Consider the following 144,179-nt stretch of genomic DNA (forward strand, 5'->3'; position numbering starts at 1 on the left):
TGCATCTCTTCCTCCACCTTCTGTGCCTGTCGTAACTGCACAGCCCCTTGGGGAGGGCGTGTGGGTCCCTTGCTGTGCTCACACAGACAAAGTGCTTCAAAAACCATGTTCTGGCTGCGCTTTTATCTGCTTGCTGCACACTCAGCAGGGACACCACCTTGGGGGAAGAATGTGTGTGCAGCCTCCTTTTTCATTTTCTCCCTGGGAGGTGGAGAAGAGTGAGTTTTAAATACAATGCTGTGAGTTCAGTGCTGCTAAGCAGAGCTTGTCTGACTGCAGATGCAGTTGGAGCTCTTGGCTTAGTCCCAGCACAAATGAGTTAAGCACAAAAGGCCTTTGCTGCCCTTATGCAAAGAGACAATTTCTGTGGTGGCTGAGGGCAGCATTAGCATTCATGCCTTGGCTGGCCTGGCAGCAAGGTGGCTAACTTGATATTAACTGTGGCACAATGACTGAGTTTTATGGGCTTTTCCTTAATGTATACCACAGTTAGCCAACCAAGTGGCTCTTTAGCCTGATTTTCTTAGGGTTCCTGCTCTCCTACCCACTCCAGCAATGGGCCTTAAGTTTTTGTTGTAATAGGTTGGTTTATTAAGAGCCACAGGCAGGTTTCCTGCTTGGCTTATTTGTTGTCATGTTGAAATCCTGTATTGGTTTATTTTTCAGCTGACCAAAGTTCCTCTTAAACTCAAGTTGATTTCTGTTTACAAATACTGTATTGTGTAATGTACTAAAGCTTTTTCCCAGTGATTGAACTGGACAACATATTTGCAGCTGAGACATTTCCACACTCTATGCATTAGAAAAGTGTTGCCCTAAATGACTAATGGAAATTATTTCTGCTCCAGGAAGCAAAATGATGCTGAGTGAAAGAGAGAAGAGCATTTATATGGAAAAAAGTATATTCGCCCGAGCCCGCCAAAATGCTCCCTTCCCTTCCCCCTTGTGTGTCTCACCACAGCACAAGAGTGTGCCAGAACATGTTCCCACAACCTTTCAACCCATTCAGCACAGCCTGAAACTTTCCTGACTATTTTTGTGTATTCCCCTCAATGATTAAGTGCTGAGGACTGTGCTAATACATCCTTTCACCATCAGCACCCAGCAGAATGCAGTCTCAGCTGCTCATAAGCTATTTTCCCAGTTATTCTTCCTAAAAAAAAAAAAAAAAAAAAAAAAAAAAAAAAAAAGTATTATCAATATACTATCCTTCTGATTGTAAGGGCATAAACTTGAAGATGTGCAGTTGCAGGCCAGGACTCCAGCTCTTAATAATCAAATATTATTCTTATTGACAACATTCTGCTTCTAACTAAAGGCCTTTGCAGGCTGCCTTTGCAGGCTGCCTTTGCAGGCTGCCTTTGCCTACTTTATAGTGGCTCATCTGGTGCTGAAGATTAACCACCTCTGGGTTGAAACAGGGCAGCTATTTAATTATACAAAGCTAAAGCATGCAGTAGTTTCCAGAACACCTTCAGCTGGATAGCAGTATTTTAGCTTTGCTTCAACCTCTCAGCCTGTTTACCAAATATTCTATTAACCTTGCTAGTGATTTACCCTTTGTGGAAAAGCCCCTTTCTGCTCTGACATCTGCCAGTTTTTCCACTGCTCTCCAGCAATCGAGTGCTGCAAACCCCACCAGCACAGCAAGATTAATTCAATCTCATGTTGACCAGGCACAAGAGTCACCATCAATCTCTTCAGCTCAACAAATGTGTCAACACCAGAACAGACTCTCCCATTGTGAGTTGAGGTGCTGCGATACAGTACAAATAAACTATCACAATTGCTCCTGCAAGATCAACTCACAGCGCTCAAGGCATAATACATCCATCATGACTTACAAACAGCCCACTGATGGCTCACAACCCAAATCACCTCTGCTTCACACTGTAAACTGAGGGGGGTGGCTGACTCCCCGTCAGGCTGTGCAGCCATCCAACAAGATCTGGACAGGCCGGAGAGCTGGGTGCAGGCAAAATTCGTGAAGTTGAGTAAGGACAAGTGCAGGGTCCTGCATCTGGAGAAGAATAACAACAGGTGCAAGTACAGGTTAGGGGCTGCCCTGCTGGAAAGCAGCTCCAGGAAGACCTTGGAGTCCCACTGGACAGCAAGTTCTCCACAGGACAGCAATGTGCCCCTCTGGCCAACAGAGCCAATGGTATCCTGGGATGCATCAAGAAAGGTGTGTCCAGCAGGTCTAGGGAGGTTCTTCTCCCCCTCTACTCTGCCCTGCTGAGACCACACCTGGAATACTGTGTCCAGTTTTGGGCTCCCCAGTTCAAGAGAGACAGAGACCTGCTGGAGAGAATCCAACGGACAGCCACAAGGATGATCAGGGGACTTGAGCATCTCCCCTGTGAAGAGAGACAGAGAGCCCTGGGGCTGCTTAGTCTGGAGAAGAGAAGACTGAGAGGGGATCTGATCAATGTCTATATGTGAGGGGTGGGTGTCAAGTGGAGGGGGCCAATCTCTTTTTGGTGGTGTGCACTAATAAAACAAAAAACAATGGGTACAAGCTTGAACATAGAAGACTTCTCAACATGAGGAGAAACTTCTTTACAATGAGAGTGATGGAGCACTGGAACAGGCTGCCCAGAGAGGCTGTGGAGTCTCCTCTGGAGACTTTCAAAACCCACCTGGATTCCTGTGCACACTACCCTAGGTGATCCTGCTTTGGCAGGGGGGTTGGACCCAACATCTCTTGAGGTTCCTTCTAACCTCTAATGTACTGTGATACTGTGAATTAAAAGAAATGAGCAAACACAACAAAATGATAGCATTACCATGAGAAAACGGGGGAGCATCAGCCACTGCAACACTGGCAGGATGTGACAGCATCAGAAACCACAGCTTCTGGTTCCCACCTTCTCACTCATCTTCGAGCCCCTGGATGTCTGAGGATCCGTTAAGCTTCCACACAGGATCTGCAGCAATGGCTGAAAGCAGGAGTTTGTCCTCCAAGGACCTTTGGCAGCAATGAACATTTCAACATCGAGGCCTCACTAAATAGAGCATGGGTAATTGTAGGGAGCCAAGATGGGGATCTGGCCCTGCACAGATCTGCAGAAACAAGCAATTTTTCATGCCAAGGTGACCTGCTAAGAACAGAGTCAGGCAGGAGGGGAAAGCACTCCCCGATGGGTTAGCATGAGTCTGCCAAACTTATCCATTGAATCCCATGGGGCAGCCAAGGGAAAGCCTCTATCCAGGAGCAGAAAATGAGGCTGTTTTGGGACCTGCCAGCCACAGCTGATGTGACTTGCACAAAGGGCCAGACTCCTGCAGATACAAATCAGCCAGGCTCCACCACACTGCAGTGCTGCTGGTTTACATTGACAAAAGGTGTTACCCACTGTATTTCAGGTGTTAGATTCTAATTTATACTCACTCTCCATCCTACTGCAAAGTAAATCACACTCATTGGCAGGCTCTTGGCTGACATGGGCATTGAATTGTGTCTCCGTTTTCTTTTCAAAAAGTAAAAGCAGAATCTTAACTTAGTCCTTACAAATGATGGTGTGAAAATGCATGCCAAAACTGTGCTGTGAAAATATTTGAAATGCTAAAAATAGATTGGCATTTGAATAGCTGTTGAAAGGAGAAGCACTCCCAACCAAACCTGGCACGATCGAAGCTGTTTATTTTCCATACACTTATTTCCAAACAGGTTCAGCACATGGAGAGATCATTTCCTCCTAGAGTCTTTGTAAGGCCAGGTACCACTGATGGTAGTCCCTAGTGTAGCTGGGTTTCCACTGCTGTCACCTGCCTTCCTGGATAAGCATCCAGTCTGGGCATTGGCATCATCAAACTGAAAACTTTTTTCACTGAAGGAAACTATGAAGGTTGAGTTAATGAGAACAAAAATCTCACCTCAGAAAAGATAAACATCTTCAGATCGAAGCCTCTGAAACTTTCCTATAGTATTTTAAAGGCAGAACTTGCTGATTTATCAGATCACAGATCAATGCATGAAAACATTTGCTGTGCTCTGTGTTGATGCACTTGCACATTGCTCATTTTCCACCACTGAAGTCATGCTGTGGTAAATCACACATTAATATGGAAGTCTGCACAGCATATCTTTCCAGCTCAGCTGTAAGTAGCAACATATTTTTTATAACTCTACAACCAATATTTATCTTTAAATATATGAGACCCACAGCACTTCATATAAAAGCATTTCAAAGGGGCAGAGCATGGGGGAAGAAGGCCCGTGTTACAGAGAGCTGGTGCCAGGACTGATGAAGACAGTGTTGTGTGAAGCCAACAGAAAGGCAGAAAAGCAGGAGGTAGATTTTCTTGTATTAGTCTTGTCTGATTTAAACCTCAAACCATTTGTAACACATCATTAGCAAGAAAGTGCTGCCAGTAGAGTTTGAACATCTTCTATGGTATTTTTCATGACCGTATTTGTCTTCAAGTTTCTAAATAAAACCTCCTCTTGCAGCAGACTGCTACAGTCAGCTTCACACTTTTTCAAGGAAAAAAGCTTCACCTTTGTTCTTTCTTGCCAGTATGCTTCATTTAAATTGAGCCTGGCGTTTTGATGACTGCCTGAGGTGGTTTCTCTGTGTGCTAGAAGAATAATTTCAAAAGGCTTACTTGTTCTAAAGTGCACCGGAGGAATGCGAGAAAGTGCACTGCCAAGGGAAAAGATAAACAGTGCAAACAAAAAGAGCGGTTTAATCTTGCTCAGCTGTATCTCAGCTGCAATTCTGCTTTCTCTGAGCAGCTTTGGCACAATCATCATGCAAGTGGCCAGCTAGGAAGTGCAGTTTGCAGTAGCAACCAGATTCGTAATGAAACAGAAAGACAGAAACATCCACAGAAAAAGAAAAGGGTTCCTCACTGGGCCACGGTATAAAACTAAATTCTCCTGTACTATCCCGTTGCAATCTGTTGGTAGCCCCTAACATCTTTTGCATATAGCAGGAAGCTATGGTCTGCATCAAGACTTATCACAGATAATGATTTTGGCTTAGTAAGCCTGCAGATGAGTCACTAGGTCCAGCAGTTCAAGCACTGTGAACTGTTTTAGGCCAGGCACACCCTGAAGAGCCAAGGCAGTAGGGTGGCCATACATCTCTGGATGCCCACAGAACAAGTGGCTTGAATTGAACCATGTTCTGGTCACCAGCAAGTTCTCTGCTCATTATTGGACATTTTTGCCCTTGCTTCTCCTCCTTTGTAATGAGGTTATTCCTTTCTATTTCAGAACTGGGGGTAACCAAAAAAACTCTTCACAGTAAATGCCTCTTTCTGGCATCTTGGTGTGGGTGAGGAGAGGGGAAACACAGGGAAGCATCACTACAGTAGGGCCTTTAAGTAATATTTCATCCAATCAACATCTTAGGGCAAGAAAAAGGAGTTTGTTTCAAAGTATTTCTTTATGGTGGACATTTTATTATGCCGCTTCAGATTTGCTGAAGGTACCCAGAAAAAGTCATACGATCCAAATGAAAAAGTGCTTAATTATTAGAAAAACCTTTTTGCTCTTTGCATTTCTTCTGGTGCTGCCACAAGTCACCTGAACAAAGTAAGCTAGAGCCAGAAAATCTCTCCCCACAGCCCTTATCCACAGCAAATCCTGTCCCAATGTTTCTGGGAGGTCTTCTCTCTTGCAGGGTCGCTGCAGGTTGCCAAGCAGCAGTGTGAGCACTGCTGTGCCTGCACATTGGGCTTTGTTTTTATTCTCACTGCTCTTACACTTTAACCAGAATAGGAGGTGTCCTTCCTCCAGCATGGTGGCTTGGAAAAACATGGACTTATTTCAGATAAAGCCCCAAAGAGGTGAATGATTTGAGGTGCGTCACAGCTGATTAATAAAAATCCTTAAGTAAGAATAAGCTCCCCTTTGAGCTACTTTGAAATAACCTTTGGCACAAATGTCTTTCTAAGCTCAGGATATCTGAATGCAAAGCAGATAGGTCCCAAGGGCTCTTTCCCCTGCTCTCTTATACCTCCTCTGTATCTTTTTTTTGTCATGATGTATTTGCATTTAAAAGTAACAAAGGGAGAAAAATTACATCTTGTAGGAAGTTTAACTCTGTTCACATGACCTGCTTTCTTTTTTTAGCATAATGCTTCCTGTATGCTTGGGGACGTCAGTCACTGTTTCTGGCAAAGTATACTGCCAGCAGAGTAGGGCATGCAGGAGAGAATGGAGTGCAGGACAGGCAGTTTTTGTAAAGGTAGCTAAGTAGTCCCTGCCAGCATAAGAGAAGATACGGATTTGAAGGGAAGATTATTTTCACGCAGAAATCCCCCTTCCTTCTAGCTTCCTGAGAAGCTGGCAGAGCAAGCACAGCATTTGTCACTACAAAACCCTGCCTCAGAGATGTTCTTGTTGATTGCAAGTGTGAGGGTGAAAGGGAGGTTGCAGCTGCTTTGCCCTGCTACCTTCAGCTGTGACGGTCCTGCTAGAGAGAGGCCTCCAGCTGTCCTCACGTGTTTCTGGAGACAAAGCTTCAGGTCTAAGCTCCAGACTAAGCTCCCTCTTGCACCCAATGGCACCCAGAGGATGGGGAAAGCGAAACACTGGGGAGCAGCAGAGCCCACTGTCCTGCACAGCTCCATGCCCCACGTGCCATTTGGATTCAGCAGCCTTTTGCAACGTCCCCAGATTCAGGTGGGAGAGCAGAGAACATCCCTTCTTCCCTCTTCACCATCAGGTGTGTATTGGTTCCTAAATGTGCAGAACAGGCTGGAAACCACTCCTGCTGAGGAGGCCTCCTGCCTGCACTGCCATCAGTGGCCGAGGTCATTCTTTCCATGTGATAAATATGGCAACAGAGTTTGCGTGAGGTCAGAGAAGGGAATAAATTCCATTGCTCAAATAGGAGAGAGCTAAGTTTCATTCACTCACCACTGTTCTAGCTCCGCGTCAACACTGTTTGTTAATGGTGACCTATTCCGGGTGACCTAGAGGCTGCCCTGGAAACCAAATTCACTTTACTATCTCTCCTGCAAGCTTGCACAAGCACCTCGGGTACATCAGTGCCCAAGCACTGAGACTACAGAGCATAATGTCATTCTTAGGCTTTGATACATAGATGAAGCGGGAAAATGTGTTTTGAGGATGGAAGGCGGTATAATTTACATGAGAAAACTCTAACACTGAAAACTGACCTCTGAAACCTGGTAGCTCACCACTGTACAAATGAAGAGCTACCGTAGTCTGCGTGCAGGAGTAAGTTTTAGGAGTCTTCAGAAAAACAAAACAAATTACAGTCATTTCCACTTCTCCTCACATATGTTACTAAATTTTTAATTGTCATCCATATGTGCACCACAACCATAGATAATTTGTGCCCTAAGGAACTGTCAAGTCTAGTTAAAGACTGATGAAAGTATAATATAGTACAGGTAATCCATTTCCATATTTTAAAAGTATCCAATTAAACTGGAATCATTAAACAGAATCATCTGGTACCTTGTGTTTATAAAGACATGACTTTTCTAATCGAGTCAGGCAAGAATCTGTATGCCCATTACACATCAGTGGTGCTTGCTGATAGGATTTCACCATGTTCCTTCAATATTTCTCTCGGGGCTCTCAAGTTAATTTGAAATTTATATGTGTTTTATTTTCATTTTAGGCTCCCTCAGTGACCACATCATTTGTTCACTGACAGCACACTTGAAAGGCTCTGTTGCTCTGGTTGTTTTTACCTACTGGCTATCCAATATCTTTTCAGATGCCAAGCAGATAAGCAACACAGCAGGCTTGCAGGGCTCACCTCTGATGAAGGTAGAGGGGAGGTGCTCAAGCTATCTTAGGAGAGTGTAAACAAAGCTATCTTCACCAGGAGTAAACAGATCCATCTCTTGGCACAGAAGAAGGTAGGGAATTATGGCTGAATTAACTTTCTCTGCATTACTACATACTTAATGTGTTTATAGAATGACTTTAAAGAGACGGTTAGATGTTTACAAAGATCTTCCTTCTGTTTTGTATTCTAAATACGTTCTCTTTTGAAATATTGAGCCTGAAGCCAAATGCTTAAGTCTTTAATGAGAATTTTGCCTAAGTAATAACATGAATAATGACTTCAGGTTTTGGCTATGGATGAAGACAAATGTTCTTCCTCTGACAGAGAAAAATAATCCATTGATATGAAGTATCTAAGTGGTCGCTGACACAATTAATAATTTCATAAATCCCTGACCACTGGTCTTTAAAATGCTTTGTAGTTTGGAATGGATATACTGCATGCTTTAGAAAATCCTTAATTATTCACTTTTTCCAACGGATGTATTCTTGCTTCTCGTGTAAGTGATACTGTTTTTTGAGAAAAAGCCTTGAGAGGGAGTAAGGTTGCAGAGAGCCATGCAACATGATGGCTCTCTTCTGGGCAGATGTGCTTCAAAAGCAAATGGCACTTGGGACAAATCCATCCAGAGGCAGGAGCAGCTTGCCCCTCCTCTCTGGATAATAGCACCAAAATATGCCTGTTGCATTATTTACTTCAATAAATCATCCTGTCCCTCATGACAGATTGGGTGAGATTACTTCATTGATATAAGGCATAATTAGTGTGCTGACTCAAGCAATTCCTGCTTTGGTGTAGCAGAAGGGTATCCTTCCAGTTATCAGGACCTGGCCCATGCACACTATTGAAAGTTAAACACCCACAAGCTAGAGTACTACACTGCAACTTCTGCCAGTGACTCTTTCTAGCTTATCTACTGTACTCTTCCAGAAACCTCTCCAGTCGAGAGTTAGGGAGTTTTTTTCTCCTGCTGGGTACTGTATACCTACACAAATATAAATGACCATCACAGGAGTTCCCAGAGGAAAAAAAAGAAATCCCAGATAATCTGCTGAATTAGATTACTGGACTTGTTACTCTTTGCCTGATTTGCTCGGACATTTCTGCACTATGACAGAATTACTTCTCCTGGGTGGGTGAAGTAGAACAAGTACCTAAACATTTCCTGAAGGATATGGAGTGAGATGCATCCTCAAGATGCACAGTATGAAACAAGTCCATGAATATCCTGAATAGCTCTGCATTTGTCATCTCAGTGGTACATTGTCTGGACAGGAGTATGTGGCACTATTTCAGAAACATTTATGAACCAATAGGAGATATGAACAGGACAACTCATTGGGACACTTTGCCCCTGTGACAAACATTGGGGCAGCTCACCAGAGGCAGAGGGATGGAGTGCTAGCAAAGGCTCTCAACTTGTTGCCCTGAGGCAAGCCAAGGACAAAGCACTGGGACACCCCAAGGGAATCAAGGGGGATTCACCTAAGAGGGTGACACAGCCAGCCCAGCTGAAGTGTCTCTATGGTAATGCACACAGCTTGGGCAACAAACAGGATGAATTAAGGGCCACTGTGCTGCTAGGATGCTATGACAAAGTGGCTATTACTGATTCCCACAACTGGGATGTAGGGATAGATGGGTACAGGCTCTTTAGGAGGGACAGGCAGGGGAGGAGGTGCTGCTCTCTCTATCAGTGACCAGCTGGAATCAGTGGAGCTCCACCTGAGGAATGATGATGAGCTGGTTGGGAGCATATGGGTGAAGATTCAAAGGAAGACAGGGGAAGGAGATGTTACTGTAGGGGTCTGCTTCAGGCCACCTGACCAGCAGAACCAAGCAGATGAGGCCCACCACAGGCAAATAGACATGGCTTCATGTTCACAAGCCCTGGTCCTCGTGGGGGGTTTCAACCACCCTGACATCTGCTGGGAGGACAACACAGCAAGGTACCAGCATTCCAGGATGTTCCTGGAATGCATAGATGACAACTTCCTCCTCCAAATGGTAGAGGAACTAACGAGAAAAGGTGCTATGCTGGACCTTATTCTCACCAATAGAGAAGGGCTGGTGACCAATATGGGGCTCAGGGATAACCTTGGCTGCAGTGACCAGGAAGCAATTAGAATTTAGGATCCTCAGGGCAACTAGGAGGATGTATCCCAAGCTTACAACCCTGGACTTTAGGCATGCAGACTGATCACTTCAGGGATCTGCTGGCCAAAGTATCAGGGGACAAAGCCCTAGAGGGAAGAGGGGCTCAGGACAGCTGGTCCATATTCAAGGATCACCTTCTCCATGCCCAGGAGCAAAGTATAACCACAAAGAGGAAAGCAGGAAAGAATGCTAGGCCTGCCTGAATGAGCAAGGAGCTCCTGGACACACTGTCACACAAAAAGAAACCCTACAAGGAGGAGAAGAAAGGACAGCTAGAATGGGGGGGTGTATAATGAAGCTGCCTGAGCAACAAGAGACCTGGTTACAAAAGCTAAAGCTCAGTTAGAATTAAATCTAGCCAAGGAGATCAAGGAGATCAAGTAAAAATTTCCCCATTTGTTCACTCAGGTATTTCTCTCTCCCCCATCTATTTTGTAAAGGAACAAAGCTCTTATCTTGGACGTTTTAAATCCCACAAACACACCAACAACGCAGGGCTCAGCCCTGTGCTTTTTAAGCTTCTGGCACGTCTCAAACCCCTCGTTATTGAGATACATTTTATTACAGAGCAGCCACTAATGAGGTTGCAAAAAATCCCAATATGATGATGAGATGCATTTTTACATCACTACTGAAATTTGCTGTTCTAATCTTCATCCCAAGACAAAGTGTGAGAAGTACATATGGGACAGGCTCAGCACTTCATCTTTGGCTGCTCTGCAACGTCCATGCAAATGTAAGGATCTCTACAGCAGAACTGAAGACTAATTATGTTATGCTGGGGTAGGAGCCTGATAAGGACTTTAAAAAATATGTATTATTTTTCTTCTGTGTTCGTGACCACAGCTTTATGCAAGAGGGGAAGGAGGGAAGTGAAGAAAACGGGTTGTCATGCTTTCTTACATAACAGCAGCTCTTCATGCCAGTGAGAAGCTGATCTCTAAGCAGCTGATCAGTAAGCACAGCACTGTGTGTATCAAAGATACTGAGTGCAGTACTAACCATATCTCAGGGTATCTCTTTGCTTTCTCATTCAGACCCTACATGTGAACACCAGAACAAAGACAAATAAATACATGATGTATCATGTTTCCAAATGGGATGAAGCCAGATTGGACTTTGCCAAGTAGCTGCCCAAAGTCATGTTTGGTTTATGAGTAGGTTTTAGCTGTACCCAACTCACATTGATATAACACTTACTGTATACCACAGATAAATTAATTGTTTGTGCTTATCAGCTACATAGGTTGTAGTTCTGTTTCTCCTGACTTAAGACACATTTATTGTCAGAGGGGACCTGATGCACAGGTGGCATTTTCTTCATCAGTGTGTCTATTCCTTGATGGCAAAGAAGTTTATTTTTTTACAAAGAAATCCTAATGCTGCCTGGTTTTCCACACACTTTTTTGCAGCCTCCCACACAGTTTTATGGCTCTAGGGCAGGTGTCACTTCATCAGACTCCTCACATCTAAAGTCTTTCTGTGGGCAAGTGTCTTCTTTTCCACAAAGAGATTTAATTCCATTTTAAAGCCTAATCAAGTTCTGGCTTCCAATTAAACACCCAAGCTTCCACTTTCAAATGCTTTCACCTTGTGCTGCAAACTCCACTTTTCCTTGCTGCCAGCACTGTTAGTCCCAGAATGGTACCTGCCAGCTTCTTGGCAATCCTGATGGGGAAGAAAGAAATGGTGAGATTGTTGTGAGGGTCCCCTTAGCACTGGGTGCATTTCAGCTATTCCCATTTATAGTTCAAAGCCTTCTACATGGCAGCTGAATGGGAGGTTTTCCAAAATCTACAGGAGGCTGGGAAGGAATCCAGCATCACAATGAGTATCCTGATGGAAACAGAAGAACTGGCAAATAAGCACATGTGAAATGTACCCCTTTCTGTCACAACCAGAGGCACTGTTTTCCCAACAAACTACCCACTTGGAAAAGAGCAGTCACTACCTGTCTCTGTGAATATCAGCCTTGCTGCATAAAGCAAGCAATCACTCCTCCCCATACATTATCCTGCTCCTACCTTTTGCTCCCTTCATGTTGCTACCAATTTTTAAACAGAAGATATTGCTCTAAGATCCTAGACCTACAAAGTGTAATAGCGTCACGCAAGTGGGTTCATTGGCAGGGATAAAGACTCACACAAGGACAAGTTTTACAGGACTGGGCTTTGTATTTATTCTTGCAGTCTTCACAATTATTTCTCTTCTACCAAATCCCTTTCTGTCTAGATCTTGCTCTTACATTCAGAATCCATTTCCTGTGGCTTTGGTTTGGCTGGGGTTTGCACTTTTTCCTTTCTTTTTTTTTTCCTTAATCCCTCAGTTTTCTTTTGTTGTATTATTTTTGCCTCTCAAGCTCATAATAGTATTTCTGTAATCAGACTTCTTCTGCACAGCACTTAAAAGGCAACACTGTAGGTCTGTCTCAGAGCATTAGTTTGCAAGCATGGGAAAAAAGGCAGAGAAAAGCCCCCTGTGTCTAAATCCTACTATTTAAATTGTTTGTTTGTTTTTTAAGAGTCGTGATATCTCACGTCATACACATTTCAGGCACAAACTTTGTAAGTCACAGATTTGCACTAATATCAGTTCCTCCTCAACTTCCTAAGCAGGGAGGCTAACTCTTTCCTGGTCTGCCCTTCCCCTTCTCCTGTGGCTTCAATATTACCAGCAGTGACTCAGAGGAGCAAGAGACTCCTGCTTTGTATATATCAGTGAAAAGCCAAAGGACAGAGCAAGCCACAGTTTCTGGCAGCACAACCACATGATAATTAAATAGCCCTGGTTACACATCCACTGGTGCAGGAATGGCATACTTTCCTGGTGAGTTGGCAAGGGCAGATAATAAAGCTTGCATGCTTACATGTCCATTATGCCTCTCCTCTCAAAGGAATGTTGTAGTATACATGGAAATGAGTCTGTGGTCACCCAGCATTTTGCAGGTATCCAGCTGCGCACTCAGCAGACACTGAGCATGCAAAGCTGTACTGTGCCTCCCAGGCAGAATTCAAATATTCTTGCTTAGAGAAGCTGGATCCTTTTACTTTAAGCAACATGAGAGTCCCTTTGCTTTTACCAGTGTTTGGACTACAGAACAAAGGCATTTCTTATTCTCTTCAAAGAATGAGAATGTACATATAAGTCCCTGAGGACTTTTTTCTCTCTACCTCCTGATTACTTCACAACTTTCTTTCTCATTGATTACTGTTGCTATAATTCCTCCTTAACAGACAAAATATCTCAAATACTTCAGAGAAATGTCCTCTCTCTGCACTGACGTGTATAGAAATGCCTCTCATGCTTTCTGGATCTAGCTTATCTTTCCCAAGGGCTGAGGCATGACGATCCGTCGCTATTCTTTTCCCTGGTATTTGGAACAGTGTTTCTGCCTTTCCCAATGGATGAATGAGGTAAGAATCTTCTCACACACATTTCGCTAAAGTTATAGTATTTCAGACAGGTTATTAATGTTATCATTTCAAAACACATTTTTACACCTTATAATATTCATGGACTTTATTGTGAATCATCTAACTACTCCTTTCAGGCACACTTCCTTTGAAGAAACAGGTATAAATGTAAAACCTTGAAATCTCAGAAGCTGATACGGTTTAGGATGCATGTGATGATGATTAGTATTTCCTTCAGGAACTTAATGTTTGTGGGATATTCTTAACATTGAACTCTCATATCCCTTGAACACTCAAAACTCCCCAGGGATCTAGGGAAGTTACAATCCATCCAAGTCCACTTATTCCCACAGTTTGCTTTCCACACCTCATTAGAAGAGCGATACAGGATTCCTCTTCAAAGCTTCAGCAGTTCTGTACATCAAAAAAAAAGAAGAAACTTTTCAGAAACAAACCAGCATACCATGTTAAGTGCATACTGTACTCTGAGAGGGATTATATGGCAATAAAGTAAGGAAATATTTGTTTGCAAAAACCAAACCAGAAAAACATTTTTTAAAAGCAATGCAATATGAATGAGACAAACAGCTCTGCCTGACTCCAAACAGGACTCCAAGACCTTCAAGAATTCACATATGCTTACCAGTTCTGCTACTTTAATTATGCTAACATACAGCAGCAGCATTATGCCTTTCTGGCACAGCAGCAATTATACTGGTAAGGTTTAGTCCAGTTACACACAGCAAAACAGGGTATACAGGCATACATTTTTTTATAGTTCTGTATGCAGAGTGCAGTTCTTCTGGATATATATATATATAAAGAGAAAAATCTTATTCTTGTTAATAAAGCATCAGTATCAGGTAGGTATAAATCCCAACCAGTCATCTTTACTTGAACTTGCTAATTTCTCTACAATTTCTTCCAGGATTTTCCTTTGGGGATCTCTTTATCACAACTCCCCTTTAACACTCCTGCTGTACTTCTGAAGTGTGTGCTTCTGTAGCTTCCAAACCTCTTCCCAGTTTGATTCCAGGCTGGACTCCTGCCAATCCTCTTGCAACACTTTCAGATCAAACCCACAGGTATGATCATCTAAACCCCAGTTTCCTTCCAACAGTCACTTCCTCTTTTTACCTATCATATGGGTTAACAAACCAGCTGTAGCAGAAGGCCAACATGAGCCCAGTTATTCCAGCAGGACAGGTAGGGGTTAGGCAATACTGTTACCTGCTTAATCCTACATTTTCATATAGGAAGACAGGAGATGAATACAATTTTCAGAGGGGTATAATTTTCCTTATTACTGTCAGACTGCCTCACCAGTCTATTTTCCATTGCAAATAGGTTTCCTTAAGTTCAGACCTTATTTTTCCCCATTCAAGTTCTCTCTGAGGCTCTTACACATTTATCAGATATTTGAATCAGAAATTAACAACTGATCCACAAAACTGGTTAAGGTACCTTTTTGAGTACATCTTCCCTACTGCTTCTCTAGTAGCAGTCATATAGTTTACTCCTGACCACAGCAGATCACTACTGGCATAATTACTCCAAGCTTCCTGAAAGGAGTCAACATCCCCTCACCCCCTGTAAACACATTAACATGTCTTTCTCTGAGGCAATCACAAGCTGGAGGCAAAAAGGGGGAGAATTTTCCATCCGAAGTGAAGAGCGCCACCACCTCTGAGTACATATCTTCATGCTGCTGTTGGCATTGTTTGAAGAGGGGTCTGAGAGCCCAGGCTTGTCCATTAAAAATAAGTATGAGGAACTGTCTGTTTATGTTAACTACAGTATGACTATCCATGGTGATGCCCTGCAACTCTGACCTGGTAAGATTGAGGATTATGTCTCTGATGCTTGTGTCAGCTGCAGAACCAGTTGGATTTTCAGAGGGGAAGTACGAGAAAGACATTGAAGAGCTGCAGCACTTCACTGATGTTCTCCTTGCAGATGAGGTAGGTATCATGCTGCTGCAAAACATCTCTCAGGGAGTTAATCCACAACTCCAACCAAGATAATTTACTTTTGTTTAAAATAGTTTCAAGCTTTTATCTCTGAGGGCTGGGGAAGCAAAGCAATGCACAGCGCCGAGCACAGTAGAGTTTTGATCTTCACGTTAGTCATTTAAACACTTAGCGACAAGGCAAGGATAAAATCCTAACTGACCTGACTATTGAAGAAAAAAATAACCAAGCTTCAACACTACATTTACTTGACTCAAGTAGGAACAGGCAAACTACAAAACACACAGTGATAGAGTAAGAAACTGAAACTCCATATTGACTTAAACATTAGCCCGAATCCTGCGATGACCTAGAGTACAAAGATTAAAAGCACCACAATCCTTGAACTAATGAAGTAGGTAAGTAGCTCCTTGGCTAACTGATTAATTTATTTCCCTCTTTTTTCCTCAACCTGACTAGAATCAGAACTTGCACTCTTGTAGCATCTTGATCCTGCTAAGAATTGTGACAGGGATGCTAAATGCTACCAGCCTTAGAAACACAGCAGTACAGAAATGGCCTAACTTTCTCCCGTCAGCTGTCCTTTACTATTATTTACACTGTGAGCTTTTTAACTAGGGCAGGGAAAACTTATCTTTATGAATTTGCATGGAGGATTTGAATTACAGCTCCTCCATTTCACTAGGACCATTAGCTGCTGCTATAAAAAAGTAAAATAAAAAAAGTCATACAGGGATGTGCAGTAAGATCTAACGGTCACTGAAAAAAACCTACATATAGAAAGAGCAGTAGTCTAATGATAGGTGACATCTAGTACAGTTGTATCACAGTGATAGAGATAGCAAACAAGGTACTAACTGCTTATTGAAGTAACAATTACAGCAGATGTGGGTTAATCTACCACACTGAGACACTGAGCTACCAAACTGCTGCATAAAGAAGAAAGATAATACAGGCAAGTCAGGCATTGTTCAAAGTAACTTCAAACTTCAGATAATATACCACAGTTTCTAAACCTACAACTAAGCAAGCAGCATCGGTTAGGGCTTGTGGCAATGGTTTTGTGAGGTATTAAGATACCTCACAGTGATGGCTGACACAGATGTACTCAAGCTTAGAAAATATTTCACAGATGGTGGCCACTATGGCACTCTCCTTCCATTTTTATGTAAGTGGGAACAGACTACAAGGGACATCATGCAGTGAGAGAGACTGTTTGTCAAGATTAGAGACCATTAAAGAATAAGAAAAGAGGAAAATTTTATTTTCACTTTTGTTTAGGAAGCAACAAATCATAGAATATGATGTATCACAGTAGGGCTGTCTACCCCTTGGGAGACAAGACAGCAGTTTTGGACTGCTTCTTTGGACCAGCTATGACATCTCTCACCCTGTGTGCACAGAAGTTGGCATGGCTCAGGGTCCATCAATGCACAAGGGCACTAGGAAGCCTTGGGCTACATCTTTGTAGTTGGATATCCACATCACTGCATCCCTTCTAACTCTCCTTACAGACTAAATACCTGGGCGATCCCTCTAAACACTGCAGGAAAGTACATAAACCTAGGCATTAATATGGCTGCCAGCCTTGTACATACTGCTGTTTTGTAATCAAAGAGGTGAAGACTGCAATTAGTTGTTCATCTTTCAAGCCTTTATTTTGCAGAAGGTAACACTCCCAGCTACAACTGAAATGATTAAGACAGCAGAGACTGCAGAGTAGATGAGAGTACATAATAACCATCTGACTCATTTCCTAACTCAGAGATGTCTGGAAACTGAAATTAGCAAGTCACAGAGCAAAAGGTTTCATCTTCCAGCAATTTCACCTTTTTCTCGTACATGGAGAGAAAATTTGGCAGTGCCTGGGCCTTGCAACAGTGTCTTGTCAAGGTCATTTATGGAGGAACCTGCACTTCGTGATATTTAGAGGCGTACTGTGCCTTAAAGCAGAGTGCATTGCCAGAGGGTCTGCAATGTACCTTCCTGAGCTGTTGCTCTCTGTTTCTGGGCTCTTCTTAATCTTCCAGCTGCAAGTCACCAGTGATTAGGATTGTTATCTATAACAGTCAGATGGAACAGGATTGATTCTAAAACAAAATTGCCTTGCTACAAGGAAGGCTGAGTTTTAAAGAGTGGCTAGAGCATGAATCAGAAGAAACCACAAACTAAGAGACCTCTGCTTATGGCTGGTCTCCACCAGCTGCTACTGACACCAGCCTGCTCTTCTTTGCAAATATGTTGATTTACAAAGGGACCTCAAAGGCACTAAATCCACCTCTCTTTGCAAATCCTATGTCTTCCTTAAGCTGCAATGAAACATCATTTTGGGGGTAGCACATAGAGGGCTATATGTGATGTATGTACAGTGCTATATAGGGTTTGTGCTCACCCCTGAGCAGGAGAAATTTTATTGAAATATTTAACATGACCTGGGATTCTAGAGAGAAGTCTTATTTTGGATGTACCCACAGAAATTCATTACAAGAGTAATCATGATATAAAAATAATTTACCTCACCTTGACAACTTGCAATCTGGATTTAGGAGACTAAGAGGTAAAATGTTAAGGTAGACATGAAAACTACTTCATCTTAATGTCATCTGAATGTCCAACAATGTCATTGTAGTCCCAAGTCACCCAAATAAATGACTGCTCAGAAATGAGACTCAGGAAACATTATTCAGAGTTTCAAATAAAGGAATATAAAAAGTGAAAATAGCCTACATTATTCATAAAGTCTGGTCCAGTGAAAAACCCAAAGAGCCTGAGCTTGCAGAAAGTTCAGCCAGTGATGATCCCTTTTCTAAAGCCATTGGACCCCATAAATCACTCAGTCACAGTGGATTTCAACACCCACAGCAGGAAAGTCCAAATAAAAAGAGGAAATATTTAAGAACACAAAAAATCATTAACAGTCCTGAGTAGCAGAGGAAAACTCCCAAATCTATGAATCAGTTGCTTGATTCTTCTGTTTATACAGTACTTATTTGTTCTCAAAAGTTTATTAAAAACAGTGTTCTTTCAAATTTAAGTTGTATGAACTGTAATGAAAACTCTAACCAAAACATATGATCTACCTACAACTTCAGCAATCATCAAAAGTGCTATTTTGAGTTAATGCAAGGGTTTGGAAACATTTTAGATAGTCTGGTAACTCAAATCAGGCCTGATATATATTTGCCTGTATTTGCAGCAGAAACAAAGACATGTTGAGGTCCTGTTGACCTCCCTGATAGTGCTCTAGAGCTGCTCACCTACCCCAGCAACCTCATGCCTGGGCTGAGGGGTGACGCCTGTACAAGCTTTAGCCTTCCCAGCTACCCCAGCAGTCCCAGCACAAGCATCAACGGGAGGCTTCCCATTCTCATGTCCTTAACCCTTGGCTTCAGAATTGAGACCTATTTATTACTCTATACTGCCTCCCAAACTGGCCCATTGGTCCTTCTACAGGCTGTCCTCCCATTCCCATTACTCAGCTGTTCTCCACCTGTTTGTCAGCTATTACCAGCCAAACCCAGGAGACATCAGTAATAAAAGGACATTTTTTAGTTTGAACTTAGTATTGGCTGAACAATCTAGATCATGCTTTTGTCTGGTATATTATCTTTTTTGCCTTCATTTGGCCACAACTCTAGGAGGCCTTGTATACAATCCATTTTTCTTACCTATATTGGTTCTTGCCTAGTTTTCCAGTGAAATTCCAGGTTTCCATTAGCATGACTCTGCATACACAGCCTGCTCAATGTGAGCAAAATAGCCTTTCATCCAAGGTGACAGTTACCTTTCTTCCTCACTTTTTACTGCATCTTTCAGAGATGGAAACTTTAACTCCATTTGACTCCAAACACTTATCTGAGCCTCCTAATCATCAATGTCTAATCATCACTCTCCTCACTGGGAGGGTGCAAAAATGCAATGTTAGCCTACCTATTAACTGCCTCTCTCCACTGACTGTAAAAGAAGTATGGATCCCTAATTCAGGCACCTTACTTATGTGCCCAAGATTAGTATTAACTGATATGAGTATTGAGGTCTGATATATATCTTCTTTGGAATAGTTACTGTATTTCTGTGATCTTAGCCAGCACCCAAGGGAACAGGCCTGGAACTGTTCTGGAACACAGATAAAAACAACCATGTACAGAGGCTGCGTGGCTAGTGTCAAAGTGCAGACTCTCAAGTCCTTGTGGAAAAACTGCCCTGTGCAAGGTGTCCTTGGAAGCCTCAGGTGAGTTCTGCATCTCAGAACCCTACCATCAGATGCAGAATTCATTAAAAACTTGTATTACAGATCTTTAAAAGGGGGTTATCTCGATCCTAAGTCCTCTGACCTGAATCAATATACAAGTGAGCACTCGATAAGGAGTTAGATGTCAATATTCAAAATTACGGAGTGTTTTCACCACTATGGGTAGGAGCATGACCTTCATCTGTACTTCACCTGGGCCTTGGAAACACATCTGTTTTTTTTCCTGAACAGTTATTATTGTACACTAATTCAGCAAGCACAGCTCAAGGATTTTGTTTTGTTTGTTTAAAACCTGCTTGCACTGTGAGGTTTTGAGATCCACACTTCTTTAGAACTGCTGAAGCAACACTCTGGGATGACATATCACAAAAGTGAGGCCAACTGCTTTCCAGAAGAGATACATCATAAAATAAATGACAAAGAAAAATAGGCCAATGTAAAAGCAAAAGGAAAACAGCGCAAGGTGGTAATGTAACAAAGCAAAAAAACAAGTGTAAGAAAAAAGTCTACAAGAGCTCACACCACTCCTTCAGTCCACAAAAGTATTCAAATAAGGGCAGCAGTATGCAGTGGAAACTACACAACAGCACCATCACCTAGCTGCTTTATTTTTCACTTATAAAAGTGAATCTAATATTAAACACTGCAGCTCCTTGTTAGAACACAAGGAACTAACACTGTTCAAACACTATGAATTATAGTGAGTTTCTATCTATATTTAAATTTTCTGGACTTTGAACAAACTGACTTAACAGTTGAAAAAGGAATCCGGTTTCCATTTCTAAAATCCCGTTTCTGCCCATCCTAGCAGTTCATAACCAGTAATGGTTCACTGTGAAGGTATCAAGAGATGTGATGCAAGATCTTGCCAATTGTCATGGACAGGTAATTTAAACTTACCGTTTTTCTGAGCTATCGGTTCTTAACTTCTGTGTTGCTCAGACATAGTGACAGGAGTCTTAAGTTAATTACACTGCAATTTGCCTTCCTTAAAAATATTTTGTAACACTGACTTCTGGCTCCTGCTACAAGACTGTGGGAACACTACTACAGTCTGTATTTGGTCCTGAATGGCACTGGGTAGCAGCAAGCAGTGAAAAATGTATCTTCTTACCAGCTATAGAAAGGAAGGATAAAGAGAAAAAAGAGTGGATTTTAACACAAAGAATATTACGTATACTACAGCTTCTCTAAAATATATAATGTTCCACACTGTCCACTCTGACTTAACAAAAATATAATTCAAAGCTAAACTGATAATTATGTGGCATCACCTTTTGCATAGGTAGCTGTATATACTATGTAGACACAGCTGACCAGACTTGAAGATGTTTCTATGGGACATGTAGACCAAGCCCTCACAATACGGCAGTGAGGTTTTCTGTTCTGCATAAAGCCAGATACAAGCATCCATGTTCCATAAGTCAGGTTTGGAAAATGATAATGATTCTTACATAGTTATGTAATCATACAATTTAGAAACTTCACCAAATACTGCTAGTCTCACAACAAATTTGGCAATACTGCAGAGAAATAAAGCAATGAAATGAAGGTTATTTGGGGTATCCAGTGTATGTATATTCCTAAATAAGCTGCATTTGTTTAAAATAACTAACTAGCAAGTCTGACTTAAGAGCACATGTTCCTTGAAAGTGAAACAAGTCTTCAGAGAAGTGGTGCCTCTCTACTTGTGTGAAAGCTATAATCCCATTTAGCTGGCACCTTCATCTTGACAAGAAGTAGGTGCAATTACATTTTTACAGTTCTTTGGTCATGAGAACAAAAAAGCCCTACTAGGTCATTAAAACCAAATAATGCTAAAAAAGACTTATGCAAAAATCCCAGTGGTAATAAAATCATGTACATTAAAATTCAAACATTTTACCTGGTAAATAAGAGGAATTTGTAACAACTTGCTAGAGGGATTTATATCAAGTGCAAGAGTTGTTATGGCAAATTTGGCAGACCTGATTAAATTAACTATGTGAATAAAGAGGCAAGCTTTGTAAGCTTATTTTGCAAATACGACATTTTTTCCTCATACAACACGAACTGCTTGTATCTCATGCTCATTTTCTTCTGTCCTCAGAGCAGAACCAGAATTACAATAAAACAGACAAATTATGACCCATCACTGGTAATCATTTTCTATTTTGAAAACCACAACTCTATCCCATTGCAGAGCAGAAAGTCACTGTACTCCACAGAGGGGACATCCCCGAGGCCATTCCCAAAAGTCAGGCTATTATTACTGCCTAGAAGTTAGTATTTCATGGGTACACAGTAAAGACTATTCCCATCTGACTAATGACCTCACCTGTCACCATGGAAGAGTTTGGAGGGTGGACAAGGAGTGTTACAGAAGCCAGCAGAGCTGGCTCATATGCGACCCTGGAGTTGCAAGGAGACCATGGGGGCTGATCCTGTGCAAGCCAAGGGAGAGGTTTCATGGAGTGTCTTGGCTGAAGGGTAGTCATGGTGGCCAGGTCTTGCACACCTGAGGGGTAGACCTCATGGAATTCCATGGCTCAACAGCAGTCATGGTAGGAAAGGTGTACCTCAGCCGAGGGATGAATGTAAAGTTGAGTCAGGCCGAGCCCCAGGGTCCTGTGGGCCTGACCAGGGCAACAACGACCGGCTAGCGCTGCGTTTCTCAAAGTTTCCCTGTCCACCATCTCCTTCACAGCCTTACACTGACTTACATGCTACACAGCCTTACACTGACTGATGCGCTAGCACGTAAAATAGAAGTCAAATTATTATGCCCAAAAATTCTTGATGGCAGCTACATCTTTGCCTGCTTTCTTAATGAAATGGGTCTTAGGCAATCACACTGTCTGTTAGTATGTCTGTTAGATGTACCCCTACAACAAATCCTGAGTCTGTTGGCCTATTTTAACCACATCTGACAGAAAGGCAGAGGTCTGAAATATAAAACCTTTTCCAAATGTCATGCAAATAAGTGTGCAGACTGTGGCTGGAGAGACCACAGCAGTTACTCTCGTGTGAGAAGAGATTGCTATGAGAGCTCAGTGATCATGGGATTTTTGTCTGGTCAACATGCAGCACACCTCAGAGCTAGTCTTGGCACCATCTGCATCCTGCCCACAGGAACACTGAGGCACTGAGGAGGTCATAAAGACTTATGGAGAACATATGTAAGGTGCTGTGGGACATTGGACACCTATTACAGGAAACCAGGCCCCATTAGTTCTGCTGCACAGATTGTTGGTCTTTTCCTTAAATTAATTTACAGAAGAGAGTCACAATAACAGAGATGACATTTGCAAGTGTGGTCAAGAAGCCAATTTTTTAATGTCTACTAGTTTTAAATGAATCACACTGACATTACAACATGACAACATTATAGTATTCAAAAATAACTCCTGATGCTCACATACTCAGTAGATTACCATTCTGAAGCTCTCATTAAAAAAACAACCAAAAGATAATCCTGCCTTATTGCTACTTGGAAATTTATTTTGAACCAGACCTTTACAGGCCTCTAAATCACATGAAGCAATGAATGAAAACAGAGGAAAAAAGTAGTTTTCCAGTGTTTTATCTTGTGAAGGTGAACAAACATCTTACTAAGCCATTAATCCTTAGCACTGAAGGGAGAAGTAAGAGAAATCTGGTAAGCATACTAATATCAGTTTGCAGTTAGTTAACGAGGCCATCTTCTGACTTTGACAGCATCATAAAAATGTGGGTTTCCTTGCCTTCTCCATCCCCACCAGCATCTCCCGCAAAGAACTACCCTAATCACCAGGAAAGCATCACACTTTGTGGTACTAAACACAGGAGGATGTGGTGTGTGCCTTTGGGAAATCCCAGAATCACCAGTTTTTGTCAGACGAGAGTAAGGAAATGTAAAGTTTCAGAATCTGGACGGAAACCATTAGAATAGCATTTGCTAACTAGACTTAGGAATGTTTCTTCAGATCCACAGTACTAGTCCTTGAAAGCATAAAGTGGTTGAGCTTTGGCACCCATTTTCTAAGGCATAAGAAACAAAAAGCCATTGCCTGGGAAAGGTCTTTTACTAAAAGGAGAACAGTGAGACAAAGCAAAGCAAAGTACATACAGGTTTTGCAGTTTGAGCTATCATGGTGACCTGACCAAGGAGGAACTGTAGACTGTGAAAATATACGATGCAAGTGAGTGTGAGCTGATTTCCAGGTGTTTCATAGACTATGCATACTTCCATTCTGATAAACTTTTCAGAAACCAGCTCTTTGCATTAACAACACACTCTTACCCCAAACCCAGGGCACCACTTGTGCATGGTATACTGTGTGCTTGGGAAGGTCAGCCTGGGCCAGGCACTGTTCCAGTGATACAGTGACAGAGATGGGAGAGTTCCAGTACCTGGGAAGAGCACCTGCACTGTTTGATTTAGTTGTGTAGTCATAGTCTCAGGTTCACAGTGACCTTCATGAATCCGTTCCTATAACTCCAGCTTTGTCTGTGTTTTGACCTTTAGAAGCCAAAGCATTGATCAAGTAATATGTGGCACCTACCCAAGATGATGGTCATGGTAAACTACTTCTGTAGTCAGTGTAGAGAGTGACAGGCAGTCTCTGGAGAACAGTTCAGCCCACCTGAGATGTGAATTTCTACTACAGAGCGTCTTGCTCACTCCACTGACTAGAGAGAGCCTCGGTTATCAGGCTTAACATGTAGGTGCTTCAGGTAGATGCCGGCAGCTGTGTAGGCACAGGCTGTGCCTAAGTCCCTGAGTCTCTGCATAAAACAGGGTTCTTAGCCATTCACTTTATAATGAAGTCTAAAAGAATTGACTACACTTAGCTTGCAAATGAAATATACAGTCGTGCACAGAAAAGAAACTTAAATGATATTTTCCAAGCCTCTATTTCCACAGCGTTATATGGCAGCATGTTAGATATTCTTTAGCGTATCTACACTCTTCTTTCATCTCACTGCTTCTCAAAAATCAAGGTTACTTTCTTTGAAACTCTAGGGTCTTGTAGTTAAATCTCTTTTCCCCCGCTTCAAAAGATTGCCTTTCTTTCCCATTCAAAACCTTTGAAGAACTTCTTAAATTTTCCCCTTTGTTCACTCTGTGAGTCTCTCTGGAGCCACCATTCTCTTAATTTCTGTTCTTTCCTTCTGTTTGAAAACTTTTCACTGTATCCGAATCAGCCATTAAAATTAATGGCTCTTCATCAGGCTGACAAGTAAGTGGTATAGACTCAGTTGGCAAATGGTCTATTGCACATTAAAAATACAACATTCATAACAACATTGTCAAAATTCATGAGATGTGTAGAACATGCTGGTCACCTCATGAACCTGGGATCACATAGGTTGTAGGTGTTGTTTAAAAGGGATGTTTTAGAGTTTTTCCTAAGGCAGATTACAGCACTCATTTCTGATCCTACTTTAATCCCATAAACAGCAGCTGCCCAGTCAAGTCAATTAACACCAATAACTAAGACTGGTAGCAACAATTTTGAAATGTCACTCAAAATTCTTGAAATTTGTTGTCCTACAGAACACCTAGTGATTGGTAGTAATAAAACTGCAGAACCAGGTATCAGTGTTTGAAATCCTCACTGCTCTGTTGGACAAACAACGGCTGAAGATATTTCAACAACAATACAGATTTGTAATGGCACATTCAACAACTACAGTGTTGACACTTTTTGAATAAAAAGCCAAGAATTTACACATCCTCTGAAACCTCTGCGGTAAAAATTGCTGCAGACAGAAAACTATTTTTGAACTAGAACGTACACGTGGAGATAAAAATGGGTCATTTCAACCACAGAAATCATATACATGCTCTTATTATAGCAATTTATCCACATTAATTTGGAAATGCAATGACTATTAACCAAAGTCAGAAGAAGTGACCCCATCTTCTATCCATTAGCATGACCTAGAATAATAGCCAGCCATGCCTCTATTGAGGAAAACATCTTTTAACTATATTCCCCTCTTTTTCTGAACACTTCAATTTGCACAGTGGAAAAGCAGGTGTAGCTTTCACAGCAGGACACCTGACACATGGTGCAGCACAGCTGTTGACATGGACAGAATAAAAGCACACTACACAGAAATCCAGGGCACAGCAACAGTACTTAAAAACCTCCTGTCACCTAGCAAACTTACTAGTGAAGCTTCCGAACAGCCATAAAAATACAAAAGTCAGAGTAACCATTCTTAGGCTAGAGAGAAGCAACAAGGTCTGTGCAACAACATCTATTTTTTTCAACTCATACTGCTGAAGTAACAGCACAGAGTTATTTAGGGATCAGCAAAGATCCTGTTTTGCCAAGGATTATGTTGAAAGAACATCTTAACATTTTTCTGCCTTACTTTTCCCACACTGTTTATTGAGTATCAACTTAGCTGCACTGATGATATTTTGTGATAAATTCATGTCAAATGACTTTAATCTACAAGGTAATCCATGTCGAAAGGCAGTTATGGCTTTCCTTGATAGTCTTAATTTATCAGCCATGAAATGCTCTCCTATTTCATAAATTTCTAAGCTGCTTCAAAGACATGCACCCAGCGGTGGCTCCCCAGAAGACAAGAAACTTCCACAAGCAGCTGAGTAGCAAGCAGGCAGTGCATACAGTGACACCATGATGCATCCTATGGAAAAGCTAATTGCCTTTATTTTTCTTATGAAAGCCCTTGTATTAGTTTTGGGTTAAATTAACGAGGCGGGAATTATAAAATATAGTTATTTTTATTTTCCCAAAACTCCCACCCCAAAACTATGTACAAAACTGATAGAATTATTTGCAGTTTCTTTTCGGTCGTGAATTCTTCCAGGATGCTTAATGGCAATTTTGACACAATTTAGAGAGTTTAGAGACTGTAAAAAGCTATGACACAAATAGCTTCACCCACTTATAAACCAAAGGCCAACCATAACCCTTAGGAAAATATGAGCAGGCCAGGATTTACTCACGAGAATTAAAGTAGGAGTTTGGAGATGGTCCCTAGCTCACTCTCTCTGATGACAGGCTCCAGAAACTGTTGGTTTGTAAGCCAGTTCGAGGCTCAGGCTTTATCCCAGGGCTCTGGACCAGACACTCGAAGCAAGGCAGGACACTCGAGACGACAAGGCTTGAAGTGAGGTGAGGCTTCAGCAGATGTGAGCAAGGCTTGAGCACGGTGGATCTGAGCAGGAGTCGATTTGAGTAGGAGCCCCTGGGCTCCCGAGCCACTTGTGTATATACAAAATGTCAGAGGTCACTTGGTGCAATGGGGCACTAAAGCTAACATGTAGCCGCCCACTGGAAAAGCCTTCTGCCAGGCTATGACCATAAAAGGCAGAGGCCAGGACCTCGTATCTGGGGGAGCTTATGTGCTCTGACCCCAGATGGGCATCTTGTTTACCAGGCAGGCAAGGTCCTGTCCCATTTGTTCCTTTTCCTGCGTTGCCCTGTTGTTGTGGCAGGAAGGAGGGGAGAGAAAGGACCTGTCTAGACATCTTGAGGCCTGTCTGGATTTGTACTGGGCCATGTGTCATGGCCTACCACCACAGCCCCCTCAGTCATTATTACTTTGACAAGCAGAGTAGACCCGGACACAGTGCTACACTTTGTTGCACTGGTTCCCAACCGATACCTGTTAACACCGGTAAGGTGTGGAGTGGGGTGATAAATTTTGCAGCACTCATGTCAAGTCTGGGCAGAGAAAATTCAGGACAGACTTGCATGATGCCAGAAATCATCCTGGCTGCAGTTAGTGGAAGTGGTGGGACAGCAGGACACCACCCAGGTGGAATAGGGAGAGGAGGCAGCAGCAGCAGCAGCTCCATAGAGAAGCAGCAGAATAAAGACACTGAAGGGAACTAGGAGAGGAAGGATGCAGCATTTACAGTTCTGCAGGACACAACATCAGGAATGAACATCAATGTGCATCAGCAACAGAAAGGCTGGGAACCAGTGTTTTGTGTAATATCCTGCTCACAGTGGGACAGAAGAGTGCAGTAAGTACATCCAGTTGAGATATTTAGTGCTAAGGACTGCATAGATCTGGGAGACCTAACACCAAGCTCTGCAATTATTAAATCACCCAACAAAGAGCTTCCAAAGTAGCACAGTACAAAGGAATATTGCAGATGCTTTTATTCTGTCCAGTCAAGGGACTGTCTTGAACTCAATTTAATCTTAACATAATGACCAGAATAAAACATATAATATAAAATTAAATACAGATTTGTCATTTAACATAATGCAGTGATAGGACACTAGAAGCAATCAGACAGGCAATTACTATGAAGATGGATGCTAGCCTAGCAAGATTGCCTAATGCAAACCAATAGTGTCAATCAAAGAGGTAGAGGTATCCTGAAGTATACGTATTTCAGAATATAAAAATACATATACCCAATATATTTAAGATTAGATATATGCACAGTCTGAATCCAGTCTTTTCCCTTGTATACATCTAGTGTTTTTAAATGTGGCTGAGAGATCAAGATTGGGAGATCAAGATCATGAGCTGCCCTTAGAACCATTCACAGAACCATAGCCTGGAAGGGACCTCAGAGATCATCTACTCCAATCCCCCTGCCATGGGCAGGGATGCTTCTCAACTAGACTTGGTGAAGCCTTACTTACAGATCAGTTTGTATTTTAGCTGTGTACCTGTTCTGATAGAAACTAGACAGCTTTGCTTTCCATACACCCACTTTAATGATAATTTTAAAGAAAAAAATGGTATTTTGAAATAAATTTTAATTTTGAAAAAAACACCACACAAAAACCATTCCTGCATATTTACATTTTTAATATACAGCCTGGCCTTTGGGCTCATTTGAGGAGTTGGTCCTTAATGACGTAATTGTTGTCAATGTAACTCCAAAACCCACAGAAGAGGAAGAATTAGGCTACCAGTTTTCACAGAAGGGAAAAAATGGAAGATGACTGTAAGATACCCCTGTATCAGGGCATATGTTACCAAACAGTTTAGCCTATTTTTCCTTTAAGATCTGTTTTATGCTTTAATTTATTAATCAGTGAGAAACAATCTGGAAAGTAATTACAGCAGGTACTTGGTTATACTATAATCATTCTGCTTCACCTCAGAAAGTTCTGAGATCTGTTGAGATACAGTTTGAATTATTTTCTCTCCTTAAAAGCTGGAAGCTTTTTAACTAAGAGAGACTAGTGTAGCATATGTAATCACTGCAATCTGTTCTGATCATTGCTGGCTAATTAGGGTTTAGCTAATTTAAATTTGAAAGATGGTTAGAGTTAGAATCTGAAAACTCTTGCTTAATAATACAAATGAGAATTGAAAACATATGTTACAACTAAACATGAAACAGCACTTGTACAGCTCATCTGAACAGATGCTGTAGGTGTCACTGACAGCAGTTCATTTCTCAGTAACAGCTCTCACTCAGGGAAGATGGGGTCTCTTTAAAGTGTGAAATAATCCACTGGCTACTGCAATGTTTCAAAAGGAACTGTTATGGCTTGGATTGGATCCCCCCAATAACTTTGTTTAGAATCTGCCCCCCAGAGCAAATTCAGACTTGGAATTTGGAAGTAAAAATGCAATTGTATTTACAAAAGAAACTACATATAAAGGTATAAAAGGTAATAAACATGTACAAAGTGTATATGTACACCCCAATTCAACTCTTCTATCCCCTCCTGGGGACAAAAGGTCAAAGTAATTGTGGTGAACTTGAGGGGAAAACCTTCCAAAAAGGCTTTATAATCTGCAAAATATATTTACCAAGGTTCCAATTTAGTTTCATTTGAAAAAATGTCAATGCAAATTTCTATTAGTTGGATTAGCAACACGGAGTACTTTTCCCAGAACCTTGTTTTTTCTAAGACATTAACACAAGAAATTCTGCCACTGCTTCTTTGCATTATCCAAGCAAGAACGCAGAAGGACTAGTGCTCAGGCGAACTGTATAGCACAGCTACTTCATGGCATAGCATGGTTTGAGCCAGAATAACATTAAAGATGTCCTCATCATATACATCATAAGGATGCTGAATTACCTAAGTGTGATCAGAATGCTCCTACCCCAGAAAAGACAAGATTTTAAAGAAATGCAGTCAGACGACGTGATGTCTTTGGTTTGACAGAATCCCATCCTCTGCTCCACCTTCCAGGGAAGAAGCAGGTTATGATTTTGGAAGCTGGCTTTGCACAGAAGCCACCTTGCACAGAAGGTACCTTGCAACAGCATGATAAACGCCACAAACTTTCAAACACATATTGAATGGTGTTCAGTATAAAAATAGTACCTTTTTATGCTTTTACATGACTGGGTAAAGATAAGTATGTCCACAGCAAAATTTCAGATTCGTGCCTACTATACATACTGAGATCAATTAATTTTCTTCCGTTAAAAATGTTATGTATTAAAAATATATAGTTGGCTAATCTTTAAAGAATACTCAAACATATTTATTATTCCTGACATTTGGCTACATGTTTGCATTCACAAAGCTCTTTCTTGAAAGTGAAAATACATCACTATTTTCTTGGTAGTGTTTAACTTTGTGTTTCTTAAACAGTGAAGCAGTACTGCTGTTTAGATTGCAAGAACAGAAAGAAGAACATTTGCTCTGTTTAAGTCTTTCCTTTCTGAAAATATTGCCTATTTATTCATTTACTTATAATATGTGGAAACACACGTGGAAAAGAGAAGTAAAAAAAAAATATAAAGGGATCGAACCAGAGTTGTGAACTGAAAGTAACGGTATGAAAAGGCAAATACTCAGAGGTTAAAAACACATTACGTTCATAACTGGTAATTCAGGATGGAATTAATCTCTTCCAAAAATGAGAAGCACACATATTGTCTAATCACATTCATACTACATGAATTGTTATTTATCTCAAAATCTTTGTCTTTTTAGTTGGTATTGATCTAAGATATTAAAAATGATTGCAAGCAACAAGGGGTGGGGAAATCAGTTGTTAAACATGTCTGACTCTTGAAGATAATTCAAATGGAAAAAAATCCAGGTCATTGGCCTTTTTAAACAGACCCCCGGCAATATTTACTCCTCCCTAAATAGCACAGTCACATGAAATAAAACTGTGTTCAGTACAGCCTGCAAAACAAAAGAACAATTTACAGACTGAAATGCAAACTGTGGCTCATGTGTTCACTGGGTAGGATTAAGTGAGCTTGCTGCACGGTCTGTGCTTAGTGACTTGTGGTGTCAGACCTGCTGGAAGGAGAGCAAGTCAGGTCACTGAAGGTGCTCCATCGTTCAGCAAAAGCAGGGAAATGCTGGGATCCTGCTCTAGTCAGTGACCTGTGAGACACAGCTTTGGCTATAATGTCACATTTCTGCCACAGTGAACAAGGGCTCCAGCCTTTACCATTGTGACTAATGGCATATCTACACAAAAAGGAAAAAAATCACAGGCATTACTGCGCTGCTTTAATTCAACCACTAACACTCTATTTCTATAGGGAAGGCAGTACATTTTCCCGAAGCAGACAAGTCCTAACATGGAGGTACATACTTCTTCAATATCAGTAAGACCATTTATTTCATCTGCTGGCAAAAAAATAAATCTTTTTGGAAGTTACCAACAAATAGACAAATGATTAAATTACTATAAACGTTATTTACATCTCTCTAAAGCTCACGTCAAGCTCTTCTATGTGCTCACCCACATTTATGACTTGACATAAAGTCTTACTTTTTTTCCCCCCATCCTGGGGATCATGTTATTGCATAAGAATCACAGCTGTCTCTTATGTCACTTTTGCAGCTCTCAAAACAGTTGAGAAAAACTTGAAAATATGAAACAACTGCACACAAAAGCTGTATAAACTATATGATAAATTAGTAGTATCCGCAAGTGCATGTGACTTGATTTCATTCATTAACCAGGGAGTGGAAGGATTGATTGTAATTGATCCATATTTAAGACTTTTTCTTACTAATGGCACTCAATCTGCATTTGCAAAAAAGGATTAAAAAACGTCCCTGAGGAGGTACAGTTTGAAACTGAGCCTGGTTAGAGAGGACAAATTTGCAGACAATGGGTGCCAGCCCATTTGCTAGCAGGCTACACAGAAGTGGCTGTTCCACAGACTTGGCTCTTTTGTTTCCAGTTGCTAAATCACAGCACAGGCAGATGAAAATATAAAAATACTTTTCTGCTATTATTCTCCAAGGAGAATTACAAGGGAATAGAAGTACAATTTGAGGTGCAAAATCAGTTCCGTACAGAAAGTAATCTACACTGAAAGTGCTTGGAAATCCTGGTACAGCAGACTGTTTCCACCTTGGATTTACAGAGAGACTTCCCAGTACTCCTTGTTTCTCTTTGTGGCAGCCTATATAACTGGTTTACATCTCTTAATCACATTTTGTACTTTTCTGTCTGCCACATTCATTAAGTTTCCAAGGGCAGCTGATTTCTTACCATGCAGTAATTCTTGTTAGCCTGCTGAGAAGCTGACAGAATAAATCTTGCTGTTTAATTCCCTTCACTGGGCATTAAGAATTATTGACGAAAGAACTCAAGCTTCCAGGTGTTGACTTTTACATGTGAATATTTCATAACACAAATAGTTCCCTTTTATTTTTTAAATGCCCTATTGGACAATCTTTACAGAAGACTGTAACACTGAGGATAGCGCTTGTTGGCATTTACAAAGGTCTGGTTTGCCACAGACAAAAGCATTTATGAAGTGCCAGAGGGAAGGCTGCAGTGTTATTTTTTTTGGTTGTTGTTAGCAGTGGTGGTTGTTATTGCGTTGTTTTTTTTTTTTTTTTTTTGTTTCAGTGAATACAAGTGCCATTTGTTACATTTTAAAATACCACGAATCCACTCCTCTTGCTGAAGATCTTTCTCCACTTTATACATAAAATGCAAACAAATCTTCAGCACAAAGAACAGATTAATAAATACACTTGTGCTCGTGTTCAGTAGCTTATTGCTAAGGAAATGTCATTACAGCAAAGATGCTGACTTCGAAAGCTTAGTTGAAAACCTATATCCCTAAGGGATGCTTTGCATCTTACTGAGCCAGAAAGACTGCTGCTAAGTTCTCACATAGCACTTTTTCCACCCAAAATGGCAGTTCAAGACACAGGTGGAATTCAGCAGTTAAACTGGGATACATTTTCATTGAACTACCAGTTTTGACACTCAGTGTAGGGGTGTGTGTGCACCTGTGTACACAAACTTCTTAAAATGCATTTTTTGATTTGCAACACAACCACATTGGATTGTCTGACAGAACATTTAATTAAAAGGTTTTCAAAATACCAACATGAATCAGAGCTAGTTCAAACAATCCATTGCCTGCACATATCCATACACATAGTTTTGCCTGGAAAGACTGGATTGATGCATTCATAGGTATGCCACAGGAAATCAAACTCAGGGCCTTTACAAAGAAGGTCTCACCAACTACTCTCCAAGTTACAGAATTTCAAATCCTGCTCTGTGAAGAGTCTGTCACATGGTCCCTGAGATAAACAATGCTACAATAGCTAAGAATTTATAGAGCAGAAGACCAGGGAGAACTGCCAGATAGCAACTAGCCAGTGCAAACCACCTAACATGTCAACATACAGTTCAACCTGAAATATGTGAATAGGTCACTTGGTTTTACTGGGACAGTCTAAGTGTTTAAATTTAATTCCATGTATACTTGAAAGTGCACATCCCTAGCCCAACAAGTATTTTGAGTTAGTTGAAACAAAAAAACCCCAATGAGGTGGTACAGTAGTAAACTAAGCATGGCTGTGGACAACAGGGCTTTTCCTTAAAAATTTTGCAAAGAAAGTAAAAGCTTTCATAACCTTCCTCCACAAACCTTCCTAGCTGAGGGTTCACCCACTTAGGGCATCTTCTTTGCTAAAAATATTCCTTCCCCTGTCTCTGACAAGAGCTAGATTTCCCGCAGCTTGGCCCCTAAACATCTGTACAGAAGAATGGGAAATCAGAGCCATAGTTAACTGATCATCTGGTGGTAACCAATCAACTTCCTGTAGCAAAAACTCAGTGGCAACCTGCTAGTCAAAACACCATGCATCCAAGCTGGTTAGGATTTTGCAAGTTAATAGTACATCAGGTTCTCATTCACTTTGCTAAAGGTCATGCTCCTGAGCAAATGAGATGCTAAGAAGGTACAGGATATAAATCTGTATGACTGAATGAAAAGGACTGCAAATGTGACTTTTAGTTAAATCTCTTCCAGAACGTTGATTCTCTGTTTTGAATAATGATCATGAATGCTAACGAGCTTTCTTCCAAGTCAAATTTGAGACGTGAGATTTTGCAGAATCAATGCCTCAGTGCATATTGAGGGCTCCAGTTTAAGAGTGGGAATAATTTGGCATAAAATTACTATTAACATTCTCTGTTGTTGTTATGAATTTAAGGCTTTTATGAATTTAATTTGAAGCCAACAGCTCATAACCTGGCATCATCACTGTGTGCCTTTAAATACACTCTAAAACCAGGGGGTTCAGAATCTGACTCAGAGTAGCTCTGACAGCTATAGAAAGCTGTATGTGCAGAAAACAGGGAAGGGCAATCTTCAGCCTTCTCAAACACAACTATTTCAGGTTACCAGACCTCTCACTTCTCTCCCCACCCCACCCCCAAAAAAACCCTGTCCTGCAGGCCTGTATGTTCCAATGGTTTACTGCATCCATGTAATTTCACTGACTTCCAGTGTACATTAATTCAAACATGACCATTTCAGTTTGGTAAATTGCAGCTGGTCTACAGAGCTGCTGCTGATTCTTTTCCAAAACAGAAGAGTCATAAAACAAGACAAAAGAAACCCCATCAACTAAAAATACTTCTCATTTACTTGAGAGAATAAAACAGTTTCTTTTTGTTTGCCTGACTCTGATTTCCCACTGTTTCTTATGAGTGACACATGAAGATGCAGGTCTAAAAATATCTTTCAGTGCAACTGACATGAAATTCCCATCATTGAGATTACACCTATCATTGAGATTTTTGCATTGTGAATTTCAACTGCAAACAGATTTTTACAGCATTGCAATCATTACAAAGACTAGTAACCTTGAAGAAAATACTATGATGTCTCAAAAAAATATATTTTTCATTACTTAGACCTTACATAAGGCTTTCCATCCACAAATTCTAGAGTATTAAACTGATGAAATGAAGTTAAAATCTTTCAAACAGGCTGTCCCACGCTGCCTGGGAACAGGCAGCAAGGCTTGAGCTGCCAATAAACAGTGTAAAGAACACACTGGGCAGTGTTACATTCTAAAATTGGGTGCAGAGGAAAATGACAGCTGTTGGAGGACAGGCAGGAAAGTCTGGGCCTTAGCACTCTTTCAGTAGGAGCTGTGGCCATGCAGGGACATGTGAATTAGCTACATAAGGAATACAGGAATTTCCTTTACTGCAATGAATACAAGTTGGTAGTTTAAAGGAGAAGTGCATAAAGACTGCCATTTTGTCTGTAAATGGATTTTGTAATTGATTTTTAAAATTAATTTAAAAGCTTACCTGTCCACAAGAAAGGTAACAGCATGTTATGTTACGTTACACTTGTCCCTTAACAATTCTAGATGTGTTGTGTCGAGAATTGAATCTTAAGCATACAGCATTCTCTTACTCTCCATTTCCAAACATTAAAGATTATTTCACCAAAAGCAAAAAAGACAGGAGGTGCACAAGTAATCATACATTAAAGATAGTAGAACTTGTGCTGACAAAGGAAACAAGCATGACAGAAGGAAACAGACAACAGTTTCTATTGAGCAGACCTCATCTTAATTTTATCATTGAATCATTTTGGTTGGAAAAGACCTTTAAGATCACTGAGTCCAACAGTGACCTAACTCTACCAATTCTGGTGCTAAACCATGCACCACATCTATGCATCACTATGTTCACATAAAGCTATAATGCATACTTGGCTTTTGATTTATGGTTTATACATTAAACTCATGAAGGCATTTATCAAGCATGTGGTTGCCATATAGTATTTATATCCTACCACTGCTACCAAAACTTCAGTGTGTATTTAAAATACTACAAATACTTATCTGCTGAATTGGTGGCTAAAACTATGTAGTAAGAAGAAATGTGCTGATGTGCATAAAACTTACCTCTGCGTGAGTGACTATAAACTAAGGCATCCCACACTTGCAGTTCAAAAGGAGTCACTCATGTATGGAAACAGGACCAAGCAAAAGTCACTTTAATGCAGCTGTGCACTGCACACACAATCACGATTTTCATATGCTGCAGCAGTCACATTTCTTATAGCTTAACTTCTGCCTGAGCCACATCAATTGCACAAAACAGAATGATTACCCTATAAATATCCACTCCTTCAAAGTTAGACACGTGCTTCTTTCATGCACTTTTGTACCTTCAGACTGCAAAATGAGGCTGTGACTCAGTGCGAAAACGTGAACATCATAGAAATACAAGCTCTCAAGAGTCAAATTAATCCGAGGATGTGAAGAAGACAAAAAACACTGAGGTGCCAGGAAGATGGAAAAAAAATAAAACAAGCCAGAAGCACTTGGAGGGTGACAAAACGCATTCGCGTGCTGTCGTGACTCCCAAGCGCGCTCCGCTCACGGAACCCTTTTTCTCTCCGTGAGGAGCATCTCCAGCTAAACGCGCCTTGATGCTAATGGCTTGTTGAAGGCACGGAGCACGACCGCAGCTCTCCCACTACCAGGCAAGCCCTGTCCCGCGGCCCTCACCCCACATGGGACACCGGAGCCGGAATACTCCACTCCCTCAGCGCGCCCCCTGCGAAGCATGCCCCAGGGAGCTCCCAGCCTGGACACCTGCCCTCTCTCCAGGCACGTTCTTCTTTTCGACAACCCCCTCGCCCCTTAACTCAAACGCGGGCAAAGCAGGGCGACTAGGGCTGGAAAAGAGCCTCGGTTCCGGCTGCGCCTCCTCCCGCTCGCCGGTCCCCCTGATGGCTCGTGCCTCCACAGAAGGAACAGCGAGCGGGCTTGGGCTCAGCAAGGACAGAAAGTCTTCGTCCCCAGCGACGGCCACTGCGAGCTGGAACGGTTCGGTAGCACGACTAACATCCCCGCTTCCTTTCCTGATCCTGCGACCGTCCTCCCCCCACATAGACAGGTCAATGCCCGCCCCACCCACCACCGGTACCCTTTCCCCTTCCCGCGTGCCTTATGTCGGCCAGGAAAACCCCACCCACCTCAGCTCCAGTTCTCTCGGTTGGAGAGGCCTGTTGTCAATCATACGCTCCCGGTGCGCGTCTCAACTCCCGCGTCCCCCTACCCCAGAGCTCTGTGCGGAGGAGAGGGAATGTTCTACAGTCTTCCCTTTTCGTTGGCTACGCGGTGCCGTCAATCATCTAGCACCGTCAGCAATGGCCGCTCCTCTCCCCCCTCTCGCCGTTGCCGTGGCTCCTCCCATTTCCCCTCCTCCTCCCCCCCTTCAACTCCCTGGGCTCGCCAAGTTGTAGGGCCACTCACCAGCCGCCTTTGGGGTTTTGGTGTTGGGGCTGCGGCGGGCGGAGACGCTCATGGCGGCTCCCGGTGGAGCAGGAGGAGACAGGATGACGGCGGAGGCGCGGGGAGCACCCGGCGGTGGTTGAAGGCGGAGAAGGGGCGTGTGTGGAAGCAAGCGACGAGGGCGCGGGGAGTGGAAACCGCCTCCCCGACGAGCTCGGCCCAGGGGCGAGTCCGGCTGATGACAGCAGGCTCGGCGAGGGCTGGCGTAGGGGAGCCCGTCTGAGGGGCACGCGGAGCGAACGAGGCGGGAGCAGGGCTGTGGTTCCGCCGAGCCCGACCCGTGGCGGCTCGCGTCGCTTCGCACCGCGCCTTCCCTGAGGAAAGCGGGAGCCCTGTTCTCCTGCCGCGGAAAGTTTGGCGCCCGCCCGCCCTGCCGGGCAAAGTTGACGTTGGGTTTGTTTGTTTGTTTTTCTCTTTTTTCCTACCCTTTTTCCGCTTCCCCTCCGGCCGCCGCTCTCCCCCTCCTTCCCGGCAGCCGGCTCCACGCGGAGAGGAAACGGCGAGGGAAGCAGGAACTGAGGAGCGAGGCGGCGGCCCGTAGCCAGGAGCTTCTTCAGCGCCCAGCAGCCCTCGCCGGCACCGCTGCCGCTCCGCTCGCCGCTCGGACGCCAGATCTCTTCCCGTCGGTGTGTTTGCGTGTGCGGGCGGGCTTGAGGGCAGGGAGGACTTGGTTTTGGATTTTTTTTTTTTTTTTTAAAGCCCTTTTTTTGCCCGTCCGCTTTCCCTCCGCTTTAATATATGCTTCTGGAGAGCGACGTCCCCCTGCGCCGCCTCACCGCCCAGCCATGTCGGCGGCCATCTCTGCCGCGGAGAAAGTGGATGGCTTCACACGGAAATCGGTGCGCAAGGCTCAGAGGCAGAAGCGCTCGCAGGGATCCTCTCAGTTCCGCAGCCAGAGCAGCCAGGTGGAGCTCTCGCCGCTGCCCCAGCTCAAAGGTACTCCTCTGTACTTCCCCCTTCTCTCTTGCACACCCCAACCCTCCGGCTACAGGTGCCGGTGCCCTTCGCCGCCCGGGGCTGCCTCTTCTTGACACCGCTTGCCTGCCGTGCGCTGCCCTGTCGCCGCCTGTCCTGACTTGTCCCGTGCCCCCGCACCCTCTGCCCTTTAGCCGTGTCCTCCTGTGCTCCTGGTGCTTTCCAGGGAGGGACCTTGCAGGACAAATTCTGTGTGCGGATGGGCTCGTTTCCTCTGCTGATACAGAAAAGTGTCGTACGGGTTGGTTCTTGTTTACTGTCCTGGGGATTAACTCACCACTTCGCTTTTCAGGTTAATTCAGGAGTAAGGGCAGGTACACTTTTTGAGGATTTACCACAGAGAACGCAGACGGTCAGTTGAGATTAGGAGTGCAGATAAGAGAGCACGAAAACCTTGGAGCGAGTGGTGGCTCCTCCCATGGGGCAGTTTTGCAGAGAGGAACTCCTGAGTTACGGGAGAGAGTTTGCGTGTGGCTTATTGTTTCCCTCTTATGATTTTTGGGCAGTGTTTGAATGACGTTTTGCCTGCCTCGTTTTAATGGTCAGAAGTTGGCCAAGACACCTTCTCCTGCATAGTGCTGTACGCAATAGCTCACAAGTGAATGAAAATTGTAGATGCTGGTATGGCTGACATTAAAATAGATAGCAAAGGGTTTAGTCCTTGTAGTGAAGCTAAAATCTGAAAAGACTCAAAAAAAAAAAAAGTTAATTGCAACTTTCCACACCTTTTGAACATCATGGTTTCTGTATATTTGTTCTTGCAAAAATAATAATGAAAAAAGTTACTAGGCAGAGAGTGTAAACTTATTTGTCAGTTCCCTCTAAAATATTTTAATATTAAGGGAGAGAGATTATCTTAACATGACCCAGCATGTTAATTTCAACTCCATTAGTGGTGTTAAAATCTAAGGATTTTTGAAGCTGCATCATATGATGGTGAAAAAAAAAATCTCTGATGATTTGTAGCAAATACTAAAAATCTAAATGAAATACAGAGAACTTATTACTTAATATCTGGGAATATTTTTTTTTTCTGCTTGATTTTTGTGGCTTTTACAACCATGCCTTTAATACTTAAAGGCTTTTTCCCTCCCACGCCCCCCACTTTTGAGTGGAGGTGCACATGAACCTCAAAAACTGGCTATTAGCAGAAATGTTATTAAACAAATGTTTGGGCAGAAGAGTAACGAGGTGGGGTATATTTTTTTTTTTTTTTTGAATGGGTATTGCAGTGGCTCATGAGTGTTAATTTCAATAGCAGGGATGTTCTTGCTGCTTAGTTTGGGCATTCTTCATGAATCTGTGTCCTGTCTTGATTCAGTAGTTTGGTTTGAACTTATAACCAGAGTAATTTGTTTGAAATCAAGATTTAGTTTCTGCTACCGATGTGCTGTTTAGACAGTATATTTTCCTCGGTGATAATTTTTGTAAAACAACGTTTGAAACCTTGTAAAAGTACTTGGTAAATCTTGCACATAGGTGGCAGACTTCAGAAAGTTTGAGTCCTGATTCAGCGAACAGTTAAATATACAAACCTTTATGAAGGGACCAGTTCCAGCTTAAATCAGCAAAATGTCCAAATTTACATTCTTTGCTGAGTTGGGACTTCAATATTAAATTTCAAACTTTGTATGGTTGTCTTATAGTTTTGTGAGTGTGATTTTACAGGTTTTTACTTGTAACACAGAAATTTTGTATGGTATCAACAACTCAGATGTTTGGACATTTGAGGCCATAAACTGTTAGAAGAATTTCTTCAGTTGCACAGAGTTTTATAGTTGTTTGAAGGTAACATCTGTCTTTATCTGTGAGTTATGGTATCTAAACTAGCCAGTTAGCAGAAAGTTGGGTAGCACTCTTCTGTGCACTTTCTTGGGTTTGTCATGTTAGATTTGTCCTGAATGTAGCAATGGGCATAGGATGATTTGTCTTAAACTTACTTGAGGCTCCCTCAAGTAAGGCCCTTCCTCTCTTGAACCTCACCCACCCCCTAAAGCAAAAAAACTTCTAGAAAGAAAGTGTTTGCTCTTTCTGTAAATATATCATTTTGTATAACTTCTGGGTATAATCACATATGTCTTGAGAAAAGGAAGTTTTGCTTTATTTTTAAAGCTAATATGGAATTTAGTTGTGAGGCTGCCAGTGTGTACTATCACATACAGAGTAGTAGCTGCTGTTCCTGGGAAGGGGCTGAAAAAAGAAAAGTATAGTCATTATACTGATGCCTACCTAAAGGTGCTCAGCATACATTTACAAAATTAGATGAAGACTTCTTTTGCGTTTCCAGATATCTTAAAGAAATAATTGTTAAATCTGAAAGTTTTTATGGCCTGTATTGGGAGAAAACTAGTGTTTTGTAGATTAAAAAGCAGGTAGGTATTATGCTACTGTAAAGTAATCTTATTTATAGTTACTGTCTTGTTTCATCACTTCTAAGAAAAAATACTATAAAATAAATATAAACAGTATTCTAAAACTTACCAATAGTTTGTCAGACTGGCCTAAAATACTTGCATCTATTTTATTGAAAGGAGAGATGTTCCACAAGAAAAAGAAAAGTTGCCCATCCACTTTAAAAGTACCTTCCTGGGTAGATAGTGCTTTGGGGTTTTTGTGGTGTTTTGGTGTTGGCTTTTTTTTTTTTGTTTGTTTGGTTTTGGTTTTTTGTTTTGTTTTTAGGTTTTTTTCCCATTTACCTAGAGACTGTTGTTTGCCACTGAAATGGCCAGATCAGACTGTATAACACGCTTTCATAGTTGTGTTGTTTGAAAGCTTATAGACAGGTAATCTCAAAAGTACTCAAGTTAATTGTACTGCTGCTGTGTATTATTCAAGTTCCTTAATTTGGCTGCATATTGTATTACTGCTAGGAGAAGAAATACATCTGTGACTAGTAGGTGTCACTCCCAAATAGCAGGTACTTTTTCCTTTTCAGGTTTTGTTGGGGGAGTGAGACTGGGAGGAGGGGCAGCAAGATTGTGTTGTCATTAATATTCGGTTTATCTTTGTGTATGATAATATCTATCATAAAAGCTCAGCAAAATGTAGCTGGTGTCAGGATACATAAGTGAAGAAAACTACTAATTTATTTTATGTTATCAGGTTTCCTCAGAGTGTTATTCAGGAAAGTGTCAATTTTACTGTATTTAAAAGCTAGTAACTCAAGACCCAGTGACTATAGTTTAAAAAAAAGGTCTTGTTAAACCTGTTAAAAGCTGAAGTATCTTCCCTCCCATCACCTTTTCACTTTGTTACTTTATAGTTTACATAACACAAATCCTTTAAAAAATCTGCAGCCAAAACAGCATGCTGGTTAATAGCAGGATATTATCACTTCATGGACAATTCTGAGGGTGTTGAGTTTTAAGAAATCTGGGAAAGGAAGTGTTGTTTTTAACGTCTTAAGTGGTAATTCTGTCTGAATAGCAAGTCCTTTTAGAAGACTGCAATAGCACATGCAGTTACTTTAATTTTTGAAAAAAGTGGTAGAACTTGATCTTGAAACCTGATCTCATTATGGTAAAACTATACATACTTCTTTCTGTCATTTTTGATGGAAGAAACATGTAATAATTACAGATGGAAAATGGTGAATATAAACTACAACTTGTTGCTTTTATTTAGCACAGTTAATATGGTCTGTCAGCTGATAAAGCAAATAAAAGGTATATTTTTACTTCCCCCGTGTACCAAACATGTCGAGTGCTGCTGGAACAAATAAGATGATGCCTGATGCCTTTCTGTGAACTTCTCAATAGTGAATATCCACTTGGGGGGATGTGTGTCACAACAGTCTTATTTCCTATATCATGCTTAGAGAACAAATGTGAAAAGAAATTCTTAGTATTCACTTCAAATTAAACTCTCTCCCCACAGAGAAAACTCTGACCCTTACCGAAGAACAGCAGAGTGATCCAAAAACCTTTCATTTATAGGCTAGTGATTGTTGTAATGATTTATGTGAAGCTTAGAGTTACAGTGGTGACGTATACTGCAATAAGACATTTTTTAAGTAGACCTTCCAGTGTGTAGTTTAAGCATTCAAATATGGGTCCAAAATAGGTGTTAACGATATTATTTTCTTTACTTAAACCCTTGAGAGAGAGCTTGGGTTTGAAAACTAGATGCTGTGTTCAAGATAACATTTTGCATATGGGTAACATTTTAGCATTATTACATCTATCATGGTGACTTCAAAACTTAAATTTTTGAATGTTTTGAATCATAGAAAAACTTGGGTTGGAAGGGACCTTAAAGCTCATGTAGTTCCAGCCCCCATGCCTCAAGCAGGGACATATAGTCATGTATGTAGTCATATAGTATGTGCTTCACAGTAACAAAAATAAGTGGAGTTAAAAAGAGCTGAGGGAAGTTATCTCCCTGTATTAAGTTGCCTTTGCTCCCCAAAAGAAAATATCCTTCCAAGTTTTAGAATGGTTTACTTTTACTCCAGCCTTAATAAATATTTGTAAGTGAAAGGACATTTTTTGGTCTCATATTTGCACTTTTTTTGGTGTCCATCATGATTCATTATTATTTCTTCTTCCATAGTACCCTGCTCCTTCAGCTTCTGTATTCAGCGTCCCTTACAACTACAAGTTGTCTTGGGCAAGTTTTTTTTCTGAAGGAGATAATCGTATTTCAGATGAAAAATTAAGATACTCTGTGAGGAGTTTGCTTAACTCTTAGGTATGATCTCAGCAGGATGTACTATAAAGTAGTTTTGGGTTTGTTTTTTTTTTTTGTGAAGTTACAGTCTTGAAGTAGGAAGATCAAAAAGCTTTGAGTGTAATATTCTGATGTAGTTCCCTGAAAAATGGACTGTTTAATTTTTTTTTCTGTACTAAGGAACTGTTCCTAGTTTATGGAGTGGAACATTTAGTCTTTAATTCTTAACAAATTGACCTTTTTTTATCCTTAGATATGAATTTTTGGGCTTAGAATATACTTCCATCAAGAGCAGCTTCTAAATATAGAGCCTATTGACAGTCTTCACATGAACTTTTCTATTTAAATCTTTCACATCTTCTGTGTGCCAGCTCTAGTATCAGATTTCTTTTTCCATATTCATTGCTTTCAAGTTTAGTCAGATATTAGTTTTGCAGGTGCTGAATTAAATATTAGTTGCTGTAGAAAATAAAATTGGAATTGCTTATTGTTCCAGGCTGTCTGGCCAAAAGATTACTTCAGTCTACAGATTATTTATTTATTAGTTTACTAAATATCTATCTTAAAATCATTCAGTGCTTCTGAAAAGATGTGATGCCAGCAGTTCTGGGCAGATTAATATTCTGTTTAACCATAGAAGGAATACTTGTTGTGTTCTTATGGAAAAAAAAATTGAAAAAAGACACTTCCATGGGGAACGGTATGAAATTCATCTTCCTATCCTATTGTACTTCTGATGCCTGTTTTAATCTAGCAGGCTAAAATTTAATAGTCTTATAATGGCATGTGGGTTTTGAAGGTGGCAACCACAGCCAGACTATATGAATAGTTACTAAATAACATCTGTTTTATAAGACTCCCTTGGCAAAATGCTGTACTAAGAAACTGGACTGACAGTGACAGCTACTTTTGAATGTCTGAATCACTGATTTTTCTCGGAGTCATTGAAGTAGCTTCTGTTAAGGTTTGCTGAGTTTGTGGCCAGTGAAGTATGTTGTCCACAAGATGCCTGTTTTACATTGTACTTTTGACTTTCATTGAAGAGCTGATCATAGTTAAGGTCACCTACAATTTTCCTTCACAAGACCTTATCCTCAGCTGCTTACAGCATTGCTGAACTGTTTGGACTGAAGTTTTCCATGCCAAGTATGGACAGTTTTATTTGGAACTGTTCCTCAGGCTAGTTTTCTTAGTTTCAGCAAAAACAGTTCAAACTGCATTTAAGACTAGAGGGAAAATAAATTGTATGGTGTCAATATTAAAAAAACAATACCCTGCCTTGGGGTTTAATATTTGTTGTGCTTTGGAGCCTAGAACATAGTTCTTAATGAAGACAGATAGAATTTGGACGAAATTCTAAGACATGTTCAGTAGCTACTGTAGCTCAGTAGCAAGACTGACAATTTTGTATCTGTTACACTGTATAGATACTTCAGGACCTATTCTGCTCTGTGGGGCTGCTATGCATGGCTTTTCTTTGGTTTTCTTGTCTAGTACTGCTAGGCATAGCAACCAAGTGTGTGGAAAACTTAGTTTGGGGTTTTTTTTGGTTTTGTTTTTTTTTTCTACAAGAAAAAACCCAGAGTGTATTACAGGTGATCAGAGAATTGCTGGGAAGAGAGAAGAGGCTTGTTCATTTCTGGGAGCTGCAGTAAGCTCAGTATTTAGTCTCAATGCTCCTGTCAGCTGTGAAATTCTGGAAATGTTTCTTGTCATACTCTCTTCTAACTTCCCATGATCTTGAAACTTCATGAGCTTAGAGCTTTTGTTCTGTACATCAGGAATTTACTGCAGCTGAGTGGTTTAATAAAATGAGAGTCTTGAGAAAGTAAAGATAAGAACATAACTGCAGTGACCATGAAATTCACTTTCAGTCATTGTGTTTAGCAGTACTGTTTCTGGCTACTATATGTTTGGAGGTATATGGGAAGTGCAGCTAAGAAAGGCTGATGAAATGTAGATGCAGGATACTAAACCTTCGTATTTTGAGGGTGTGGAGGCTGTGGAAAGAGAGCAGTCTGATCAGAATTGTAGATGACCTGTAGCCTGCTGAAGTAGTAGCATACATTGCTGCTGTAAATATGGTGAAAGAAAAATGCTATAGATTTATTAAAAAAAAAAAAAAAAAAAAAAAAGGTTGTGGTGTTTGTTACCCGGCTGCTACTGGGAAAAGATTTCTCTTGCTCTCATCTCGATTTTCCTCTCTGTCATTGTTTTCCCCTATCTTACCAAGCTCTGGCGAAATTGTAGTTTTTGTTAGCTTTGCTGTTACGATGAGGTTAAGAGAATTACAAATTGTGCTGTGGAGCAGCAAGGTCAAAGTTCAAGTAACAACAAAAATTACATTTTCATGTACATATTCAATTACACTGCTGCAAAACAAAGATTCTTCCAATTCTAAAAAGTGATTTTTAAGCCCTTAAGGATTGAAGGCATTAAGGCTATCCCTCTACTGTAACAGGAAAACTTTCAACATGTTATGCAAGCTTACTCTTCAAATTACTGATTTAAAGTTTATATCTGAGACCGTCACACACTTGAAGAGTTGACAAGCTGTGGATAACAGGTGAAAGCAGCATGGCAGATGTCAGAAGGACTGAAAGAGGAGGTGGGATGATTGTAGAGAGAAAGGACAGTGTATCATGGAACAGGAAGGCTAATCTGAGGAAGTGCAGAAAAAATAGTTACAGCAATCTGTCTGAATATGAAAGGGGAAATGGCTTTATTTATACTATCGCTGTATTTTAAAATTAGCAAGTTGCTTCACTGCATAAACAAGGGAACTTTTAGAAGTGATTTAATACACTACTTCGTTTTCAGTAGATGGTTAGTCCTTCAAAAAAAAAAAAAGCACAGCTTTTGCTTTATTAATTTTTTCCCAAGTAAAATTCTATGGGAAACTATAGGGGAATAAAGTGGGTTTAAAAAGAAAAAGTTCCAATTTAGTGTAATTGGGTAAAAGTTTTGAAAAGTGTATGATGTTTTCACAAAAAAATCTATGCTTACTTAAAATATGGCATTTGTGCAAGACTGAAGTCTTGGTAAGCAGCATAAATGTTCTACACGTTTGTAATGGCAACAAGTGATGAGAATTAAATTTAGGTTTTGAATTATATATGTGAAATAAATTGAATTCTGTAGGAAAAGACTCATTATTTTAAAATTGAGATGCAAATGTCAAAACTCCCTAAAGACTAATAGAGTGAGAAAGGATAGGGTTTGATAATTTATATTTCTGTGTATTTTCTCCTAAAAGTAGGAAACAGGAGAAAATAGTACATCAAAATGGTGTAAATTATATTTAAAAAGAGGCAAGAGATTTTGCCAAGTGGGAATATATTTAAGTGTAGGATCCCTCATTACTGAACAGTAGTTTACAGTTTTTGATAGAAAGATGCAACTGTTAAATATTATGGTTAAAATTGCTGAAAAGGAAATAAAAAAGCTCAACCGTGTATTTATGAGGTTAAATGCTTTATTTAAATGAAATGTGTAAAGAGATCCTGCAAGTTATTGAATATTCATCTGCACAGGATGGTATGTCCCCATTGAAGACAGTGGGAGTTAGGGCACTGAATACAGCTGAACCAGGATTTCACCTGTTTCCAGTTTAATTACTCTTAGCTCTTCCTAGTGTAACACCATTATAAAGTTTCTCATTATTTTACTTGTATGGGAAAAGTTTGAAAATTAATAAACACTGGTTTATCCAATTTGTAGAGTATATATTTATTTAAGGAATTAATCTAATACCTGTATCTTCTACTCAGATTTACACAGGGATTCAGGGGAAGAGGAGGTTTTTCCTTGGCTGTCGAGAAGCTAGATTGCATGTTTCCTCTGGCACAGATTTCTTACTGAATTACTCCCTTGTATATCCTCTTCACACATTTGAAACAGCCAAGTGCTAAGTTAACTGCAAAATGAGTTTCTGTACTTCTGTGAAGTAATGTTTAACAGCTACCCCTTGGTTTCAAATAAAAGGTATTTTTATATGGCATTCAGCACTAATCTAGTGTGGTGTCAAACTGAAGCAACTTCAGCATCTTATTCAAAATTAATTTTATATGTGGATAAGGTGAGAAGATGACTTGGGAAAAATACAAGTTAACAGATTAAAAAATAAATCCTACACAGATCCACTTCTGGCATAATTCATTGTCAATGCTCAATAATGATAAAATACCATAGCAGCCCTGAGGAGAGGGACTTGGGGGTGCTGGACAAGAAGCTCAACATGAGCTGTCAATGTGCACTTGCAGCCCAGAAAGCCAACCAGAGCCTGGGCTGCATCAGAAGTGTGTCCAGCAGGTCAGGGGAGGTGATTCTCCCCCTCTGCTCCGCTCTGGGGAGACCCCACCTGGAGTACTGTGTCCAGTTCTGGAGCCCTTATTACAAGAAGGATATGGACATGCTGGAAGGTGTCCAGAGAAGGGCCACCAGGATGATCAGAGGGCTGGAGCACCTCTCCTATGAGGAGAGACTGAAAGAGTTGGGGCTGTTCAGTCTGGACAAGAGAAGGCTCCGAGGTGACCTTCTTGTGGCCTTCCAGTATCTGAAGGGGGCCTACAAGAAAGCTGGGGAGGGACTTTTTAGGATCTCAGGTAGTGATAGGATGAGGGGGAATGGAATAAAGCTGGAAGTGGGGAGATTCAGACTGGATGTGAGGAAGAAGTTCTTCCCCATGGGAGTGGTGAGAGCCTGGAATGAGTTGTCCAGGGAGGTGGTTGAGGCCCCGTCCCTGGAGGTGTTTAAGGCCAGGCTGGATGAGGCTCTGGCCAGGCTGATGTAGTGTGAGGTGTCCCTGCCCATGGCAGGGGGGTTGGAACTGGATGATCCTTGTGGTCCCTTCCAACCCTGACTGATTCTGTGATCAGTCATTGATGAGTTTTAAATGAAGACAGCAAGTACAGTAGTGGTGTATGCCAGAAAAACATAAATTAACTTAATAGTTGGCTTGCTGATGGAAGAAAGCTTGTTTCAAATACAAGAGGAATAGCATAATTGTTTTTTGAAAACATACACTTGAGCTATGTAAGAACTGAAACTTCATTGCCTTTTGTAATAAATATAGTATCACTCAGAACAAAATTTGTATACTGTTGACTGTACATAATTCAACTTCTCAGTATTTTCAAAAGCACCATTGATTCAATTGTCAGGTCATGGTACAATTTTTTCACCCCTTTTTTGTTGTTTTGTTGTTACTGCTTGGTGCTGAATTTCTGTATAGATTTTGAACTGATGGATGTGCTTTTGAGGAAATATTTGTAGTGTTCAAGTTGTACATTTTGTTGTGTGTGACTTAAGGGTGTTTTATATTCTCATTCCAGTGGCTGGTATGTTTTGAGTATTTTATTTAAGGACTCAGTGGTGCTTTAATTCTCTTTTCTTGAGAAAGTGTGGTAGGAATGAGGTGAATTTTGGCAGACTTGGTTATTAGAGTCTTAATATTTTAACTTTTTGAGGACCAAGAGAGAGAAATACAGCTATTAATATGAAAGGAGTTCAGCAGGGAACTGTTGGAAGTGTCTTGGCTGACTCAAATCTTCATTAAAATAAAGAGATTTAATGTAGTAGTAGCTAGAGACTCTTAACTATGTTTGATTTTCAGAAAGCCTGGAAGATTGAAGAAACAATCTAGACAAGACACAGTTTACTAGCAAGGAATCGTAACACAGAATTTGTGACAGAGGTTGTTAGATCAGCATAGACTTTTTAGATCTTCTGAACTGATTTGTTAAGGTCAACTGATGGCCACATGAAGGGGCAGATAAGACTATCCAAACAAACAATATATGTTATTGGATGAAAGATAACTTTTCAGGATTACTTTTAGTAAATGACCTTAAAATTACCTGTATCCAAGGCCTTTTAACTGACTTTGTAAACCATGATGCTGTGTGTGAATTGAAGTAATTTTTGATTATTATCCTCGTTTAGTTTTACTTCTAATGTGTGAATAAAATGTGCTGTAATGACTATTGAGCAAGTATGGTGTCACAGTGTATTTTTTGAAGTATTGTTGATGCAGAACCCTTAATGCAAGTCTTCCCTGATGATCATCTGCATAATAGTTTACCTACAAGTGCAGTGGAAGTTCAGCTTGCTATCTTGATTGCTCCTTTGCAGTCCTTTTGATTTCTGAAATGAAGAGATTAACTGTTAGTAGGAGCACAAGTCCTAGACAGGACTGACCAATGTGCCTTCTGTACTTTTAGTTCTGTCCCAAGCATTTCTTTTGGTTATCTCCTCTATGTGGTATGAATTTCCTTGTAGCATGTTATTTGAGAACATCATTCTATTTTGTCATCTTCCAAACATTGTTCTCTAGTAAGCAAACGAGCTGGTTGAATTCTCCAGGTATGTTGTTTTGACTCCCTTAGCTGACCTGGAAAGTCAGAGGTCTGTTCACTGAGAACATGCAAATAGTTAACCCCTGCAGAGTTCCTGCAACAGCTGTAGACTTGGTGGTTACACAGAATCACAGAATCAGCCAAGTTGGAAGAGACCTCCAAGATCATCAAGTGTAACCAATTACCCAACCCTAACTAATCAACTAGACCATGGCACTAAGTGCCTCATCCAGTGTTTTCTTAAACACCTCCAGGGACATTGACCCCACTACCTCCCTGGGTAGCTCATTCCAATGGGCAATCATTCTTTCTGTGAAGAACTTCTTTCTAAGATCAAGCCTAAACTTCCCCCTGCACAGCTTGAGACTGTCTCTTCTTGCTCTGGTGCTGGTTGCCTGGGAGAAGAGACCAACCCCCACCTGGCTACAACCTCCCTTCAGGTAGTTGTAGACAGCAGTAAGGTTTCCTCTGAGCCTACTCTTCTCCAGGCTAACCAACCCCAGCTCCCTCAGCTGCTCCTCACAGGACTTGTGTTCCAGACCCCTCACTATCTTTGTTGCCCTTTCCTGGACATGTTCTCTGGACAGGTAATTTGAAAATACATGCGGTGAAACTGAGTGGAGTGGGCAGGGGGGGTGTTTGTGGACCTACAGCCCTAGTCTGATAAGAAATAGGCTTTATGCCTTAGGGTGGCAAAGCTTTTCTGTGTGGAAAACCTGAAAATACTGATGACAAGGTTCCTTGGGTGCTTGTCTGAGTAGCCTCACCAGTGTCAGTTGGGATGTTGAGCTACCAAAAGCTGGAACTGTGGGAACTTACTTTACAGGTGTACTGGAGAATGTTAGAGGCTACCAATATAGCCAAGTATACTATGAGATTTTATACAGGGACTACATTTTTCTTTAAAAAGGAGCTTGAAATGGCTTTTCAAAGCAAACAGATAAACAAAACTCCAGCCCAACCACCCCCTCCAAAAAAACTCCAACAAAATGTATTCTTCAAAGAAGTAGCTACCTTAATGTATGGGTAGAGTTTTTCAGTTCTCATACCTCTGTAGTTGGATGATGTGGTTCTAAAGGAGATGAGCTAACCTAACAGCTCACTGTAGCTGAAAGGAGTTTCTATTCCCATTACTAATCTTATGCTGGAGCTGATGCACATCAGGCCACTGCAGAAACCATTTAACATCATTAATATGGCCATGTTACTGAGTTAAAGCAGCTCACAGAAGAGTCTGACAAGTTCCAGAGCCAGTGGTGAGAGATGAATGTGACTGGGAGCAGAGGAGAAGAGAGGAATAAATGGCAAGGGGGTAGTGGGAAGAGAGACCTCGCTCATTTTCATTGTCAGCCATCTATTTTGTTGCCTGTCAAGCTGCAGAGGTAGGCTTCTGAGAATCTGGAAGCATGCTCTCTCTGTCCCATCTTGTAAAATCATTGCATCAAAGCTCCATTTCTTATCAATGTTTTACCATGTCTAAACATCAGCACTGACTCCAAGATACTATGAGAGATCACAACAACGCATATTAGAGCTTCCCAGGAGAAGCCTTAAGTTTATTTGAAACAGGACTCCCTGTGCTTGAATTGTGTAGACTAGGACAGAGCTTACCAGGTTGACTCCTTTCCAGAGTAATGGTGTCTCTGAAAAGAGCAGGCTCTGCAACAATGTTGATAATTTACTGATGTGAAGAAATAAGAAAACAAACAAAACACTCGATTCATCCTGTACATGTGCTTCTCTCTCCATGTCAGTGTTAGGACTTCATTCTGCTCTAGCAGATCCCTCTGCAGATCCCCTTCACCACTGAGTACATCTGCACATAAATGTAACTGGACAACAGAGACTAAATGCTGAACTTCATTCATATGGAATGGTACATAACCATGGCATTATCCTTGTGATGTATCAATCCATGTCTGTATTTCAGTTTGTCAGGGAATTACACAGAAGTGTAGGATTGTCCAGCAAGTTCAGTTTACTGTAAAGAGAGATGCAGTACTTTATTCCATAATATCATCATCCTCTAGGTATTTGTAAGGGCTGTATGTGAACTGCTTTCAGAAGCTGCCAGAGGAAAACTTCATAGTTGTTTCTCTGGCTTCTGCATCTTTCTGGGGTAACTTTTTCAGGTAAAAGTAGAAATACCTAGAAATACTGAAAAAAAGTATTAGAAACTTGTTGCAACTTGCTTATTTGTATTAACAGGGAGAGTATTTTTTTTTTAAATTTTCAATTTCTGTAGCTGCGAGAGGAGTTTTTGTGGGTTTAAGATTCTGGTTCCTACTACTGAAGCAAGGATCATGTTAGGTTCTCTGACTTTATACACAAGATCTTTGGTAAACAATTCTCTTTACTCAGAAACAGAAAACAAAGGAGATTTATCTATCTTTCTGTTCCAGGAGAAAGGCCTGTAAACGTGAGATAAACATCCTGTGGGAAGATGTCATTGTGGTCCCCTGGCCTAGTGATGGGGTGGTATTTCTCTCCAGTTATATACTAGTTAGGTGGTAGCTCTGTGATTGTGAATTCTCTTCCCCTGACTATATTTTGTTTGGGTCCTCCTGGAAAAGAAATAATCTTTTAACTCAATATTCTAAGCTTAATCTTCAGTTGATGGCCTTATAAATTTGAAAGTGTTGGATTTAGAGACAAATCTGTACAATCATACAGTTCTAATATTTAATAACTTTGGCTCAGGAGGAACTTCCAAGTCACTTGTTTCTACCTTTTTGTCCTTTGATCTTGTAGCTACTATCTGTAACTATCAGGTTTCTATAAATGGTAGCAATGACTTGAGAATTCCAGTATTACGAAGTGCAGTGATCAAATGAACTATTTTCACCAGTTACAACCATTTTTGCCATCTGTCATAGAAATGGCCACAGGCAATAAATACCCCTAGAGTCATAGTTAAAGTGGATCATAATTTACAATAACGCTTTTGGTGTCGGATGGAAATTTGTCTTCAGGATTTTTGACTATCATACCTCGTTAAGAACTAGCTTTCTTTGGTTTCCTAAAATCCCTTTGCTACCTTCCCAAGAACATCAGATCAACGTACAACCAACCTTTCAAAGAATGTAACTGTAGACTTAAAGAATGTCTTAAACCATGCTTATGTTGAATAGCCTTTAGAAAATAAAGTTGAGGCAATTGCGTTTTGATCACAGGGATCAGATGGTATATAGACTATTTTCTCATGTAGGGTTTAATTTATGTATTTTTACACTCTTTTAAAAAAGATTAAATGCCTTTGTTCCTTTTATTCCTGCTTTAGGTTCCCTCATGTTTTGTCTCCTGTCCTTTTTTTTTTTTTTTTCTCTCTCCCTTTAAAGTGTCTTTTACAAGAGCATGTAGCAGTGCAGGGACAGGCTGGTAATAGAATTCAGACTTTTTTTTTTTTTCTTCCCCTTCCTTTCAAAATACATCCTGTCAACAGGATTATTTTATTGATGCATCTATTGTCTACTGTGAACCTACATTATCATCTATGATATTTAGGGTGTTTGAAGAAAAACAGTTATCTTGAATGTGGGATGGGGGCTGCATATCTTCCTAGATACTGAATTGAAACTGGTTTTAAAATCATGCCACAGATTGTTAAACTACCAAAGCTAACAGTTCCAGTGTTGATGTAATTATGGTGGCACAGTTTATTTTATTCCTAGAACAGTAATAAACTATTGCAATATGATTTTTATTGTGGTATAGAGTTGTCTAGCTTCTATTGTGCTGGCATACTTATGGGTAGTTGAAGACAAGGCTTAAAAACATTAACAATGATAGCCAAGAAACAGATTTGCTAAATCACTTGGTGGTTCCCATAGTACCTCTTGTTTCTGGAAGAAATATGCTATGTGTCAAGCAGGGATTTGAGCACATGAAGACAGGTAGTGCTGATAAAGCATAGCAGGTTTTCTTGTTGCCTTATTTATTACTCTGATTGCACATAATTTACATCTCTTGCAGATGTCTTTGTTTTACAGTTCCCCTCACGAGTATGGAAAATGAGTGTACACATAGAAGAGTACTTCCTTTGCTTTTTTCTAAGTAAGAGTAACAAAGCAGATTAATGGGTAGGTTTTCCATTTAAGAAGGCATGTTTAATTGAGATACATCAGACTGCTAATTAAATGGACTGGTGGTGCTTGGCAGGGGAGATATGATCTCACCCTAATGTCTAGCTAAAATTGGCTAATGCAGGGATTTCTCTGATATTCTAAGGAAAGTCATAAATTATTTGATTATTTTGTCTGAGTAGTTCTTGTTACTTGATTTTAACCTTAGATCTTCAGTCTGTTTTAACCACTGTTAGTATTAAGATGCTGTCTGCTATTTTTTTGAAACTTCTGGGTAATTTTTTTGTTAATGGTATTTCATTTTTTTGAGCATCAGCTAAACACATTTCATTAGCTCTTCCTCGCTGCTGGGCTTTTGTAACTTGGACTATAGTTAAGGTTGTAGTGAGGAAAAACAAGAGTAGGTTTGACTTCTGCTTGAATCTGGCTATCAGCTTGGGGCTAATGTCAAAAAAAGCTGTCCTCTGTGTCGGTTCCTTAAATTAGGGGGTTTGGATTTTATCCTCAGCATGTCACTGTTACTGCTTTGTTGCTATGATACAATACTTACTCATGCAATCCGCTGTAGAATATTACAAGATCTGAGCTGAAGTGTTATGTAACTTACAAATGTTTTCACAGCTGATGTTCATTATTTTGCAGAGTGTAACAATTCCTGTCTTTGTAGTTGTCTGCATGAAGTAAGCATCTTGCAAGATTTTTACTCAAAAGAAAAACCTTTAAAATGGCCAAATTAAGATTCAAAACTGTGGTTTGTTCTTTGGGAGAGTAGTAATTGCTAGCTTTTTTAAAAGCTCACTGAAGTTACGCTCAGTTAATAAGAGAACTGTGTTCTGGAGAAAGGGAATACAATATAGGATTCTGGTCTTTGAACTTCCAGGACAGAGTGAGTGGTTGGGATTGCAGTGTGGCGTTTCATTCTGTTTTAGCAAGTACTGTTTGGTTATGGAAATGAAATAATTCTATCAGATAATTACTGAATATTAAAGCCACTGTTGTTGTTGTTGCAGTCACTAAGTGGAAGGTGTTGTGGTAAGAAACTTGAGGGGCTGGCATCATCAGTGTTTGAGATGTTAAACATGCAAACTTAAAATCAAGCTTAAATAGAGTAGTCCTAAAAGAATGAAAAGAAGCATGAGATCTTTTATTGATTTGTTCAAAGTTTAAAAATGAGACTTAAGATTTTCAGTACTTGATGTTAAAAGGTAGTTGTGTTTTTCTTGTCTTGATGATTTCTTTATGATGAAACAGCAGTCCTAATATCAATACTGCAGTGAATGAATATAGCTAAGGGAGTAGCAGTCTGCCTATAGACATGTCTTGAAAATTCTTCAGTGGATGAGATTTGTAGATAAAATTGGAATTTTATTTTTTTTAACAGAACAAGTGAATGATAGATGATGTGATGCTATGTTACTGGAATGGCTTAGAACCTCAATAAACAGTTGAAAACAAGGATGAAAGGCACAGTAAAGCACTTTTTCAGTTAAAAGTGTGACTGCTTTTGTTGTGATCATTCAACTTTTGAACAGCTACAATATTTTAAGGATGTATTAAATTTTTGAAGTGTAACAATACTAATGGAGTAATTTTGCATATCAGCTGATAAAGAAACTCAATCTAAAATGAAAATGCTGAGTCATCCAAATGGTCTTAATAAGCCAAAAACAAATCTGGAGAACTGTACATGACTAAGATTGTAATAAGTTAGTTAGACTGAAGCTTAAGAATTCAGGATTAATCCTTTTGAAATATTGGAATTGATTCTCAGGAGAAACACTCATCACATGATGTCGAAAGCATGTGAAGTATTTTGCATTGGGGTAAAAAGACAAGGTTCCTTCAAAGCAGATTTTACAGCTTTTAAGCAGGTTACATAATAAGGGATTAGGGAACAGAATGAGACAAATCGGATGAATGGAAGGTTAGTATGATTCACTGCTTATGTATATGACTTCTGGTGAGGGAGAGTTGGTACTTTTTTCGTGTCTGTACTTCAAATAAAGTTAATTCAGGAACTAATTTTCTCTAAATGTATTTTCTGCTGTATGTTTATCCATTTTTTTTCTCGTATGAAACACCAGTTGTGAATGGCAGGTCTTTAATATTCTTAAACAATTTTTTTTCACTTCCAACAATATTGCATATTAATTTGCTGTCTATGAAGCATACAGTGCCCTCTAGTAAAAACCTGATAGCCATGGGTTTTTTTTTTTTGTTTTCTTTTCTTTTGTAGATGCCACTTTCAATGAACAGCAGGATCTTTTTTGTCAGAAGTTGCAACAGTGTTGTGTACTCTTTGACTTCATGGACTCAGTTTCAGATCTGAAAAGCAAAGAAATAAAGAGAGCAACACTGAATGAACTGGTTGAATATGTTTCAACAAATCGTGGAGTGATTGTTGAATCAGCTTATGCTGACATAGTAAAAATGGTGAGTAAAATGCTCGTGTTATATTTTGGATTTTAATAAAATATCTTAATCGGTTTATGGCTCTAATGGCATCTGACTCAGAATTGCTGTTGATTCTGCTTATACAATACAGTGTAATTTGTTAATGGTAACTTGGCTTACGAGGTTGTTTAGAAAGGCTTGTAAAAACAAACAACTTTTTAATTAGTAGCTGAAATACAATGCATTCAGGTTGATTAAGATGGAAGAACTGGTATATTGCAGATGCTTGCAGTCTGGGTAAGCTTTGAAGTTGCTCTCACTCAGAAAATGACAATATTTTGGAGCTGCCTGTCTTTAAGAATGGCAGTGGAGTGACAGACTGAAGTTTTCTGGTAAAGCTTCTTGCTGATATTAGTGTCAACAGAGAGGTTTATCAGTTAAGAAAGCAATATTACTTTGGAAGTACTTCCAAATTGTAGGTTGGTACCATTTTGGCCTAGGAGAGCTGTGCTGGAGTAGCCTAAGTGATTTGCTCAAGTTGTAAACCACAGGATGACTCGTCCTGTGAAATTTCTACAAATGGCTTGTTGGATAAGCAACAAAATATTTGTGGTCATTATCTGCTGACTTTCCTTGGTTTGGTTTTGGTTTTTTTTAATATGCATTTTCAAATGCCACGTAAGTGATGTTTTAGCTGTCTGTGCCTATACTCCATGTACAGGTAACACGATTGAAAGACATTAGACAGTAATTGGAAATATTTTTAAATATTTTTTTTTCCTAGAAATCTGAAAAGTAAAAGCAAATTAAATGTTTACTGCCCATGCATTTAGGGTGATGGTTCTCTCAACTTCAACTAACTTTATGCAGGCACAATGATCACTTTCAAAGTAGCTGGCAGGAATGTAAGCAGAGCAGTTCCAGCCTACAAACCATAACTTTTGTGGTTTTCTATACAGTGCAAGATTAAGTTTGTTTGGTGGATTTTGTTTTCTTTCTTGCTCTGGGAGCAGCTGATATGGTTAATCAGATCTTTAATTGTTTTGGCTGTATCACCAGATGCTTACTGAGTTTTATGAAAGATCTAGGACACAGTGGGGTTTTCTATAGTTGTTTTTTAATGGACCTGTGTTTCTGTCCTAAATGTTTTTTACACATGAAAAAAAATAAAGGCCAGAATATGCCCACCTCTTCTCTGGCTTTTTTTTTTTTTTCCTGATGGTAGCAAACTTGAATCCTTGCAGAATTTTCTTGTTATGTGTGCTCTCCATGCCCTCTTGTTAGAAGAAAGAGTATACTAACAATCCTGTCATGCTTTATGAAGGGAGATCTTCTTTTATATTGGGGTTGTTTTCTTGGATAAAGGTGTTGTTGAGCTGTTCTTTTGAGATTGTTACTGTACAATTGAGTTGGCCAATTGGATGCTTGTTTTCCCTTCTATGACAAATTTCCATCTACTTTTCTCCCCTAAAATGACAGAAAATGAAGGCGGCCTTAAATGCTCAGTAAAAGCTTTTTCAGAGATTGAGACAAAAGATCCTTCCAAGCCTGAATAGTACTTCTAGTCTCCCTGGCAACTGGCAGCAGAACAGGTCTTTCCTGTGAATTAGGACCAAGTACCAGCTTTCAGAAAAAAACTCTGGATGGGTCTCTCCCTCCAAACAACACATGTGTCAAGGCTTGAGGCCTTTCTTTGTAGCAAAACTTCTAGGAGGTTTAAAAGTGGGTTTGTTTTTTTTTTTTCTTTTTTTCCTTTTTAAAAAAAATTGTAGACTGTTCAGTGTTGCTACATTAAAAGAAAAAGCATGTGAATTTTTTTGGAGAATTTGAAGGACAGTGTTTTGGGACAGAAGAAGTAGAAATTAGGCTTGCTAAAACCCAGCTGTCATCTAACTGGTGGTAAAGGATGAACAGACCACCAACATTCCCTAAAAAAAAACAAACAAACCAAACAGTGGCAGAAGTGGAGCCAGTTTCTTTCCAAAGCCCCTTGTCTTTCCCTAGGCCTGGGACACCTTTCCTCCAGCTTGCAGAGGAAGCAGCCCAGTTTCCTTGGAGTCGCCTGAGTCTTGGGGAGGCAAAATCAACAATCCCTTACAGATACCAAGAGGAAATAAATGTTGTTCCTGACCAGTGCATAGGCAAAGTCTGTGCAGGTGAGGAAGTCTCCTAGCATTCCCTCCCTCCACATGGTCTCTGTTACCATGATAGCTGTTGGGCTAGTACTGCATAATGGCTCATGTAGTTGTCCCTGGTCTGCTTGCATCCTGAGGTAGGGAGCATTCTTGGGGGGAAAAAAAAAAAAAATCTTTGTTTAGGCAGATGCATGGGACATGCACTGTAGGTCATCTTTTTGGTGCTAGGTAACCTGATTTTCCTGTAATTTCTTTGCCAAAGCCTTTGAATTATTAACCAAGGAGAGGTTTGCTTACAAATAGTCTTGAAGGGCTAGTACAGTGGTCTTTGGCCTCCTTCATTTAAAACTAATGTCTTCTCTGTTTGGAAATTGTCAGTAAAACCTACTGTGAAGCTAACAGCAAGGGAAGGTTTATCATTATGAGTATTTTAAGTTCTAAAATTCCCTGGGAAGTTTAGAAAGCTCTAGCCTTTAACAGATTTGGAAGCCTAACAAGCAGCGTCCCTCCAGCACACATAACTCGTGTATCTCCTTGTGTCTGCCAACCACCTCCCCTTCCCCACCAGCATATTCAGGGTAAATTAAATTTGTCTTAGAAGCTTGCACAAGCTGTGACTTCAGAACTTAAAAACCCATCTGGTATCGCTATCTGCATGTTCAGGAATTAGAACTGCATTGAATCGATTTCTCTCCAAGTGCTTAGCTTCTTGGGAATCTACAGACAGTATGTCACTTTTACAAAACTTTCTGAGATTTAATTTAGAACAGTAACACTGTATTTCTCTGGAAAACTATCCAGCTATAAAAGCCTTTTGTGATTTGTTATTTCTCAAATCAGTTTTGTGAGAAGATCCCACTTATGAAGGAAAAGGGATGTTTTAAATAGTTTAAGAGGATGTAGAGAAGAATCAGCCCATAGGAAAAAAAAAAAAGGTTTTAACAACTTTTTTAACAATACTAGCAAGGTCAGTATTATATAATCAATATTAGCAAGATATTAGAAAGAAGCAAATGAGACAGGAAGCAAAAGTATTTCAAACATAATGAAGTAAATAGTTCTTTAGGAAGGCAGGCTAGTACATAAAAATGGCACACTGTTTATTCAAAGTTACAGATGTTCTCAGGAGACCGTAATTGTAGAAGTACTAAATACTCTGAAAATTAGTTTTTTAAAGATCTGGCTGAGCAGCTTGGTATGTGTCTGTTACAGAAGTATGTTAAGTAGTTGGTACCCTTGTTTTGGGCTTGAAACTTTTGCGTTCTGTGTTCTGAGGATCTGTGCTAAACGGCTGATGATTCCGTTGAGCAAGATGCATCTGGGAAAAAATAAGCATTTTCCATAGATTTTACCAGAATATTTGTAAGCAAATGTAGGGAAATCTATGTGAGAGGCTGATTTTTATGTTGGATACCTAATAAGAACAGGCAATAACAAACTACAAAACCAGGATTACAGTCATGGGCTTTGGTCTTGATTAAAAATTCACATTATTTGACTTCTATTTCACTTCCTCTCGCCCTGGACAGTTTCTCTTGTGCTCTAGAATCCCAGGTGCCTTGTGTTTACAGCATTCAAGGACAATTGTACTGGTTTTGTTGGTTGGTTGTTTTTGGTATTGTTTTGGTTTTTTCCTGCTGCATAGTAAACTAGGAGACTACTGTAGTGCCCATCCGTACAGAACATCATTGCCCCTCTACTCCAGAGCAGCAGTGCTTGCAGCTTTACTGTGTGCCAATGAATGAAGCACTTAGGAGGAAATTCAGAAGTCAGTTTATGCAGTAGCTTTATTTGTTGTTTAATGAGGTAGAGCCAGCTGGGTGACCTTGGGATCTTTTAAAGTCCTTGTGCAAGGATTCATCTAACACCTTGGAGACTCCATGGAAGCTGTGCAGTAGCAATTGCTGCAAAGTGTCAAACATTTTCTTTTGTATTTAGTAGGTTTGGGTGATTAGCAGCTATTTGAAACAGATTTAGTCAAAAGAACTGAAGGGTTTGAGAAATGATTGGAAAATTCGGGCTAAATGTTCCTGAAAAGAGAGTAGAAAGTGCAGAAGCTAACTTGATTTCATGTTCTTTTTAATTTGTGTTAGAGTTTAAATCCAGTATGTTACATCTGGCATAAAAGATGACATTTCTTTTGACATCTGAAAGATTAGTTTTTTATCCAGATTTATATATACTTCAAAAATCCCTGAAGAAGCTTTTTAAACTTGCCCATTTGAAATTGATTTCATATGACTATGCCATGCTTAAAAGTAACTTGGTAGCTATTTTAATTAGCTTTGAAAAAAGTTGTTCTATTAAGTCAACAAGCTACAATTATTACGTATTTCTGACTTCCCCCAACCTTGAAATATCTTGAGATTATGAAAGGTGAAAAACTAAGCAGTTTTTCAGCTCTTACTTGAAAGTGAGAAATATCTTGAAATTAAATGAAAAACTTCAAAATTAGAGATATTTTTGGGATTGTCTGTCTTATATGTGAAGAGAGCTCTGTTTAAATCATAGTTGGTTAATCACAGTTTTATACAAAACCCCAGCTCTTGGTGTCACATAATTAAAAACTTGTCTTTTTAAGGGGAAACAATTTTTCTTTTAACTCACGGTTTCAGAGAAAAGTTTTAAGTAGACCGTGTTTAGCTATACACTTGTAAAACAGCTGAGACAAGTTACTTTCTTATTTTCTTTGGCCTATTTCAGATATTTGGTTGTTTGGATTTAGCAGGTGCTGGAGAAATAAATAATAAAAGTGCTTTATTATTTTACCTTTTTTTTTTAAGATCGTTTTGGTTTTTGTACTTTTAGTATAAAAGCAGTATCTTACTCTGTGTGATCTGTGGAAGCATAAAAGCTTATGAAATTAAATATATTTTCTCTTGCAGATTAGTGCTAATATTTTCAGAACACTTCCACCTAGTGATAACCCAGATTTTGATCCAGAAGAAGATGAACCAACTCTTGAAGCCTCGTGGCCACACATACAGGTATGTGATTCCTTTATTTTCAAGCCTTCTTGTAAAGCAAGAATTGTGAATGGATCATTTTGTGTCTTTGCTAGGAACATCAAAGCTGCTTTTATAGTACAATTGAGTTTCTATATTGGGAGGAAAAAAACCCTGAAACTTCTCTTAATGTCGTTAAATAACGGCAGGATGTAAGTCTTCCAAACCTCAAATGCTTTTTTCTTTTCTAAAATGAGTAATTCCATGGTTGAAGTGTGGTATACATATGTCTTAAAATATATATGGATATTTTAGGTAATTATGTTCTCTTAGAGATTTGTTTTCTGCCCTTGAGCAACGTTTTTGTGTGATTTCAGTAAAATAGAAGTGGATATTAACAGCTCAGTTTCTTGTGACAGTAATACAAAATGGACTAATAGCCTTCTGAGCAAGAAATAGGTACCTCCTCATTCTTCCCAGCCTCTTCCCTCCTTTCAAGCAAAAACTTTACAATATAGGCATTGTTGTTTGGTAACAGTTGCTTAGTTATTCTATTGTTGCACTCCTATGCCAATCTCACGATTTTTGTAGCATTGCTGTATCAACCACGTGATTGATTTGCAATGCTGATAATTTTTTTTTTTTTTCAATTAAATGAGAAGTTGAAAAACCTATATCACTTGCCATCATCAAGGTATTAAGTAGTATCTTAAATGTAGCAACTCCTAGTAGTGGGTAGAAAATAATAGCTACTAGACATCTGCAAGTCATTCTCTCCCCTTTCTTCAGAGAGTTAAAGTGCTACTCTGTCCTTGTATTACAGTTCTAATGTATCAGCAAATGCTCTTAATAACTGGACTTCTAATATTAACTATAAAAAGTACATCTTCAGGGTAGTATCTGAGACTTCAAATCAAGTAAAAAACAACTTACCATGAAAAATAACTGCCAGTTAAAGATTGTGGTAATTCTGATCTTACTTACCTGTGGCTGATTCTAAGTCATAAAAAAATGGCTATAGCAGAACTAGATGAGAAAGTGAAAGAGCATTGTAGCCCATGGTATTATATGAAATTTTGTTTTCATCCTTTTCCTCTACCTTTTTCTAAATGGATTTTGGCCAGGCTGTCTGATCATTGGTTGTTGATTTCAGTCTCCTGCATTATTTGTTCATCCTGTCCTTGCAAGAGATTGCTCATTGCAGCACAATGGAAACTGTGTTTCCCTCTCCTTTCAGCTACCGGAGGGTAGAAGACTGAGGTTTTGGTAACTTAGTAATTCTCCTCCAGGAGCACAAAGTTGCTAGAAACATCCAATTTTGTGTATGGAGGAAGGGGATGTGCACATCCATTCCCCCTCCCCTCCTTTCCCCTCATCAAAACTTACTACTTTTGTTATATAGTCTAAAGAAGTACTTGGGGGTTCTATGCTGGCTGCTCAGTTAAAAACAAACTCGGAATTCTGTCCTCATCTGGCAATCAGGTGGCCAGCTTTCTGGGAGGAGAAAAAACTCCAGCCACCTGAATCTACTCTTCTCCAGTTCAATCTGTTGTCATTTCTCTGTAAAATAACATAATAGATAATGACTTAAAAAGATACCAGTGTGTGTGGTCACAAGAAGACTCTAGACCTTCACTAAAAGGAGCACCACTTGAAAGGTACTGCTTCAAAGCAATACTCAATATGGTTTGTAACAGCCAAACTAGGTTGAACAGTTGGCATTAAAACCACTTTGAAGCTTGGGGGATTGCAGAGTGGGTGGCATTGGTAGCTTAAAGCAGTAATATTCTAGTGGTTTCTGCATAAAAGAAGTTCAGACCACTGAAGTAATAGGAGTTATATTTCATAGCTCTTTAATCCAAGAAGACTGTTTTTGAGAAAGTCTAAATCCAGTGGCTCTCCCTGATGTAGTATTTCCAGTGATAATGCTTCAGTTAAAGTTTAGCATACTTGTCTCGTTATTTGAGTAGGAGACAGTAACTTATTTGGGTAGAATTCATCCTAGTAGATAGTTGTTACAGCTTTAAGTTTGCAAACACTTGCATACAGGGGAAGGGAAAGTTGACTATCCAGAAATAGCCATTGCAGCTTGCTTCCTGAAATGCCTTGGATAAAGCTTCGTGAGTTTCCCGCAGCTCCCAAGAATTTCCAAAGTTATTTGATACCTTTTATCAGCTATACAGGTTCTGGGAGCACTGGTACTAATTACCAGGAAGCCAGGTGATTCTGTAAGCTTCAGAACTGCATAAATTCAGTGCACAAAACATCCCTGTGATGCAGCTCAGAAACTGGATTTTTGAGCTCTAGAGAACAATAGCAGCAATCATGGTTCTGGAATTGCATGTGAGTTTGTGAAGCACACTCTCCGTACACTAGAAATGAGGCATCTCAATAGAGGATGACCAATTACATGTATTCTCATCTATTGAGACTCTTATAGACTAATACTGACTTGTTCTATTTTATATATGAGTTGTTACTTTGGTGTTGATCCTGACTGATACCTTAAACTTGATCTTGGACAGTTTATACCAAGATGTTACACCATTATGCTTTAACTTAGTTCTTCTGCTTGATGTTTATCATGGTCCCTGTATCTATTTATGTAAAGCAATAATTGTCCTTTCTGGGGCTGTTTAGTCTTGAGAAGAGAAGGCTGAGAGAGAATCTTATTAATGGCTACAGATATCCTAGGGGTGGGTATCAAAATGAAGGTGCCAGTCTCTTTCTGGCAGTGCTTAGTGATAGGACAAGGACCAATGGGTACAAGCTGGAACACAGGAGGTTCCCCTCAACATGAGAAGATTCTTTATGGTGGAGGTGACAGAGCATTGGACCAGGCTCCTGGGAGAAGTTGTGGACTCTCCTTCTCTGGACTTTCCAAACCCAGATGGATGCATTCTTGTGTAGCCTGCTGTAGGTGCTCCTACTGTGGCAGGGGGGTTGGACTTGATCTCTTCCAGCCCCTAGCATTCTGTGATTCCAGCCTGTGTTCGTCAAGGAAAAGAAAACATGCCAATTTAGTCTTCACTTGTAAAAGGTGCTCTATCCTGTGACAGTTCTAGTGGCTCCTTCTCTGTATCTTTTTCAGGTTGGAATAAAAATTGTATTACTGGATTGCCCATTACCAAGCTGAAAAAAAAATTTTTGTCCTGTATTGCCTGTTGTGCAGCTGTGTTGTGTTTGTGCACAAGAAGACTGTACAGGGAAGCTTGGGTTTTAATACAGCTCTGTTAGATGAAATTGATACGCATTTAAACTGCTGATAAGAGAAGCTCTTGTTGCAGCCTGTCAGAGGGGAGGAAGGAGCAAAGGGGAGCTTGTGTTTCTGTGCTGCTTTGCAGATAGAACGTGCCCTTCTTGAGGCTATGCATTAAGTAACTGTCGTCTCAGATATTCTAAATAAAGCACTTATTGTCAAGCACTTTCTCCCAAGTGAATGTCCTAATTATAATTATGGGTTACTCCAGTGTTGACTCTTCAGTTAATAAGTCCTCATAGTGATAATAGTTGAAATACATGCCTCTGAGTATGGCCACAGCTCTGTGTGGGTTTTATTTGGAAGTGCAGTCAGTGATGTCTTACTGTATCTAAATTGTATTTTAATGTTATTACTAATGAGCTGTTTAACTAATGTGGAATTAAGAAATAGATGTTGATAGCATAAGCAGCCCTGTATGGTACTTTTAATTGTAAAACATCTTTTCCCTCAACTCTTAGTTCTAAGAGATGCCTTGTGTGTATTTTTTAAGCCTGTCAGTGTTATGCAAGTACAGTACTTTGTGTCTTGGACTTCTGATGAACCCCAAAATATGGAACTTGTTTTCTGGCTTTTTATTATACCTCTCTGCTACCTCAAGCCCTCACTTCCTCTATCTGCTGTCTGCTTTTTCCTTCTGTGGGTGTTGTGTCCCCAGCATAGCAAATGGGGACTTGAACTCAATAGAAGTATGCTACAAAATAGAAAGGATGTTGAAGATGAACCTGCAGAGGGTCTTGTTTGGATTGAGTGTCCAAGATATAGGAAACTATGTTAAGCCAGGCTTGTAAGTTTCTGCATATTCATTTAACTTTTCAATATGGCTTTGGAGTTCACAGCTGAAATTTAAGTTCAGGAACACTTAACAGAATTTTCTTCATTCGTTTTTGGAATTATGGATGACAGAGCACTTAATTTTATTTTCAGTGTAGAGTAGTGTTTGGTAACATTTCTATATAATACGTTCTTAATATAGTAGCAAATGAGAATACATGTAATACTTAGAATTTCTTTTTTTGTCTAATAGTGTTATTTTCAGTAGATTATTTGTTAAGACCTGACTCTTCTGGGATACTGTAATTCTTTCAACAAATTGCAGTAGAGATTTTGATTAAGCAGTGATGCATTAGGTGTCTGTTTCATTTTGTACTTCTTAAGCATGTGAATAGAACTGCTGACTTTGTGGTTGTGGTGGGGCTGAAATTTTAGTTGTACTGTACTTAACTTGAAAATTTTCATTTCAATATTTGCAGTTGGTGTATGAATTTTTCTTGAGGTTTTTGGAGAGCCCAGATTTTCAGCCTAGCATTGCAAAGCGATATATTGACCAGAAATTTGTACAACAGGTAAGTAGAGAGTTTTCCCACCCCCAAACTTAAAGATAACCTCTCAAGCCTAACTTAACAGGTGAGTACACAGCTAAAGAGAAGATTAAAGCTTTCATCTTGACACAGGGTTAAGTTTTAGCAGTTCCAACAGTGATTTCTGCCAAACATGAAATGAACAGCAAGTACAGCATACCATGCAGACCATGTGTAGTTAGTTCAGAAACACTTTGTTTTCAGAAATAAGCCTCACTACTTTGCAATGCCAAGATATGTAAACACAAGCTGTGTTTTTAATGATTTGTAACTTCTAGTCTAACCAATAACGTGCTGATTAGATTTTATAGTGCGTGCTTTTACATTTGTTTTCCATAGCTTTATCATGGGAAAACCTACAGCAAGCTTTTTTTTCCTGTAAAAAGTTCATGTACAGTAAATGTGTTGCAGCATCGGCTGACTTGTGACTAGATAGTGGCATTCTCTTCACTATTAATGTATTAACCACAAAATGAAGATCAAATATGTACCTGGGAATGTTATGCTTCACCATGCAAAGTAACTATGAGCAAGAAAGTGAAGTGACAGTTCATACAAAATGTAACTTCTCAACAAATTAGGCTATAGAATACTAAAACAATTTTTGTCCAAGATTTGTTTGATTTTTTTTTTTTTGTTCTTGTGAAAATGTGTCCAAATACTTGTTTGTCTGAGTGCTGCCACTCAAACAGTCCAGCAATGAAAAGTAAAAACATAGAAGGCCACTTTCCCTCCCTACATTCAGTGACTGCGTTTAATTCCCACTTGTTTGGTTTTGCTGTTCTTGTTTATAGATGTTTTCTTCTTCTCTGGTTTATTCAACTTTCCCACAAAATTTAAGTCAGAAGCTGCTGCTGAGCTGTTGGTCATAGGTATCCAGTGTACCAGCTGACCTGTGGCTCTTAAGAGCCATGCTGTGGAGTTTCAGTTCCTGACATTTTACTTAGTGTTTCCCCAGAGTGCAAGAAAGAATGCAATGAACAACTAGCTATATATGGGGAAAAAAGTGGAGGAGTGAACCTGAGAAATTCCTTCTAAATATAAAAATGAAATGAGCCTGGACAAAGTTCCTGAACAGCTGTTTCCAGTTCCTTGTGCTACTTGGCATAGACATACCTAAGCTCATAGACTTAGACTGAACAGGAGGCTGTAGTGACTGCCTGAGCTAAGTTACTAACTTGTTTAGTGCAGGTAGCATTTCTGAATATGCTCTTACTTGGACATGCAGGGAAAAAAACCCAAACACCTAAAATAATGGGACTGGGGTATCTCGATGTCTTCAAGTGGGTATGGTGTTTTCTCTATCCTTGGAAAACTTTATACAAGAAAAAAATGTATGGAATACCTTGCTAGCTTATTGCAGCATTTAGTCTGTCAGTTAATAATTACATATCTTATGCTTATTTTATTAAATCTCTCGATATTAAATCATAAATTGTGAAATTTCTTATGTAAGAATGCTTTTGCTTGACCTTCAAGACACAAGTAGCTTTTTGAGATGAACAGTACAGTGGCTTAATTAAGAAATTTTGAAAATATAACGCTTCCATTCAAGCAATTTTTGATTAAACCATTTCCAATTTTTGTAAGGTAAACTTGTAAATGAAAGGTAAAACTTGTGTAACAAAATGTAAGCCTTTTGAAAGTAACATGTTTCAATTTAACTTCTCTAGCTGTTGGAGCTCTTTGATAGTGAAGACCCACGAGAACGTGATTTCCTAAAGACAGTTCTTCATCGAATTTATGGAAAGTTCCTTGGTTTAAGAGCATTCATCAGGAAACAGATTAACAACATTTTCCTCAGGTATCCTCTGTGTGTGAGTAGGATGAGGAACATTTTGTTTAGCTCTCATGGTGTGCTTCTGCAGCAATTTTGTTCTTGAAATAAAAACCTGGGTTTGGTCTGTAATCTGTGTTTCAGCGATTTCAAGCTTATTAAAGGTTATTTTTTTTTGGAATCTTTGATTCTCTGTTTTGATTTTTGGTGGTTGTCTTTTTCATAACAGGTTTATATATGAAACAGAGCACTTCAATGGTGTTGCTGAACTTCTTGAGATATTAGGAAGGTAAGTTTGAGCTGACACAGAAGAAACAATGTTGAGGGTGTTTGCTTCAACTTTCCTGCTTTAGGAGTGCAGCGGGAAGGGAATTTTTACAGTAACGAGTGATGAAATGCAGTCACTGATAGAACCTTGTACTTTGTGGGTTACCATGTGAATATCAGATTAGGATATAGAGTAGATATTACTCTTTTGGTGCCAGTTTTAAAAATGACTGGCAAATTTTTTTTCAGGAATAGCTAGTCTTGCTTATCTTACATCTGGTGACTTGTTCTTTGACCAGAAAATGAATGTTGACTTTTGCTCTCATGCTGAATGAAATGTTTTAATCTTCAGCAGGCTGATTTTCATTAAATTCTATTCAAGAAAGTCTTCAAGTGCTAGGGTTTTAAAGTTCTCTTTTTTTATATTATTTCACTAATATAATTTTTAACTTCTTGCAGTTGGTAGTATTTTAGTGTTTTTTCCAAAACTCACACATTTAACAGGAGAAACCTTTGTAAATATTACTGGTCTAATTGAAAATCCAAACACTATGAAACTATTGTGAGACAAATTTTCATGTGAATGAAATGCAAGCTACCATTATTTTCTCAGACTTATCTAAAACAGGGGGGGAGGGGAACCTCAAGCTCTTCCTGAAGGACTTTTGTCTGTTACACAAAACTCTTAAAAGTGAGATCACTGAATCAGTGAAACCACTTTTTAACTTGATTTTGGAAGAAAAGATTGTTCAACAATCTCAAAAGCAAATGTTCATACTGGGCTGTTAAAATAGTTGAAAATTGTATGCCATCTGTTTGTGTCCTCTCCAAGTTGCCAGTGACTTTGGGTGAAATGGATCAGCTTCCTGATGCATCTAAGCTTTACAGTTAGATAGCAAGAGTTACTGTAGATGATTTTACTTTTAATGGAGGTTACAACAAAAATGTTTCAGCACATCTAATGAGTTTTATTTGACTTGTACTGCGGTTCTCTGGTATTCCTACCAGGACTCTAAACTTGCATGATACCAACATTTTAAAGGTTCTGTATATGTAGAGCTATTTTATGACTTAGAAATAATCAGGTTTAGAAATTGAATCAGAAATGGAGTGTTTCTTGAATTTACAGAAATTCTTGACTTGCTAGGAAGAAATTATTTTTTAATAAAAATAAATCCTGCTTATTCATGTTTTCAGTATTATCAATGGTTTTGCACTGCCCCTGAAAGCAGAACACAAACAGTTCCTTATGAAAGTTCTGATTCCTATGCATACTGCAAAGGGATTAGCTTTGTTTCATGCACAGGTAAGCTTTTGCCTATTCTTAAGAGTGGTGGGGTTTTTTGTATTTGCATTTGAAACTAATGAAATCTGAAGTAGTTTGTGTTATAATACCAGTATTCAAAAATAATTGCAAATTCAGTCACTGGGTTTTTTTTTAAAGATAATAAAAAATCTTATGTTTGAATGTTAATTTTTAGGTATTTAGCATATATTAAAAGTTAAAGAGTACAAAAGTGAGTCAAAGTCATCTCAGCTGAAACAGGAAGGTTTTTTGCTTGCTAGTCTTGTCAGTCTTTAAGCTTCATTTAATTCCAGGACCTCATGCTGGTATCACTTCTTTTATATAATCTAAATGCTTGGTATAAAGGAACCTTGAGTAGGGCAAGGTACTTACTTCAGAAGTACCTTTTCATTTCTAAAACTGTACCAGTGATGGGGGTGGAGACAGAAATGTACACAAGCTCTCTGGATCAGTTAGAAATTATGTAGATCTGTGACTGTCAGAATGCTGCAGTTCTTGGTTTAATTGCTATTCTTACACCTCACACAGTCAGTCAGCATTTTATTTGAGGAAAAATGTGTATCCTTTCCAGACATACTGCACTTGGGTATTGAATACAGTTGATGCAAACTGGCAAGTAATTCTGCTGTGGCTAATTAAAAATTTGCTTTGTTAATTTAACTCACTAGTATAGCCCCTTACAGCCTAGAGATAAAAGGAAATTAGGTTCTAATTAAAGTGAAATGATTGTGACGATATAATCTACAAACAGGATCAAGTCAATAGCTCAGTTAATTCCTAATTCTCATATGGAGTTTTAATTAAAATTACTTGCCTTTGTGGCTTATTGCTGTGCAATAGACTGCTCTATGGAATGAGCAAGGGACCAGTGACTCGCCAAAGATATTGTTGCTGAGAGATAAGTACAGCAAGCTCTCCTTTTTCCTGTGATATGTTTAATCCAGTTCATCAGTACCTCAAAGGGTCTTATTAATTCCTGAAAGTACCTGAAAGTAGCATTTGGTTTTCTGCCCAGGCAGCTCCTCTATCCCTCCATAAACTACAAGTGCTGTGTGAGATTTCGGCACTGTGTTCCTGGGTTTTTACCTAAAGGTGTAAATCAGCATTAAATCAACTTTACAATCAGGAGTGGCCTGGGTGCTTTGTTGCTACAGTACAAGTTTAGCCTACCCTTAAAAGTTAAAGCCTTAAATCTGAATTAAGTATGAGTCTTTGTTTTCCAACATTGGAGCATTACTGTATAATACAGCATAATGGGATTTTGAGATTTATGTGTGACCTTTATTGGTTTTTGAATCTACAGACATAGATCCTTAGCCTAAGGGTAAAATAAATTAATTAGACCTGTTGTAATTACAGCATTGTAATTACCTGCTTTGGGATTAAAAAAATGTTGTGGTGGGAGGTTTTTCTTGTGGGTTTTGTTTTGTTTGTGTGTGTGGCTTTTTGGTTTGTTGGTTGGTTTTTTTTAAAGGAAAGATAATGCTTGAATTCCAGCATATTAAATATGCAGTATATATGTAATGCCTGCAAATAATTTTTGTCTTTGCTCTGCATTGTGAGATGAAAAATACTGGGACTTAAAATCAGTCTTGATGGAATCTAGAATTGTAACCACTTTAGCAACAGGTCTCTGTACTGGGCAAAAGTGCAGTTGTTTAGTTACTTATTCAGTTACTTAGTATCCAGTTAATAATAATTCTAGAACATTATAATATCACATTTTGGCCTGAGAAGACCACTGGACATACATCACTAGAGGCTGGGAGGCATGCTGGTGACTTAATCTCATTGTACCTTCCCCCACTTCATGCAGTCTTCCACAGGCATTTGTTGTTGGCCATTCCAGGGGACAGGACACTCAGCTGGTAGTTGTGTAGTGCTAATACAGCAGTTGATACTGAGGAAAATATATTTGGATGCTGGATCTGAGTTAGGGAAAGATCTGTCAAGCTTAAAAGTAATTTTCTTCTAGGAGGAAAAAAAATTGAAGATTTTTGGTACGCAGGAAGTTTTTGTAAGGTAGAGCAGGCGTGTATATCTTGCTGCTTTAATTGCTGTTTTGCTTAGTTTGGAAGAATTTAAAATTACCCTGTAGAGGTGCTTTAGGTTGGGTTGTCTTGCACAATCTGAAGTGCTTCTGTAATTTGTGTTATTTTGTGATGCTGCCATTCTAAATAGTGTCTGTTTAATAATCATCTGATTTGTGTTCCAGCTTGCCTATTGTGTTGTACAGTTCCTGGAGAAAGATACAACTTTAACAGAGCCTGTAAGTGGTTTTCAGTTGAGTGTTTGGTTTTAATTTCAACTAAATATTCTAGTGTAACTTGCTAGCATTGTATAGCAATGCCTTCTGTGCAGCCTTGATTCTGTGCTGTGCTAGGGGTGTGTGTGGGGTGACTTTGGGGGGATTTTGATTTTGTTTTTGCTTTGGGGTTTTTTTTTGCTTTGGGGATTGGTTAGTAGGTTTTTTTTGTTTGTTTGTTTTTTTTTTTTTTTTTTCTTGTTACCCCTCCAAAAAAAAAGAAGAGAGAAATAGTTTTAAAGTCTAGAACAGTTGTTAAGAAAATTCTGGACTTGATAGGGAAGTTAACCTGTGACCAAGATAGAGCAGAAATTTAAATAACAGTTTGAACCACTGATATCATGAAAATAGCTCATCTGAGAAAGCATGTAACTGCTGTATTCCCTGCTGATAAGAACTAAAATTTCAGTGTTTGGTGCTGATTGCTTGTGCCCAGCCATTGCTTAATGCTGAAACATTTTGGGTAATAAACAATCTCAGAATGGAAGTTGGAAAGAAGAACAATACTTTGTACTTGGAACTTCATAGTTCTGACTGAATAATGTTTGTTCTGTCTCATTTACTGGAGTGCCACTTGTCAGCTCTCGTGCAGGTGCTTCAGGCATCAGTGGCTTTTGCCAGACTGAATCTCCCAGGATAGATACTGACAGGCCAGCTAGAAAGGGGCTTCCAGTGCTTCATGCAAGGGCTCTGGCAGTGCCTGTAAAGAAGAGTGGAGGCTCAGGACAGTACAGCAGTTCATGAGGACGCAGACCCATGTCAGGCCAGCTAGAACAGAAACTGGTTTTAGTTGGACAATCCAAAATCTTTCAGTCAGGAGTAGGTTAATACTTAAATATTTTTATCCCTTTTTGTGACAGAAAAGTGAAGAGCTTATGCAAAATCTAATTTTCTTTCTATAAAGGAAAAAAAGATAAACAGCTTTGGGGAAACAATGTAAATCTTTCCTGATCTTTCAGTGGAAGCTTGTTTTCTGCACAGCCACTTAAATACTGATGTTCTTTGTCAGAAGACAAGTTATCTGTATGTGATAGAAGATGGTTCACTTGGCTGTTTGTAAATTGGCCCTGTCTGCTTGAAGCATCTTCTTTTCCCCTGTACTGCAGTGTTGGCAGCTACGGTGGCCAGTGAACTTCTTTTGTTGGATAGGGTGAGGAGAAAGGAATTGTGTCTTATTCCCTAAGCTAAGTGATAAAACAGCCCTGGTGTTCTGACAGTTAAAGGTGAGAGCTGAGCAGATAAGGTATAGCATTACTTAAAAACCTACAGGATTGAATGAAGCAAAAGCATGACAAAGTCAGAACCTCCTGACTTGCAGAACTGTGATGCAGGATCCCAGCCCAAACTTTGAAGTGAAGGTGGCAAGGCTTTTGAAGAAGTGTCACAGAGTAACACTGAGACTACATCTGGACTATAGCATATAGAATTCTGGGTGCCTCTTCTGCAGGAAAGATGAACACAGAATGGAGCACACACAAGAACTGCCTGTGCTTATTTTGGTCATTACTCTGAGGGTGGAGTAAAGTTGGCTTTATAAAGGAGTGAAAGTCAGCAAGATGATGAGGACTGAAGCTTTAAGAAACTTTCTGAAGTGCTTGAAAAGTAAATATTAAATTTTGGGACAACTGATGAGATGGCATTTGAAATCTTTTTTTTTGGCTTTTGGTCAAATAATATTTTAAGAACTCCATCAGAAGGCTGTCTTCACCAGTACCTTACTGTTATTTTTCTGGCAGGAGTTGTCACTCAGGGTCAGTTTAGGGGACATTCAATCTGAGCTTTTGGAACTATGGTAGCCTGCCTAGGGTCAGTCCTGATGTTTGCAGAGCTGACAAGAACAGTTTGTTACCTAATCCTGCCAAGTGCAGTGGCCTTTTCATTGAAGAAACTGGGCTAAACAAGCAGTTCTTGTATGCAGGATAAGTTTTTCTAGCAGGTGCCTACTGTTGCAAGTCATTTTGTGGGAATTTTGTAGCTCTGGGGATACTTAAGAGTTTTGTGTAGGAGGAGCAGCAAGATTTCATATCTGAGGAATATTTCTTTGAATAAAATCTTTGAACATAAATGTGTGTGTATCAGCTTCTGAAGATGAGTGTGTAGTCAAGGTGGAAACTGGTATTCTCTCTGAGGAGCAAGGACTAGGCATCTTGTGGAGAGGTCTGCACTGTTATACTCAGAACACGTTCTTTGCTTATCAAAGTTGATGATGTGAGTCTCCTTACTGAAGTATATTCAACACACTTCCAATAACAAGTGTGGAGAAATTAGCTCTTCCAGCTAACTCAGTTTTATGCTTTCAAGATGAGTAAATTCATGCTCCAGTTAGGGGTTTGTGGTAGGTAGCTTATCTTTGGCTTGTCTGAAATTCTTTGGCTTACTTGCATTGTGCTGGGGGAAGGGAAGATGCCAACAGAATGAGCTTTTGTGGCTGCAAATGTTGAGGTTTATTCTTTAAAAACACAAAACCTCAATTGTATATTACTGAGTTGTTCAGTGGAGCTAATGAACTGAAAGTGGTCCTAGATTTAAAGTGTGTTTACATAGTCAAAATTATGAATCTAGAGAAAAAATGTAAGTAATTTATGTAAATCTGACTCCTTGAGAGTGGAGAAAGCAATCGAGCACAGGACTGCCAGATGGGTAATTGCAGTGAAACGTGGGAGCCTCGCCCCCTGGCTGTGCTGTCTGCAGAAGTTCTTCTATGCTGTCCATGGAGGCAGCAAGGACGCCAGGTCAGAACCGGCTGAGCTGTTCAGGGAGGGAGCTCTGTGGGCCCAGTGCAATGTTATGTGTGTGGGCTGACCCAGGCCTGCTGATCCTTCATCAGGTGCCAGGTGCTGGCCTTGGTATTGCACTTGTCTGCATCTTTCAGCCAGCAAGGTAGAACTTGTATGGTCAGGGCTCTGTAGGGAATCTGTTCTTTCCTTGTAACTTGGTTTCTGTGGACGTGAGCATTGGACTTTATCTTATGCCTGAGGTTCCTGCACTTGCTTAAGTGTCATTTGAAGTGACATTCAGTTTTGAGGTATTAGAATATATGGTAATCCTCAGATGAGGACTTGAGGTCACTTAAGCTCACAATATTTTTTTGTCTAGAAAGTCACTTTCTAGATAGTCCACATAGTTGTGAATAAAACATCCATCTGGGAAGCTGGGAGAAGAACTCAACATGGCAAACCCCAAATATGGATATGATCAACTAGATACTATTATATCACAAAAATAGAGGTCCTTTCCTCAGAAGGAAAGTTTGTAAGGTTCTGAGAAGGTTTCAGCTTTTGAAACAGAGTGCCTCCCCTCACCCCCACCCCCTGCATTAATTTTGTAATGTAGATGCCATGTCATTCCTCATCCCATTTCCTCCCAGGGACTGTATTTTTCTAATTCACCTTCCCAAAGGGTTTTTTCCAGTCTTGTGTCAGATAGTTTCCAGCCTAGATCCTGGAATGTATTTTCTCTGTAAGTGCACAGCTATTTTGTATTTTAGTTTCCAGTCTTTAATGTTGCAAATTCTAGAAGAAAAAAAGGGTTGGAGGCCATGGCTGCAGAGCCCTGTTTGTGCAGTCAGTGCATGCCCCTAGCTCCTGGGCTTCAAACCTTGCCAGGACAAGTCCTCCTCAAAGTATGGATAAATAGAAGACAAAAAGTATTATGGGGAATCTTGCTACAGGGGAAAAAACTTCATTTTGTGATGCCTTGATGTTAACAGCATCCTATCAATATATGTGCTGGGACATGGGACAGGAGTGGAGTGTGAGCAGATAATCAAAAGTTTGTGGAGTGATAAGAGTCTGAATTATTCTGATAACCTAAATAAGATAAATGAGACAGCACAGTATTTATTTTCAGTCAAACTGTATTTAACTGTATTCAGTTTTCACTGAACTTATAGATAAGGAAAAGAAAATTAACACTTAAAAAAAAAATCTAACCAAATATGTAATAGAAACATGTTCTGCTTTAACTTGTTTTTATTTTTAATATAGGTAATCAGAGGACTGCTCAAATTTTGGCCAAAAACTTGCAGTCAGAAAGAGGTTGGTTTTGTCTCCTGTTTCTGGTGTCTGCTGGCAATATGTAGTGTAGCAGTTAAAAACACCTCACCTCTGCTCTGCTTCTCAAGATCTTACAGCAAGCTTGCAGTTCTCCATGCACTCATCTTTATCATGCAGCTCAGTGCAATTATCTGAATGTCTGTTCTTGCTATGGTGTTACTGTCTTACAACTCTATCAGAAGTTGCATTCTCATTAAAATATTGTGTAGAGAAACACTTTTCTGAGGTGAGAAGTATTTTAGTAGATACAGACCAGGTTGGAGGTAGTGCAGTACAACAGAGACGTAGCATTTGAGATGTCAAGTGTCTAGTGAAGCATGTATGTGTTGTTTTTCTGTAGAATAAAAATAGCTTTAAATTCCTTTACCATCCCTGTTTCTCCTGTGTAGTTAAAACTAGTTGAACAATCAGGAGTTCAGATCTCACCCCCTGACAGCTATTTAAATGTAGGGTCCCTTAATACTGTTCAGCCATAGAATGGCTTAGATTGGAGGGGATCTACTCCAACCTCTCTGCTGTGGGCAGGGACACCAACAAATAGTTGGCTGCTCAAGGTCTCATCCAACTTGGTGTTAAACGCCTCCAAGGAGGAGACATCCACAGTCACTCTAGGCAACCTGTTCCAGAGTCTCACCACCCTGGAAGAGGGTTGTTCCCCTTTGTGTGAGCGGTGTTAAATTTGCCCATGTGTTCTGCTTGTTCTAATTTAAAAGAGGAATTAACTGCGCATCAGTTCAAAAACTACTTTGGAGATCTCAGATAATGGCAGTCTTTGCAGCCTTTCCTGAAGAAAGAAAATGCTGTAGCAGTTTTTTAGCTGTAAAAAATAGTATTCTGCTTAAGCACTTCTGTGAAGTGTTTAGAGCAATCACCCAGAAGAAGAAATCCAAGATGTGAGCTGTCACCTGGGAGCTGCAGCTGATGATTGACTTCTTTCAGGCTGCAAAAAACCTGTGGCTGTCTAGTGCATTGTAATTACAGACAGAGTTCTCTGAGGGATTCAAGAACTAGTGTATAAGCTGAATTGTTTTTCTCTTTAGAGTGGTGTTATAAAGCATTCTCAGACTTTCTGATACATTTCTTTTATACAAACAGGTAATGTTTTTAGGTGAAATTGAAGAAATCTTAGATGTAATAGAACCGACACAGTTCAGAAAAATAGAAGAGCCTTTATTTAAGCAAATATCCAAGTGTGTGTCAAGTTCACATTTTCAGGTAAAAAAAATTAATTTTTGTGTGTATATATGTTTATTTCTTGTAGTAATTTATTTTGTGACGGCTGACCCCTAAATTTTGTTTCAGGTTGCAGAAAGAGCTTTGTACTTCTGGAATAATGAATATATTCTTAGCCTGATTGAGGAGAACATTGATAAAATTCTGCCAATTATGTTTGGCAGTTTATACAAGATCTCCAAAGAACACTGGAACCCGTACGTAACGTTTAACTTTATTGCACCATCAGTGGTCCAGTCTTTCAGGTTTGGATCATAAGCTTGTAAATGTTGGTTTTTACTTCTCAGGTTAGATCAGTGAGATTACAGGTGGTAAAAGGGATGTCATTTTCAGCAATACCATGCTTTCACTGTTCTGCATTGTGATGCTGGAGACTTGAACTTTATTGAGCAAGCATAAGGGAATCAGATGATCTTGGGGTACAAGCTAGGACACGGGAGGTTCCACCTCAACACAAGGAGACACTTCTTTATGGTGAGGGTGACAGAGCACTGGAACAGGCTACCCAGAGTGGTTGTGGAGTCTCTTCTGCAGACTTTCAAAACCCCCCTGGATGCATTCCTGTGCTGCCTGCCCTAGGTGATCCTGCATTGGTGGGGGGGTTGGACTTGATGACCTCTAGAGGTCCCTTCCAAACCCTAACATTCTGTGATTCATACTGTAACCATATTTGATTTTATGTGTTAGTTAAAAATGCAGCTTAATTCTATCTAGACCGAAACAATTCCCATGGGATGTTTCTGCTATATTTATGCTTTTCGGTCCTCTACTACTTCAGATGAACAAAATGGTGTCAGTGTCTTCAGAAGCAGTTATTGCTCAGTGAAGGGGAAAAGATACCATCAGAGAAGAGCAGTGCCTACCACTATAAATGAGTGCCTACTACTTTTTCATACCACAAGTTAAATACTAATATTTTCATATTAGATTTGAAAGAAGCAATGATTATATTGAAATACTAAAAAGCAAAGTGTGTGTGCATCCAGCATCCTGAGTTGAGCTGCAAGTCAATTTGCAAAATGTAAGGCTTGTACAGGCAAAAGCCAGGCTGGGCAGCTTTCCTTGAATTAAACAAGGTGTCTTCTTCTAAGCCCTTGGAGGCTCTGAAATGATTCTGAATGGATGTAGGTGGTATCTAGTTGCAAATGTATCACCTGAGACAGAATATAAATTTTGGAGAACCAGTTCTTGGGACCTCAACAAATTTGAAGGGATCTCTCATTCCTTAACTGCAGACGGAAGTCGTGAAAGAGGACAAGGAAGTTTGGGGAAGAAAGTCTCTCTGGTTTCATTCTGTTTTGAAGGGCAGGGAACATGCTTCTATCCATCTAGGTGTCCAATATGGACTTAATTGCTTGCTCAATATCAAACTTTTCCTCTTAGAAAACCAAAACTGTGAAAAAGCTTTTGCCTTCCAACCATGTGTGAAAAGCAGCGTTCAAAAAACCCCAAACCACCAAACCCAAAGTGCTATGTCCTCTGCACTTTAAATGTGTGTGAGGCCTCTAATAGCTGGGAGATTTCCTAGTGCCCCAAGGAACAGAGTGAACCCAAAGGGCAAACCTGGTCCTTTGGTTACTTCCTTAGACTTGTCTTTCACTTGCTTTTTGAGATCACAAGGCCACACAGCACCTCTGTTCTACAACCTTACAGTCCATACTGCTGTGTAGGGGTGAATAAGAATGATAGGGGAAGACAGTCTGGCTGCTTTTGCCATTAGTGACAAGCTTAACGATTAGGTGTCTTATTAATGTTTAATTTTATTGCTGGTTTTGCATTTCTTTGAATAATTAAGAGTGAGTGTAAAGGAGATAAGCACCACAGTATTTAAGATAATGTATTGAAAGATGAATGTTTTCACAAAGAGAAGACTTAATACCCAACACGGAGATATGGACAGCCACATAAGACACAGCCAATACTGCTCAGGCTCTTTAGTTTCTCAAAGAAATCAAGGTCCTGGAAACCAATTATCTTATTATCTTCTCAATTTGGTTCCCTAATGCAGCATATGCAGCAAAACTATCTGCTGCCCAGAAGTGCTCAAGTATCACAAAACTGTGGTTAGAACTCAGTTTATTAAGTGTAACCGAATGGCTTTATAGTACACCATAGTACTAATAATTATATACAGTGCAATTACAAGGGGTCAGGAAGCTAAGGTTACCAAAGCCATTTCAAAAAAATGTCTGAACAGGCATTTTACTGATTTACAGGGGAAATTTTAGTTAAAGGATTTTGTTTCAGAAACTCACTGACCCTGCAGCAGCATCTCAAAAACCTTAGAGCCCCAGAAAAGAAATTGAACACTTTAGTGAAGTTGACTTCTTGTGCTGAGTAATTCTAATGTCTGTGTTTCCTTTTTTTCTAGAACTATAGTGGCACTGGTGTATAATGTGCTGAAAACTCTGATGGAAATGAATGGCAAGCTTTTTGATGAGCTCACAAGCTCATATAAAGCAGAAAGGCAAAGGTACTGATTCTTTTTCCACACATGCATTGATGAACACATACCTACATTGTACTAGCTAGAAAGAAACATCTCAACTCCTGTGGCTGTGGAATTCTGTAGCAGAACTGCTTCTCAAGCATTTGCTGCAGGCAGTCACTGGGGAGAAGCACCACCCAGGTGTGCTGACAGAAAGGCCCTAGCTCCCTGTCCTGTCTGGGCAAGGAGAGACTGCTCTGGGGTGGGAAACCTGGGCTTAGCTGCTGCTGTGAGGGGCTGCTGGCACTGGCTCTGCTGCTTCAGGTGGTGTTGCCTGAAAAAAGCTGAGCTGGACAATAGTTAATAGCTAAACCCCCTCTCTCTATCCTGCTAGCCAGTACTGCTGGAGTAAAGGAGGTAGGCAGCTGAGACTGCATTCCGTCTCCTTTCAGTAGTTGTGCTTTTCTACCCCCAAAATGCTTAGTCCCTTAATTTGTTTGCTTGTGATAAAGAACCTCATTAGAACTGCAGTCATCTGTGCAAAGCCACACTACAGCAATTGTACAAGTTTGCTGGAGCAAAATTAGCTTCACCACCGTTACCAGTTTGGGTGCTTGCTTTTTAATAGAGGAAACTGTAAACTAAAAATACTTTGGGGACAAAAAAAAAAACAACTTTCAAGATAATTACTATATGTAAATCATAGTTGTTAAGTAACTGCATCTCCACATGGCGCATAAAAGATATCTAAAATTGATACTTCAATGTTTTTTCTACAGAGAGAAAAAGAAAGAATTAGAACGTGAAGAGTTGTGGAGAAAGCTAGAGGAGTTAAAGCTTAAGAAGGCCATGGCAGAGAAGCAGAACAGCACTCACAATGTGCTGAATGCACACAATCCAAGTGCCAAATAAAGAAATGACCCACCTCTACATGGCAGGCATACTTTTTTTGTACCCTTTTGAAACATGTAAGGATTTGCAAAAGAAACCTCATAATAGAAACAGCCAATTTTTTCTCTGGCACATGTAAAGATTTGAATTTCAATACAGCAGTTAAGTGATGTCATTACCACAGCATATTGTAAATTTGTCTAATTATTGATAGACTGTCACTTCCAACGTTTCATAGAGCTGAGTTATCATCCTTAATGAGTGAAATAATTATGGGAGTGGTGAGAATTATGACTTGAATTTTTGATTGTGTTGCACACAGGTGGTATAGTTTGCTATGTACATTTTTTTAGCTTGTTTTATATGTGCTCTTCACATCGCTGCATACTTTGGTTAAGGTGATAGAAAAGGCTTCGAGTTGTGCTGTATTTTCTCAAGTAAAACCAAGGTAAGTTACCAGTAACTTGAGATACTCAGAATGTGCCCCTTCCAGCACTGAAAGGAACTCAGATATGGTGCTGTCCTTGAATTCCTGGTTGGATTCAGATTTAGATTTATGTAATGTTCACATTAGAATGAGGCAAAGTATGGAAAGAAGCCATCTTGAACAGGTTGGGGTGGTCCATGTGTCTGGCCCACCATTTGGTGAGTGCCTCTACCGCTGTCTTGCTGCCTCTTGGTCCTGGGCTGCCAGAGATTTCCTCCTTCTGCAGCTGATGATGGAGCTTCCTCTAGAGAGCCCATCAATGATGCTCCTCATCAGCCCAAGGACTCCCTGCAGAGTAGTGCAGGTCTCTGAGAGACTCTTGGATGATTCTGCATTAGTTAACAGCATCTCATGGCCTGAAAAATGAGACCAAAATTGGGTTGTGTTTTGTTGTTTTTTGTGAGGAGGGAAGGATGTCAATGAATTGTTCCTTGTTTTATTTAAGGAAAATGCAGCCTACTTGCTGAAGGAAGCAAGTTGACAATGGAAGTCTTGTCTGTTTGCTTGATCAAGTATTTTTCACATCTTTTATCAGAGTACCATTCCAATCTCTTAAATTGCAGTTGTGTGGAAAACTTTTGTAATGAAATCTCTGGGGAATTGAGCAGCATTCAATAAAGTCTTTATGTTTGTATTTAGTGCTGTATTATCACATCTTTGTGTTTATAAAGACCAGGAGGACTAGAATGGCTTTTAGAGAGAACTGCACACATCTCTCATAACCTGTAGCTTTTCACAGAGTAGCAAAATTGTTAGGAGGTGTAGGCGACTGGGTTTTCATTTTTGGTGGGGAGGAGAGAAGGCTTTGTTCTGCTCTGCGGTGATCAGAACAGCTGAGGCAGGTGTCCTGGGCTTTTCTGTTTGGCTGGTTTATCATTTGCTTGACCTTGACATCACTCAAGTGGTTTCTGGGGGAAAGAGTCTACTACAGAATTTGAGTCAACTATTACAATTTCTATTAACTGCATTTGTTTTTAAGCAGTTGTTTTACAGAGGAAGTAGGGTGGGTGTCATGTGGATGGGGCCAATCTCTTTTCAGTGGTGTGCAGTAATAAAGGAACAACAGATACAGACTTGACCACAGAAGGTTTCACCTTGACAGGAGGAGAAACTTCTTTACAGGAAGAGTGATGGAGCACTGGAATAGGCTGCCCAGAGAGGCTGTGGAGTCTCCTCCTCTGGAGACATTCAAAACCTGCCTGGATGCATTCCTGTGCAGACTACCCTAGGTGATCCTGCTTTTAGCAGTGGGGTTGGGAGTTGATTGCTGGATGTCCCTTCCACCCTCCAACATCTTATGAGTCTATGTAATGCTGCCTGAAGTAAGTAGCTTACACTTCCAATAGTTCCAGCTGATCACAGCCAATTGGTTGCTACTAGCTATGTGCAGGTTTTGTAAGACAACTCCATTACCAGCTGACCAAAGAAGACACTGCCAGGGTCTGTGGCTGCCCATATCTGGGGAGGGTACTTGTCACGGCACTTTTTGCACAGCAAACACTCGGGCTTGCAAGGGTGTGCTTGGGCAGATGCCCAACATGCAGACAGTCTGCCTTTTCTTAACCTGTAGAAAAACAAACCCCCACATTCAGAAAGAAACCGTTTTCAGCTATCCTACAGTTTAAGGGAAATAAATCACAGAAAGATTGAGAAACGTAACTCTTGCCTAGTGGTGTGTAGGAATTCGCTCCTGAACGTGAAAATCACCTTGGGAATGTGATGATTACATTAAGAAAGTGGAAAGTATCTCAGCAAACATAAAGATCATTGTGAACGACCCACCTGATGTGTCAGCTCTGCCCCCCACGATAGCAGTTGTCCAGGGGGTGTGGCAGATGGCTAGGAGAGGTAGAAGTCACTGGGTGCTGACCCCTGAAAGCCCACTGGGAGACAGCTGGAAGTCACATATGCATTGTAATGTGACAAGGATGTGGGCCAGGTGCAGCTACAAACCCCTGAGTTATGCCATCTTAGCTGGGGGAACATCACCTGGGACATTTCTGGCTGGAGGCAGCAGCCCAGTAGCTGTATGGAACCACTCCACACAAAACATGCAATGCTTGCTTTTAGAACCACTCCTATAAATGTGGATATAAAAGAAAGGTTTCTTGGCTGGAATTTGCTGGCCTGCTCTAGTAAAAATACAAAAGCTCCAGGTAGCTGAGATGTGGTGACTGAACTGACTGCTCTTGAGAATTTACTAAAAAGAGTACATTCAATACTGCCAGAGGAGTGCATCCTTTATTGGTGAGCAGACCATACCTCTTACTTAGCCCACAGCTGGGGCTAAGTTGTCTTCCAACTTAGCTTCCCTGACCTCTTGAGCAAAAAACACAGTAGGATGTACCAGTACCTGATCAAACTGCTGTTGTTAAACTTTTTTTTGTAAGATTCAATAACTAGCTGATGTAATACTATTTATTAAATTAAGGAACACTTGGGGAGGGGGAGTGTGTGCGTGTGCTTTGACAATGAGTAGTCAAAGCTCAGTTGTCTGTGTCTTAGGTGTACAACAGCCCTCAGCAGTGTACTTGGGAAGGCAAAGGGCTGTAAGTTGACATGGGAAGTCAGTGTAATGTTTTCCTACCAGCACAGGCGTTCGTGATAGACACATAGGGTTCTTGATAGACAAGGTCCAGGTAGGGTAGTTTTGTTTTCGTTTCCCCACTCCTATGCCCTGCCCTGAGTTTCTGTCCCATTCCTCACCACCAGCACTTAGGGAATGAAGCAACTCTCAAATGGTTCCTTCCACACTGCAGTGTTTGGTCTTTGCTTGTCCCTTTTTAACAGTGTTTACTTGCTCTGCAGTATGCCAGCTAACTTACCTGAGGCAGGGACAATACTGGCCCTGCTGGACCTGTTGAAGAGCCATCACTACAAAACACTGAGCATGAAGTGTTGACTGAACACCACCTCTTCACGCACCCAAACATTCTGTTTCCTAGAAGAGTGTGATCAAGTTGCCTCTTATTGTAGCAATCAAATTACAAGCTACTTGAAGCCCCAACACAAGCCCTGAGGAAGAGGTAAGAGCACTAATTGCAAGTGAGGGGTAAGCTGTAACCTCCCTGGACACAGGAGAACCTGTGGGTTGCCTTCACGCCTGCACCTGATGTGACTGTTTTGTTGTTCTTATTCCATAGAGTTGATGCTCCCCTGTTCAAAGCTGTCCTTGGTCAATGCAATGCCTTGATTTCCTCTGGAAATCAGCTGAAAGTAGTCAATTTTATTCAAAATGCCTCCTAAGAAGGTAAAAGAAAGAATGAGGAGGTACTTTAGTTATGCTTACTACTGTATTAGCACTTCATTAGCAGAGGATGGTAGAAGCAAAATATGACTTGGCATATTCCTTCCCTTGCCACAAAGCCTTCAGAGCAAAGATGCAGTGGTGCACTGCTGCCCTGTAGATGCCTCACTAGGTTGTGGTGGCTGGACTCATAAAAGACTTAGAAGACTGCACCCCCACAGCACAGTGACTGAGCAGACATTCTCTGTAACAGAGAATCACGCTGAAAAAAGACTTTCTCACTTCCTTAGCAAAGACTGGAGGGAAGAGCAACAGCCTGAGACAGATTTTGAACTCCATCAGCTCAGATGCCCAAGTATTGAGTTGTTTGAGTTTGCTTTCAGTTGTCCTGACTTTTGTTAACTTAATCTTCATCTGGAACCACCTGCTCTCATATCCAAACAATGTACACAGTATCTTAATAGAAGTATTTAATATTAAAGTCAATATACTTTAAATCAACAATGACACCTAATAGAATTCCAGTGTATTCTTATTTAACACATGCTGTGGAGAGGGGAGGCCAGACAGTTTTGTTGAGAGCTTTACCTTCCACTAAACTTGTCAAGGAAGTCACTGTGTTATAGCAGCAGATGCAGGTCACTGCTCATGCAGAAGTTACATGGTCTCCTGTTCCAAGAAGCATTCAAATGCTGTTCATTGTTTGAGAACTCAACTACTATGATGTTGATTTTCTGAACACTAGTGAATTTTCTCTTTCTCCCTTGGTGTCGCCAAAAATTGAGGTAAGCTTGTTAAATTTGGAATAGAAAAGCATGAGTTTGTTAGACCTGTCCTAGAGTTAGCTGCTTTCTGAAGTTCAAAGGCCAGAAGTTCACGAGGCTGTTCCTCCAGCTGTCCTTTTTTCCTGAAGAAAACATACCTGGTTTGCATAGTTAATTGCTGATGGAAGTGTGTTCCAGTTATTCTCTATCCCTCCTGCTATGAACAGTTAAAAGGCCATCTCAGCTGATGTGGTTCATTGCTTGACTTCTCCTCTTCAGATGTCTCTTTCGGATTTTGATCATCCACTTAACACTTAACTTAGCAAAGTCTGCTGCCTTAAACAGAGCCAAAAAGATACCACAAAGAAGAGCAATCATGTTCCAGGGATTTGCTGTGATTATCTGAAAGAGATTAAAGATAATATAGGTGAATGGGGTGAGGGCAATAATCACCTATTCAACAACAACTCCATTTTTCAGACAAGATTTTTGCAGCATATTCCTTTACCCTGCAAAGGTGGCCTGGAGTGACTTCACATACCTACCTTGCACTGTGCGTTTACTGATGCTTCCACACTGCAGTAACTGCTAAATTCATTTTAGACTATTGTGGAACAGAATTTTTTAAGACTTTAGAGATACGGTTAAATTGCTTACTTTAAGATTAAATAATAAATTTAATCTATAAAGATTTTCAAAAATAAGCATTCACAGTAAAGATCTTCAAGAAGCCAAAGTTAAAAGCAACTACTGGAAAGCTTTAACAGGACAGCACTGGAATGCTAAACCACATTTTGACAGCAGCAACTGTTTCTGCAGACCTACAAGAAGTATTTTATATTTCTATTTTTAACTACATTTGGTTCAAGAGTAGTGACATTTATTTATAGTTGGCAATTCTCCTTGCACCTCTAGGCACAAGGATGACTTCTGGGATCTCAAATGAAGCGAGCAGAGCTAGGCTTAGGCAGCAAAAGCAGCACACAGCTTTGGGATTTGCCATGAAGTCTGCAGCTCTGACAGCACGAGTGCAGCCTTACTTTCACCAACTCAAGCTTGTTCAGCTTCCTGAAAGCAGCAGTGCTGCTTTGACAGTGCCCATGACCTATGGCCTCTTCAGCAAGTGGAAACAAATCCCTATCTATGGGATCAGGGGCAGCTTTCAGCTCTGGGATGGCAGAGGTGCAAACCCCTCTGGCAGAGGGGAGCCAGAGGAGCAAGGCACAGGACTGGGCTTTCAAGGCACCAAGGTGCCTGCACTTGAAAGAGGGTGTCTGGCCCTAACACAGACAGGACAGCAGGACCCTGTCCTGCAGGGTCTGCATTCACACACTGGTTTTGGGTGAGAAAACAAGAACTCTGTGGATTTTGCTGATGAGCCATTTTAAATGCCGAATTTTAAACAGATTGTCTCTGCACACTTTGCCATCCCACATTTTTCTGTGGAGGACAAATGCATCTGACCACCTGCCCTAGAACACTAGGAAGACAAGCTCACCTGCTCAAGGCACATGCACGTGCAGTGCACACCTTGTAAGCATTCTTGGGACTGATCATGGTCCTGTCTGGCACACCATACACCTCTAGCTGCAGCAGAATGAGCAACATTTTAAAATGTTTTTAAGTGCATTTGAATGCAGCACCAAATTCTGTTCTGCTAAGATTAAAAAAATACACTAGGCTATTTTTGTTATTCTGATTTAAGTCTAGGTTTCTTGTCTATTAATAAAAATCATTAAATCAGTTTCTCTAAGCACAATTATTTAAGCAAGAAGTTCTGACCTGACCTGAAGGTACACTTTGCTAGAACACAGGGATACATCACAAGCATGTACAGTCAGAACACAATGCAAAAAGGGACTAGCATCTTACTCACGTCTTGAACAGTCTGTATAAAAGGATCTTTCCATTCAAATACCACAAAAAACAGCTGGTCACTTCTTGTTTTAGTTCTCTGGTCAATATAGTTCACCACGCTAGTCTGGGGAGAAGGGAAAAACCCCCAAGTGCAGGTTATTTTCTTTGGTGTAGTGAGACTTCTGTGCATCCAAGAGGCTTGTAAGATGGTGAAACCAGCAGACTCTGTGAGGACTTCCAATTCAGCCTTCCTCTACCTGGAACAACAGGCTTCCAAAATATGGAAAGAGCAGTTTCCTCCATCTGTCTCATGTCCATACTTTTTTCCTGTTTCTCACTTAGTAAAACACTGCAATACCATTTTTACACTGGGAGCCAGGGCCTTTATTTTATTACATAATTTTTCCCTTCCAAGAAGGGAAATTTAATTTATAAGGATTCATTTCCTTGGAGTAATACATCATTTAGAAAGTTCTCATAAATGAACACTAGATTACTTTTATTCACCAGAGAACTACACAATGGTGGCAGGAAGAATTTTTTATCTTTTTTTTTTTAAGTATCAGTTGTAGCATAAACTAGAATATGCAGAATGAAAACAGAAGGGAAAGAAGCCTAGCTGTTGACAATTAAAACCATGCTTCCCAATACTGCTCCTTAACTAGGTTAGTATTTGAAACTAGCCCTGACTGGCAGAGCACTTTAGCATAATTCCACCAGGGTACAGTTTTGGATACCAGATCAGTGTTAACAGCCATATGAAACCACAGTCTTAAGAACCACAATCAGGCCTCAGAAAAACAATTAGGGTGTTTTGTAACACAAATCCCCATCCCACAGCGGAACTACAGCAGGTTTGTTCACAGACAGCAACATCACAGTTTGTCTCCCCTGCTGCTAGGAGACAATGTAAACTTCTCAGGAACCGGACGCTTAATAGGGAAGCATACCAGTTAGAGCTGACCAAGGGAGGGACAGACTTCTCCCTGCTCCAACCCTCAAAGGGGTGCTTACATCTTGGTGTGTGCATAAGGGAGTACTGCTGCTCTTCCTACACAAGTTTAAGGCTGTACTGAATGAATCCAGCAGTACTGTAACTTCATTTCAGGATTGTGACAGGAACAAGACAGATGGATGGAACTGCCCTCTCTGTATGTTAGGAGCCTGTTGTTCCAGGTAGAGCCAAACTGGAAGTCCCTAACCAGTCTTACAAACCTTTTTATTGTATGAGGGATGACTACTACAAAACCCTCCCACCAAGCATGACTTAGTTTCTTTACAAATACTTCAAGATTTCTGTCAAACTTCATAAAGCCACACACCCTGCCCTGGCCAGATTTTAGGTTGCAAACACATAGAAGCAGAAGCTTGAACACTATGTAGGTCAAACACCTTTGCTGCAGACATACCCTTTATTTCTACAGCTTGTTTACTGATTGCAGTGTACCATCACCCCAACTATGCTCACTCAAGAAAATCACACACCAGGAAACAAACTGTACACAAAGCTAAATGAAGGCAACGGGAAAGGAAGAAAAGACAAAGTCATGACTACAGAGCTATTCGGCAGACTAACAGACTGTGCTATCTAATATTTGTATTCATCTCTCTGGTATGTCACCCCCCCAATTTTAGACCTGAAAAGCTAATGGCCTTCCCTTATGCCAGCTGAGCAGATGTTGTACTGTCAAATAAAGCAAGTGCTATTTATGTCTGAACTATTTCAGCTTCTACTGTATTACTGATGGGGATCTGAAACCCAAAATTCACATTTTTACTGATTCCTATTTCCTAGGTTTCGTTAAAAAAAACAAACCACCCCAACAAACCAACCCACAAAACAAACAAAAAACCCCCACCCCCAAAACAAGACCAAAAAAACCATAAGCAACCCACACAGTGTTTACCTACCCAGATGATCAGAGAGTCCATAACTGATGAATTAAAAAGATGTTTATGCTCACAAAAAGATCAGCTTTTTACGAGTTTGAGTCAGTCTTTTGTTCCCACTTTGACACACTGTTAGACTTTGGCACACAAAGGAGGATTTTAAAAAATCCTGCACTTGTTAAGTACCAAATGGCAAGCAACACAGAGCTGGAGGTGATGAAGGACAGACAGACAACTGCTGTTAGCACTTATGGGGCAGCAGCTGACTGATGAATTCTTTCCTCCACACTAAGGCAATTCGTTTGGGACTTGCAGGACTGTGAGGTTTACCTTCTGCCCTCCTCCAGTGGAGCAGGAAGGGTACCCACCTCACAGTTACAGCTCTGTTAAGGCTTTGCCACATAATGCCCTAACTGTGAGAACTGAAGATAGGAGAAATTAAGCTTCGGCTTCATTTTGATCTCCACAAATTGGACTAAGAGAAAGCATAGTCTCTGCAAAACACATTCAAAATTTCCATTTCTCACCACTGATGAGACACTTCAACCAACACTGGGAGCAAGATAATAAACTCCAAAAAAAAAAATTTCCTGCAAAGTTTGCATCTTCCACCTGCACATTTTCTAGTTTTACATGATGCAGGGAGTTACTCCATGTTTCTAAGGATACTCCCCAGCTGAAAATCCCAAACCTAAACAAAAAGCAGACATGAGAATGCTACAAAGGATACAAGGCTTATATTTACCTCTTTCATCCTAACATGAGCCCTTGTGGTCACCTAAACCAGACCTCTTTCCAGTATTAGCCATTATTTCAACAATTCCTTTGGCAACTCTTCCCCAGCCTGAACTAAAGGTAGTTCTGTTAATAGCCTATGGTGCTCTCTGGACCCTTACCTCAGACTACAGCTGTCACTGATAACACATTCAAGGTCTGGATTTTCTGATCTTCCTATTAGGAGGTGTTTTCCTGAGATGTGTCACAAGGCCATATACCAACAACTGAGCACCATCAAGACATTTATGCTGTTATAGAATCTCTCCATATTAAGAAAGAATGCAAGTAACTGTACAGCCAAAACTGCTCAGTGCAAGCAGCATAAACAAAGCTCCTGATGTTTCACTCAACCAACCAACCCACCTACCCTTCACCCAGCTCATACTGCTGTTTGCCCCAAGAACTGATTCTGTTGGTGGTTATTAAAACCGTGGCAGTAACTAGTTCTAAATAAACTAAAAGGTCCCCAAACACTCTTCCTGGGTACTTTTTTTGTTGTGTTGTGTTTTTTTTTTTTTTTACCTCTTGTTTGAATTCAACGGTCTCACTACCATCTTCTTCTTTTGTTTTCACCAAGGACATCTTGACCCAAGTTCGAAAACCTCCTGAAAACTTCCAGCTGGAGTATGAACTTTCACAGTCCTTCATGAATTCTGCTTTTTCTGGACTAAAGGAAAAATACCATTACTGACCAAACTCAGAGTCGTATCCAAGCACTGCAGGTCAGAGGAACTCAGACCTACAGGCACTGAAAAATATGTTCACAATTCCTTTTATGTTTCAACCACTAAAATTCAGTGTGTCTAAAACACTGTGTGCAGTGATGTTTTGATTAATGGCAGCACTTGTACTCGTGTCTTCTTAAGTGCTGAAGACTTCCCTGGTGTTCTGCCTGCCCTTGGGACTGTTCTGCCTTACAGGGGAGCTTTGTTCTGCTCATCTGTCACCTCTGGGACAGGAGCAGAGCCAGGAACCCAGGAAACTATTCACCATAATAGTAGGAAGCAAGAGACGGGACAAACAGCCTTGAGGCAGGGCAGCCTGCTTCGCCCAGTTTCTGGGATGCAGCTAAACTGGTTGCAATGCAGACTTACTTTAAATGGTTTGAAATACACATTCAGTGTATTGCTATCATTTTGGAAATGTTATCACAGGTATTTGTAACCCCAGAAGAGGACTGCTTTGTCTTTTAATATCATGACCAGAGGCTTCCAATATCCCCCATGCTGCAGGAGTTGGGAGGTGATTGTCCCCTTGTACTCGGCACTGCAGAGGAGGGCAGCGAAGCTGGTGAAGGGCCTGGACAATAAATGTTATGAAGAGTGACTGAATGAGCTGGAACTGTTTAATCTGAAAAAGAAGAGGCTGAGGGGAGACCTCATCACTCGCTAAAACTACCAGGTGATTAGCAACAGAATAAGAGGGAACAGCCTCAAACTGCAACCGTGTAGGTTTAGACTGGACATTAAGAAAAATTTTCTCACAGAAAGAGTGGTCAAGCATTGGAATAGGCTGCCCAGGTTGGTGGTTGAGTCACCAACCCTGGACGTGTTTAAAGGTTGTTTAGATGTAATGCTTGGGTGTAGAGCCAAGATTCTGAACTCATATTGGGCCTGTGTCTTGACTCTGGCTGAGCAGGATTTTAAATATTGAGTCTGTGTCCTGAGTCTGGACAATCTCCTACACTTGGGGATATAGTTTAGGGGTGAACTTTGCAGAATAGGGTTATTGGTTGGACTTGATGATCCCAAGGGTCTTTTCCAACATGAATGTTTCTGTGATTCTGTGTGAAATACTGAAGAAGTAGCTCTAAGCAACTTTTCTCTACCAACTGCTCCAGGATAGTGTGAATTAACTGTGCTATTTATCCGAAGGTCCTCAGCACTATGATTTTAGCCACTTTCATGTCATCTCTATGAAATAAGCCTGGCTCTGCATCTGCTTTTTCAACAAGGTTTCATTTGAAATGGAGTAAGCTACTGTGATGAGTCGTGAATCACTGAAGCACAGACTGCTGATTTTCACTAAAGGTAGCCTTTAGGTTGCAGAAGTATGTCAGGGCATGCTAGTCCTTCAGACAAGGGAAAGGGTTTTGATTTGGACTACATTCATGAATGTACTTTGTGTGGCAGAGGCTACGCATGGCTAGGTCTATTGGAAGGTTAAAGTATTTTGGTCTTTCAGGAGAAAGATGCAAAGAAGTAAAGAGGAAAACAAAGCTGAAGCAAGCTCTTGTCCCAGAGAACAAACCAATCAGGAAGGTTTGTCCTGTGTCAGCATGAACTGAATTTGCATTTTTCCTGTCCTCTTAATTTTCTGAATCAGGGCTTCTCTCCTTACAAACCAAGATGCTACATGGCAGCAAAAGCTGGCACTGATAAAAAGAGTATGATACTGATGGCCACTCTGTACTACACTGCCTGCTCAGGCTTAATATGCACATGTTTGTGAGAAGGCAAAACCCAGCAAAGCCATTGCTCTCAAGTCAGAGCTTCAGGTGATGAGCTCAAACACAAAACTCCGTGGTGCATGCAAACAGAGAGGAGAAACACTTCCAGGAAGAAAAGCTAACATGCTTGGCTACCCAACAAGACCTAAGATATTCCAAGAGCGTTTTAGCAAGTCATCTATTCGTAACATTAGGTGCTTGTTTAGTGATGCCAACAGAATGGCAGTGCATCTTCCTAACCTCCACAAGGAAAACATGGGTGAAGTGTAAGAACAAAGTCCATGGCCTGTCTGCTCCTCACTGTACAAATCAATGGCACGGGGAGACCTAATCTGAGAATGGTTTCTTCCCTTCAGCATGCACGGACAGCAGCAGTCGATGGGACAGTACGGAAGAACACAGTGCTTTGCCACTCAGAGGAATATATATAATTAGCACTCTGCCAGTCAGTCACATGCCTAATGCCTGGCTATATACAGCATCCTAGAAAAGCTTTCCAGCCAACATGGAAAATTGAGGCAGGAAGTTATGACACAGAGCTGAACGTTTCAGCCACAACTTACATGGTAAGCAGACGGCAATAGTATATTTTGTATTCAACAGTAATTGTAGGCTTGAAAAGTAAAGATTAATAATAACTTAGGAGAAACTGTGGAGAAGTGATCTGAGAAGATATCTCCTTGCCTGTGCCCACAATCCAGACCACTGCTACAGAGTAAGGAAAAAAAAAAGAAGAGGGTAGAGGTGGGGGGAGCAGAGCAGAAGGGAACAAGCTTTACACAAATGATAGCAATGGACAAATAATGCAGCTTAAAAACCACACACTAAGTGAAGACAAGATAGGCATGGGATTTTACCCTGAAGAGCAATTCTCCAGGCAATTGCCCTAAAACACAGACAACCTGCAAAAGCTGCCTTTTTTTTTTTTTTTTTGGTTGGTTGTGTTTTTTAGTTTGGTAAGTTCTTCTACCTATTACATTACCCATGAGATGTATAGTAAGATTCCTGGAATATTCTGCACCAGGCTCTCCCAGGATATTAATGGTACCTCAAGATCATGCAAAAATTCCTAAAACTCAGGAGAGAAAGAGAGGTGCAAGAGGCGAACTACAAGACTCTTAGGCAACGCTCTGTGGTAACCATCAACAGCTCAAACTCCTAACAAGGGAGCCCAGTGCCCTAAGACAGACTGATCAACATCAGACCACAAGAGATTCTGTTTGTCCCAACTGTGGAGTTGTTAATCTAATTCTGGACTGGGCTATAGAGCTGCAGTGGATCATTCTAACACCAATCTCTATGGGCCAACCCTTATTTGCCAGAGGGAGCTCATGACATCCCACCAGCTGATTCCAACACAACAGTAAGAGCCCAAAGAACAGATGGGTCAGAACCAGTTTATGTTTATTACTTTAGCTCTTCCCTAGATGAGGACTCTCAGACAGCCATGGGATCTAATAGAGAGTCAGATGGTGTGGTACCAAAAATCTCAACCCTTCCATGTTAGACACACAGCAACCCAGACCAGAGATGTAAACTTGGAGCTCTGTTTAAACCCTTAAATAACTGCTGATCTGTTCAGACTGGCATTCATCATTTCCCTCAACTGTAAATGATTTTACATGTCACACTAACAGTAGTTTTGTCAGTGATATATGTTCAGAGCATTTTCTTTATAAACCCACATATTATACTAATGACAGTTCTGGAAAGAAAATGGTATTTCTAGCTACACTTTTGTTGTAATTTTCAAGGGTTTCATTATTTTCTTCCTTCCCTCCAATTAATGTAGTACAGCCAGCAGCAGCCACTGTCTAAAAGAAAGAAGAAGAAAAAGCCAGTGGCAGTAACCCTCCAATTCACTGGCCAGCAATAGCACACAAGTCAGCAGTGTTCTGTGAAGGCCAGAACAAAACCAGCAAGCAGTGCCAGTTTCATACAGTCTGTCGATCCAACATTAACAGAAAAGCTGCAGGGAATAAAACCCTTGACAAAAGCAACTGGACCTCACTTGAATCCTCACCACTTGCTAAGCCTCAAGAAAACCCTTTCAAGATACCACTCTCCAGATACATAGAAACTGCTATGGATACAGCAGGTCTCTCACCAGTTTCAAGGGGGTGTGGATTGTGATTTAAGGTGAGGGAATAACCTACACATACGTTTTACAGAGTCTTTCTGGCCAGCCTAATCTAAACTCTTTGCATCCATGGCATGGTATGGTATCTCATGAGTTTTAGCATGTACCTCAGTATCTTTGGTAACATTCAACATGAATTGCTGGGCATAGTGCAATAACAGGCTTTCATAACCAAGTGAGGAAAAGGAGTTTAACTGGAGCCATGAGTTGAAGTTTCTAGAGGCTGTACGGAAGGACACACAACAGTGTCTACAGATATCTTGGTCCCCATTTCCCATCAACTAAATTTAGCATCTGCTGATGAACCAGGAAAAAAAATTATTTCCTCTTCTGCTGGAAACTGGACAGCACAAGTACTTTCCACATATGCACTCAGGAAAAACCATAAACTTTCAACCTGCCCTGAGCCTGTCCAGTTTGTGCCCTGTATGCCAGGACAGCAATCCACAGCACTGAGAAAAAGAAGCCATGCAAACTTTGGAGGATGCTACAGAAGAGACATTACTGGCCTCCTGTGCACAACCAGTTCTCTTATTGTATCTTACCTAGCCATGTGGATCATTTACTGCTCAGATTAAAGGCCTACATGTCTTTGTCAATGTTACCACTATCTGGATTAGTTCAAAAACAATTTCAATTTGCATTTCCACTGCCTCCTGCAAACAGGCACAGAAGATGCACCTCTGAACAGATGCCACCATTTCCCACCTTTTCACTTTGCTTCAAACAGGCTCAGCCTTCACTCTCCCAGCTTTAATTCCAGTCCTTCCAACACTGAGACAAGGCAGCTTCTCTATGAACAAAGCAACACTTGTCCACCTCTTCTGGGATCAATTCTGCCATCTAACCAATTTGACCTGGCAAACCCAGAAGCAGGAGATTGTAACCCAGGTTTTTCCCAAGCAGCATAAGATGTTTCTAACTGATTCACCTTCACTGACAGAACCACAGTATTGAAACCAGGTCCTCTGCAGTACTACTTATTGCTGTTTTGGACATCTAACCTGCTTTTGCACAGTACGTGGCACACGTGTTTGGGACAACAGCAAGCAGATTTGCAGCTTGCTTGCAGAAAAACTACCAATTTAAGTAGAACATACATGTTTTAACTTGGGAAGAAACAGCTCTCTGAAATGGCTTGTGGCTTCCAAGACTTGAGTATGCACGGACCAAGTTGTGTCTGGGTAAGCTGGCTCGTTCTGCAAAGAGCCAGGAACTAGATGCACCACAGCTGTGCCCTCTGCTCTGGGTTTCACAAGTGATGGCCTCAGACAGTGCTTCTGTCCTACAGTACAGAAACAGCCATGCACCTTGCTGGATCAGCCCCACTGTATGCACCACAAGCCACAAAACCCAAGAACAACCAACACAGAAGGAACAAATAGCATCTTCTACATCACTACTTTTATTTTCTCACTATAAAATGTCAATGCCTAAAATACCTGGAACATTAGAGAAAGCACTTAACGACTTAAGGAGTTTTCCTTCACTGAAGCAGAAATGCTTTGTAAATGCAAAAAATTGGTCTTTAGCCACCCTGAGGTACAGTGACTGAACGTTTCTGGTCTTGACTCCATCTGAAAAGCACCAATATGATCACGTGCAAGCCTCCAAGAATGATTTGTTACGATAAAACATTATTTCTCTTGCCCTGCCTCCCCTAATTTTCTTCTGCATAGAGCCTTTATTCCCTGTCCCTTTTTCACTGAGCATCTAACTTAACTTACCAACTTAAGGCTTTCCATTAGGTCTCACTGTGACTAATACCTCTTGTCTATCTTTTAATCTGGATCACAGAGGGAAGAACAGAACTTGAGTTCTCACAAGGTGGGAAAAAGAGCAGGACTTTTGAGAACGTTCAAGACAGGATTTCATTCCTGTTAAAGTCAGAAGGTGGTTGATCAGTCCAGCAGCACCAATGTCAAACTAATACAAAGCAGTTTTGAAAATCCCATCTATGAAAATACATCAGTCTGTGGAAACTTACATGAAGGTAGTAGTACAAAGAAATAGAGTTAATCTTTCAACAAAATCACATGAAAGAATATCAATGTAACATATTTAAAGAAAAAAAAAGAGCATATAAACCTGTATGAATTATTTTCTAAAAAACCACCTTACTTTCACTTGTATTGCTGTAGTGAGTTCAGTGCAGTTACAGACTCATCCCTTTACATACCTATTGATGAATTCTTGGAAAGAAGAAAATAGAAGGTAATCAATGGCACTAAAATCTTGGTCTGTTCCATTTAAATGAAACTGCAGAAACACTAGTTCCTTTTTCTTCACATCACGAGGGCCTTGGACAACCAAAGCATACTTCTGCAAGCAAACATAGGGGTAGTGAGAGTAGCAAAGGAATCCTCATTTGATGTTCATGAATTTGCCATCTGTCACCAATACTCTCTACAAACCTAACATACACCAAGATTTGCTTGGCTGCTATTAAGTTTACATCTACTAAAACATCTAACAAGAACGCAAATTGAATGCCTCCTTCTAGTTTAAAAATTAAGTCTTAACACCAAAATTTACTGTTCTACTAAGAAATCTGCTTTAGTCCTATCACAGTCCTTTGGGTTCATGTGGAATTATTACCAGCCAAGGCCCTGCCACCTGCATTCTGCAGGACAATCAAAACTGTCTTGAGCAATAAAGTCTACGAACTTTCAGCACTTCATACGCAACAAGTTAAGGTGGAGTGTGAAGTGGATAACATCCCTGAGAAACAGGAACAGCCCCCAGCACCTCAAGTGAGCTGCTGAAAGAAAAAACAAACAAAAAAACAACCAACCAAACAAAAAACACAACAAAAAAGCCACAGGAAAAGGTGTTAGCAGGAGTAATACAAGTTCAAGTAGTGCAAGCCTTGTATGGCACAGCAAGCTGCAGCCTGCAAATGGACCCAGCCAGTTTGAACAGGGCTCTCTACATGGTTCTCTCCGTTCTGTTGCAAGGCCATGACCTATTGAAACAGCAAGCTTCTAAACAAATCTACCATACAGCATAAAATGGAGGTTCTTTGTTAAAGCATGCAAAAAGAGCATGCTAGTGGCAGAAATTACATTAGTCTTGCACTCAGAGTATTACTTTCAAATGTACTAAGGAGCTGCTTCCCAGGAGGACATGCTGACTAGTCAAAAGGCAAAGCATGAAGAGGAAAAAAGCTCACCATACAGGTACCTAGAAAGTTTGTTTATTCTCAGTTAAGTTTCCTTAAAAACAATAAAAGCAATCAATTTAGATTCAGGTGATAGTATTTAATACCTTATTTTTTTAAGATTTATTTACACAGAAGCTAGATTCCTTGCATTTTAAAGGGCAGTTTAAGACACTGGCACTCATTGTACCCATCTTATAGACTTAGAGCATTTCAGTGTAATGAAATGCTTGGTGCCCAGTTAAGATTTTTCCAAGTGTGACAAAATTAGTATGTAATTACCAGCAAACATACAAAAAGAGATCAGCTATCCTGTTTCAATGGAATAACTGCTACTGCTTTCAATCAAAGCTAGATATACTATGCCAAGGAATATGCTTGCCAGTTCATTTAAGAGCAGAATGAAGTGAGAATTTCATTGTAGAAATGTGTCCCATTCAGGTTTTCCTGCTGCACGCACCCACGTGACAGCTGGTCTTCCATAACACATGTACATACAGACTGAGCTCTCTTACACTTCTGAAAACAAAAGGACAGATGGCTTGGGAAAAGATAGAAGCAAGGATTTTTTTGCAGCACTTACTAAGTATTTTTACTTTCAAATACCATTATGAACAGAAAATGCCTACACAATAAGCTTTGTGCTATTACTATTATTACCATAGTTTGATTTGTAAAAGGATCTGTGTAGTTGATTCTCTGAGTGGTGCACTCAATGTCTCCGGGCTGACCTGGATTTATCAGAGGTGGAATGTGATCATAGTAATGATGCTTGCAGCTAAGGAGCCGAGCCTTGCCTGGGTAAAAGGCAATACCTGTTTTGGGAGACAAAACATTGAAGAGAACCAATTTCTTTCCCAAGTACATGGATTTTTGTCATTTAATCCCACAGGATACTGAGCTATCCTCAAGATCCAGCAAAATAATCAAATTAAACCACGTGCTTCAGCATTTTTCTGAAGCAGGGCAAAAGTGCCAGCTTGTCCTGATAAGGACAAAATTCCCACAAAACAGTCAGGGATCATACTTTGCTACAATTCAAGGTTCACAGAAAGTAACTTTCCCTGGTCTTCTCACAGGCCAGCAGCTAATACAACGGTCCCTCCCACCCCAATGAAAAGTAGATTTAAAGTAAGTTAGGAGACAACTGAAGTGAAATGGGACACAGAGTGCTTCAGCATGTACACGTTCCCAGATACTATCATTTAACATGTCAAATTTTAATTGGAAATAATGAATGTAGGATACACAACAGTTCAAAGATCACAGGGTGATTAATAAAAGTGAAAAGATGCTATTCAGAATATGGAGCATTTTCTGCTCACTGAATACAATATAGTGACAAAAAAATCAAAGTCATCAAACAAGTACTAACTGTTGCTAATAATTCATCTGTATGGAAATTCATATACATCATAAACCTACCATTTCAGTCCCATAACATGCACTAGAAGAACCTCAGCTGTGGAAGGCTAGCAAAATAAAAGACCCAAACATCTTATTAAGCCACATATGCCACATTTAATTATTGGAAACAAGCTTGCTTGAAGATAATCTAGACCAACTACCAAAAAAAATTATGATTTATTAGATATGGTTAACTTGCACAACTGAGATGACCTGTCCACCAAAACATGAAATGTCAAAGCAGTCAGCATGCATCAAGCTAAAAATGCTCTAGCCTTTTCTTCAGAGCTCCATGCTTGCAACTTGCCATCTCATCACTTTAATGGTGCAATGAAGTGAAGGGCTGTATTAATTTAGGCTGTCTGATCTGACAGGGATTCCTGACAATACTCTGGGATTTATATGCATATTGCTCTGCTTCTTTAAATGGTATTTTACTCCTGTAGCTGTATGAAAAGTTCACATGAAAACAAGATCCATATGGTCCTACATAAAGGCCTACTTACAAAGCAGAGCCTAAGTGACCATAGAGAAGGGCAACTAGAGGAGTATGTCAACAGCTTGAAACACCTTTCAGCCACAATTACTCGAGTGGTTATTTCTAAAATAACCACTGTGTTTGCTGCCACAGCTCTATTTATGAATGGTTACTGCATAATTAAAAAAAAAAAATGATAGAACCCATTATTCATAAATGCTTCTGCAGCATAATCCCTCCAGCAAACTGCAACACAGTTTTCTGATGCCAAACTGCATTTTTATGCCAACATCATTCCTTGCAGTCACATCACATTCTCATCGCCTACTGATGTAACACCGAGTTGTAAACAATGCAGAATACAAGTAGAAAGTGGCATTGTGTTTATTTTGTGATTGGTTTGAGAAATTCATCATCTTACTGTCCAGTGCAGCACTGAGGTAATGATGTATATTCTATGTTCAAACCCTGTTCCAATCATACTGTTTGGGAAACATTTCCATTTGGAACTATCTTCCTTTCCTAAAAGGGAACTCATTCTAGAGTTTGAAAACACTTCTTGTTTATCAACTGTGGCATAACGTTCCACAGCTACTGTCATTCATGTTATTGGCATGAAGGTTCCCAAAATCCCTCAGACAACATTAACACTTCTGTGCAAAGTCAACACAACATAGGTTAAGAAAAGAGGAAGTGAAAGATCTGTGTCAAAGCATTATATTCATCTGAGCCCCAAACAATCAACACTAAAACTTTAAAACTGAAGACAAATGTGAACAAAACTTAACCCATTTTGTTTGTTACCACTCTTACCAGGTGCATCATACAAGGACACTTCCTTGTAAGAGACAGACATCACTGGGTGGTTAAGCTTCTCCCTGAAGTCACTGATGGTTTGGTAGACAAGGAACACAGCTACAGCCATGAGCAGCAGATAAATAAACAGGAGAATTACTGAAAAAACATTCTTTAGGCAAGTCTTGCTGAAACGCAAAGAAGGGGCAGTGGTACCCAGTTCACTATCTGGAACCAAACAGAATATGAATTAGGCCTTTAAAATACAGGTATTTGGGCTGAATTTAGGTATGCATTTAATGATCAATCACTTGAGAGGAAAGTTAAATCAAGCTGAGTCTGAGACTTAAAACCCCACAACTATTGCTGGTTTTGATGACCAGTCTGATGCTTTTTGTCCAAGCATGAGGTCTAATCATCCAAAGGTTGTGCCTCTTGTTCACATGTTGAACTTGGCACCCTGCTTAAGGACACAGCAGGCAGGAAACAAGGTTTGTTTTCAAGAAGAACAACTCAGAAACTAAGTTCAAAGTTTATAAGAAAAAAAGTCTGTTGACAGTCATTCTTTCCTCCAGGAAAAAAAACAACTTCTTCCCTCCTCCCCGCCCCCCCATTCAGCATCTGCAGCAGCAGAGAGATTTAATATTCTAATGCTCTAAACCAGCTATTTGCATTGCACCTCCACCCTGGTAGCAGTCACAAGGTTTCCCTCTCATTTTTGGACTCCAGTTTGCAAGTCATTGTGCATAATACATAAAGTTTCAAAAAAAGATTCTTCCAATTACAGCTAGAAAAAGACCAACCCAATTCTCTCACAGTCGTCTTGTCTTCAAAGCTTATTCTCTGACTGTCTTTACACTAACTTGTACACAGCCACACTCCTTGCATTTGCCGATTTTTAGGGCACTATTTCACGGAAAAAGTTCATGTACTCATGTAGGTGAGACACACATCATGTTTGGATTGTGAGCAACATACAGCTGAACACACAAAAGGGGCATTCAAATCCAGCATAGGAAAGGAGATAAATGGGCACATTTTGCACTGACTTTTCTGTGTGGTGTAACTTAATGAGTCAGACCTTCCCAGGCCATGCCAGACTCTGCCCTTCAACTCTAACAGCATGGTTTGGCAGTTGTTCCTTGCCACAGCAAACACTACCCTACTAATAAATCCTATTGAACACAACCTCTTACAAAAGTCCATGGTCATGCACATGTTCCCAGGTTATATGCCAGGAGATGGCAACCAAGGAAATTAGGATATAAAATTGCACTACTGAAACAAGTATGGTTTGAACAGCTGTAGAGCATTTAGACAGCACTCATTTCAGGTTGGATTATCTTAATGCCTACACCTGAGCTTCAATAAGGCCAGCTAACGCTGCCCTGCACCCTCCAAAACCAGGTCTGAACTGTCTAACTCCAGTCTCTTTAAAAGCACATCTGTTGATCTTGCTTGTGTACATCTGATACAAACTTTGCTGCAATCCACTGCCATTACAAACACTGGAACTCAGGGACCACACAACATAATGGAAGATGACATATCTCAGAACCAGATCTGCTTAAATCTTCATTGATTGAGCAGGGTTCATGACAAAGAAATGCTCTTAATTCATGGAAATGCTCCTTGGCTTTCCAACAGTACTTATTCCCCAAAATAAGTAATCTAGTGTTTTGTTTGCTTTCAGAATTGCAATTAAAGACTGGAAACAACCAAACCCACACACAGAAGCATCAAGTACTTAACACTGGTAATTTCTGGGTCAGTAGTTCTCACCTGGTAAAATAACAGAGCTGGCATCTTCATGAACTTCCATATCTCCTCCTCTCTGGTCTGTTTGGTTTTCAGATACTCGCTCCACATCTTCACTCAGCTGTGTAGTTAAAACAGTGGTTCAATTTCCAAATATGCTTTCAAATTGCAATTGCTGGAATGGTACAAATAAGAGAGGCCCCAACTAACCAAACACACAAAAACATGCCCCAGCCCAAGAGCACCAACACCTCTTCCACTTGTTCACAGGACAAGAGCCACATTTATGTAGACCTACGTCTAAAAAAATAACTTGCATGCTGTAAAATGAGAAAGACAGCACATTAAATTTAACCCACTTCTATCCTACTGCTGCAACAATAACATCACCTTTTATTTCAAGATCAAAGTAATTGTTTCCCTGGCAGCTTCAGCTCACTTTAAACCCCCAATTAGGACAATGCCCTCAGAAACAAGCAGGAATTTAGTTCCTTCACTCAAGAACATATGTTTTGGCATAAACAAACCATAGCACATACCATCAAACTGAGCATTAGCATTTCTTAATAAAGAGGTGCAAAAAGAGGGAGTTGCATTTTGAGAGGCATTAGGGCAAGTAACTCAAATGCAGTCTCAGACACATAGGTAGGTGGGTCATTAGAAGACATCAAACATCTGTACATTTCTGGTACTTATTTGTGCTCACTGTACATACTATTCTTCCATTGCTTGTAAAAGAAGCAACAGTGACCAGATGTTTTCTTGTTTTGCTGTACAGAGCTCTGGGCCTACGCTGCCAAAACACTTTGGTCAAAGTCAGAAGCTTGTCTCATCAGGTAAGCATCACGAAGACTGTAAAGCATTAGACTATATATATATACACACCTAGCTCCTGTATGTTTTCCAAATTTCTTGTGTGGTAGGTATATGACTGGCACACAAATTACAGCAAAGCAAACTGGAACGTAAGTTTGTAGCACATCGTGTGTTGCACAGTAACTGTCTAAGCTAAACACAGCATCACCTACCTAATCAGGTAAGGGAGATTAGCTTTGTTCCTATTTCAAGCAAAACAGGAGCACAGTTAATGCAGCAGCTATACTGAATGCCATTGAACTTTACACCCCAGCTTACTCAACGGTAATGTGCATGTATCCATAAGGAAGTGCTTTTATTTCACTCAACTTTAATTCAGTATTGAAATAATGATTATACCATTAATAGATCATCATTTGCACTTATTAGGAAAGACTCCACTCATTTTACATCTTCAAAGTCTGACATAAAGTCTCCATCACTTCCTCCTGTATTTCTGTATTCCATTCCACCATGCAAAGCAAGTTAAAAGCAGTTACCTAGTTGTTTTTAAATGCTTTCCACATAAATAAAGCATGATTTTCCATGGTGTGAAGCATGACAAACAGGTAACTAACAGGCTGCACTCAGCTCATTTGCAGGAGGCTTACCAGGGCCCAAATGAAGATAATTTTATTTTATGAAGATAATAGAAATACACCAGTTCTATTAGTTTACCTGACCCAAAATAAGCTATACTAACACAAGAAGAATGTTCACTGAAACTCTTGCAGATGTTAAACTAAATCAGCAGACAGATTAAATTATACCCATGCAAATTCCTTATTCTAGAGATGATCCAAAAAATGTAATGTAAGTTACAAAATCACTGAAGTTTCTCAGCTGACTCTCACACTCCTCTGGTTTAACCACGGTTCCCCAAGTGTGGACACCTCATTGACTGAGATTATGTAGAGAGTAAGCAAGTTCTGTTCCTGACAGCAAGGAGATCCCAACACAAGTTTAAACAAAGACACTATGCAACATCTCTTATCCTCTCAAGAGGACCTATGGTGACTCTTCAACACATAGAAGAAAAACTAAGAAAATTTCACCTTTCACCACTCCTTAGAAACAGAAAAAAAAGTTAATATGCAGCTACTTTTCCTTATCCCTGCTAACAAGGCAGCCAGTTTCATAAGCTTTCCACACATAAAACCAATGAAGGACCTGGGTAGTCAAAAGCAGGAGAGCTAATATTGCCTCAGGTGCAGTAAGTAGGTTGAGCTGATGCATTAAGACCCCCTAAAACCAACTAATTTTACCACAAACCCTGAACTCCTGACGTAAGAGGTGAAGCTGCAGAAATCCACTAAAGCTACCAAGAGTTGTTCATGGCTCAGCTTCCACATTTTCCATGTACAGCACGCAGCACACTGTCTCTACAAAGTACAGACCTATAAACCCAACAATTCACAGACATACTGAGCTACAGTCTCCTAACGACTGGGAAATCAGGACAGCATTACTGCACAACAGCCAGTTCTAGCTTCTTCAGGCTTGACAGAATCCCCAAATCAAGGCAAATGACAACAGTGAATCTGATGTATGCCAACAGTGTTCACCCTCATAGGCCAGCTCTTCCTACATCTTATTTTTTATAGAGTGAACAATGGTGCTAGCGGAGAAGGAACACTTGCTGGGCAGTTACGCTTGCCACACAATGCAGAGATAGGATAGGATATGGAGAGCAGGAAGGGCACAAAACAGACCTTTTTTTTCAGCATTTCTCTGGGCTCAGCACATACAGCTGAGTGAGAAACAGCTGTAGGAGCCTGCCTGCGATCCAGCTGCACAGAGAAAAGCACTAGTCAAAAAGAAACTCAGAAAAGGAAACTCCAGATATCTAAGCATCCCTGCTAGGGGCAGAAGCATCACAGAGTGCCCCAGGTGCCAGAGAAGGGAAGGAAACACAGCTGCTGCAGTTCACACCATCTAGACTTAAAACACAGAGTTTGGGACAATCCCAAACATACAGAGTAGTGTCAGCAGTGTGTGATATATAAGATGGAAATGTGACACACATAGTCCAGTCCGTACTTCAGGAATCAATGAAACTTCATTAACTCTCTCAAGTACTTCCCCTACATACAAGCTCTCATGTGAATTAATTTCATCTTGATAATCACAGGATAAAAATCTTCCTACTGGATAAAACACTCTTAAATACAAGGAGAACTTGTCCATACAGGCCTTTTGCTGGTCCACTGATTTATAACCTTCCAGTGCCTTTTAGCCCAGCACACACACACAAAAAAAAAAACCAAAAAACAGAAGGTGAAACTAAACAGACAGCACTAAACTAAATTAGAAAGTATTAATACGGAACCCCAAACTACCCATCACATGCAAAGGAAGGCAAATATCTGCATTCCTTTGGCCTGCGAGACACAAAGTGCCCGGTTGCAAGGCTATACTGCTGTTGACCTTGGCACAAATAGGTTGTGGAGAGATAGGCAGGAGCGAAGAATTCCGGTTGCTCGAGCCTGTACATTGATATGCAAACTAGGGGCTCTTGGCAGGATGATAACGCGGCCTTCAGTTCCGTATCCGAGAGCTCTGGTACCAGAGTCCCTTCTCACGCCCGACAGAACATCTCCTTGTTTAGGAAAGCCACAGTTACAGAGCTCACCCGCCAGCTGTACCTAGCTCATAACACTTCATCTGCTGCAGATCATTTCAGCCATGCTGAAAGGTAAATCCTGAAATTAAGTGCATCCAAAACACCCATTTCTTTTTGTTGAGAGGGCATGCAAGCTGACATGCCTGTAAGGAGGTCTTGGGGCAGCACCAGGCAGGTGAAGGCACACGGCCATACGGTCAGGCTCACCCGGTTCGGCCGCGTTTCAACAGCTGCAGACGGGCCACAGGGCGCAAATTACGCCACGGAGGGCTTCGCACTGCAGTCGACCCGCTTCGACAGAGCTCCCCGCCCCCGGCAACGACGCGCCCTACCTCGCCGAGCCGCAGAGCCAGAGCCCAACTGAGCTGACGGCATTGACAGCGTTGAGCATAAATACTTAGCACGCCCCGCGTCGGGCATCGCCGCCCGGGGGACTGCTCCGACCCCTGCGGCCCGCCACCCACAAGCCCTGCCCCAGCCTCCCCCGTCCTGCCCGTACCTCTTGGTAGGATGCGGACACCTCTGGTCTTAGCATAGCATCTGCAGCGGGGAGCGGCCACCGCGGGGGCCGGGAAACAGCCCAGCCGCACCGCACAGGACAGTGACAGAGACCGAGCCCAGCCTCCCTGCCGGCACAGGGCCACGCAGGCGCCGGGACCCCCCACCCGCCCGCGAGTGCTTCCCGCCTCCGCCTCGCGTTCTCGCCATAGCCGCGCGGGGGCTGCTGGGAGGCGTAGTCCGGGGGGAGCTGGTGGCTGTTGGCATTGGGCAGCGGGCAGCTAGCCATGAACAGCCGCTGAGCTCCGACCTCACCGCACTGCTAGGCAACGGGGAAGCCTGTGGCGACCTGGGGATCACTGGCAGCCGCCCCGGCAGTAACCACCGTCGTTTTCCACGGCCTGGCTGCAGGGCACGAAACTTTGAAACGCCCGAGGTACTATAAGGCTCGCAACGCCATGGAGGGTCTTGTTTCAGCTTCCAGAGCCCGCTCAGTAATTCTCCCGAGCTCTCCTGCTCTCGGCCAGTGCAGCACGGTTGGTCGTTGTACGCGTAAGAGGTTTTGCGGTACGGAACGTTCCTCTCTGTTGAGGATACAGGAATGTACGGTGTAGCGACGGTGTAGCGACGGGAACACGAGTCCTTTCTACACCGCGCACTTCACAACACAAACTCCCTTAAGGAAGACTAAACTAGACTGGAAAAGCAATTTAAAACTATTTTGCCAGCTCTCCCACTAGCACAATGCTACTGTTAAAAAAAAAAAAAAAACAACAAGAAACAACAAAAAAGTTGTCTTGTTCGTTGCTCAAGGCGGCCAGCAGGACACGAAAACAACAGGCGCCCTTGGCAAACAGACAATTTCTGCAGGGATCCTACCAAGATCCACCCACGCTGTGCCGGCAGCAGTGGTACTGGGGCACTCCGAGAAGATAAAAGCGAAAACCACGTAAGCTGACTCATGAGCCATCCCTCCACACCTGTTTCTCTTCCCCAGTGTGGAAGTAATTGTTAATGTTCCATCATAAAGAAAAAGCATGTGCAACATTTCTTGCATTGAAACACAATGCTGTAGTGAAGTCCTTGCCTAAAACCGATTGCTAATAGGATTATAACCAAGGTTTTAAGTCCTTTGCCAACAACATTCTTAATATACAGCTTCTCCTTTCATAAACAAAGCATTTTACTTTTTATGCCTTTTTCAGATGCCTGTGTTTCAAAGGTGAGCTCTAACCCTCAATTGGTGAGGCTTCAGACAGCTGTTGGCTAGCATTCAGCACTTGCAGCCCTCCCTTGGGGAGACTCTAATAAATAATTATTTAAGAATAAAAGGTAAATCTATAGTGTGATTGAACCAAACCGACAAATTAGACTTCTGCATATTTCCTAGCAGCATGGGTCTGTGCCATGTGAGGCATTTGCAGGCAGAGCAACCAGGCAAATGCTAGAGCCTTTACTCGCATGTAGTGGGAGCATTCACAAGCCGTTTTGTCCAGAGCCTTAGTAAAGGTCTCTTTCCTGCTTGTCATTTCACTTGTGGCTTGTGTAGTCAGCAAACGGATATGATGGATAGTTAGGATAGGAAGCCGAGCTATTGTTTAGGCAGTGTAGGCAAACTTCACTGCTTAAGGAGAATCACAGAATCATAGAGTGGTCTGGGCCAGAAGTGACCTCCAAAGGTGATCTGGTCTGACCTCTCTGCAGTTATCTGGGACATCGTCAACTAGATCAGGTTGCCCAGGGCCTTTTCGAGCCTTATCTTGAGTATCTCCAGGGAAGGGGCCTCAACAACCTCCCTGGGCAATGTGTTCCACCACCCTCATAGTAAAGAACTTGTTCCTAATATCCAATCTAAATCTACCCTTCTCTAGTTTGAAGCCATTGCCCTTTGTTCTGTCACTGCAGGGCTTTGTTTACAGTCTCTCTCCATCCTTCCTGTAGGACCCCTTCAGGTACTGGAAGGCTGCTATTAGGTCTCCCCGGAGCTTCCTCTTCTCCAGGCTGAACAACCCCAGCTCCCTCAGCGTATCCTCATAGCAGAGGTGATCCAACCCCCTGATCATTTTCATGGCTCTCCTCTGGACCCTCTCCATTAGGTCCATGTCCTTCCCATATTGAGGGCTCCAGACTTGCACACAGTACTCCAGGTGAGGTCTCACCAGAATAAAGTGGCAGAATTACCTCTCTGGATCTGCTGGCAACACATCTTTTGATGCAGCCCAGGATGTGATTGGCCTTCTGAGCCACAAGTGCACACTGCCTGCTTATGTCTGGCTTCTCATCCATCAGCACCCCCAAATCCTTTTCCACAGGACTGCTTTCCAACACTTTATCTCCCAGTCTGTATTGATAGTGAGGATTATTCTGGCCCAGCAACAACCTTGTTAGTCCCTAACAGGACAAATACTCAAGCTTGCCACACCAGACAGCAACCTGCAGCAAGCAGTCAGCTCCCAAATGGTCACAGAAAACACCTTCCCCACAATCTGCCTCTGGCAGGCTTGGCCCAGCTCATCACATGGGGATGTGGTCCATTGGTTGTCACTTTCATACTGTCGTGACATGCCCTCACTCCTCTGTGTTTCTGGCCTTGTGCTGCTCTTGTCATCCATAAGAAAACTATGGAGATGTTGCTTTGGACTAGCTACTTCAGCCCCTTTCTGTCTCCCACTTACTGCCTGGATCCTTCTCCAAATCATTCAGCTCTCACAACATACAGTACAAGGAGCAGTGATACAAACAGATTTGAATTACAGCACAGTAGTCAGGAAGACTGGGTGCTGCAGTATCCAGGCTGTAAATCCTTCTAGTCTTCACCTGCCAGCACCACAATGAGGGGGACATGATACATGTATCTAAATTGTAAAACCCGTCTCTTAATTCAGCGTGGAACTACAACATCAGCTTATTCTTCTGACAGTAGAATGCTTCCCTGTGCTATGTTTGTAGCAGGGGAAAATAACATAATTTGAAAATTTCCTATTTATCCTTCATGAGACTAAAAATGTCAACGTTTGTTTGGTTGTTTGGTTTGGTTTGGGTTTTTTTTTTTTTTGCGATTTTGTTGTTTGTTTTGATTGTGTGTTTCATTTGGGGGTTTTTGTTTGTTTTGACTTGTTTTTTAAGTCATAAAGATGAAGCCTGACCTACATGTGCTGATTTTGCAAATAAGCATTTAAAACAGCAAGCAGAGAAACTGCAGAGCGTGAATGTGATGGAAAAGAAGGCATCTTTCACTAGTTCGGGTGCCGTCCGCCCCCCTCGCCTGGGAGTGCGCTCTTCAGCTGCTTCCCTGAGCCCCTCAGACACTCCTGGGAGCAGCACCGCCAATAACTTCAGCTCAGTTCAGTGCGTGTGTGCTCCAGCTTTAGCTCTTCCCACGTACGTTCGTTTAACCAAACCACCGGGGCGCAAGGGCTGGAACCCGCTTCTCCGCACCGCCGGCTCAGGGCAGAAGCGGAGCTGGAGGCTGGCTCCGACGGAGGCAGGAGGCGGGGCCGCGCCGGGTTCCGTCATCCGCGGCATGGCGGGCGGCTGTGCGGGGCTGCTGCTGCTGACTGCCCTGCTGGCCGCGGCTGAGCAGGAGCCGCGCCTCAGGCCGCCGGCCGAGGCCCCCGTGCGGCTTTTCACCGAGCCCGAGCTCGCCAGATACGATGGGCAGAAGGTAGGGCCGGACGGAAGAAGGGCCAAACAGAGCCGCGGCTGGGTTTCAGACCTCCGAGCGTCTCACGCCGGGGCGGGCCGGGCCCGATATCGGCGTGCAGTCGAGGCCACGGCCGGTGGAGCGCCCTGCGACGCACTGCGCCCCATAACCTAGCTGTCTCTTTTACAACCATTTTCAACACTAACGTTCCTCCTGCTCATCTGTTCCGCCCTCTACGGTAGTTACGGGATAACCTGCTTTTTAGGTGCCCGTGAGAGGTTTGTTGGCATTTGTGCGTTGCTAGCCGTCCTTTGTCCTGCTAGCAGGCAGCTGCTGATTTTGGTCGCTGGCACCTTCCTAGTTTGTTTGATCCCTGCTTGACAAGGTATTCATGCCAGTGAATTTCAGATTACCATAAATCGCAGCCAAAGGAATTTTCTCTCAGTAATTGATGAAATAATCTATTTAGATTTATTTAATTATTTATTTACCTGAACAAGATTATGGAAATAGCTAAGCAATTTCAACTTAAGAGTTTTTAGCTTTCTGTAATGGAGAAATACCACCAGAGCTTCACATTCAAATTTTTAAAGCCCTATATTGATAGATACCTGTCTTCTCTTTTGAAAAGCTTCCCTGCCCTTCTCAGGGTCCTCTCTAGATACTTTGAAGAAACTAACCAGCATCTGCCTAAAAATACATCTTACACATAAAAGACAAAGGCCCTGTCTTATTAAGTAAAACAGATGTCAGCAAATCAAGTTTGTGTGTATTTACGTATTTATCTGTTCTCCTAATCAAATAAAGAATTCCGTTGGCCATAAAGCCTTTTGATCTTGAGCAATATCCATCTGGATTAGAAATAGATGCAGCTGATCAAGCATACAAGTGTGCAGACAAGGTGACTTGCAAGAGGGCCATGTCTACAAAGATTCTGATGCTTAGATTATAAAAACTTAAATCCTAAAAAAAAACCTCCAAAAAATCTCAGTTTAAAGCACAGACAAATTCCACAAAAGATACATGCTTGGATACATATGCAAGCAAGAGAAAACATACAAAAGAGAATTTGATTCTCTTCTTTGTGCCATGAGTGCTCATGGACTTATAGCTAGAACTAATTGCTTTTTGCCTACACTGAAATGTTGAAGATACACTGATGGCTTCCTTTCCAGGAAGGACAGCCCATTTACCTGGCAGTGAAGGGAGTAGTATTTGATGTCACTTCTGGAAAAGGTGAGTTTGCTTCTTCCTTTGCTATATGCTATTGTTCAGTCAATTGTTTCTATATACTTCCCATGTATTACAAGCCTGCAGAAAATTACAACAAAGAGAATATATTTTTCCCTTTTTGAAAACCTCTGTTTTCCTCCTCTGGTATCTCACCCACTAAGGTTTTGTCTAGAACTTCTATTGGTTTGATGGCAGAAATGTTGAAGATACTGGGTGAGTGTGGTGGTTTTAAGACTGTCTTTTTAATTTTTCTTCACAAAGTTCGAGCAGAGAATGTAAATAAATCACTACTGGGTGTAAGAAAGCAAAATAATGATTATTCTAAACATTTCCATTGGAGAGATAGAAATGTTTAAGAACCACTACTCAAAACAAGGCTGGGGAGTTGGGCAGTCTCAGCTTGCTCGGCTTCTGTCTGCCTGCTGCTTCTTTTCTGGCTGAAGATAAGACACCTGCACACTGATCTTGACAAGCTAGGTCTAACAGCCTCTCTGCTTCTTGTCTCTCTGCCTTCTGCCAGGGAGGTCTGGGGGCAGTCCTACTGTCTGGGGGGGAAGGCCCCTTGGGGGAAGCAAAGGGGGCTTGGTTGTGCTTTTCTGTTGATTGTACGTATTTGTAAATGTTGTGAATAGTGTATGTTTGTACATATTCACTGCATTTCATCATAGATTGTAGTTTTGCTTTCCTTTGCTTCCAGACTGAGCTAGCCTGGCTATTGTCTGTGTGGAAGGGGGATTTCAGCTCTCACACTGTTACAGCGAGACCCAAGTCCACCCCTGATACAAGACCAGGCCATGTAGAAGTCAGTGCTACAGCAGTTACTGCACTGGGTACATGAGCTGCCTGGATTAAAGCTAACTTGGATGTACCTGTGCTGCACTACACAGCATCAGCACTGCTGCAGCTTCATCTTGTCCTTTTGTCCTGGTCTTTGCCTAGCCATGCTGTCAGTGGCATGGTCAAAACTCTTGGACTGTGATTTTGAAAGGAGGGCAGGGAAATAAGTAATTTTTTTTTCTCCTTTAGAATTTTCTTACTCCATGAAGCTTGTTTCATCATTTACAGCTAAACCATTTATTGCCGTATTTGCACATTGGCTGATGTTCAGGTCCTTGCCACTGCAAATTAGAGTCTATGATCTTCTCATAAGAATATAAAAGCATAGCTCCCTAAATGATAGGTAAAATTTGAGACTGCAGTTTAGGAGTCCAACAGTTGTATTGTATAACCCCACCTCTGTTTACTGGTTTTGTTTTGTGAAGTGTTTTAAGGACTAGGATGTATTATCAAAAAGCAGTGAATCAAAAGTCAGTTTTGGAGAGAGTAGTCTTAGATTTCAGTTGTTGCTTTCAGGTCACTGGCAAGTGTAGCAGGCTGGAGAAGAGTAAAGGCTGAACACACCCCCTGTACATTGTCAGATCATCACTGGATTTTTTTTTTAATGTGACAGAATTTTATGGAAAAGGAGCCCCATACAATGCTTTGGTTGGAAAAGACTCAACAAGGGGAGTTGCAAAGATGTCTCTGGATCCAGCAGATCTTACCCATGACATAGTAAGAAAATGGATTATTAGTTTAATTCTGTTTTGCAAAGTTTTATTCTTTTGCAAGATGATGAATGATAATATTAAATTACTTGTGTTAATTTGTTTGATTCACATATTTTAAACCAAAATGTATTAATAGTCTTTAAATACATAAAATGGATATGTATTTACTGCCCATAAAAGATGCCTTGAAGAGGAAAGGTTTAATCTGTGGAATCTGTACAATTTATGGAAGCACATAAAGGCAAAATTACTTGCTGTTTGAAAAGATGCTTCCAAAGACAGTAAATAATTTTTTTGTGTGTGTATTCTGTGTGCTGGCAGTGAATGCTAAGTGGGTTGTTGCTTCAGGTGTCATTTATTTATGCGGGGAGAATGAAGGAAGATTAATGGCTTGATTTAATATATTATTTTGTCAGGGTTGAATTTGAATGAAAAGAGTAAAATTACAGATTATACTATCAATTTTGTTGCTCATATTCTGCAGTGTAAACTTGAAAGCTAACTCTAAGGTTTATAGTAATTTAAGAAAAAAAAACATATCTGTACTTTTATTTCTTTGACACAGAACTTTCATTTCCATATTTCATTTAGACAGGACTCACAGAAGAGGAATTGACATCCCTGGATGATACCTTCAATAATGTTTATAAGGCCAAATATCCAATTGTTGGCTATACTTCACGACGAATTCTGAATGAGGATGGCAGCCCCAATCTAGACTTCAAGCCTGAAGATCAGCCACATTTCAACATCAAAGATGAGTTTTGAGGACCGTTTTTGTACCTAGAGAGTGCTTGGTGAGAAGCATGATCTCTTCTGGAGTTCATTACAGCAATTAGCTATCATGAATCAGTTTTCTGTTTAGAAAACTTATGTGTGTGTACACAGATAGTTTAGAGGAAACAAACAGATCCGTATTAGTGTCATACACCTGGGATGTTGGCTCTGAATTATGGGAATTATTTCATAAGAAAGTTCTTCCTGCCTGGATTTCTCTGTTTACAAGTGTGTAATGTAAAATTACATTCTTTAGAAGAGATAAGGAAGTTTTTAATAGTTGAAACATGACTGGTTTTTTGTAAATCCCAAGTTTTTTCCCACTCCTTGGAAAAGAGTGAGTATGTTACCTCCATGAGCTAACATCAGTTCTCTGCTTCAAGTGAATTGAGGCAGCACAGGTTCAAACAGGTGTAAGAGAGGCTTATAAAAAGTATTGTGGGATTTAGTGTTGGACAGGTTTGAGAATACTGGATATAAAACCACTCAGTCTGTTGAAATGCAGGTACTGTGGAATATTTATGCAAAGCCTACAGCTGTGATCTAAGAAAAATAAATCATTTTTCCCCATAAGAATTACTGTGACACATAAGTAAGACTACTGTTATATTAATTTTAAATAAATGACACTTTAAAGTTTTTTAAATAATTATCAAAGATGTTGTCTGTATTAGATTATGAAGATTTCCTTCTAGCTTCCTCTACATTTCCTCTGACAATAAAAGGAAAGGATATCCCACTGTTTACCATATACTCTTACCACCTACTCAGCACAAGTTTATTATAGTAGTTTAGTATCCCGTGGATACTGAAGGTAGCATCATTATATTGGCAATTTCAGCTCTCATTTTTAAGTTGTTAGTTTCTCTTTGTTATCACTCATTCTGCCTTCATCATTGCTGTTGCAATAAAGTGTGCATACATATGTTCCTTTTCCTTTTAACCTAATATAAAACTACAGATCCTTTATTTGGTTTCTCTGGCAGTCTTTCAGCAACAAGAGGACTGTAAAATCACATATTATATAATTTGCTGCTAACCAGCAACTTTCCCTAACTTAAGTAGAATGTAAATTGTCATGTATGTGGATTTATCTGCCACTGTGACAGGTTGAGCAACATGGGAAAGAACTAAGCAGCTGCTCCCAATTCTATATTAATAAGACAGAGGTAAGAAAAATACAGTTCCATGTTTTGTTCTATTTCTTTACTGTTTTGACCATTTTCTTGGAAGGAAAGATTTTCCACCTTACAGTTTGCAGAGGACACCTGTCTGTGAGCCAAGTAACTAGACAAGCTGTATATTTGTAATTCTTTCACAATGTCACAGATTTTATTCTAAACTTGTGTCTTACCATTAGAGCACTTAATCTGCAGGAACGATTCCATGGGCCCTGCTTGCTGTTGGATGGTGCCCTGGGGTGGAATAAGTAAGATAGCATCTACAAAAATACTATTGTTTCAGATAATTAATTTTTGGGGGTTTGTTATTATTATTTACTGCTGACCTTTTGATTATGTACCAGCTGCAGCTGGGAGTTGGCCACTTGATGATGCCTGCCCACAGGTGTGGGAGTATACCTGCCATCTTTATGGGAATGCATGTGGGTTTGGTGATGATTCTTCTGCCAGCATTTCCACATGAACTTCCTCATGAAGTTTAATAAGGACAAGTGCAGGGTCCTACATCTGGGGAGAAATAACAACAGGCACCAGTACAGGGTAGGGGCTGCCCTGCTGGAAAGTAGCTCCACAGAGAAAGACCTTTGAGTATTGGTGGACAGCAAGTTCTCCATGGAACAGCAATGTGCTCTTGTGGCCAAGAGAACCAATGGGATCCTGGGATGCATCAAGAAAGGTGTGTCCAGCAGGTCTAGAGAATTTCTTCTACCTCTCTACTCTGTCCTGGTGAGACCACACCTGGAATACTGTGTCCAGTTTTGGGCTCCCCAGTTCAAGAGAGACAGAGACCTGCTGGAGAGAATCCAAGGGAGAGCCACAAGGATGATCAGGGGACTTGAGCATCTCCCCTATGAAGAGAGACTGAGATCCCTGGGGCTGTTTAGTCTGGAGAAGACTGAGAGGGAATCTGATCAATGTCTATAAATATGTGAGGGGTGGGTGTCAGGAGGAGGGGGCCAGGCTCTTTTCAGTGGTACACAGTGCTAGGACAAGGAATAATAGGTTCAAACTAGAACATAGAAGATTTCATCTCAACATGAAGAGAAACTTTACAATGAGGGTGACAGAGCCCTGGAATAGGCTCCCCAGAGGGGTTGTGGAGTCTCCTTCTCTAGAAACTTTGAAAACCCACCTGCATGCATTCCTGTGTGGACTATTCTAAGTGATCCTGCTCTGGCAGGGGGTTGGACCTAATGATCTCTTGAGGTCCCTTCCAACCTCTGATACACTGTGATACTGTGAAATAGTTTTCCAATGCCTGCTGTTTTTTTCCTCTTCCCTTGCATGCTTCCTTATGGGGCAACTTCAGTAGCTGTGATAATTAATGTATTAGTCTTGGCTTCATCTGAGATCAGCATATCCAGCTGCATTTTGAAAATGTAGCTAGATTGTAGCTCACTATCCCAAAGGGGCTGAGTGTCATTATTCCCTCCCTGTTTTTTCCTGTTCACACTACGAAAGTCATCTTTGCTTATCCTGAACTGGATAACTCAGCTTCTATTTGTACTAAGTTTCAGTTCATTTCGGTGAAGAAACCCTCCTATTGCAACAGAAAATGGTGATAAACCCTCCACTCTTCATCCTTGTGAATCCAACCTGTCCTTGTGTCTGTGAACAGAGGTAGATGCTCTAGTCCTTCCTTTCTGTTATTAAAGACAGCATTATCACAACCGAGTGCATTTTAGAGCGTAGAAAGTTTCATTTTTGGTTTTATTTCCTTTTGGGAACTGAAGGACTCACATTTAATCAATTTCCTAGGCTATTTCACTTGAGATTCACACTCAATACAACAGTGTTATCACAATAAGGCTTTAAGTGGGCATACATCCATAACACCTTTTCACTGACTACATTTTGGAAATTAATTCAGTGCCACAGTATTTCTTTTTAGTGTTAATGACAATATTTTATATCTAAGGTTGTTACTTGCCAACAGTGTGAAATTCATTTAGTTTAAGAGCAAACTGTCATCTATGGTTGTTTTGTTCAGTCAGCTACATTTCCCTGACCTGTGTATTATTCCAGCAAAAAAGGTGCCCTCAATATGAATTACACTCAAACCAAGCTAGCTGTGTAAAGCCCTACTGTAGCCCTCTACTGCTTGACACTTCCTTTGGAGAGTGAAGAATTTCTTTCCAATTTACTTGCTGCTTCCAGACCATGTTGCAAATGGCAGTATTTTTGCTGTGTTGCTTCTAATCTGCATCTTGCTAACTTAACATGTGTGTTTGAATTGTCTGAGGTTTCAATGAACTGCTGCACCAAGAATTACCTTACTTTAGTATTTAATAAATTTACTCTTCAGAATGTTAAGAAATACCAGCTGGGTTCATGGCTTAGAGGATGCCTAACCTGAGTTGCTGATTCCCACCTGGCACTCTTCTCAGTAGTCTCTCACCTCGATCATTTGACTAATTTCTGTGACAGGAGAGATTCTGTCATCTGAAGGACTTCTCTGATTAACAACTAGAACAAGGAGGCTAATATAAGCAACACAAAATTCAGTGAAGGGGCTATAAAATGCAAATCAAATGGTTTGCAGTTGTATGCACTACAGTTAAGTGAAGTCCTACTAAGAATATGTAAGGTATGTTAGCAGGTGTTAACCACAGGTATTAGTTACTGCATCCTAATCTAAAGATCACCTGCCAGGGTGCAGGGACCCTGACTCCTACAGACTGAGCAGCTGAGATTTTTCAAAGAATTTTGACATGAAACAGACTGAAATTACTTCTTTCCTATCTTTGCCACAATATGAGTGTCTCATTGATTTAAGCAAACCAGTCACTGTATTAGCTTTCTCATGCAGAACAGGCCTTGTGTTTCTTTGAAAACTGCTGCTAGGTGAATAGCTTTGTGGTCTGATATCACCTGTGAATCCATAGTAACACAGGAACCACTGTAGGATCATGTTTCAGGCACTTGTGAGACCTGACAGACTTCCACATTTCAGTAAAAACTAAAAGAGGATGCTCCTCTATTTAAGCACAGTGCTTTGGAATGGGAGAAGGCTCAACACAGTTTGTAAATCACCTCCTGTAACTTCCATTTTAAAATCACCATCAGGCTACATATTCAATAAATAAGAGTTTAGAAAGGCATTTCATTGCTTCCATTTTTTCCCTTGCAAGAAGATGTAGAACTCAAGTGCAAGAAAACAAACAAACTAAAGAAATGGTTTAGCTGGCTTTTACAAATGTGTTCTGTGTCTTCTATAGATAAATGTACTTTTCTGAAACACACTTAATGTAATTTGCACCTGTTCAAGAGAAAATGATAGAGATGTGAAAAACCTCATGTTAAGAAGGCCAACAGTAATTTTTCAACTGATCTGCTTAAACTTAAAGGGAAAAACAATTAAAAAAAACCCCTTATGACTACTTGTATGAGTGAAAAAGCTGCCATTTAGTAGAATCTAGCTTAGTAGCTCTGGTTAATATTTGCATGTTTTCAGAGGAACACTGGATATTCTCAGGGATATCTTGAAATCCCAGAACTGTTGTAAGTGATGACAATCATAAGCTTTGTTCTATCATCCATGTATGCTTTTGCTTAACATTTTTTCATGTCCATACAGGAAATAATATACAAGGTATGCAACTTAAATGAGAAATCCATGCATTATGAGTAACATTCTGATAAACACACATGAACCTATAACCTGAAAGCTATTACTTGGTATACAGAGTTTTCAATGAAAATCAGCCCTTGTCTGCAAATGATCTGATTCAAACAAACAAATCCCTTAACTTTTATATTTATAATCATTACTTTGCTCAGAGCCCTGTCTGTGAATGTCGACTCAGTTATAATACAGAATGGGCCTGATTACTTTGACAGCAAAATTAGTGCTTTATCAAAAAATTACATCTTTTTTTTTTACTCTATTCAATCAGAGTTTCAAAGAACTAAGTGTATGATAGGTGAGCATCACAGCTAGAAGTACACTAATAGCACAGGTGTGATTTTGATCTTGGCATGACTAAAAAAAAAAAAAAACAACAAAATCTCTAACCCAGAAAACAGAGTAGGTGGGAAATGAGAATGTATCTCAGTGTGCTATTGGGACAATTCATACCAGTAAGGTAGAATTGGCAGAGCAGTAACACACAGCATGCAGCAACTGATAACAAACAGTGCTCCCTGGTTTTGCTTCTCTCAAATCTGGTCAATGATAAGAATGTAAACTTGTATCCATACACATCTGGTGGTCTTTACATAACACCTCTTTTGGCTTTTTTCTTCCTGTTCCATGGAAAGTGAGAGTCTTAATTTACTTGTTTACAAAACTTACGTTTAGATCCTCTTGGCTTAGGTTATCTGTTGACAAGAAATCCAAAATAACAAATGGAGATGAACGTTCTGTGAAAAAAAGCTTGTGCACCTGGATGAACTGCAGAGCCACAGGAAGCATTCTTGAATAAACAATTCCTATTACTGTTTCCCCTAGGTTATTTGTAACTGTTGCCATCAGAAATTCAGCACTGTTAATTAATGCTCAGATTGCTGTGTTCTGCAGTACTTCTTGACGTGAGCCTTTATCCTTCTGACGTGAGACATGAGTCTTCTGAGAACTGAAAAGTTTAGAAAAATCTGGGTGGTAGCCATCTTGGGGATAAGGCATTCAAGAAAGAAAAGCAAAATGTGGTGTAATTTTTCCCTGAACTTTAAGAAACTTCTCTGAAAAAGGAAAATAAATGAATGTCCCAATGTCTATATTTTATCTTTCAGATTTTGTTGAAAGTTTTTCCACATCATGCAAAGGCAGCAGATAAAACAGAGACTTGGATCTAACCCTTGTGTTGTGAAAATTTGAGTCCACTTCTTGGCATATCTTGGGCTTTAGAGATGATAGATTAGTAGGCTGAGTACAAAGAGTCAAACACATGAACTAAATCCAAACAGGCTTAAACTTGTAGGAAGGCTTGAATGCAGAGCTGAATTGAAAGCCTTGCACCCTTCTTTTTAGATAACAGAATCTCTGAATGAAAAAAAAACCCTTACAGGTAACATTTGTTTCAGTCAGTCTGGGCAGATAGAATTAGATGACAACTGATACGAAAACTTCCCTGTGCTGAGTTCTCTGCTTCTTTGCAGAGACACTAAAAGCAGTTGTGTTTGATACGCAGAGCTTAGTTGCCAAGCAATTAATTGCCTGGAGGAGAACTTTATAGATTAAACTGATAAGTGGTTCAAAATAGCTGTGGCAGATCAAGAGTATCTTAGGACGTTACTTGCCTCATTGGAGGATATGGCTACATATTATTATTTTACATCAAAGCACTGTTTTGGTAAAGATCACAGATAAAGTCCACATAACTCAAATATTACATTTAACACTATTATTTTTTATGTTCGAGCAAAGCTCCTAAAACCAGTTTCATTTAAAAGAATAAATACTGCTCCACAAACAGCAAAGTGTTCATTTTGGACAGCAGAACTGTGCAGACACGCATCAGATCTAAGTATGTTTACAGCAAAAGTGTTAATTGAAGGGATTACATGTTTAAATGGAGATTAGATTCTAGGTAACATGCCTGTGTCCTGTAGTATGCTTGGAAATGTCTCAAGAATATCATGTATTTTTCCTTATTTGTTGTTTAACCATGGTCTGTACTTTAAAATACTTATGCAATGCTTTTTAAGAATAGGACAGTAGGACTTTCAAGGCATTTGTGATGTATGTTCCTGTTAAAAAGACAAACATGCTGTTCAGGAATGTATTGAAAATTAAGATATGGCAAATGGATATTAATAAAAATATTAATAACTTTATTAATATTTAAATAGGTTCAATGTATGGTTAGAATATATATTTACAATGGGAATATTTAGGGAAATATAATGATTTTAAAAATTTTAAGCAAACTGGGAGGAATAATAGATAGAGAGAATCCCTGGGGAGCAAAATGGTGCTCGACCACAGCGGGGGAGACTCGACAAGAACTGTTAAGCCACAGAGGCAATGAATTAATTACTCACGGCTGATTCCACCCAAGTGGGGAGTGCTGCTGCTGTGTATTAGCTGTTGAGGCTTTTTGGGGCACTCTGGTGTGCCAAACCCATCTGGCTGCTGGCAGGAATGCCGTGCAGTCTTCAATGCTGGTCTGGCTTCAGTGGACAGTGGCCCGTTTACAACATGTTCTTCACACTGGGCACTTGGCTCTCCTGGGTAAACTGAGGCACGGCAAAATTCTAGTTGCAAGGGGAAGCGAGGCTTGGCTTTGGCTCCTAAGGCTCATGGCTTCTCTAGCTTGCAGTGAGTAGGCTCGTGGCTTTTATCCCAGGCTCTGGACTGGGCAACTCAAGGAGAGGTGACTTGACGCAGCTTCAAGCAAGGCGGATCCAAGCAGGTAATGCAGGTTCAAGCAAGGCAAGACGACTAGAGATCAGCCTGTATATCTATCTACCTACCTACCTATCTACCTACCTACCTACCTACCTACCTACCTACCTACCTACCTACCTACCTATCTACCTACCTACCTATCTACCTACCTACCTATCTACCTACCTACCTATCTACCTACCTACCTACCTACCTACCTACCTATCTACCTACCTACCTACCTATCTATCTGTCTATCTATCTACCTATCTATCTATCTGTTTATCTATCTACCTATCTATCTATCTACCTATCTATCTATCTTTCCTGGGATTCAGTTGGGTCAACAGGGCAACTGAAGCCAGCACATAGTTATCCAGTGAAAAGGAGTTCTGCCAGGCTGTAGCCATAAAAGGCAGAAACATAGTCCTGGTCAGGGAGAAGCAGTGGCCAGTACGCATGCTCTCACCCCAGAAGTAGACTTGCTTACCCAGACATGTTTGGGCCTCTCTTTTGTTCCTTTTCCTGCGTTACCCCAACTCCTGCAAAGGGACAGGGGAGAAGGGGAACATGTCTAGACACATCAGGACCTGTCTGGATTTGTGCTGGGCCCGTTTGGCCCCACCATAACACATGCATAGATATCTGAATGTGGTGGGTTGAAATTACCCCCCAACTAATGTGGAAAAAATGCCCCCCAAAATAAAATTGCCAGACTAGCTCAGTTTGGGATGGAAGCAAATGAAGCTGTATTTACAAGCGAACTAAAATCTACAAATATGAAATTCAAGTAATAGGTACAAAATATACAATATATGTGTGATACATATATATTTTCAATTTATAAACAACACAGAAATTCCTCAGACGCCCCCTGGATGGATCCAGGGAGACTGTTCGCCTCCTGCCCTGTTTCCTCCCCTCCTTCCTGTTACTTCACAGTAGCCAAAACAGAGATACCCTGGGAAGGCCATGGAAGAGAGAGAGAAGTTGCAAGCAGAAGCAACAGAAGAAAAGAAAGAACTGTTTATGCCACTACTCTATGTCCCCATTAGCAAGCCAATGAACTATATAGACCTTATCATTATTTTTCTTTTGTATCCAATGGTAATTGTATTTTACTTTCAGTCCTTGCAGTCAGGGACTAGGCTAAAGTCCCCCCCTTGAAATGGTAACACTGAGATACACAACAGGCAGATCTAGCAATTTAGACAAAGACTACAGCCTTACAGTCTTTCTGAAAATTGTTCTGTTCTATGTAATTCTTAAACTGATCAGGTCTGAAATAATGCTCTGCAGTTTTGATCTCTGACATGACAAAAATGGTAGATGGAAATGAAATGATGGCAGCTAGAGGGGGATATCTGAAAAGCTCTCAGTATTAGCATGCAAGAGAGCAACCTATCCATTTTAGTGAAGTTGAAAGGATTTTAAGGACACATATTTAGTAGGGATGTTTGAGTATGTGCTGAGGCTCTATAATTGCCCACATTAAACATTGTTTATGGCCCTAATTTTTTGTTGCCAAGGGTAGAGAAACTTCCCATTTCTCTGAACAGTCTCCTTTGAGTTTAGTATCTCATGGAAGAAAATAGGGTGCTGAAAGGTTTATATGCAAAGCAGCAGCATATCAGTGGAATGTAACAATCCAAGGCAGAGAGTAGGAAGATGAGTGAAATTTTACTTAAAAGAAGCAGCAGGAGATTATTAATAACTCACAGGAGAGTACAGTTTCAGAAGAGGTGAAACTTGCTGATGCACTCAGAGATAAGGTTGAACTTGAGAAAGGAAAAGTGTGGCATCCTCCTTGGATACTGTTCTGGGAAAATCAGAATGAATTAAACAGTTTTTGACTGTTGGCTCCTTGCTTGACAGCCTCAGCCTCATTTTCCAAAAATACTGATGCCTATGTCTTCGACGCCTTGCACGTGCCTGGATTCATAGAAAATATGCTGCTGCCATTAAATCCATACCTTACCCATTTTTCTCATTTTGTCTTTAAGTAATGGCCATTCTAGTTAAAAAAAGAAAGATGGAGTTTTGCTGTTGAAGAGGTGAGCAGGGACACAGAGATGAAAGTGCAATTCTCAGCTTCATTACAACTTTGCAATCCTTAGTGCCAGGTTTCCTGGCGGTTAAAATCAGCCGATGCTCCTCTTGAATTCCCTTCGGTTTTCATCCCTATTGGGACTTTCAAGCATTTGAAGAAGGTAATATAGTTGGACATTTGGGCTGGTGGGATCCTAAGATGGCTGTGATATCAAGAATGCTACTTTCTGAAGGTCTGGCTTCAATTTTCTCAGTCCCAAGTGCTATCGGTTTGTGGTGCCTCACCTTTCATCTGAAGCAAGTGTATTTTACCCATGTTCATCTGTGTCTGTCATCACTTGGAATTTGCTTCTGCCAATTGGTCTTTTGTTTGTTGAAATACTGGTAGAAACCATGACTCCAATGGTATTTCTGGCTCAGACACTTAAAGATGTTATATAAATGGTGTTTCACAACTTTGTCAAGAATTTTAGTGGCACCTTCAAAATGCACAAAATAAAAATGCAGCTGAAAGCTAGAGGTAAAATTCATCCAATGAGCTTAGCCAGTTTATGCTAAAATAGACTAGATATTTCAAATAAGAAATGAGCCTTTAATCACAAAGCATATGTGGCCTTTGCAGACTACAACACATTAACCTGACCTTCCTAAGTACCTAAAGAGGCTTTTCAGCTTGGGGGATAAAAAAAAAAGAAAAAGTAAAATGTTAAGAAAGATGTTATCTGAATAAATATATTAGTTGTATCTGTTTCACAAAGTAATATATATTTATGGAAACCTTCCATACATAGGGAAATAGTTACAAACTACTATTCCACAATACTGTAGCTCACCTTATTGCAAGCCCTGTCAGAGTGTATGTGTGTAAATTCCTCATGGTACTGTGAAAACAGAAATACACACTAGTTCAGCTAAGTCTTTTAAATGTATTTGGTTTATGTTACCTTAAAAAAAAATTACAAATCATTCTTATTCCACTAGGCTGTTTGATCTGACAACAGAAATAAATCAGGGGTTGTCCTGATACTAGCTGAAAAATTATCTCACTGCACGTGTTTTCTTCACAGCTGAGAATCTTCTGGCCACTTCTATTTCTGATTGCACATGCTGTTCATAGCCACATAATGTAACTGGAATAACTACACCGATTACTTACATAATTTAAACAAAAATTACTTAAAAATATATTCTATTGTTGATGCAATTGAACTGAAGCCAAAACCAGCTAGCACCATATGACCAAGGAGGTCTTTGTGAGCATTTCTTGATTTACAAACAGGGTTTAGAAAGCCAAATGAATTCTGCAGAATGTTTATATAAAAGCATTAGTCTCCATAACTTCCTCTAACTGGATTTTCCTTTCATTTGTATCTTTTTCCATCTACTCATTTAGACTGACTTGTTGCACTTAAAAATAGTTTAGATTTATTTTATCTGTTTATACTCAGAATAACACCACAGAATGGATTGTGTCTACATGCAGTTATCTGAGAAAACCTATTCCTGTTATTTCAGCTCATTCCTTTTGGTGTCTGAAAATTACTGAACCATGTATTAAAGTGGTATAAATTTACAAAGCCATAAAAGCCAAGGAAGCTATTTGCAAGAATCTGATCCTGATTTAGAAAGTGTAACAAAGATTACTCTCTAGGCTACAGAGAATGTCTCACCTTTACACATCCAGGCTGCTAATGGAATCAACCCAGAACTATGTTGATGTTACTTCAAATAAATCCAAGCTTCTTGAATTTTAATTTTGTGTCTGTGTGATTTTTCCATGTAGCAGGAGGAAGTTTTACACTGCAGGAACTCTGTGAACAGCAAGTTCTTACCCTGTCAGGGACAAATCACAAGAAAGAAACAAAACCAACTGTGGTTTATTATTCCCTGCCCTTCAATGTGGGCTTTTTAGAGAGAAAAAAGGCAAAACCACAACAAAACAAAAAAACCCCACAAACAACCCAACCCAACCAACCAACCAAACCCACGACAGACACACACAAATAAAAAACAACAACAAAACAGGGATTTGAGGAATTTAAAAAAAGTGAGACTATAGCTGCACACCAGAGATCTAGTATGAAATTGCATAGTAAGGTTACAAAATTTTAGCAAGCACAAAGCTCAAAAATATTCTGAAACACTTAATACAAATGAGAATGTCACAGACATAATTTAGCTGTTATTTATCTACTTCAGAAAGCAGGCTTCTCCTTCAAGCTATAAATCCTTAAGACCTCAAACTTTCAAACAGTGCTTCACAGATTGGTCTTCCGGTTTATAAAACCCATCCTAACAAGCCTCAGCACTGTTTTCTTTCAAGAAAGTCTACAGAGAGCCAGCTGTCTGAGCTGGTCATGTTGCTATGTAAGATTTGTGCATAAGTGTCTCTCTGGGAGTTTTGTTTGGGTTCTATCATTTAATATTCATGACAATCTTCATTAACCTGCCAGCTGAGCCATTTTAGCATCCTGCCTCCAGATGAAGTCAAAAGTTTATTCCTAGCCTACATGACTCCTGGAAGCCTACATTTCCACATTACAGGCTATTTTAGTTTGGAATTTTTGTGTTTAAGCTAACAGGATGAATTAAAACAAAACAAAACAAAAAATCAAAACCAAAGAAAACCCAACCAAAGTACTGCTAGGGAAAAGATGAAGCAAGAACAAGATGATGTTCAGTTCTTCTAGTTAGCAACCACAGAGTTAAGCAACTAAATGAACCTGATCATTCCAAGTCATACACCAAGGCTTTGGAAAAGCTGACAATTCAGATGTGTCCATTGATCATAAAATATGATGGGGCAAAAGGGCAGGGTGGGGGGTGGAATTCTTGCTTTTAAGCTGCATGGAATAAACCATGCCACTTTAAAATTATTCCTAGCCCACTGCATATCTGTCGAATTCATACATAAATATTGGCAGGACTAAAAAATGTCAGTGTCACTGAGAATATATTCATGCTAAAAGCAAATTCTGTGATTACATTATTATTTTAGCGTATATATTTTTTTCATTGAGAAGGTAAAAATAAGCAAATTATGATCAACAATCTAGGTAATTCAATTACACATCACCCAAATAAATCCACAGCATGCTGAGTTTCAGCATCCTCTATCAAACAGAACAAAATATACAGTAGGCCCAGTTCTGCAACTGAAAAGCTCTCTGAGAATCAAGAAAAGGAAAGAGTGACGTAAGGAGAGAGTGATCAGTGGATGAAGGAGGATAAGAGTAGAGAAGGGTCCTCAAAATTAAGAGAGAGGTAATAGAAATTTTGATGCTGACAGCCACAGCAGAGATAAGACCAGAGCCAGCCTAATTGCATGGTTAGTTCCTGCCTCATTATTTCAGACTAAGTGTAGTGGGGAAAGATAATACACAGATTCTAAAGAGAGAAGTGTTGGGAATTAAGTTTTATTTCATATAATACCTTCTGACTAGAATAAATATTTGTTGAAATCTATTTCTCCCTCTCAGTTTCTGTGATGGTTTTTTAATCAACTGCAGTTGAATGGAGGCTTGAGGAGAGGCTTGCTTGTTGCCTGAAGGAGTAAAAATGGTTCTCCTTATAGCACATTACAACCTGCAATGGAACATCTGGGGTGGATTTGTCAAAAAACAGCAGTATGAGAGAATTAAGAGCTCATTTTTAAGATTATAACATTTCATAATCCTTTCTAAGGAGGCATACATTTTTAAGAGGGAACCAGTCTTTAGAGATCAGATTTCTAAAACTTGCCAGTGAATAAACAATTTTATGAATGTTTCATCCCCAGTGACAGAATTTAGGAGACTTGAGGAATGCAAAATATAAATACCTAATACAATGAACAGCTGTCTACACATAAACCAAAAACAGGAACAGTAAAGAAAAGCAAGGCAAGGGCCTCATGATTTCTATCTAATGGGCAGCTCAGATGGGAATGCAGATATCCTGAACTCAATCACAGTTCACCTGCACCTTGTGGGTAGAACCATCTCCATCATGATGGAGAGAGTACCAGCAGCTTTCACCAGATGGTTCGAATGCCATAAACCAGCACTGTTCAATCCTGTTTCAGTCTCTTCCTGACTCAGACTGACTCTAGCAGCAGGGAGTCCATCAAACTGAAAGCCTGTTACAAAATCCTAACAGGAAGACCCAATTTTCGACCACCTTTTTTCATATTTTGCATGCTCTTTCTGTGTGCTAATTATTGCAAGCCCCCCTATTACAACCAAAAAACTAAATTGAAGAAGAATAAAGCACAAGATAAGCTAATTTGCCAGCAGCTGGGTTTTCCTGCATCTCTGTGATGGTTTTAAGACTGTCTTTTTAATTTTCCTTCACAAAGTTCAAGCAGAGAAAGTGGAAGAACGTAAATAAATCACTATTGGGTGTAAGAAAGCAAAATAATGATTGTTCTAAACACTTCATGGGAGAGATAGAAATGTTTAAGAATCTCTACTCAAAACAAGGTTGGGGAGTTGGGCAGTCTCAGCTTGCTGGGCTTCTGTCTGCCTGCTGCTTCTTTTCTGGCTGAAGATAACACACTGACCTTGACAAGCTAAGTCTAACAGCCTCTCTGCTTCTTGACTCTCTGCCTTCTGCCAGCGGGTCTGGGGGGATTCCTTCTGGCTGGCGGGGAGGCCCCTTGGGGAAGGCCCCTTGGGGGAAGCCAAGGGAGCTTGGTTGTGCTTTTCTGTTGATTGTACATATTTGTAAATGTTGTGAATAGTGTATATTTGTACATATTCATTGCATTTCATCATAGATTGTAGTTTTACTTGTAAATACAGCTTTCATTTGCTTCCAGACTGAGCTAGCCTGGTGGTTGTTGTTGTGGGACGGGGATTTCAGCTCTCACACTGTTACAATCTCTAAGGGGAGGAAAGAGTACTTGTTTTCTCTAAGTATGACCATTACAAGGCTTAGACACATTACTGAGTCTATAGAGAACATAAGGATTTTATATTTTTAGTAAAAGCTACTTAGCAAGACTGTTAGGTGCCTTAACATAAAATTAAAATCAAAGAAAAAAAAAAGGGGGGGGGAGGGGCAGCAAAAATAAAGGAGAAGCTCCTATTGCAACTCAAGTAGCAACTCAATATAAGAAAAAAAAAAAGTTTTCTCAGACTCCTCTCCAGAAGACACTTTTGGAAAGATTTGATATTATCTTCAAAAGCCAGCCATAAGTATAGCTTTATAATGATGTGGCACTGCTATTGGTATTTTTTTAAAAAACTATGTCCCCATTAGGCTGTTTCTGATCTCCTTATTAGTCACAAACTGTGCTTAATATTGTTTATTTTCTATAATTTTTCAGATCATGTTTACTCTCAAGTACATTTCACTTAAGTATTACTCTACCCACTGCTGATTCAAACCAGCTAAAGAAGCAGGAACAAGACAGCAAAGTATGCAGTAATAAGAAACAGACCTAGAGAGAAAGTTTAGAGAAAGTTTCAGTTTAGAGACTAGCTATTTCTGTATAAGCAGAAATCAGCTACAGGCAATTTTCCTTGGTTTTAGGAGCTTATTAACTTTGATATTTATGAAAATATGAAGCCGTTCCTTTGGAAGCAACCATAGCAAATACTTCTTATGGCAGTTATGAACTATGGGTATTTTTCTCTAGAAAGCTTCTTTAGAAGTAATGAACACATACACCAAAAACAAACAAACACACAAACAAACCCCACCAAATTTGTTCTTGTAAATATATCATCAAGGCAGCTAAAAGAGCAATCAATGTTTGCGTCACATTTCAGTCCACATTTTACAGGAACTCCCCACTATGAAACTTTACTAAATTTAATAGTAGATTTAATTTAGAAAGAGTTCTGTTTTCACTGTATTTTTCTCCCCCCAGTGGTTTTTTTTTTTTTTCAAATGGATGCTTTCTTTGGTTTGCTTTGTTTCCATGCAACTCAAAGTCATAAACTAATTTTCAATCAGTGTACATCACTAAACTGAGCTATGCAACTGAGCTATGTTGATGTTCATTATTACAGAATTCAGTCCTCCCTCCTTACTCTCAACCACAATAAAATTCTAGATCATCAGAGTGTTGATGTTTTCTATGGTGCTCAGAAACTTACATATTTTACATTATTTAGATTAAGCACCAAAAAAGAGAACATCTCTAATGAGGAGCATAATTACAGATTCATTTTTCTTCCATAATTCTTGAGCTAGACATTTGCTTTTGACTAAAAATACACTGGAACTTCAGACCTCTGTACTGCACTCATCTGAGTACACCCTTTTCCTTTAGGTCTCCTTTTGCAGAGTTTTAATAGATCCACACTAGAAGGGGTTCAGACAACACTAGGACAAATATTGTTGCAAGATATAATGTATTATCATCATTAATGATGAACTCTGAAGCAATCACTAAATCTAGCTGAAAGCTATAGAAATAAACCATACATTATGATAATGCTTATTCTTGATTTTGCCAGGGAAAAAACCTCCAAACATCCCCACCAAAATCGTAAAAAAATGTTCCTTTTCTAATTGCCTAATTTAGAAAATTAAATAACTCTCCCATGAGTTTCACTGCCAGTCTGAGATAACTACCATGAAACCTCGCTCTTGCACCAAATAACCACTTCTGTTTGTTTTTATACGTAATCAGGATTATGCAAAGATCTTTCCCAATACTAACATGGAAAAGCTAAAATAGAGAAGTAGTAGAGGCCTTAAAATAGCCTTAAAATATAGCAAAATGCTGGTTTGCCTGCCCCAGACTTCAAGAACATGTCAATGAGCACATACCTTCTTTAAGGCTTAGTCTAAGCTGTTAAACCACACTTGAGATATTATTCAAATTTCACTTTCCAAGGTGAGAGAGCAAAACTCCTTGGATGACTAAATGCCATTTAGGTCCTTTAAAAAGAAGAGACGCTCAAAAGAACTGGTAACAGCACATTTTAAAACACAGTAATAAGATTGGTTCATAATTACACATTTTACACAGAAGTAGGCACACTTTCTCTGCCTGCTTTCCTTAATGGCTACAGGAAAAAACCCACAGGAAAACAAATGTAAATAAATCAGTTTGTAGTCCTAAAGAGGAAAATGGTTTTGAAATATGACTGTGGGCAAACAGAAGATGTAGACAAATAGGTATCATGTGCCAAGCATCAGCCACAAAACAGGCATGTAAAAAAAAAATACATGAGCCACGTTGATGCAAATACAAAGATGGGTACATAATTTTAGCACAAAGTCAGAAATGTTACATATGAAGGAAAAAAACCCTCAAAACAGTGAATCACTTTCTAGAGTGATCCTTAATTCCCACAAAGAGAGAAGAGGGAGCAAGAGTTTTTTGAGTGCTGCACCAATTGAAAAAAAAAAAAGAGTCTTGAGTTACTGCCAAAGGAGCTGTTTCCTATTGTCTTTTTTCCTGCTACATTCAGACAAACAAGACCTCAGTTTAATCCCACTTTGATTACAAAGAATATATACAAAGATATGTCACTTTATATCAACATCTTTGACAGAAATAAACTAGAGGCACTCAATTAATAGCCAAACATTAAAGTCAAAATTTATGTAACTTCTTTCAAGTATAGTGGGAGATACATTTAAAAAAAATCCAGCAAAATTCTGAAAGACATAAGGCTGCTAGCACTCAGAATTTGTAACATAAATTGTTTTTTAACTTGGAAGAAATAATACCAGCATCAGGAAGCATACTATCTTACAATATACAGATGAAACTTTTTCCAAAATTAGTGTAGAGAATTGCAGAATTAAAAAAGTTGTATAGCCATCATATTACCTTGAAACTTAAAGACCTCCATTACATTCCTACCTAACCTCTAATTCCTGTATTATCCTAGCTAAATCACTGGAACCCTGAACTGTCAGCACTCACCTTCACAGGTCCTTCTGAAATCCTCACCTGAGGATTCACTCTGTTTTTACCTGTATTTCACATCATTGAAAGCCATGTGCTATGAAGCAGTATGAAGCTCTGATTCTGCACAGATCAGAAATCCTGAAGTTCTTAACCTTGAAAGGATTTCTTAAGCATTTTCCTGCATTCATTTATTTTTGGTGTCTCAGACAAAACAAGAGCTAATAATGCACATGCACGAAGATTTCCATTGCTTAAGTAATGCAGCTGAGTAAAACAAAGACCTGGTCCTGTACTCTCAACTCACACTGGTAATCAAAACTCTCTCATTAATTTTTCCAGAACAGGATTTCATGGGAAGTTCTGAACATGTATGTCTCTCAGTTCTGTTTCAGACAGATAAATAGAAGATGCAGACTTTTCCAACAAGAGCAGATGCTGTCTAGCTGAAGTTTTTACTAACTTAACTGACCTGAGCCAGAAACACGTGTAAGGAAGACAGTATTTACCTGGTGCATTTCCACTCTCCAGTCTAGCATAGTATTTGCTTACATGTTGTAATTATTGAGAAAGGTACTACTAATTTTAACTTATTTTCTTAAATAATATTCAGTTATTGGCAGAGCAGACCTGAGAAGAATGGGCCCAGTAAGAAGTGGTTTTGGAAGAAAAATGCATTTGTTAACTGCTAATATTGCTTATATCTTGTACTTCCCGTTTGTCATGTTGAGAGTTGGCCTGGTGTCATGTAATGTCAGTCATCTGGGCAGCACTGGACAGCTGTTTTTTCACACTGACCCATTTATCTTTCTGAAATGCAGTTTTTTCACTCTGAAAGCCCAGCCCTCATTCATATAAGCAGGACAAGAGAGACATCCAGTGGCCAGACCATTTAAGTGTATTTTTAAACCTATGTTCTTACCTAGTCCTTGTTCCTGCACATTTAAGAAACCATTGATGAGCCAACTACCAGACATACAGAACCAGGGAAAAAAAAGTCCAGTGGCTGAAGCATTACTGTCATCTCTGCTGTGTGTTTTTCCTGCAGTCTATGGACCTCCTCTCTCTCCATATTTCAAGTGCCATCTGTAGTTCTCCATTTTTCTCTCTTAAGCTTAACTTCATTATTTTGATTCTCAGCTCATGCAAATTGGTATAGGTCTATTATACCAATAGCTTCCATGGAGCTATAATGGTTTGTGTTAATCCAACATCTCATTCTAATTATTTGCTATTCAGACACATACTTCACCACATCATGCAACAGATGCTACCTGGTCTAAATGGATGGCTCTGATAACACAGAGAGCTTGAATGGGAAATCTTGAAAGACCTGGTTTGGTGGAGGTGATCACAAACTGGCCAGAAGGCACAAGCTGTGCAAAACCTCCAGAGCAGAGAGTAAATCATGCTGAGGAAGCTCCTCCTTACAGTGATGTGTCTGATGATGAAAAGAGATATGCTTTGTTCACAGACAGTTCCTGTCGTCTGGTTGGGAACAAGCGAAGGTGGAAGTCTGCAGTGTGGAGTCCAACACACAGGGTTGCAGAGGCAAGAGACAGAGAAGGAGAATCCAGTCAATTTGCAGAGGTAAAAGCTGTCCAGCTAGCTCTTAACATAGCTGAACGTGAGAGATGGCCAAAGCTTTATCTCTACACCGACTCGTGGATGGTAGCCAATGCCTTGTGGGGTTGGCTGAAAGACTGGAAGAAGAATGGCTGGCAGAGGAAAGGAAAGCCAATCTGGGCTGCAGGTCTGTGGCAAGACATTGCTGCTCACATTGAGAGAATCCCAGTGAAAGTGAGACACATCGATGCTCACATTCCTAAGAGCAAAGCTACAGAGGAACAACAACACAACCATCAGGCAGATCTAGCTGCAAGAGTTTCCCAGGTGGACACAAACTCTGATCCTGATCCTGATCTTGACTGGAAACACCGAGGTGAGCTGTTCTTAGCTCGGTGGGCCCATGACTCGTCAGGACATCAAGGCAGAGATGCAACCTACCGATGGGCTCGTGACAGATCCATTGACATTTCCATGGATGCTATCACACAAGTCATCCATGACTGTGACATTTGTGCTGCTATTAAGCAGGCAAAGCGGATCAAGCCCTTGTGGTACGGTGACCGATGGTCCAAGTACAAGTATGGTGAAGCCTGGCAGATTGACTACATCACTCTACCTCGTTCTCCATCTGGTAAGCAGTATGTGCTGACTATGGTAGAGGCAAGCACTGGATGGCTGGAAACTTATCCAGTTCCTCATGCAACTGCACGTAACACCATTCTTGGTCTGGAAAGACAAATCCTGTGGAGACACGGAACTCCAGAGAGGATTGAGTCAGACAACAGAACTCATTTCAAGAACAATCTTGTAAAAAATTGGGCCAAAGAGCACAGCATCGAGTGGATATTCCACATTCCCTACTATGCAAGGGGGCTGGTCCAAGATAAAACCATCACAACTGTGCACTTCCTTGAGAGGTTATTTCAACTGTACTGCTACAAAAACACCTACCTAAACCAAAACAAACAAGATTAAAAACCAAAACAAAACCCCGTTCCCCCCCCAAAAAAAAAGGGGGAAAAAAGGAGAAAGTAAAGAAAGAAATGTCCACAAGACCCTTCTTAGTGCTGCTTAATAAGAACTGCTTGGTAATAGCTTTCATATCAACCTTAATTGCCTGCTTGAATTAAATAAAACATTTCTTCAATTAAATAAAACATTTTCTTCACTAACAAATGTCCACAGGGGTTGATTTCAATTACTAACATCATTAGAATATACTTTCAGAAGGACTGTAAATCATAGACTTCTGGACATACCCTACTGTGACATAAGAGTGTGAGCAAACAGATTTCCTTATGATTCCAGACCGTATTTGATGGCATCAGAAAGCCAGAGAGGATCCCTTGAAGGAACAGAGTGGTACCAATTGAAATTGAAAGCTGAAATTAGGATCTCAGGTTCTGAAAGTCAAGCACAGCCTCTTTATCAATAATATTTGGGTAAGAATCTAGTTAATTAAATATTTTAGCAAAACCTTGCTGCTCTTGCGTTTTTAAAGGAGGTATCTTGGCAAGGCACAGCAGATGATATCTGGAGAATTATTAGACACAAAGTAGACCTAATTTTCAGTTTGAAATCTCTTTTTCAAGGTATCTCAAACTTGTTGTAAGATTGAGTTGTTGTGGTGGGTTGAAAATTCCGCCCCCAACATTAGATTTTTGCCAGACCAGCTCAGTTGGAAGCAAATGAAAGCTGTATTTACAAGCAAAACTGCAATCTACAATGCAAGGCAATGAATATATACAAATATACAACATTTACAATATTTACAGGTATTTACAATTTATAAGCAGCACAGGAACCCCTCTGGCCAAAGACCAGGGGAGCTGTAACAGCTTCTCCCACGGCTCTGCTCCTCTCCCTACCCCTCCGTACACAAAGGGACAAGACAAAAAGCAGGGAAGTTGTTAATACCAGTCACAACAAAGCAGTGCAGCCAAGGTCAGTAAAGCTAGGAGAAGCATCAGCCAGAGCTGAAGAAGTAAATTAAATCTTATGGTAGATACCTCCCCAATGGGATTGTTTAGAACTATCATCATTTCCCTTTTCAAGCCCAGTAGTGATTTATTTACATTTTACCATGTTCTGTTCACGATCTGTGAAAAATTTTTAAAGGCATAGCCTAAAACTAACATAGCTGTTCATGTTGTCTCATCTTAAAGATGTATCTTGGTACCCATATGATACACTCCTAATCAGCAATACCCCCCTCTCCCAGGCAACTGAGAATACCTAACTGAGGAGCTTGTATTCTCCCTACTGACTATGTACATGCTATTTGGTTTCAATATCATGTCCTGTCTTTGTAAGTGACACACAGTAACAACTATTGGAGAACATCATCCATAATTCATTTATGCAGGTGGAGGTCCATAGCACTGATCTGTGATACACAGCTTCATTTCACACATTGTTAGCAGCAGCAAGTCAGTTGTCAGCAACCCTCACTCCTTGACCAGTTTAGGGAGCAATACTGAGTTGAATTATCGTTGTTAGCCAAGTCCAGGTCCTCATGTGGTGGTGAACCATACAGGTGGTGAACCCTGCATGTACTAAAGTCTAACCAACACTTCAGTGTCTTAGAAACCTGTATGTCAGAAAGCTATTACATACAAAACAATCCACGCAAATGAACATCAATTTAGTACAGGGCACAGGCACAGAAGAATTTTGGCTTATCTGACAGATAATAGACTTTAGATTACAGCTGTTTCCTCCACAGCAAATCCTTCCCTGAGGCCTTTATAGAAATACCTCATAACACATTGAGCCACAGCCCATCTAGCACCCCTTAAGGTAGCTTTGATCAGTGCTAAATTAACTGTCCAGTTGCCTCTCTTAAATAACCTAAGCTGAGGCTTTGTCCACCTGCCAAGCCTGAATAGTGGCCTCCGAAAACAGAGATAAAACCATAGGGAGACACCTTTTCATCAGTCTGGACTCATGAAAATCATTAAGTCTTACCTAATTGCTGTACTGTTGAGATCTACAGTCCCTCAGATTACTGCTCCATTTGAGGGACAAAAAGTGACTCTGCCTGGAGGTGATACTTCATTTCTTAGGAACTTCTTTTTTTCTTTCTACACTTATTCCTGTGGAAGAGTACAGAAAAATGCCTGTGAATTTTCTTCTATTAGAAGAGCTATTCAGTTTAATTGGTGGAATTATTTATTATCATTATATATCATTATATATATTATCATTATTATCATTATATATCACTGCATATTATCAGTATCTACATAACTATATCATTAGTTAGATGAATACCAGAGAACAACTTGAAAATATTATTACCTTTTTGTTATTTCAAAATAATTAATTTTTAAAACTTAAATATTAAATCAACAATTGATTATTACTAATTAATCAATGATTTAATCATTCAGGTCTAATTATATTTAAAATCCTGTCCTAATAAGTCTATATGAAAAGTAAAGAAAAGGAAATATTTGAAATCTGTTTCCTTTTTTTTTTGTTTAGACTCCATTTGCTTTGGAGTCTCAGATACTAGGGAAGAATTGAGTGTAAAATGAAGAACTTATAAACAGTGATCTATGTATGGCAAGACCTCACCCTGATTTTATACAATTTTTATGTAAAAAATAACACTCCTGAAACAGGATTCTCTCAAAGAGCTTAGGTCCTGATGTAACAGGCCACATATTACTGGCTTTTACACTGCATATTCTTTGCACTGAGGACCTTGTTTCCATCAACAACTCTCAAACACTGTGATGAAGTAGCTATTATTGCCACTCCACTCTCCACACTAAAAATGGTAAGGAAGAATGATATTTAGAGTTTCACCAACACCTTACAGTTGAAATGGAATGATAACTCAGATCCCCTGACTTGTGTTTTCTACTTTTCCAACAAATATTTTTCCACTTAAGCTCAAGGAGCAATATAGAACAATGTCTGAAGTAGCCAACCAAAACTTTAAACTAAACCTGAAACTGAATTATGATAGTGAAGTCCCACTATCACAGTTGATAGAATTACACAATCATAGAATTGTTTTATTTGGAAAAGACCCCCTAAGATTAAGCTAAATCATTGACTTCCTACCATGGCCATTAAACCATATTCAAACTGGATGATCTTGAAGGTCTTTTCCAACCTGGTTAATTCTATGATTCTGTAAAAGCACCATGCCTACACGGGTTTTTTAACACATCCAGAGGAGGCGACTCCATTACCTCCTTGGGCAACCTATTTCAATGCCTGACCACACTTTCAGTAAAGAACGTTTTCCTAATCTCCAATCTAAAAAAAATAATCATATCAACATCTTTACACAGTTCCTTTGTTAAGAATGCCTTACTGTTTACTGTTTTCAGACAGCCTCTTCAAAGCACGATGGACCTTCAAGAACAGTATTAACGTGTGAGTAATGTAGAGAATGAAGTGTCTGAAAGCTAAGACTGTGAGCAGAGTGCTTCACCACTAGAGGACACTATAATGTAACCTCCTGGACAGTGCATGTGGCAGGGAAAACTCGTGGCTTCAACTCTGTTTACAAATCTGACAGCCTGAAGATAAAAGAAATTATTGTAGTATGGTGAGGAGGACAAAACCCCGTCACATCAATGGTGTAGTAGGACACAGATTGGAGCATCAACATACAGCCACAGCAATGATAACCTTGGGTGTGTTCATGCTTGCAAGTGCCAGGAAGAGTTGATGGGGTGTCTCCATCTGTCAAGCTGGGGGTAAAGGAGGAGAATAAGACACTCTTAACACTCTTATGTGACACAAATCCTAAAATGTTCTCTCCTTTTTACTGTTGTTCTTACTCAGACAAAATAGCATCAATTTTTATGGGAAAGTTGCCTAGCTGAGAACTGAGTAAAAAATGGAGAAAGGTTTCAATTAGATGACTTGTTAACAGCTTATGCATAGAACTCAAGGGATCAAGGAGTTTTTATAATAAAATAAATAAAGAAAATTTCAGGGCATAATTATTGTTCTGTATTCTTCAATATTGTTATCTTGTATCATATGATGCAACTCTGATCTCATTTTAGGTGTCTGAATCAAATCACTGACTTTGATGTACACGTTCCTCTCAATTTCTGACTCTGAAATGAGCCTTTTTCCTTAGCACTCAGGTGAAGTGAGCTTTGTGATATCAAAGGAGTTTAGCAAGTATACATCTACATTGCACAGGCACAGCACTGTGTACTTTGGCAATATCAGCACAGGAAGAACCTAAGGACTGGAATATCACTATACAGGGGAGTGTGGTCTTAAGTATGCAATGACAGATGCACTCAGACATACAGCAGAATTTGTTTTGCTCTCATTAACTTTATTTAATTACTTACTTAGCCCAGATTAATGAAAATATGTATCACATAAACCTAATACTAAAATAAGCAAAACAAGTTTGCCAGAAGGAATGGTCCCTTGTTAAGATGAAGATGACCTAGGCAGTGGCCTGGAGTGAGAAGAGGTATTTAACTATTCCACATTCTGACAGGAAACAGGCTGTGATCTTGGGTCTGGCTGCTGCTATCACCTACATTGATTTTTCTGTGGAAGAAATTACAAGGTGCTTACCTAGGTGTGAGAACTGTAAGTAGAAAGCACCGGATAAAGATCAAAATATTACACCTGGTAAAAGGAAGGCAAAGAATCTTGGTATCAGAATCACAGACTCAGAGAACATTAGAGATTGGAAGGGACCTCCAGAGATCGAGTCCAACCCCCCTGCCAAAGCAGGATCACATAGGGTAGTCCACAGAGGAATGCATCCAGGTGGGTTTTGAAAGTCTCCACAGAAGGAGATTCCACAGCCTCTCTGGGCAGCCTGTTCCAGGGCTCTGTCACCCTCACTGTAAAGAAGTTTCTCCTCACGCTGAGATGAAGTCTTCTATGTTGAAGCTTGTACCCCTTGTTCCTTGTCTTATTAGTGCACAACACTGAAAAGAGCTTGGCCCCCCCCACTTGACACCCACCCCTCAGATATTTATACATATTGATGAGATCCCCTCTCAGTATTCTCATGACTAAACAACCCCTGGTTTCTCAGTCTCTCTTCATAGGGGAGGTGCACAAGTCCCCTGTCACCCTCATGGCTCTCTGTTGGATTCTCTCTAGCAGGTCCCTCTATCTCTTGAATTGGGGACCCCAAAACTGAAAACAGAATTCCAGGTGTGGTCTGATTTCAAGAGGGTTTGCCTCACTGCTTTAGTAACGGGTTATTCAAGCTCATACACATACCTTTAACTCAACATCTGCCCCTCGGATACAATTACAAAGAGACAGTTTAAATTTGCCATATAAAAAGAAAAAAATATATAACTAACTATAACCCCAAATTTTCCTTCTTAAATATTGTAAATTTTAATCTCAAAAAGAGAGAAGTTCTGTGCTTATCAAGAGGGGATAAAAATCGCTTTTAAGGCCCTCTATTTCATCATGCCTGCATATTTAAAGGTAAGTAATTACAGACATTCTCTCTCTTTGTATTTTTGTCAGTTCATATTCCAAAACAGGTTCTAAAGTCTTTTCAGCTGCAGAAAACACAGTGCCTGCTAGAATGAAGCAATAGTCAATAAGCAGGTTGTAGAGTAATTCCAAAGAAGTGCACTGTAAAAATTACAAAAATTTATTCAATTCCATATACATTAATCCTACATCACTTCAGAGGAAAGGCTGAAAAATAGATATATTAGTATTTATTCCTGCTTTAAAAAAAAAATAAAAAATTTCAAGATGGCATTACAAGAAGTAAGTTATGGTGTTCAAGTCATACTGAACTCTTGCACCAAACAGTGCTTCCACTTGTTCTGCTCAGTGCTTATTATAATTTCTGAACACATCAATCTGGCATTCCACTTCCAAGTACAGTAAGAGAAAACCAAACTCAAATTCCTTTCATACAATGTACAACTTTCAAGCTTGGATGCTTAGATTAAGCCAGGTAAAGGCCAGAGCAAAGGAGCTGCAATTGTAGTTGTTAGAAGAAACTCAAGGCCTCAGTCCAGAAATGTATCAATGAAATTGCTTAGCTTTTAGTTGCTGGGTACCATACATAAATTCAGTGGTACTTTCCCAGATAGGATCTTAAATACAGATTTGGGTTCCAAGTACTTTACAGTATATTTACCAGGACTGCTAATAGGACAGTTTCCCTTTTCATTCCCTACAGTAGTAACCATTCATGTCATTGCTTAATGCACATGCAGCCTCCTTCCTGTATCACAGCTGTGCCTGGGGCTGCATTAGCCAGTTTCAAACTTTTCTGCTAGATGGTTTAGGAGAATGCTATTTGTTGTCTCAAGTACCTCTATGAAATGAGGCCTCAAATTTGCATCAATACTGATAACGTGGACTCTCATCTGATCTGGCTGAAGTTCTTTGGAATTCTCCGGTTTTCAAGTTGTGCTAGTTCTTAGGAAGAAGGTGTAGTAACGATGGACTAAACTCCTGAGCTGGCCTAGATCTGCTTTTTTCAGCCCTAAAGGTTGCGGTTCCACATGAGAATGGAGATGTTGCCACACCAGCATGAGGAAAAACTGCAGCACAAGCATACATATGTTATTTGTTCAGGGAACGTAGAGAAAGTGTCACTTCCCAGAACTGCTAGTGTGACTTGATACCTTCCCACAAACATGAAGGGGAAAAAAGAAGAAAGACAAGATTCCTTAATTACCATAGTATGTTCCTCATACAGTCAAAATGACCTACTACACTGTGGTGAAGCATGTGAGGCAGGGTAAATCACAAAATCATAAAGTGGCAAGGGTTGGAATGTACCTTTGGAATGTACCAACCCCCCTGCTAACACAGGTATGCCCAAATCAGGTTATACAAGAACGTATCGTCAGAGAAGGAGACTCCACAACCTCTCCAAGCAGCGTGATCCTATGCTCCAACACTCTCAAAGTAAGTTTGTTTTTTCCTTAAGTGAAACCTCCTGTGTACTAGCTTATATCCTTTGCCCCTTGTCCTATTCCTGGCCATCACTGAAAAGAGCTCAGCACCCTCTTCATGACCTCCACCCTTTTGATATTTATACGCACTCATAAGATCCCCTCTCCATCTTGTCTTTTCCAGGCTAAAGAGTCCCAGGTGTCTTGACCTCTCCTTGTAAGACAGATACTCCTGTCCCCTCATCATCCTTGTGGCCCTCTGTTGAATTCTCTCCAGTAGTTCTCTGTCCTTCCTGAGCTGGGGACCCCAGAACCAGACAAAGTACTCCAGGTGAAGCCTCACCTGTCACATTCTGTCATTTGCTAGTGAGAAAACTAGGCACATTAGCCAAGTGACTGGCCCTAGACAACCTTGAAAGAAAACAAAACTAACCCAGACTCTTCCATCATCCTGATTAAAATCTTTAATTATTGTTTTAGTCCAAATTTTTGTCTGGGACCTGTGATGTTCCCCTCTCTGTCCTCAAACCTCCAGTGCTAATGATAAGAAAGCAAAAGTGAAACTGTTGCTCTGGGTCAGAGAGACCCTAACCCCAACCCCAAGTTCATTCATTGTATGTATCTTAATGTGAATCTGGGGAGGCAACATGTCCTTAAGCTATGACACTTGCCAGTCCTCCATCTCATGACCAAAGCAACAGGCAAGCTCACTGTATCCTACTTCTGTCAAGCAAATACCTGTTCATCTAAGTTACATCTCAAAGCTTTTTGGGTACATGGCTTGAATTCATGCTGAGTGTGCAATTTAGATGAACTATAAAATTTTCCCAAACAAGTCCATAAAGCTGTACTGCAACACAGCTTCTATTTAACTGATACGCAGCCCGTTTCATCTCTTGCAAGCTGGGTTCCACAGCAAAATGGATGGCAACCTAATTAAAGAATGCCCAGTCCAAACACACTGAGCACACACTGCCTGTACACACTGAACCAGTGATGCACCCACTTTCACGCAGCTGCTGTGAGCTTTCATCTGACTACTTCCTCAAACACAATACAGATAAATATATCACATACAGAAATCAGGAACCAACAAACTGGGCAAATAATAATAGCTCCTCTCATGTTTTTTACTCTTTTTCTGATCTTTACTACATGCTCTATCAAACATTAGTGCCACCTCTTGCTATCCTTTGACTAACTAACTGGATCAACTAAAGCAGATGTTGTTCTTTGCTATGAAATGAGTGAAGGTAGAAAATATCAGGACTTCTGAATTATCAGGCCCTGGATGCCTCAGAAAGAGATAACTTAACACTATATTATGTATATATATAAAAAAATACCAATCTGCAGATAACACAGTTCTGTATTTTAAAAGTTATATTTATTTCTACAACAAACTTTCCTTTCTGCCACTTAGAATGTAAAGCTGGTAACAAGCAACCCTGTACACAAACATCAAATTGTATCAGCAAACACAGCTTACACTTCAAATTTGGGAAGGTTAAGGTTAAAATGTTACAGCGTTGCACCACAGATCTTTTTGCCACAATGTGTGAAAAATTGCAGGCATAAGATTAAACACTAGTCCAAAACCCTCTCAGAACCTACTAGCAATATCTCACCCCATCAAGCATTTTGAAATTATTACTAAATCAGAGAAAAAGTCCTGATTAACCTCTAGAAATATAAGGTAATATATGCCAAGAGGAAAAGATATCTTAAACGTTGTGCAAATATTTGGCAAAAAAGGTTGAAGCAGCACTATTATAATCGAAGCCCCAAACCAGCAGAGTTGAGACAGAAGAGAGAGATCAGAGCCCCATGACATTCTACCAGGCAATCATACATTTAAAAGAGACATGATAAATCTGAAAAGGAAAGGCTGAGTGTATTTTCAAGGTACATCATCCTGCATTTTGCAGACAGTGAAAAACAGTGCATTTTTCTCACCACACGACTTATAAATTGGTGCTTTACCTTCACACAGACCATTCCCCCCCCTTTCTAAATCAGATCAGTTATTTCTTAGTAGCTCACTTTTCTCAGGTGTCATAGTATTCTAGGGACTATATAATTCGCATCCTAAAATAGACTGTGGTGGTTTGGCCCTGGCCTGGAGGCCAGATGCCCACCAAAGCCGCTCTATCACTCCCCCTCTTAAATGGACAGGGGGAGAGGGGGGAAAAAAATATAACAAAAGCCAATAATAAGATAGAAGCAATTTTAATAACAATAATAAACAAAAGCAACAGACCGCATGGAAGCAAAAGCAAAGAGAGAGATGTTAGTCTCCACTTCCCATCAGCAGGACGATGGTCAGTCTCGGGAAGCAGGGCTCTCTAAGCTTGGTGGTTGCTTGGGAGGATAGACACCATGGACAAATCCCCCCCACTTCCTTCTTTTACTCATTCTTATATCTGAGCTGACGTCATATGGCATGGAATACCTCTCTGGCCAGTCTGGGTCAGCTGGCTCAGCTATGTCCCTTCCCAAGATCTTGTCCACCCCTCAGTGCACTCTTGGGGCAGGGAAATGTTGAAAAGACACAGCCTGGATACTTACTCAACAGTAGCCAAAACACTGCTATGTTATCAACTACTGCTACAAAACATAGCACTAGAAAGATTCTGTGAGGAGAATAACTCCAGCTCAGCTAAAACCAATACAATCTCCACCCCTTATTCCACACCATTTGTGTCACTCTCAGGTTCTTCACAATTCAATACATTTCGCCATCTCATTTGATTCTCACACTTAAAATCCTTTCTTGCTTACTCTTGTGATTTAATCTACGTATTTAACTATCTCAATATCCCACACATAGAGACTTATATAAATATAAAAATGTTCTTCTGCTCCTCCAGATGTTACTTGGGAGTGCTCAGACAGGAGAAGCAGGATATTCTACTCTTGGAATATTCTACTCTGGATACCAACACCATCTTGGTCTCAGCCATTGTGTTGCTCTTGTTCCTTGCAAGCCTTCATCAGTCTGAATCCTTCTCACTTCATGACTTTCTGCAACATACAACTCACATTACTCACATTTCAAATTACTTTTCCCCCAATGTTAGATCTCCTTGAGGCACACACTGGGTCTCCCCATCCTTTCTCATTACCCACCAAGTACATCCAGGCCCCTGAGCAAAGACAATCCCACGAATGGGTTTGCCTTTCCCCATGGGAGGAGCAACCAACACTGCCTTTCCCAGACACTTTCCCATGTGCACTACAGGGACTTTACCTCCCCCCCCAGTGTGCAAGTGTTCTGTTTGGGCAGAGCCAGGACAGTTAGCAGATCCTCAGGAATTAAGCAGCCAAGTGGCTTCCGCTAAATTTGCATCCCAGTGCCTCCATGCCCCATTACCCAATGCTTTCAACGTAGTATTTAACAATCCATTTTATTTTTCAATCTTCCCAGAGGCTTGTGGGTGGTAGGGAATGTGATACACCCATTCAATGCCATGTTTTTTGGCCCAGGAACTGATGGCATTGTTCCTGAAATGAGTCCCATTGTCAGATTCGATCCGTTCAGGTGTACCACGTCACCACAGGATTTGCCTTTCAAGGCCTAAGATGGTGTTCTGGGCAGTAGCATGGTTTACAGGATATGTTTCCAGCCAGCCTGTAGTTGCTTCTACCATGGTGAGGATGTAACGCTTGCCCTGGCGTGTTCGTGGCAGTGGTCTGATATAGTCAATCTGCCAGGCCTCACCGTAGCGAAAACCCAGCCACCGCCCTCTGTTCCAGCTCTGGTGGCTCTCTTGATGGCAGCACAGGTTTCACAGTCATGTGTGACCTGCGTGATGGCTTCCATGGTCAAGTCCACCCCTTGGTCTCGGGCCCATCCGTATGTAGCATCTCTTCCTAGATGTCCTGATGTTTCATGGGCTCATTGAGCTACAAACAGTTCACCTTTACATTCCCAGTCCAGATCCACTTGAGCTACATCAATTCTGGCAGCCTTGTCTACATGCTCATTGTTTTGATGTTCTTCACTAGCACGGCTCCTAGGTATGTGAGCATCAACATGGTGCACCTTCAGAGTCATGTTCTCTACTCGAGTAGCAATGTCCTGCCACAATGAAGCAGCCCAAATAGGCTTGGCCCCTGCATTGCCAGTTGGTCTTCTTTCACTGCTGTAACCATCCCCACAAGGCATTAGCCACCATCCAAGAATCTGTGTAAAGATAAAGTACTGGCCATTTCTTTCTCTCAGCAATCTCTAGAGCCAGTTGGATGGCTTTCACTTCTGCATATTGACTCAATTCACCTTCTCCTTCAGCAGCTTCAACAACTTGTCATGTAGGACTCCATACAGCAGCCTTCCACTTTTGATGGTTTCCTACCACACGACAGAGCGTAAGGCCTTTCATCTTCAGGTAACTCGTCATATGGTGGTGCCTCCTGGGCACAAACCACCTCCTCAGGTGATGCTCCGAAGTCCCTGCCTTCTGGCCAGTCCATAATCTCTTCCAGAATCCCTGGGTGGTTGGGTTTCCCCAGTTGAGCTCACTGCATAATCAGTGCTACTCACTTACTCTATGTAGCACTAGTTGCATGATGTGTAGAAGGGACGTTCCCTCTGAACATCCAGTGCAGCATAGGCAACCTGGGTGCTAGGAGGAGAGGTGCTTCTGTATCCACTCCTTCTGAAGCAGCTCGAACTCCTTCATAGGCTGCTAGGATTTCCTTCTCAGTTGGTGTACAGTGGGCTTCTGATCCTCGATATCCTCTACTCCAAAATCCCAATGGCCGACCTCAGGTTTCACCTGATGTCTTCTGCCAGAGGCTCCAAGTAAGACCATGTTCCCCGGCCACGGTGTAAAGGATATTTTGCACCGATGGCCCTGTGTGGATGGGCCCAAGTGCCACTGCATGAGCTATCTCTTGCTTGATCTGTTCAAAGGCTTGTTGTTGCTCACTGCCCCATTCAAATTGGTTCTTCCTCCGAGTTACTTGATAGAGAGGGCTCACAAGCTGACTATATCCTGGGACATGCATTTTCCAGAACCCCACAAGGCCTAGGAAAGACTGTGTCTCTTTCTTGCTGGATGGTGGAGACATGGTTGCTATCTCGTTGACCACGTCCATAGGTACATGACGGCATCCATCCTGCCATTTTATTCCCAGGAACTGAATTTCTTGTGCAGGTCCTTTGACCCTGCTTTTCTTTATAGCAAATATGGCCTTCAGAAGTATCTGAATATTTTTTTTCTCCCTTTTCAAACACTTCTTTTGCCTTGTCACCCCATACAGTGATATGATCAATACACGGTAGATGTTCAGGGGCATTGCCCTTCTCCAGTTCAGTCTGGATCAGTCCATGACAAATGGTGGAGCTATGTTTCCACCCCTCGGGCAATCGATTCCAGGTATATTGTACACCTCTCCAGGTGAAAGCAAATTTGGGTCTGCACT

At 40.4% G+C, this 144,179-nt stretch overlaps 3 protein-coding genes across 3 annotated transcripts; 2 read left to right on the top strand and 1 right to left on the bottom strand.

The window, feature by feature from the left end:
• Positions 1-37,786: 37,786 nt before the first annotated feature.
• On the top strand, positions 37,787-80,590 carry PPP2R5A (protein phosphatase 2 regulatory subunit B'alpha). The gene is made up of 13 exons (XM_054398755.1): positions 37,787-37,998; positions 55,380-55,576; positions 60,558-60,659; positions 65,130-65,222; positions 66,911-67,041; positions 67,244-67,303; positions 68,479-68,587; positions 70,803-70,856; positions 74,879-74,929; positions 76,043-76,162; positions 76,250-76,377; positions 78,552-78,653; positions 79,388-80,590. Exons 1-13 carry the CDS (start codon positions 37,848-37,850, stop codon positions 79,518-79,520), a joined length of 1,431 nt encoding a protein of 476 aa, XP_054254730.1. The 5' UTR covers positions 37,787-37,847; the 3' UTR covers positions 79,521-80,590.
• Positions 80,591-83,987: 3,397 nt separating this feature from the next.
• On the bottom strand, positions 83,988-104,721 carry PACC1 (proton activated chloride channel 1). Its single transcript, XM_054395588.1, has 8 exons — positions 104,686-104,721; positions 100,733-100,829; positions 98,969-99,178; positions 96,931-97,085; positions 95,290-95,432; positions 89,044-89,188; positions 85,874-85,978; positions 83,988-84,399 (listed from the first exon to the last, which is right to left on the bottom strand). The coding sequence occupies exons 1-8, from the start codon at positions 104,719-104,721 to the stop codon at positions 84,238-84,240; spliced, it is 1,053 nt and encodes a 350-aa protein (XP_054251563.1). The 3' UTR covers positions 83,988-84,237.
• A 421-nt stretch (positions 104,722-105,142) lies between these two features.
• Positions 105,143-112,506, top strand: NENF (neudesin neurotrophic factor). Its single transcript, XM_054397140.1, has 6 exons — positions 105,143-105,236; positions 105,890-105,906; positions 107,869-108,348; positions 109,503-109,563; positions 111,011-111,114; positions 111,702-112,506. The coding sequence occupies exons 1-6, from the start codon at positions 105,143-105,145 to the stop codon at positions 111,876-111,878; spliced, it is 933 nt and encodes a 310-aa protein (XP_054253115.1). The 3' UTR covers positions 111,879-112,506.
• The last annotated feature ends 31,673 nt before the right edge of the window (positions 112,507-144,179 follow it).

The sequence above is a fragment of the Indicator indicator genome, chromosome 2 (assembly GCF_027791375.1).
Source record: "Indicator indicator isolate 239-I01 chromosome 2, UM_Iind_1.1, whole genome shotgun sequence".
In the NCBI taxonomy this organism is placed as follows: Eukaryota; Metazoa; Chordata; class Aves; order Piciformes; family Indicatoridae; genus Indicator; species Indicator indicator.

Bases quoted from the DNA above. Each gene is read 5' to 3' on its own strand.
- PPP2R5A (XM_054398755.1), top strand. From the start codon at position 37,848: ATGTCGGCGGCCATCTCTGCCGCGGAGAAAGTGGATGGCTTCACACGG. The intron at 70,857-74,878 runs GTAAGTGGTTTT...TTTTTAATATAG, and splicing joins ATACAACTTTAACAGAGCCT to GTAATCAGAGGACTGCTCAA. The intron at 78,654-79,387 runs GTACTGATTCTT...TTTTTTCTACAG, and splicing joins TATAAAGCAGAAAGGCAAAG to AGAGAAAAAGAAAGAATTAG.
- PACC1 (XM_054395588.1), bottom strand. From the start codon at position 104,721: ATGCTAAGACCAGAGGTGTCCGCATCCTACCAAGAG. The intron at 99,179-100,732 runs GTGAGAACTACT...GTTTGGTTCCAG, and splicing joins CAGCTCTGTTATTTTACCAG to ATAGTGAACTGGGTACCACT. The intron at 95,433-96,930 runs GTAATAATAGTA...GTTTGCTTGCAG, and splicing joins CTTTTACAAATCAAACTATG to AAGTATGCTTTGGTTGTCCA.
- NENF (XM_054397140.1), top strand. From the start codon at position 105,143: ATGGAGGGTCTTGTTTCAGCTTCCAGAGCCCGCTCAGTAATTCTCCCG. The intron at 109,564-111,010 runs GTGAGTTTGCTT...TTAATGTGACAG, and splicing joins TGATGTCACTTCTGGAAAAG to AATTTTATGGAAAAGGAGCC. The intron at 111,115-111,701 runs GTAAGAAAATGG...TATTTCATTTAG, and splicing joins CAGATCTTACCCATGACATA to ACAGGACTCACAGAAGAGGA.